This window comes from Parasteatoda tepidariorum, chromosome 5 (genome assembly GCF_982258835.1).
Source record: "Parasteatoda tepidariorum strain Cologne lab strain chromosome 5, Ptep-v5.0, whole genome shotgun sequence".
Taxonomy (NCBI): domain Eukaryota; kingdom Metazoa; phylum Arthropoda; class Arachnida; order Araneae; family Theridiidae; genus Parasteatoda; species Parasteatoda tepidariorum.
Window position 1 is genome coordinate 51,098,139 of NC_141759.1, and position 144,179 is coordinate 51,242,317.

Consider the following 144,179-nt stretch of genomic DNA (forward strand, 5'->3'; position numbering starts at 1 on the left):
CGGAGGGCGAGGAACCGTCCACCCCTGATATGTTCTTATTCCCCAAGGGGGAAGGCTTTTGTTATATTCAAAACATGGAACTTACAAATGGAGCATTGTGGGAAAGAAGAGAACAGTTTGTTACCTGAATGAGATGGTGTGTCTTCGGTTTTATCTCTTGAATTTTTAAAATTAAATTTGGATTTGAAATATTTTCTCGAATCTAGATTTAATTTTCAGAAAATTTTTTATGCTAGTCAATTGCATTTGAGGGAAACAGTTCTTTTTGAACAAAAAAAAATTATTAATATTAATAATAGATTCAAAATAATAATAAAAAAAATATGAAGAATTATATATTATTCTGTTATCCTTTTTCAATATGAAAATGCTGCTGCACATGCGCACTTTTGAAAGAAAATTGGAATGGACCAATTTATGCAAGAAACTTATTAATAATTTCTTTTTGCATAAATATTTTCAATTAAGTTACAAGAATCGCGAAGAATATTTTTTTAGTTTAACACTGTATTAGTTTTCTGCAAAATTGCACCATATTAGAGTTCAAAAAATTGATATTATGGTTCAATGGTAAACTGATTATTCTCAATGTATCTTAATTAACTTTTAAAATAAAAAAAAATATTTGCACATTTATAAATAATTATCTGGTTTTTGCAAAATATTTAAATTTATTACCTTATTAAGATTTCAGCCAATTTAAACCATATTATGGTTCGAAATACCAATATCTTGGTTCAACACTATGAACTGGTTTTTCCCAAAGTATATTAATTAGTGCAAAAAGTAACTAAATTACTTGCACATTAATTTATAATAATTAGGTATGTTCAAAATGTTTCAATTTAATACCTTATTAAGTTTTCAGACGATTTGTACCACATTATGGTTTAAAATATTAACGTTGAATGATTTATCTCAAAACATATAGTTTGGGTATAAAATTACAACATTATTTGAATTTTAATTGATAATTACAGGAATATTCAAAATGTTTCAATTTAGCATATTACTAACTTTTCAGCCAATTCGCACCATATTGTGGTTCAAAGTACTGACAATATGCTTCAAAGTTGAACTGTTTTTTCCAAAGCGTATTGAAACGCGTATAAAATAAGACAGCTATTTGCACATCAATTGATAATTATCTGGCACATTCAAAATGAGTCAATTTAGCACGTTATTAAGTTTTCTGCGTTGCTGCGAATTTGTAAGGCATTATGGTTCAAAATACGATGTTATGGTTCACTTTTGAGCCGACATTTTCAGGAAATGTACTAAATAAAGCAGGGGTTTCCAACTTACATGTGGCCGGGGGCCGCAATTAAAAACACCAGTCAAATGGTGGGCCGCAATTTTATCAAAATTTTATGTTGGACTCATATGCTTGAAGGAACATTAAATATTACTGTCAGATTTTTCTCAAAGTTTTTTTAGTATTAAAAAGCAAAATAACAAGCATTACAAATATTGCTTGTTACGTATCATTTTGAATCTTCTCTTAATTAGAAACTTAGTGACAAGATTTTTTATTCTTTTAAATTTAATTCTGTGATAAATTAAAATTTTTTTCGACTTATTAGGAATTATAGCAACAACAACAAAACAAAAAATTCTCGAGCATCTGAAATAAAAAAAATTTTATTTTCCGCTCATGCGATATTCAATTCAAGGAATTTTATGCGTTTTAAAATTTACAAATGTAAATAATTTCGTCCAAAATGAGTGGTTTCAAGAAATTAAATGGGAGAATTTCTTCGAGAAAATTTCTGATACGCACATGCTAATTTATATTCACAAAATATGTAAAAACGAAATAAAAAAGAGTAACATGCACGATTATATTTGTATTGGAATAAATATTTTCTTGGATGCCAAACCTGAGAAATAAATTTTTTTTGCACCGTTGGAATATTAAATTTCACAGAAACGAAGAAATTAAGTTTTTTTAAACGAAAGAAAAGTATTTTAATCCCATATAGATTTGTTACGAAAATTGTCCGCAAAAAAACGACAATTAATATATTTTAGTTCGCGTTCCACAAAGAAAGGCTTCGAGGGGTGGATGCGGCACGCGGGCCGCCAGTTGATAATTACTGAACTAGAGTATAAAAACGATAAAATTTTTTACTCGATAATTGTTCGGAACACATTAATCAAATTATTTCCAGTTTATTGACATCATATTTAAAAAAAACTTACATTATTGTTATTATTACATTATTGTTGGCTGGGGCTCCCTTGGGGCCTACCAGGTATGCCTTATATGGCCTTATATCGTGAAAGAGCTATTACCTCAACAGTTATCACCTACTCTGAAAACGAATACTGGAACTAAATAAAAGACATTCTATCGCAAAACAGCTAAACGATATTTATGGGTGGGCGGCGAATGCCTTTAAAGTGAAGTATCTAAAGTGCATATATTTGTACGTGCACTTTACCGCTATCAGATCTCCCACAAAATAATCGCCGTTTTTAAATAAAGCGCCCTTCCAATGTTTATCTGAGAGCTATAAATATATCCCAGCGCGGTCGTCTGCTTTTGGGTCTTTATCGTACATGACGCATACCAGGTAAATAAAACCCCCGATATATTTAAAATTAATCGCTATCGAAATAAGTCGATGAAGATGATTTGTTCAAAAAAGATAATCTAGATCGTAAAGCTCAAATTCATCTTGGTCAGTGCATCTGGCTGATAAGAGTAAAAATGAAGCGGCGTTGTTGAAATTGCACCCAGGAGGTGATTCTGCGTCGTTTTTGCTGCACACTGAGTCCTTTAAAGTCTTTTGACTCATTTAGAATTGACAATAGAGGAGCAGTAATTAGCTATTACGACGCGGTTATCTTTACGGCGGTCGTAAATTCCGAGGCAAAAAGATGGGCAACTGGGGAAGAAAGTCAGTTTTGGGATAGGTAGTTATTAAAGTGCAATTCTCAACTTCACAGCTGGGGTACTTCAAGTAATTATTTACCTTCTATAAAATTAATCAGAATGCATTTTTAGTATCGTTTTAGAGGGTGCTTGAAGTGTGCCTACGCCTACAAGAGCGCCAGCTGCTATTGGGGATAATTGTTCGTTAAATGAGTGAGAAGAAATTAAAACTTTTACAGCTCAATTTGTTGAGCTATAATATGAGTCATAAACTTGGGATCTTGTGGAAATAAATTGGAATAAATAAAGGTATTATCCATTTGAGCATTAAGCATATTAGACATGAGTGTAATAAGGTCATGATTGTAGTACACCTGCCGACTTGTACAATCATTGTGGAAAACTTTTCTTTGTGGTAATATTAATGCCTTATTTTATTTCAAAGATTTTAGAAATTTTTTTATCGGCCAGGACAAATCCATCTATTAAACCTAAATGGGTGATTCTTTTTAAACATGACAATTCGGGCCAAAAAATTTCTTCAAATTTAAAGTCTTCAAAATAGTCTAAAATTTTTTTTTGTATACTTCTTTAGTTACATTTATTAATATCTTACAGACAACAGTGTAGTTTATTGACATTTACTCGAGAAAAAAAATGAAATAGAAATTCACCAAATCTTGAATGCCAGGAAAATGACATATTACCTTAGAAGTTTAAAAAACAGTCATTTTAAAATAATAGTAAGTAACTCAACTTAAACCTTTGTGTTAGATGGACCATAAATTGCTTAAATTAATTCTTTTTATCCACTGTAGAAAGAATCAAATTTTTTTTTGTTTCTGATATGTACAGAATAAAATTGTGTATAATAATCAGTCATTAAATTAATAAATAGCTTTGATTACATCCAACCATATTACAATCATACATAAACTTGGTATTAGGTTAATATTTGATTTTCCTCCTCACAATATTAGCTGTTAAAAAAATTTTGGTACAATTCAATGTCCTGGAATTCATAAGCCAGGAAAATGACAGTCGAGATAATGACAAATTCGCCATTTTATAGCATATAACTTTACTTTAATTTAATATTTTGTCCTAATACGTTTACATTCTGCGGAAAACAACAGGATTTCTTAAAATAACTCAGATAAATCTATGTAGTTTACGCTATTAATGATTTAGAGAAGCCAGGAAAATGACAACACATAAACCTACTCATCTTGGAAAAATTTTTTGAAATAGATTTTGAACCAGAAAATTGGTTCTTTATTCATGCAACAAGACATGTTCAGATAGGATATCTAATCAATCTATTAACATAAGATATTGATTGCTGGCTCTACCTATTTTGGTTATAAACCACTAAATAAAAGTAGGCAGGAAAATGACAGATTTTCTTGGGACAAACAAATAATTGACAGAAAAAGTTATTTTAAACAAAGTTTTTGTAAATAATACCCTCTGCGTATATTCTAGATATGCTTACACCGGTTGAGATAAAAAAAATTAGAAATTGAAAAATTTATGGGAAGTTTTGAAGCTAGTTATTATTGGAAACATTGTTTGGGACATTCCAGGAAAATGACATTGTGAAGTTCAATTAAATTTTTTAACTATACAAAACAGTCAATGCTAGTGCAAAGTCATTTTAAAATCCTAACAGCAATGCAATTTATTAATTTTTTTTAAAAAAAGTTCTTTTAGTATTATAGTATTAGATCCTAAAGCAAGGGACATTGAATTGTCATATTTCGAGAGAATCACCCATATATCGCTCATGGGCTGCAATAGCGGCATAACTCAAATCTTGTTTTGAGATAAGTGGATTTAAAGTTTTCATTGCTAAAGAAAATGCATAAGAAATGCTTTCGTTTGCTGAAATAAAGATTACCTTTGAGTTGAATTATGAGTTGTGCTAGTATTGCTACTGAAAGAATGTGTATTTACATATTTATACCTGTTCTTAGTCCAAAAAACGTGTTTTTTGAGTTGTGCCGCTATTGCAACCCATGAGCGATATATAAGATCTATTTGCAAAATAGTTAAACTTTTTAATCTTGCCAAAGTAGCTTTAGTTTTTGGAAAATGTTTCATACTTTAACTATTATTTTACTAATACTTTCCCCACGGCTATACGAGTATTTAACTAAGTTATACGAAGAAAATTTGAAAGAAAGCATTTGAAATAAAAAAAAAGAAAAGAAACGAGTGCAAATATGAGCTCTTTCCATATAACAAGGCCACTATTTATTTTTTTCCAGTTGCGTATAAACCCTGAACTTGCAATAAATTTAGCGATTTCTTACGAAAAAATTGCTTCCCAAACAGAATGCAGCAAACTATACATTTTCTTTTCATTTTTATTTAATTGATTTTTCAAATAATTGGTCAGTTTTGGGACACAAGCCCAATACGTAGCCTTCATCACTCACTAACTGATAAGACAAGGGTGAAACTGACCTGAACTTAGCTTAATATTTTAAGCATTCCATGAATAATTCCAGTTATTTCCTCTTATAGAATAATGCATATTCTCATAGAAATATCATAGAATATTCATCAAGTCAACGGAATGAATACAAGATGTCAACTTCCCCTTAAAAACACGCAATAGCCATTTGTGGTATTCACCCTCTTGCGTTATTCTTTTTATCGTTTTCCCCTCACTTACAAGAAGATAAGGGGCGTCCACAACACACGCCACTGCTCTTGTGATTGAATTCCTGCGTGTTAAAAGTGGATTCCGTGATTTATCGGTTTAAGTGACAAGTTTGGGTACCACCCACCCCTCCCCCCACTTCCGAAAACCATTGAGATATATTAGATTTATAGGGGTTGGTGTAGGTCCTTTGGTCAAGCCTCCCATGAGTTTCCTATACTCAGGGGCGGTATTGGTCACTTCACTCAAAACTGTCAACGTAGAATTGGAGAAGTTTCTAGTTGAAATAAGAAAGGAAATCTCAATTTAATGAGGTCTTTTCTCTGAAAATATCACGATATTCGAGATAGATCACGATAACTTCGAATCTAACTCTGATTATTTTATGAAATAAAATTAGTCTCAGAAAAATTTTATTTTAATACCTATTTAGTTAAATTATTTGCTTAAGATTATGTTCGCCATTGAAACTTTGAAAACGATTCTGTGTTTTAAGTTAATTGTTTTTCTTTTTAAATAAGAAAATTGCTTTGCTTTGATTTTTAATTACTATAAGTTAAATAAAAAAGTGTTTTATAATTAAAATAGGGCTGTAACATTTGTATATAAAAATCAAAATCTTACTATATAATAAATAAAAATTAATAAATCTTAAAAAGAATTCACATGGCAAACTGCGAAAAGAGAAAAAAAAAATTTTTTTTAAATAAATTTACTACTTTGGAAATACAAGTAACGAAAGAATATATATTTAAATAAAATATTTCTTTTGATATTTTTTTATAAATAATTTGACATTCAAAATATGCATGCAGGTTTGTAAATAACCTCATTGAATATTCGATCTTTTGTACTTTAAAATAGTTTATGTAAAAAGCTATCATGTGTTGATGATTATTTTATATCTCTTGAAAAAGTTTTTTAATTTTTAATTTATTTTGTTTTAAGTTAAAATAAAACCCCTTGGTTGCTTCATTGATATTTTATAATTCCCGAAGACATTATTTTTAGGACAAATTAAATATTTGAAAACCGATGACAATTTATATATTTTTGAAGCTGATGGGTTAGCTGTTCATTTATCCATTTTCTTTTAAGGATTTGTTTGCTTATAGCAACTGTAGTATGCTTACCAAGGAAGATGCTACGTATACAAATATCTTATTTAGAAATATTATTAATATATACTTTTACAGCTTTTAATTTTTAAGAAAAAAGAAGTGGAGAATTTTTAAGGTATTATGTACCATTTCTATTAATAATGTTGATAGCAGTTTTGGTATGCGTTATTGTTGCTGTTGTCGTCGGCCATTAAAGCAGAGAGATGCGATTGTTCTTGATCTCCTGTGGCACCATCTATGGCTAAGAATTCGACTTCAACCACACCTATACGTCACATCCGTTTATAGAGAGGACTCATTCATACTTCCATTCACTCGTCTACAGATCGTAATTTTCACCTGAACCAGAAAACGATCAATCTCCAATTCAGTACCCCCAAAGGTATTGATTTGTTATTTGAATATGGACGACTTTGTGACCCGGCAGATTTAACGTGCACCAGTCACCATTTACTACACGGGGAGTCTTCGGCCGACTGGATTAGAACTCCTGTTCTCACAAACATGAGTCCAGCACCCTTTCAACCAGGCTATCCCGGCCTTGACAAATGCGTAAAAACTGGAAAGAAAGCATTAGATTAGTTTAAGATAGCTAAATTCTAAAAACTATTAATTTAAAAAAAAGACATAGGGATTAATAAAATTATTCAAATTTTTGATTTATTCTTGCATGAACTGGCAAATAAATAAATATTTCAATTCTTGGACTGCGATAAAACAAGAGTAATCAGTTTTGAAAGAAAAACATTTTTGTCTATCACAAACACATATTAATGGATTATTTAAACAAACAAACATTATAATAAATTTATGGAAAGTAAAACCAATAGATTAGGTAATTTAATTGGAAGATGTCTGCACTAATAATATTATTTAAAAAAATTTCTGCAATTTATAAAGAATTGTGAATGGCATATATAAAAAGAATTTTATTAAAATAAATATATAACATTAGCAAATTATTAAAGCAAAACATGACTCGTTAATTTTCTGGAATCGTTTTCTGGTCTCATATGAAATCTGATTTTAAATAAATTATAAAAGGATAAAAGCAAACGATTCTTAGAGTAAAATATTTTTTCTGCATTTATAAGTTCATCAATTATTACAGGAAAGCATGATTCGCTAGCTTTCAAGAATAATCATCTGTTTTCAAACATTTTATCGCTCCATGTGCAATCTAATTTCAAATAAATTATTAAAGAATACGATTTTTATAGCAAAATTTTTTTCAGCATTTATAATTTGAGCAATTATCAAATTAAAACTTGATTTGCAAATTATCAGGAATCGTTCTATTATCCCATATATAATCTTTTTTCAAAGAAATTACATAACAAGATAACAGCAAACGATTTTTTAAAGGAAAACTTTTTTTCAAATATTTTGCTGCCATTTGGCGTTAGTGATTAATGCATGAACGTGATGCTTCTTATTTTAGTGAAAGTGTTATAGCGATGCGCCAATTGAGGCCGTGTCTGCCGTGTAAGTCATGAACGCGGTACTCCTTTGATCCCCAGAATCACACTAATTTGGAATCAGTAAGCGTTGACCGACTTTGCTGCCAGCTGTTATCCAGTGACCAAAGGTCAAAGAGCCGAAAGGAGAACGAGACAAACACCTTTCGGTTAAAGTTTTTTCGCCTATCACTAATCAAAGTCAACTAGAGTGTCAGTTGGACAGCAGGAGCCATATTTGTTGTAAGCCATATTTTTGTAGAAGCCATATTTTTGTAGGTTTTTGTTTTAAAATTAGTTTTTTCTATTAATTTTTTCTAGAAATAAATCATAGTAAATGAAATAGCAATTTGTCTTTTTTTCTCAACATAATATAAATTATGATGCCAAAATCATAATATCCGTATAAAACTGTGACGTTAGAAACAAATTGTCTGTGAAAAATTTTAAGTTTAAAAATAATATGCCCGTATAAAAGTATAGATTTAAAAAAAAGTATTTGTATAAAATTTTGAAGTTAAAACAAAATTCTATGAGTGTAAAATTATTAAGTTAAAGCAAAACTGTATGAAATTGTAAATTGGAAAACAAATTATCTGTATAAATTATGGATTTGAAATCAAAATATCTAAATTGTGTCTATATAAATAAGTCTATAAAATATCGATATAAAATTAAAAGCTCTTTGTGTAAAACTATGAATTTGAAAACAATATGTCCGTATAAAAGTATAGATTTAAAAAAAAGTATTTGTATAACATTTTGAAGTTAAAACAAAATACTATCAGTGTAGAATTATGAAGTTAAAACAAAACTGTATGAAATTATGAATTGAAAATCAAATTATCTGTATCAATTATAGATTATAAATATAAATAAAAAATTGTGAAGCTAATAACAAAATATATCGGTGAAAAATTATAAAGTTTTAATGAAAAATGTGCTCTAAATTAAGAAATTAAATTTTTTATATGCATGAAATTATGAAATTAAAAATAAAATATCTACATAAAATTATGATGTTAAAAAGAAATTTGTGTAAAATTATGAATTAAAAGACAAAATATCTGTATAAAATTATAGATATAAAAACAAATTTCTAAATTTTTAAGTAAAAGAAAGATATATACCTAAATAAATATTTCTGAATGATTTGAAGGCTTAAATAACAATTATCGTACTCTAAAAAATTATAAGGAGAGCCCTGTATTTTTTATTATAAATATGCATTAATATTGGTTTGTGAAATTTGTACAACTTTTAAACTTCAGGGACTAAATAAGTTTTGCACTGGAAGAAAAAAAAATCTTGATGAAATATTTGATTTGCTTGAGTCCGCAGATCCATATTTAAATACTAACAGATCTGTATTTAAATATTATTTACATAATTTTATACTTTTAATTCTGAAGAAATAATTAGACAATTTTACAGCTATTGTGTACGATTTCAAGTCCCGAAACGATTAGTCCTTCAAATTAAAAATTTCAGCTGCGTTCTGGAATTGTATAATAAAATATTTCATTGATTTTTTTTTTATAGAATACCGATAAAAACTATGCAAAATTTAAAAAATCAGGAACTAAATTATAATGGCTACAGAAGAGTGCTCATAATCTATTCGAGAATTTCAATTTTCGGACTTAACATTCTCACAACCGTTTAGCAGATTCACGAGGATTCATTATCCTTTGGCAGACAAAAATATTTTCATATCATTTTCCGGACTTAACATACCATCACCTCCTAGGAGGTGATGGAACATACTCACAAACGTTTTTCATTTCCAAGGGATTCATGATCTGTTTGCACACCAAAATTGTTTCATATTATCCTTTTTCGGACTAAATATACAATAGTTTCGCAGATTCAAAAGGATTTGTTATCCTTTTGCAGACAAAATTTATTTCATATTATAATTTTTCGGACTAAACATGCAATAGTTCCGCAGACTCAAAACTATTCATTATCCTTTTCCAGACCAAATTTATTTCATATTATCATTTTTCGGATTAAATATACAATAGTCTCGCAGATTCAAAAAGATTCATTATCCCTTTGCAGGCAAAAATTATTTTTTATTGTCATTTTGCGGACTAAACATAAAATAGTTTCTCAGATTTATAAGGATTCATTTTTCTTTTTCAGACAAAATTTATTTCATATTATAATTTTTCGAACTAAACACAATAGTTTCGTAGATTCAAAAGGATTCATTATCCTTTTGCAGACAAAATTTATTTCATATTATCATTTTTCGGACTAAACATGCAATAGTTTCGCAGATTCAAAAGGATTAATATCCTTTTGCAGACAAAATTAGTTTCATAATATTATTTTTCGGACTAAACATACAATAGTTTCGCAGATTCAAACGGATTCATTATCCCTTTGCAGACAAAAATTATTTAATATTATCGTTTTCCAGATTTAACATATTCATAATGGTTTCACAAATTAAACATATCCAATTTCGTTTAGCAATCTGTTTTCTGATAATTTTTTTTTTTTTATTGAACATTTTGAGATTTCTTGTATACTAAAATGAAAACAAACAGGATATAAGATTATCTTAAAAACTGTGGACAGTTTAAAAAAAAAGACTTTTTTATGACAATTCAAATGCTTCCACGTAAACAACATTAAAACTCAAGTTATTAATATTTGACAAAATATTTGATACAAGTAAAAACCGTTAACTTAATGAGTTTTCCTTTTTCACTTCACTAAAGAATCCTGTTTTTAATATTAAAAAAAAATCTAAATTCTAATGTAATGCAGTGATGGAAGATCCTCAAATATTTCGAAGCTTTCTTAAAGAACAGCAGGAAAAAATAGCTAATTAAAGAGCAGAACGAACAACAGCAAAAATGGAAATTTTTCTATTTAGCATCCAGCCTTCACCTGAGGCTAAGAACACTACAAAAAATGTTCATTTTTAATACTCTTTTTTAATTACTGCATATTAAAACGCTTAGAAAAGTACGATTCAAATGTCATTAGAGTAATGTTTTACACGCCGTTTCTTTTTAGAAATTCCGGCTTTTGTGACAAATCAACAAGGAGAACAGGAAAAGAAAAAAAAATTCTCACTGAGTAGAAAAAGGATTGTGTAAATAAAACTTTAAGAACGCAGTGGGAAAAAAATCGTTCACTGAGTTCATGTCTGCCGGCAACTTCAAACACAAATGACAATTTAAAGGACAGCGAGAAAAAGAATGGAGAAAAAAAAGCCTAATCAATGTCATTTCATCGCGGGAAACGTTGTTGGGAAAAATAGTTTAGGAATCTAATAGTGAACAGATTTTGGAAGGAAAAAAAAAAAGAAATGAAACTGGTGGAAAAGCTTTAAAATTTCTTTTAAGTAATGGCAAATATTAGTAATTATTTTTCACATATTTTGTATTGTTATAAAAAGCTATCGAATTCTTAAACACAAACCTCAGTCCTTGGTTTTTAAGAACCTTGAAATGTTTGCTGTGTTGCTTAGAGGTAATTGCTGTTAAAATTAAAATAAAATACAAAGAACGCCTTAAAAATTAGTTTTTTTTTAATATTTGTAAGGCGTTTTTATAAATAAATTATTGTTATTTTGAGTAGCAATTTATAAAAAAATTGCAAAAAGGCATTAAATGCATTTTAGGAAAGATATAGTTTGTAATTTGAATTATAATTAAATTATAATACTTGAGATGGAGATTTTCAGATAAGAAATTTTTCCGGTCCTGCCTTGTTCTTGGTAAAGCCTGTAAAGAAGGTAGTCATAAATTGACTGATTCTTTTCATTTCCTATTCGGTTTTCCAAGATTCTTAAAAAAAAATCACAGAATTTTTTTATTGATGTTTTTTCAGATGGTACGTAGGTCCGAATTTCCGTTTTTATTTCCTTTCAATGAATCGAATACTTGTAGGTTTTGATTTTGGAGAGATTGCATTTGATCATTCTAAAAGTTAATCATTCTTGTTATTCTTCGAATATTTTTTCATAATTTTTCTTTTTTCGCTAGGCGCAGTTTAATCAAAATTTGATTATAAAATGAAATTAATATCGTTGAATTTGGTACAGCGTAGCCGCATTCGAGTCTTGCGAAATAACAATATACTTTCAATTTTGCCAGCCTTTAAACACTCCCGTCAGAATGTTTATACTCGTTTAAGAAATTTTGATTCCAGCATTTAAGATGCCCTACTGCCTATAATCTATTTTTGATATTTTTTCACCTTCTTTTTGTATCAGACATAGTTTCTAGCCGAGTTACAATAACCTCCGACTACAAAAATTTTATATTTTTATACAAGCAAAATCTTAGTTAAGATGTTTTTATTTAGATTTATTTTTAAACTTTTGTAAAATGGTTGTAGGAAGTTTAAACATAAGGGGTGCCACATACATTGATACCAATTACTGGTATCAATTATTGTAATAATTAGTATCAATTATTATAATAATTGGTATCAGTTATGGTATCAATTACTATAATAATTGGTATCAATTACGGTATCAATTATGGTATCAATTATTATAATAATTGGTATCAATTATGGTATCAATTATTATAATAATTGGTATCAATAATTGATATCAATAATTGATATCAATAATTGATATCAATTATTAGCACCGTACAAATTATTGGTACGGTGCTTGCCTTTTTCCAGCAATAGCATATATAGAGCCATAGTGGATTAGAGGATCGAGATCTCGCCTCTATCAATGAAATGAACCGGGTTCGAATCCCAGCGATGGCTGGTTAAGGCGAATCCCACACCTATCTCGCACCGACCACAGTGGTGGCGTAAAATATCCACATTAGTAGACCAATCAGACGGTCGAGTCTCTTTGCCGTCAGACTAACATTGGGTGGTTTTCGTGTTTTTTATCCTCCATGTAACGCAAATGTGGGTTAGTTCCCCCAAACAGTCTTCAACGACGGCAACTTTCTCCTAATACTTGATCCTGGAGCTCCCTTGTGTTCTAGATCAGAATTACAAGGATGCTATGCTGAACATTAGTCGTAAACTCAAAAATTAAGGTTCTTGTTGTTCAACGACGGTTATAAAATAAAATAAAATAGCCTATATATCATATGAGAGGTGCGCGAGGAAGTAGTACATCACGTAATGGACACTGGGGTGAGTTTTCTATCTTATTTCGTAACAGAGATGTAAATAATTTTAATACTTCTGCCTAATATGCTGAATTGTTCCAAACTCATGCATATGGTGGTTCGCGTGATTTAATGACTGTCTGACGGATTTAAAATTTGTATTAAAATTTATATTAAAATACTTCTGCGTCAGCAAAGCCACGGAAAACAGCTATACGGTGAAAAAATTTGGTTAATATATTGCTTAAAATATATATTTAAAATATATGAAAGGTGATCAAATTGGCAGCCAAAGGCTTTAATTAAAACATAAAAGATGTACCATAAAATACCCGAATTGATAAAAAAGAAATAGCTTCACACATACCGGTGGCAATTTTCTAATCCAGCGGCGTTTATACGACCTGCTCCCCAGTTTAAATTTTTTTTTTAATTAAAAAAAACTTGATTCTTGACATTGATTTAGTTCATAAAACAAATTTGATGATGAATAAAGGCTTGTATTATAATTGGGGCAAATTAAGCCAAGATTAAAATCTCCAAAAGAGAGAGAGAGCGAGTCGTTAAAGACCTTTGGATAGTAAATTAGCATCTTGGGAACCAACTTACCAACAATCCAAGTAGCCCCTTTCGGCTATCCTTGTTTATCTGTGTCTGAAAAAGTAAAAATAAGTTTGCTGCGCTTGCCATCATTATGCTCTACTGCTGTCACCAGGATTTCTAGAACCAATTGATTTATTTACATTCCGCACGCAGGCTATCCCGCATATGGTGAACCATAGCTTTAGATGGATTTTATGTTACAAAACTGTACATTAAGTATGATCTATAATATATCAACTAAGTTGTTGTTGTTCATTTACGTTGCACTGGAGCTGCACAATGGGCTATTGGCGACTGTTTGGGAAACATTCCTGAGGATGATCTGAAGACATGCCATCACAATTTTGATCCTCTGAGGAGGAGATGGCCCCCCCCCCGCTTCGGTAGCCCGACGGTCTGCACGCGAAGTCGAGCGCTTTACGGTAGAACAGTTTAACGAGGACCAATACCGCACACCCTCGGTCCCTACGCAGACTGATCCAAGTGATCACCCCATCCTCACACTGACCGCAGCCAGTGATGCTTGACTTTGGTGATCTGCTGGGAACCGTGTCTTAACGATCAGTCCACTGCGGGACATCAACTAAGTATACTTTCTATACAACAATATCAAAATGATCGGTTAATGACCGTTTGGGCTAATGTCCAGTTAACCTCATTTAACGTCCGGTTAAGCGCAGTATTATACCAAAATTAATTGGAAAATCGTTCAGTATATCATCAAGCAAATATTATAAAGGCAGATTTTCAATTAACAGAAAATATTATTTTAACCAAGATTAGATAAAGCTTCGTGAGATATTCCTACGCCTTCTTTTAATAAAACTTTAATTAATTAAATTTAAATTCCGATGATTCTTCTAAAATCCTTTTCCCGGAGAAAAGTAAAACATTTATAATCTTTTCCTAATTAAATTTTTTATCAACCTGAAATATATAACAATGTTTAAGAAAAATTAAAATTTGTAATAATGCATTATATACGAAATTCCTTTTCGTGAAATTGATAACAATCTTATTTGCAATGCAAATCTTCTACTATAATTTGGGCCGAAGAAAATTAAATATTTACATTTAATTAAGTTTTCTTCTATCTTTATGAATTTCTGGAAAAGTTAGAGTCAGAAGGAAAAGTCAATCCCCTCCTTTAAACTCTTTCTACCAAAAATCTTTTCTTTTTGGTATGTTTTCTTAAAAGATTTAGAAACCTCGAATCTCGAAGTAATAATATTTTGAGCAACATATCTAAAATAATGTCCCCTAGGCAATTCGAAGTTTTAAATAATTAATAGTTATATTTTAAAAGATATGCTACTTTTGAAATAATGTCATTGTTTGACTTATCATTAAATTTGAAATAATGCACAAATTTGTTAAATATTTATTACTTAATGGTTGAAAAATTCTTTCCGTAACAAAATATTTTGAATTAATCATTTGCCGTATTTTAAAATCTGAAAAATTTTTAATAATGTAATTATGTTTAGTTTTTCTTCTTCTGTTATGTAACTGGGATTTACAGAATATTACATTGAACGCTGTAAGTGTTGTATAAATCTTTCTAGTAGTTTGCCAATTTTTTAATTTAATTTTTTTATACTTATATAGGTGCGAATGTGTTAAGGTCCTTGTTTGATTTGTACAAATTTGTTTCAAAACAGCTTGCTGAAAAAACTTTCCTTGTGTGAATTTATTAATTTTGGTGACAATTATTTTAGCAAGAAATCATTTACTTGATATTACTTCATCAATATATCATTTCATCCAGTGTTCTCAGATGAAATTAGGTACAATGTTGAACCCTAATAGGGTAGACAGATACTTTATTTACGTCACACTAGAGCTGCACAATGGGCTATTGGCGACGATCTGGGAAACATCCCTGAGGATGATCCGAAGACATGTCATCGAAATTTTGATCCTCTGCAGAGGGGATAGCTCTCTTGCTTTGGTGACCCGACGACCTGCACGTGAAGTTGAGCACTTTATGATATAGCAGTTTAACAAGGACCACTAACGTGCACTCTCTGTCTCTACGCAGGCTGATCTAAGTGGTCACCCACTCACTTACTGATCGCAGCTAGTTACACTTCAATTCGATTTTCTACTGTGAATCGTATCCTTACGATCAATCCACTGCAGGACACCATAATATGGATACCGTGAACCATAATGCTGAGTCAATCACCAGCAATCTTAAGTTACTAAATTGAGGCATGTTTTTGTTTAATTTGAGCCATAGAATTGGGTAATCAAGTTTAGATCGATTGGTTTGCAAAAAATGTGCTACAAGTTAATAACATATTAAGGTGGCAGCTAAGTTGAATAGTATTATGGTTCAATAGCCTTCAGAAATTTCAACATTATTGGTAGAGAGATCTGAGTAAGCTTTTATGCAAGTTGTTTTGAAGCAAATTAAGACAAAAGCAATAGGCTTTGAGCCCTATTCGAAACACAAAAATTAAAGAAACGAATCAAAACAAGAGCTGTTAAATATAAAAATTAGATTTAAAAAAATACTTGCACCAAATCTAGTTTTTTTTAGATTGTTTGAGTATACTGTCAGAAATATTGAAGCATAGGAACCATAATATCGTTTGAATTTGCTGGAGCCTCCATCAAAAAGACCATCAGGAAGGCAAATTTCTCCCAATACTCGATCCTGAAGTTTCCTTGTCTTCTAGATTGGGTTCAAATTTACAAGGCTGCAGACTTGAACATTAGTAGTCGTAAGCACATAAAGTTGGGTCGGCTGTTCAACGACGGTTATAAAATAAATATAAAAAGTATCCACCATGCTAAAAGTGATAGCTGTAACTTTTGCAGGCGAAAGATTTCCACCGGAACATTACAACTGAAGGTATCACATTATTGCTCACGATATGGTGCTTGCGTTCGGCCTTATCTTGATAAGAACATATATCAAATGGCGCGTTGTTTTAAAAACCACAAAATGGAAATAGCTGTTTGCACTGGGCCTTAGAGTCTTTTTTTTTAACATTCATCACAAGTTTTATTGGCTTTACTTTCATAAACATCTACATTAGTTTTACTTTATTAATCGATTAATTCTGGAGTCTACACATATGAGTCTTATTACATAAAATCACTATAAGGTATGACTTTTCGCATTATCTACTGTTCAGATGCAAAATAACCCTAATAGCAGAGGTTGGTAAACGTGTTGAAATGTTCAACTTTGACTCTAACTTCGACAGATATTAAGCTCAGTGGCGCGACAGCCCATAAAGGGCCAAAGGCTATTGTGCCCATCCCAGTTTTCTTCACCTTGGGCACTGGGCTACAAGAGCAAATGCTCCGGTTGGTTAGACAGCCGAATGCGTAACGACTTAGTGTTTAGTACCTAAACATGCAAAGTTAAATTTTATTGATCCACTGAAGACATGAAAGTCTGTGTCAACCTTTCCTGGACAGAGGTTAGAACCCAGGATCGGTGGCATGGGAGCGCACTACTTCTGAGCCACCGAGCCTTTATTCGACTTAGAGTCTATTAAATATTTTGAGGAATTTTCGGAGAATATTATTACTTTTAATATATAATTATTAATTTCAAATGATATCTTTCAATATTTTTACATATGTTTGGGTGTTAATGGTGTATCATTTAAGATTATATTTCGTATTACAACATGGTTGAAAATTAAATAAGAAAATATATGTATTCAAAATATTGAAATGGGGAAATATTATAAGAAAAGAGATAATTATTAATATCTCATACTCACACATTTATAAACATCGTTTTTTTAAAAATCCGTCGTTGAACAGCTGACCCATTTGTTTTGGGTTTACGACTACTAATGTTCAACTCTGTAGTCTTGTAATTTTGAAACCAATCCAGAAGACAAGGAAACTCTTGCATTAGTACCCCCAGAGGTATGGATTTGTTATGGGAACATGGAGAACTTTGCGACTCGACAGATTTAATGCGCATCAGTCACCATTTACTGCACGGGGAGTCTTCGGCTGGCTGGGATCGAACCCTTGAACTCTTGGACATGGGCCCAGTGCCCTACCAACCAGACTAGCCCGGCCTTTAAGCATCGTGTGGAAAGTATATATTTCAGAGAATTTTCTGAAACTAGGAAACTATTACAAATAAAATACGAAGAATTGTTTTGTCTTTTCAATCGGTTTTTGGTCGGGATTAACTAAATTTGTTTTTTGTAATTTATGCACTCTTTTAATTGTTCTTATGAATATAGCCTTAAGAACGATCAAATGTGATAGATAAAATGCTATAAATAGATTTAGAAGTATGGTATAATTTTACAACGATTGTAATTGCTGAAATAATTGTTATTAACAATTGTTACACTAGTCATACGAGTAATATTTTTTCTCAAATTCTAATCAAAAATATTTTCTAAATAATTTTCATGAGATTCGTTTCTTCTTTTAACCCATATATTACTTTATTTTATTTTATAATCGTCGTTGTGAAGTCAACCCAATATTTGAGTTTACGACTACCAATGTCTAGCAACTCGTAATTTTGAACCCCATCCAGAAGCAGAGGGAACTCCTGGATCAAGTATTGGGAGATATTTGCCTTCATTGAGTACTTTTTTGATGGAACTAACCCGCATTTGCGTTACGTAAAGAGGAAGACCACGAAAACCTTTCACGGCTAGCCTAACGGCAGGAAAACTCTAATCCATTATCCGTCCACCACTGTGGATAGTTTACGCCTGCATTGTGGTCCGTGCGAGTCGGGTGCGGAATTTGTATCAACCAACCGTCGCTGGGATTTGAACCAGAGTCACCTCATTAGAAAGCGAGTGCTCTATCCCTTGAGCCACTTCCTCTTTTTATTTATAGGACCTAATTTCTATTAGTCAAAGTCGAAGTCTAACAGAATTTTAATTAACACAAAATTGGGACCTAAAATTGGATCGGCTGTTCAACGACGGTAATAAAATAAAATTAAAAAATTAATTTTTGACGATCCTTGGTGGTCAGGGGATAGAGAGTTCGCCTTATATTGAGGTGATCTGGGTTCGAATCTTAACGATGGCTGGTTGATAAGAATTCCGCACCCGGCTCGCACCAGCCCCAGTGCTGATGTAAAATATCCTCAGTGGTAGACGGATTTAGTGGTAGATATCATGGATTAGAGTCCACTTCCAGTCAGGTTAATCATGGGTAGTTTTCGTGGTTTCCCTCTTCATGTAATGCAAATGTGAGATAGTGCCATCAGAAAGTCCTCCCCAAAGGCAAATTCCTCCCAATACTTGATCCTGGAGTTTCTTTGTCTTCTGGTTTGGGTTCAAAATTACAAGGCTATGGAGTTGAACATTGGTAGTTGTAAACTCAAATTTGGGTCAGCTGTTCAACGACAGTTATGAAATAAAATATTTATTGAAATCAATATTTTCTGCCAGCTTAGTAGGATGCTTAGTCCTGCTTAGTAGGATCAATGGAAATGAATTGAAAAAGCTTGCCAAGAAGGTGAGCTCGTCTCAAACGTTTGACCCGGAAGATTTTTGTCTTCTGAGTTTCATTCGAAATTACAACGCCATTGAAGGGAAATAAAGACTAGCACATTCGAGCTACTCAGCATATAAGCATGTTTTTTTTTATTAAATAGATTAATTCGATAAAGTTTAGTTTCGTTAAATAAAAAAAATTAACTATTAATAAAATTTTTTAAATTTATCTAAATTGCTAGACGGTTCGCATTCCTACAGTATCAGCGATGGTAAAAAATGGTAAGTGGTTTTACAAATATTTATGGATGTAAATGATATTTTATAAATGCTCCAAGGACAACAGCATAACTAATCCCAAGTTCTAGATATATTTACAAAATTTTGAACAATATCATTATTCTTGAAAAATAAACATAGTAAGCAAAGATGAAAGCTTTTTTTTATATCCGTATGTTTAAAAAATGATAAAGCTGAAAACATGATACAACAAGGAAAAGTTCTAGAATTTATTATCCTTTCCTTAAAATATTTATGAAATTTTTTTCACAAAAAACTGAGAAGCGGCTTCTTTATTTTTTAAAAGAAAAATATTTTTCTCGTTTCTAATTTATCATTTATAACGGGTATTACAATTTTTTAAAATTTTTATTTTTGATTGTCGTAGACGAATTTTAAAGTTAAAATATATAAACATGATTCTATTTCTTTAACATATAAGGTTTTGACTTTATGATTTTTAACTTTATAAAACATTTTCTTCTGCGTTACGTACGGAGAATAGAGAGTTATAAATAGATAAAATTGATAAATGAATCTTTAAAGCTCTACATAGACCAAAAGTAATATTGACGCCAATGATATTTAATGCCTCTTAATTTTTATACTATCAACATAAGAATGTTCTTAACAAAAAAAAACAAAAAAAAACTTTTTTTTTAAGGAGGCTCCACTCCCTTTCCGTTTGGCACTTCTCATTTATGATTGTTTTTTTCTTTTTTTTTTTAAATTTAAGTACAATTTTATAAATGAAATATATAATTATTATAATTCTCTATAAACATATTTTGTTCATATTTGAATAATAATAAAATGATTACCCAGATTTGAAAAATATTAATCTATACTTGGGGAAGAAATTAAACTTAAAAAATCAGATCAGACACAATAAGTAGAAATAAAGGAGAAACAATTGTCGGTATACATTACGATAAACTTTAGTAATTACATCAATTTAAATATGAAACAGTTTTTTCAAATCTGAAATTAAAAAATTCAATATAAATGTTGAGATGCTAGACCGAAAATAAACTAATCTATTTCTCTTATTACTATTTTTTGTCATTTTTTAGACCAACTCAAACGCAAACATGCAAAATAAAGGCCTCGAGAGAGATACATACAATTTTCTACATTAATAAATAAAATTATTTAAACTAAAAAAATGAGAAATAATTCGCTAAAAAGCACTTAATTGAAAAAAACTTTCGAACGTGCTGGAATTTCAGAAAAAAACTTAAAATGAAAATGGTTCTTTCAGCACCTCAAATTTCAGCTCTTTAGTAGCATTCTTACTAGTGGCAGGGTAGACCGCATGGTATTTTTTAGTACAAATTTAACAGTAAATAAATTTTTTTTTTATATCCATTGTACTCTCTGTATAAATTTTTCCACACAACCTCATGATTTTAAGTTCCTAAGTTCTATCGTTTTTACGCAGCAAAACAAAATGTAATGTAAATTTTCATCCAAAACTGCAACAGTGGCGACGACCGTTTTTCAATATTAAGGGAAAAACCCGATACATAAACAATTAAACTAACATTTAGAAAAATACGAAAAATGACATGGAATTAATGACGATTTAAAAATACGTATTTGTTATTTATAGATTGGATTTTATCAAAACTAGTCCTTTCCTTCCAGTTCATTACAAGTTCCTTAATGACTTACTTTCATGTATTCCTAACATATTTTTTTTAATAACCGTCGTTGAACTGCTGAACCAATTTTGAGTTTACGACACTACCAATGTTCAACTCCGTTGCCATGTGATTTTAAACCCAATCCAGAAAACAAGGAAACTCCTGGATCAAGTATTGGGAGAAATTTGCCTTCCTGGAGGATTTTTTGATGGAACTAACCCGCGTTTGCGTTACATGGGAATTCGTATCGACCAGCCATGACTGGGATTCGAAACCAGTTCACCTCATTGGGAGGCAAACGCTCTATCCCCTGAGCCACCACGTCTCTCAAATATTTGTGAGGCCTCCCTGGCCGAGCGGTATCGCCGGTCCAAACGCTCTGTAACGCTCTGCCGGTCCAAACGCTCAAGGTAGCGGGTTCGAATCCCGCCGTAACCCTGGATGTATTCTTTGTGATGTCTTTCTCTGAATTGTTCTATCTGTATTTTCTACTTGACAATGACTTATAAGCCTATATTGAGCACACAAGTCAGCAAATGTATGTAATTTCAATAATTCAATAAATCAATAAATTAATCAAATATTTGTCGTAGGTTAATTGGGAAATTTGGCTCTTTAGAAATTGCAACGGCAATTTTACTGCCCTCTCTTAGATATAAAACTCTCACTTTTGACGATGCTGCAATCCTTGAACTGTTTTTCTTTAAATCTTTTCGACACGAAATCACGAATTGTGACGAAATGCGAATTCTCAAATATATGACGAAAGTGTTTCTTCAACTCGGAATCTCATCGCAGTGCATTGTGGGAGATTTTTAATTCGAATGAAGACTAGACTATCGAAACTAGAATGACGAAATAATCCCACCGGCTCGTAATGATGGTCAAGGGGTTGACCTCATACTAGGACGATCACGGGCTTTCTATCATTAGGCATTATGAGTGTCGTATGGTATTTTTCTTTTGAAAAAAAAAATTTGAATAACGAAATATTTCTTTAATTTTGACGAAATTTGCTCACTCGAGGCAGCGATCATAGTAATTTCGTCACTTTGACGGAATGTTCGCTCAGAGCCTATGCCAGAAAATGATTCTTTTAAAAACGGAGAAAGTTTCGTGAAATTTGAGTGTTCATTTTTTTACTGTGCAAGGCTCACTGTAATAAACATAACAAATGATGTCAGTAGCTTGCAAAGATCCGAATTTTCCAATTAGCCAAAAGTTACAATGAACTTAGATGTAGGCGCTTTGTAAAATGACATCGGCTTTATCCAAAGCGGCGGTTTTTCCAATTAGCCTACGACACGATCGAAATTTTTCGAACTACAAAAGTAAATGAACTGAAAGAATCAAAACCTGTTTGATTGTCTTGAGAAGATAAGATTTAAAGTGTCACTCGCAAATCAAGTTAAAAAAAATTTCTGTTGTTAATATTTTTTGGTTAAAAAATAATACACACAATAAGAACTTATCTCTATTTCGCTTTAGTTATAGAGATATAAATTATTGAAATTGTATTGGCGAAAAAATTGCAAAGGAAAGCAGAAAGTTCGCCAAATGCACGACAACGAATAAACTTAATAGAATCATTTTATTTTTTTTCTTGTAGTCAATTAACCAAATTAGCAGAAGGGTGCTTCAAAACGAAAAGTATAGTTTCTGATTATTCATAAATATAAAATAATTAAATTATTTTGACAAAATAAATTTCATACAGATTCTGTAAACCTAAAGCACTATGGGTAAATTAAAATTCAGCCAAATTGGCGAGAGATACTTTTTGCGCCCTCTTTGTAAAACATGTTTTCTTAACTTCAGAAGATATCACTTAACGTGCTATTCCACTAACATCTTCAATTATTCTCCACAATTAAGCCAAAAGGAACATTTTGTAAGAAACAGGCCACTCAGAAATATTTCTACCGAAAATAAGTTACCCATACACTAAATACGAACTACGTCTTCCGTTTTGCAAAAGCTTTATCGTAAGATTCTTCAAATTAAAAAGACTTTCTTCTATAAGCTCATGCATATAATCTTATTTAACTAATTCAGAAACACGTGCAGATCGATTTAAATTTTCAAAATGTTGCAATCGTATTCAAAACTGTGCAAATGCAATAAAACTACTTAAAATTTTAAAACCCTATTAAAGAGCAGAAGTCTATGAAGCAAATATGAAAGAGCCACGATAAAATTTTATCACTAATTTTATAATTTAAACGTTTGTATTTTGCAGCCGTTGCTCAATCGTAATTTTGTAATAAGTACCAAAATTCTGTAATTTTCTATATTTACTTTTTGTTTAATTTTAAAATATAAATCCTGGCAAAAATATTATGAAGATACGTACAGAAATTTAAAATGCTTGATAAATCAAAATTATTTTTCTAAATTCGAAGAGCAATGGCATTTACGTTAAATTAGATAAGCTCTGCAATTTTTTTTATAATGCAGCAAGTAAAAGTTTTGAGGATTTTTTTTTATGGAAAATATTTTATTGGTATTATTTTATAAATAAAAGAATATCTTTTGTAACTTTTCTCGCTCATTGGCTAAATTACTGTTTGAAACCCTTCTTTGACTTCGGTGTACGAACAGTTTTTCTTTCACAGATTCAGAAATCGAAAATCACAGTTGAAAAACTGAGATAATTTTCAGTAACTTTAAATTTTTTATTTTCAGATAATTTCGTGCAGATAATCCAAAATAGTTGTGGTATGTACAAATATTTATTATTTTTTTTCTTTAAATTTCCTTGTTGATATATTTACTGTACTTGCTTCGTTTTCAAGACAGTAAAATGTGGTATTAAAAAAATATGCTAATATTTGTGCCAAAAATTTTTTTTGTAAAGTTTAAGTGTTTGTAAAGCTGAAGCACAGAACATGCTAAAAACTTTTACAAAAAAGTATTTAATTCTGTAACTTTTTAAAAATGCATTTAATGATAGTGAAATGCAAATTTTACGTCGAAAAACAATGGATGTTTTTAAATGCATTTCGTGACAACAGAAAGAATTTTGGTGCTTTGAATTTTGCGACATTGAATAGCATTTTGAGTTTGAAATGAATTATATAACAAAGAAGAGGTGAGCGTTTTTGTGTTTTGAAATGCATGTCGTGACAACGAAAAGGCTTTAGTAAAGCACATTTTGAGACAAGGAATTTCACGAGTGATTTTTTTTATCTGATAAATAGCAATGTATTTTATAAACTTTGGATGTTCATTTAGTATTATTAATCTAGTCCTTATGCAGATCTTTTTTCTCAAGATTGAATGTGCATCTTTTTCTTTGATGCATCTGTGCGCATTCTATTCAATTTTCATAAAGCCAGAGAAATTTTAATTCAAACAATTTATTTAAAGACAATGAGGAAATCTACCAATCAGATCTGAATTCTATTCAAAGCGATGGCAGAACAATGCATGAATCCTTATCATTCAGAACTGAGCGTGCACACTTAATGCATAAACTGAAAAGAACAATTGCATATCTAAGAACTCCAGATTTAATTTGAGGCAGTTTAATGTAATTATGTATGTATATTTCTGGGAAAAATAACACCATAAATATGCCCGTTATATTTCATAGATGTTGTTCCTTACCTTATCAGTTTAATGTATAATGTCCTGATAATTAATGAATGATTTATTCAGTTAAGAATATGTTCCAATGTAGTCTTACATAGTAGTTCTATGTTTGTTAACAGGTAATAGTCATGTTCGTACACTTTAAAAACTGTACGAATAAAAACTGTAAAAACGTACACATAATTCTAAAAACCAGCTCTTTACAAAGCCAACAATTACATCATCTTATTAGAATATTGTTAAGGGGAATTGTTGATTCTTTTTTGAGCATACATAATTCTAAGAATGAGCTGTTTACGAAACCAACAATTTCAACAGCATCTTATTAGAATATTGTTAGATGGGATATTGTTGATTCTTTTTTGTGAATTCTGAAAGTCAGTACTTTAAAAAAACCAACAATTACAACATCTTATTGGAATATTGTTAAGGGGTATTGTTGATTCTTTTTTGTAAATACATAATCCTGAAAATTAGCTTTTTACTAAACCAACAGATCCAACAGCATCTTATTAGAATATTGTTACAAGGGTATTGTTGATTCTCTTTTGTACATTCATAATTCTAAAAATCAGCTCTTTACAAAACCAACAATTCCAACAGCATCTTATTAGAATATTGTTACAGGGGCATTGTTGATTCTCTTTTGTACATACATAATTCTAAAAATCAGCACTTTAAAAAGCAACAATTCCAACAGCATCTTATTAGAATATTGTTATAGGGATATTGTTGATTTTTTTTGTAAATACATAATTCTAAAAATTAGCACTTCACAAAATCAAACCAACAATTCCAATAGCATCTTATTAGAATATTGTTACAGGAGTATTGTTGATTATTTTCTGTACATACATAATTTTAAATATCAGTTCCTTACAAAACCAAGAATTCCAACAGCATCTTATTAGAATATTGTTACAGGGGCATTGTTGATTCTCTTTTGCACATACATAATTCTAAAAATCAGCTTTCACGAAACCAACAATTCCAACAGCATAGAATATTGTTACAGGGATATTGTTGATTCTCTTTTGTACATACATAATTCTAAAAACCAGCTCTTTACAAAACCAACAATTCCAACAGCATCTTATTAGAATATTGTTAGATGGGATATTGTTGATTCTCTTTTGTACATATATAATTCTAAAACCAGCTCTTTACGAAACCAACAATTCCAACATCATCTTATTAGAATAATTCTCCATGATTTTGCGCAATAAGTACCAGAGCAATCATATCTGAAATGCTCCAAGTGTCGCCAGTAACGCCAACGTTTCCAATAAAGCCATTCAGAACTGCAGAGCCCTTGCATATCAATGACCAAATCACCAGGACGACATTTTAAATTAATTACTTCCTCTTGTGCCGAATAAGGGATGGTCCATGACTTCGTGCCGGCACGTCTTCCCAGTCCACCTTCTTCCTCAATCACTTTTCTTCACCATGAGAGCCACAAGCTAACCGCTTCAGCAACAAACCCATTAACAGAGTCGTGAACAAACGAGGTACACTCTTATTAATGTTCATCAATCATACAGGCAGATGGGAAAATGCTGTTTGGTTCTCCCTCAGGAATAGGTGCTAAAGTCAAAATCCAAAAAGTCTCCTAGCGTGTATTCATTCACTTATGGCTTATATAAGGATGTGGTGATTTCAAAGATAAATGAGTTGTAGGGGTGCATAAATGCGGAAGATTGTTCCTGTACTTCCGTGCTTTAGTACCCGATGGTTTTAAATCTTTGGGATAATGCATCTTTGAAGTTGTTGTTTCTTAATGGGAAAGTATAAGAAAATTTTGCTTTCCCATTTTTAGCGGGAAATATGCCGAAATAAGTTTCAAGTTGAGAACCTAAATCAAGTTGGTCTTTTAAAAATCGTACTTTCACGGCAATATGTGATTCAAATATTATATTGAAATGTCTTGTTTCATTTAAAAATAATATATTAAATGAAATGAGTTAAGATATAGTAGGTAGGAGTTTTTTCGAGAATTCTGGATAAGAGTTTATTTATTATTATGTATATATAAACGTTTAGCCCTTTCATGCAGATGAGATACCAGTGTTTTTTTTATATATTTTTTCTGAAGCTTTAATTATAAGCAAAAATATATTTTGGTATTTCTTAATTATACAAAAACAGTCTAATAGTTACTAAAAAATCTGTTAGATTATTAGAATTATATTTGTACTAAAATATAAAAACCAAAATAAGTAGTTTGCGAATCTTTTTTTTTCTCATTTATATTCAGAAATTTGGAAGTGAGCCGTGTTAGAATTATTTCCCCTTTAACGCAGAAATACATTTTCAGGTTCTATTTTCTAAGGGTAAATTATTTAAATGCTAATTATAATATTTTTTGCTTTGTTTTTACCTAAATTAATGCAAAATAATGAAAAAGTATTGGAAACATGTGTAATAAAAATTGTGCATCTTAGGGTTAAAACTTACTTTGATATAATAAGTTTTTCGTCGTTTTCTGAGTACTCGCACTAAAAAAAATTAATTTTTTTTTTTAAATAATGTTTTTTATGTAAAAGTATTAAATAAAGTGAAATCAACTAAAAAAATTTTAACAAAATTCTGGGTAGAAACTTTTTTTTATCATTTCAAGAGTTTTAGAAAAATTTAAAACTAATGCAAAATGGCAAATTTTTTTTTTTTTTTTTTTTTTTTTTTTTTTTTGCTATATTGAATAATAGAATAATATAAAAATTCTAGAAAAAGGTTTTTCAAGAGTCTTAGGATTTAGATAAATGCAGTTTTATACCACACTTGTCCTATATAGGACAATTTTTACATTAAGCTTTTCTTTAGTTTTCAGACTCAAGTTTTTCTCAAGTTTACAGAATTTTCACAACATAACAGTACAATATATAGAAACATTTTATTCCCTGATTGAGAATCATATAATTGTCTTTCTATTAAAGTTACTAAAATTTTCTCCAAATAAATGCAGAAATAAATAAACAAGATAGCCTTAATAATAATTTTGTCCTAAAAAACTCCTGAGAATTTTTTAAATGTCCACTTAACCCTTGTCTTTCAGAATAAGTGATGATTTTGCTTATTGTATGTACCTAAAAATAATACTGAGCAGACTTAATATAAATCATCAATTGTTTTGCAAAAATTAAATAAATAATATTAAAAAAATATTATACGTATAAAAAATTGAAATCTTACTAGGAAAGTAAACAATAATGAGTTGTTTTTTTTTTTAATTTAATTATTTCGTTTTTTTTAAATGCTCAATGAGACTTAAAAACAAACACTAGACTTTCAAAAATCTGGTAAGAGTTAGTTTAAAAAAAAGTAAATGCCTCGTGTAATATTTCATAAGCATTTCATTTAGAAATAACTTCAATGGCTATCTTTTTAAAATATTTTCGCTATCTCTAATTTCGTAGAAAAATTTTATTTTTCGATCACAGAAAATATTTACTTAACGAAATCGAAATTGGAATTTTTTTCATAGAATTATCATTTTAGAATATTTGTAGATTTGGCAAGGTGAACTAAAACAAATATTTACAAAACTTTTAATTTAAAAATCTAACATTTAATTTTATAAGGTTTGTTAACGACCTTGAAAAAACGAAAACTTCTGAAAATTTTGTTCTGAAAAAGAAAGTTTTTTTGCCATGAAAAATTCGTTAGAGATATTTATTTGATTTGGAGTTATTAAAAAATTATGATAGTGACAAATGAAATAAAATGAATGATTTTGCTTATTTTTCTATCGGTTTTTAAGTTTTTTTTTAAAGACCGTACAAACTATTTATTTGCAGGGTTTTTACGATGTGTGTTAGATTTTCTTTTTAAAAATATTAAATTTATTATTTTTTTATTTCATATTTATCTAAAATAACTTTTGCTGTTTAGGAAAAAATAAGAATACCAATTAAGAAATTTGAGATCTAAGTCGACACATATGAAGCCTAGAATCTAACAATCGTTAAAAAGATACAAATAAAAAAAGATCCAAGCACTACTCAGGAATTGAAGTTACATAAATACAAAATAAAATGATTTTAAAATATTTAAAAACTTTTAGTTAAGTGATAAATAAAAATGATAATTAAAAGGTTTTACTCTTATTACTACAGATAAAAATAAGTAAAAGCTTACAGTTATAATAAAATTAACAGACTAAAAAAATATTCTACAGAAATAGAACTTGCCCAGTTGTGAAATGAAATATTTTCATGTGCTTAAAACATTTCTGTTTAGTAGTAGATGAAAATAATAATGAAGAAATATTAGAAAGAATTAAAAATTTTGTAATTGTTAAATAAGTACGTAGTATTTCTTTTTTTTCTTTTAAAGACAGAGTATATAATGAAAATACGGAAATATAAATAAAATGATAATAATTTATTTGAATAACATCAATTTAATGTTACCTAGTCTAATGAATTATAACTATTAATATTGGTGTCTAATAAATAATGGTGATTCTTTGACGATAAACAGTTGATAAAAGAACGAACATCGATTTTAATACGATTTCATTTTACCAAATGCCTGATTTGGACTGATTTAGTTCGAATAATAGAGGTCTTACTCGAGGTTTAAGCCTAACGCTTTAAAGCAAGTAAGAAAAGCTTTTTATGATCTTATTCAATTTAATCTTCGTACGTAAGCAAGACATCATTGTGAGAAAATGTTTACGAACTTAAAATGGGTATTAACTGTGCATTGTATAAACTGAACTTCCTGTCTTAGTTTGAAAAACTTATTTTTACATTGAACAGATACTACATTCAGGCGTTGTTCTGTCAGCTGGTTTTTAAAGTTTTTTTTTTCTCCCGTTCTAGAAAGAAAGGATGGTCAAATTTTGTTCTTTTATTCCCTCATGTTGACGTCATTGTACTGTTTTTGTCGTTAATAGTTGACATTATCTTTGTTTGCTTTGTTATATGATACTTAAATGACGTTTGAAATATAAAATTGTAGTTTCGTGTTTTTTAGCATGCATACATAATTATTGATTTTGCGATTATACCAATTTAAGAATTATTCGAAAAATTTATAGAAAATTTGAATTGGAATTTAATTACTTTATATTTTGTAACCGTCGTTGAAAAGCATACCCAATTTTGAGTTTATGACTGCCAGTGTTCAACTTTGTAGAATTGGAATTTTTAATCCAACCCAGACGACAAGGGAATTTTTAGATCAAGTATTGGGAGAAATTTGTTTTCGCTGAGAAATTTTTGATGGAACTAACCTGCCTTTGCATTACATGAAGAGGAAAACCACGCACACCTCCCACGGTTAGCCTGACGGCAAGGGATCTCTAACCCATGATCCGTCTACCACTATTTTACTTCAGCTCCATTGTTTTTGAGAGCCGGGCGTGGGATTAGTATTGACCAGCCATTGCTGGGATTTTTCTGTGGTTTTTTCCAGCTTTTGTTTCTTACCTTTATTTTTCCATTTGTCGTTGGCAACTTAACGTTTTTTTTAAAAATCATTTTTGTTTCGTTATATTCACATCTGAAAAGTCTTGAAAAAGGGCGCCTATTTTTGGTGCGCTTAAAACGCGTCGACTGTTATTTCAATTTTGTATATTTTTGAAGAGTAAGAAGTTCTCTATCAAGTAATATCTGACCGTTTTAGTTTCTGGGCATTACTTATTTAATTTAATATAGTATTGTCAGTTTTTGTGGTATAATGTGTGCTTTATATTTAGTATAGTAAATCCGGTTTAAGGTTAAATGGTTCAAATCGGGACTATATTAAGTTTTTGACAAATTTGAACAGTCTTCGGCAAGAGCAGATGTTCCGGTTGATTGGTCAGCCCAACGCGGAACCCTAAGTGTTTAGCTCCCAAGTATGCGTGGTACTCATTTAATTGACCCACTGAAGGTATGAAAGGATGAGTCAACCTTGCCCATGGTGGCGCAGTTGGTTTGTCGTCGGCCTTCTGAGCCCAAATCTGCGGGTTCGATCCCCGGCCAAGACACTGGATTTTCGGGATGGATGCAGAAAATTCTCAGCGGCCACGTCGTATGATTATGCGGTATGTAAAAGATCCCTGGAGTGCCTTATTGGCTCTTGGCATATCCGGAAAAAATTAAATTCCTAGTGCACTTTAGCTTCCAAATAGAGTCTCGGTGCTGCCATCTAGTGAGGCAGAAACTAGACGTCCAAATTAACATGACCAACGGTATCTCATCCATTGTGGTGGTCCTGAAAGAGTGGATACCACCTCTGGAGAACGCACTAGGTCTGCTCATCGGCAAGACCGATTGTGCAGCTCATTGCAAATTGAAAAAAAGAAAGAAAAAAAAACTTGCCTATCCCAAGGATTAAATTGTATACTCAAACCTGTATTCTATCATGAAATCTAAGAAAAATAAATCTTTTTTTGTTGTAAAAAGTAACATGTAATTAGGAGGTTATAGATAACACACTTCAGTTGAATCATCATCAGACCATTTCGCCTAAATTTTTAAAAAGCATTGGTGACTTCTTGCCTAAACAGAGAATTATATTTTATCGAGCCGACAAGCAATCTAAAAACGAAAGTTTAGTTATTTTTTCTTCGAAAATCGAAATAGCGGATGCTATAAAGATAGAAGAAGAGAAGGGAAAGCAATAAAAAAGCAATTAAACTCTTCCAGAAATCAGTGGGTGTTAGAAAATAAAGTAGGCGAATGTGATAAATACGGCCTATACTACGCTAATAACAAATCAGAAGATGTAATGAAAATCAAATACTACTCTCAATCACAATTAAATGCATACTGTAAAATATTAATCATTATTATGCGGTTATTAACAAACCTACAAAAAATAAATAAGAATAAATAAAGACACAGAAACGAAATTTAATTGTTCTACCAGGCTGTGTTTTTTCTCGAAATTATAGGTTGGTTTGTTTTATTATGTCGGACAATTGCTTAATGACATAGTATTTTTTCTTATCGATTTTTCTAACTGATTTTGATGGATATTTTAAATAGAGGTATGCCTATTTCGTCAATTACTTCGTATACTAAAGTTAAGATCTTTGCAAATATCATATCGAAAAATATCTATAATTTCGTCATTACAAAATAAATTTGAATTTATTATTATTTATTTTTTGATCCACTTGTTCGTTCTAAATATTTATGTTAAACTTTGTATCAAATTTATAAGCATTTATTACTTTTTTTTTTGAAAAAAGAATAGTTCCTTATAAAAGATATTTTTAAGATAGCTAAAACTGTACGAAAAACGAAGTGTTTCTTTCGTAGCTAAAATTAACAAAATGAATAAATAATAATAAATTTAAAAAAAAATGATTCCTACACTGTAACGAAGGGTGCCTTAAAATCGAGCAAAAATGTATTAAAATAGCTTTGAAACAAATAATTGTCGAATTTTGAAACCTCAAAAATGTAAGTCTGTTTTAAATTGAAACATAAGTTTTGAAACATCATATGCTCATTTTTGAACAAAATGCATAGCTTGTGGGAAAGACGTATGAGAGAGATGTTCTTTGGCAGTCTCAGGATTCGAACCAAGAATCTCTGGATTCGTAGTAGGATGCCCTAATCACCACAGTTGTAAACCCTAGTCCATGAAGCTTTACTAAACTTTAATCCCATAACGATCGGTTAATTTTCAAGAAAACGGTCATAAAAGTGCCTTTTTCGCATATCACAAATACACGCATTTGATTAGTGCTGACATCTTGTACAATTATCTTAAAAATATCCTGATACTGCCATCTGGTGTGTAAAATGAGAAATAAAATGTTTTCCGGGAAAAAGAAATGAATTAGTTTTATTCTTATTGGCACGTTACTACTGAACACTCCAGCCCGGAAATATGACGGGAGCGAGAAATAGAGGACGAAACCTAACGCTGATATTTTAAATTTTGCACTGTTTGTAATAGTGTTGTAGTTATAATCTGCGTCCCAAAACGTATTTTAATGTGCTTTTATTATTAAAAAATATTTGTAAACTATTACTAATTTGAAATTCAACGAAACGAATGCAGAAAAAAACTTCCACTCATTTTCTTACTTTTTTTTAAAAAAGTTTTATCGTTGTTGTTGAATTTGTGTTAACCAACTGTGTGTAAGTGTAGTAATCCATACAATCTCTTATCAGGCTTAATTTTAAAAAACTTCACTTTTTTTGAGAAAAGAATAAGATAACGAGAACGAAGATTTTAGGAAAAGGATCTACAAATAGCAGATTTAAAAACAATTTTTAACATTTAGGCTAAACTCTCTCTAAAAGTAGATCTCTAGTAGTTAACTTAAACAACTCTAGTTGTAATTTAAAATAATTTTATGTATGGAGTAAGAAAATCGGTTAAAATTACCGAACAGCATGGTAATGACATTCCTGGTAAAAAAAAAAAAAACTTAATTTTGATGATAAAATTCAAAATATACGGTATTTAAACAATTCATTTGGTAATTTTTCTGTTCTTATGGTAAAGGTTTACCAAAAATACTAGTTTTCAGAATTATAGATCTTATTACTGTATATGCTGTAAAAAATACAAAACTGAAAAGTAAATTTAACAGAATAACTGGTTTTTATGCCATGGTCTAAGGTATCATGATAAAATTCCCAAATTCAACCTTATTTACCCAATTTTATCACTGATAAAAGCATATTTATTGCTAATTTTGCAAAATGTCATTACTGAAGAGTTTCGGAAAAAATTTCCGAGCGTTTTGGTGTTTCCATAGAGTCAGACACGCGGTAAATTGTGCCATAGCCCGGTAGTTTTGACCATATTTTTATTTCTCAGTGAAATCTCTGAAAAATAAGTTCAATAATGAGCTGTAATATTGATATCTTGAACCACAAAACAGTTGAAAATTTCTATAACCTTTAAATGTCAAATTGAACCTCGTTTCTGTATAAGTTGAATAATATTAAGTATCTAATCGTGTTCAAGAAGTATAATAATATGGTTCAACGTATTAAGGTTGCAACAAATATGAAATATATTATTGTCTGAGATGAGATAATACCAAATATCTAATAATGTGAACTATTAAAGCCATATGAAAAAAAAAATAGCATGAATTATCCATTAAAACATTTCATTTCAATCTCTTATTTTTAAGGAATCATTTCTTATTTTTAAGGAATCAAAATTGCAATTGTTACAATAAAAATAAGTTACTAAATTATATTTCATCTTATTCATATTTAGATAAAAAAGAAATACCATATACATTAATTTTATTTACGAAGATCAAAATTTAATTATAATGCTTTGAAATTGACTCTGAATTCCCTATAATTAGAAAAACAAAAATAGTTTGCGTTTTTCTTTATCGTCCTATTATTTATTTTGTTATTGAAGAAAATGAATCAACAATATTCGTTTAAGTAACATTGTTTTATTTAATTAAGTCATAGATAAAATATTTACGCTGATTGTTAAAAGAGGTTATTGTTAGAGTTCTAAAACTTGTTTTTCAACATAAGTTCCTGTTTATTTATTAAATTTGTTTTTAATGTTCTAAAAATGAAATAGTATCTTATTTAGACAGCAAAATGAAACTTTTGATCTTAAGATAAGTAAATAAGTCAAAATATAATATATTTTTGCACGAGACGTAATATGTATTTGTATAAAAACGAATTGTTAACCATTTTAAGTAAGTTGGTATTAAATGAAATCATAAAACAATATTGCAAACTTCTGAAAATTAATTAAACCGTTTTAAGAATCTGCCAGATTAAGCAGGTAAGCATTAAATGAAATCGTAAAATAATATTGCAAACTTCTAAAAATTATTTTAATTAATTTATAAAAATTATTTAAACCATTATAAACATTTGCCAGATTAAGCACGTAGGTATTAAATGAAATTGTAAAGTCTCATTGCTAACTTCTAAGAATTAGATTAAAAAATGTTCGAATTTTAGAAGTCGAAATATAGCTTTAATAAAACCAAAATACAATAACTTTCTTATATCGTAAAACAGATACTTTTACTAAAATTTGGTCTTTAGAAATCTGTTATTACGTATATTTAAAAAAAAAAGATTTTAGACTGATGAAAGTTCGCGTTAGTAAAATCTAAAATGTAAAGTTTATCTTCATACACCATTATTTGTTAATTTTTTTTTTTTACACAAAATTTTATTTTCTTTATAGACTCTGAAGAAAGTTCGCGTTAGTAAAATCTAAAATGTAAAGTTCATCTTCATACAACACTATTTGTGTAGACCCACGCCATCTTGGATTTCAGGCTATATTTTTAATTGCATTTTCTTCACATTTTTGTTACTTTTGATCATGTTTTATTATAATAAAATTCAATACCTTTTTAAAAATGTATAAACTAAAGGGGTCACTTTAACAGATGAAGAGAAATAACGCTTGATAATTTTTAGAACTTCAATATATTTTTCCTCAAAACTTTAAAGCAATTGAATGATGTAATTTGTGGTTATAAGTTAATTATTTAAAACTACACACTTCTCTCCAGCTTTAGATTTTTTAAATCTAATTTTATAACAGTTTAAAATGATGAACATCGATTTGGGTGACGATAAAAAATTCTTTTAACCTAACTTGCATAAAAAAGATGTACTTATCAAAAATATAAAATCGGGCAACTGTTAATCGCAGAATTGTATTGGCATAATTTTATCAAAAAAAAAAGATTAATAGAAGCTTTAAAATACAAGCACGCTTTATATCTCAAATTATAATTGGATGGTGCCATTGTAGTATTTTTCATGCATCTAAAGATACTGCCAAATCCAGTAATTGCCATTCATTTGTTGATTTGAGAAAAGTAAATGAAGAGAATTTAAAAGCATATTGAGTATTTTCCCGACCCGTCTGAATCCCTTCAACAGGTGACTACTGTGCTCTTTAAACAGTGTCTTCATTGCTTCATTTGCTTAAGTATCAAAACTTACCGTCTGATACTTTTGAATGGTTCAAATATTTTTACAGTCAAACCCCGTTATAGTGAACATGGTTTATAGTGAACTTCCGGATATAGTGAACGAAATTTTCGCTCCTGTGCCTTGCTATACACTTATAATATTATTTTTTGTGGATATAATGAACCAAAAGAGAGGAAATTGGATATTATGAATTTTTTTCTGTCTTCGATTGTTTTTTTTCTTAATTTTTTGGTAATTTTGAAATTTCTCCATAAAATACATTTACCGATTTTTAAAACCATTTATTGAGTGGAATGTAGCCATCAGCATTTTTTGTTGTTTGCTTCTTCTATTTCAGTTTCCCATCCCGAAATAAAGGCAATCCCTAAAATTTTTGTACGCAAGACAAAGAGTAATAAAAAATAAAACTTAACACATTTTTTGTTACTAAATATTGCTTTTTAATCATTTTTGTTTTTCTTTTTATTGGTCATTTATTTAAATAATGTGTAATAAAAGGGAGCAGTTCGGAAAAATTAGTTTGTAATATGGATATAGTGAACTCTCGGTTATAGTGAAGGGAAATTTCAGTTCCTTGAAGGTTTACTATAGCTGGGTTTGACTGTATTATAAGTGTATAGCAAGGCACGGGAGCGAACATTTCGTTCAATACATCCGGGAGTTCACTATAAACCATGCTCACTATATCGGGGTTTGACTGTATTTTCAATTTTATAAAAGAACTATATAAGAAAACTTAGTATAAGTATTAACTGACCCAAGGGAATCACATTATTACAATTGTAATTGTTTTTATAAAACTGATGCGTGATTTAAAATTACTATGCAATATTCCCAATGTATTATACAATATTCTCAATGTATTATACAATATTCCCAATGTATTATACAATATTCCCAATGTATTATACAATATTCTCAACGTATTATACAATATTCCCAAGGTATTATACAATATTCTCAATGTATTATACAATATTCCCAATGTGTTATACAATATTCTCAATGTATTATACAATATTCCCAATGTATTATACAATATTCTCAATGTATTATACAATATTCTCAATGTATTATACAATATACTTTGCAGTGAAAAGAAATGAGCGATGCTCAGTTGAAATGTATTTAAAATGAACTCTACAATGTTGGATGTAATGAAATATTTATGTGCATAATCTGTATAATGTATAATCTGAATAACCCATTTTTCGTGGTATTTGTATAATATTGTTCTTTATTTGTTATGGATCAATACTAGCTACAGCTTACAAAAGTTGATTAAACTTTAACTCATATTATTTGTTTCCCAGAGGTAGATGAACAAAATCTGAGATACATAATATTTCACGCAGTATAAATTTTTCATACATCACTTCACATTAAAAATAGAGTTTAACCTCTCTTAGAGAAACTATTTGGGTTGTTAAATTCAATAAACAGAATGCCTGATTAAATTTAGGAAAGTTAATTAGTATTTTGTAGCTTGAATCAAAATCTATAACTCAAATCTTCCTTTCAATCAAAATAAATCTTCGAAATCAAATTAATTTTCAAAATTAGTATGTTATCTATAAGAGGCAATTTTCTTTCATAACATTGTTTAACAAAATTTAATACATCAGCATGCTAACACACAAGCTAAAATGTAACAGATTTTGGAAGTTTCTTCTGTTATAACTTACTTCATGGCAAGTTTAATCAAAGCTGCGAACAGAAAAAAGAAAAAAAAGACGTTTCGCAGCTGTTAATGAGTATAAAAATTAAATCTGGTATTTTGCAGAGTAAATCAAAATCTGCAACTCAAATCTTTTTTTCAATCAAAATAAATCTTCAAAATCAAAGTAATCTGCAAAATTAAAATGCTATCTATAAATTGCAATTCTCTTTCACAACAACAATGTTTAACAAAATTTAATACATCAGCATAACCTCGCAACAAATTAAAATGTAACAGATTTCGGAAGTTTCTTCTGTTATAACTTACTTCATGGCAAGTTTAATCAAAGCTACGAACAGAAAGAAAAAAAGACGTTTCGCAGCTGTTAATGAGTATAAAAATTAAATCTGGTATTTTGCAAAGTAAATCAAAATCTGCAACCCAAATCTTCTTTTCAATCAAAACTAATCTTCAAAATCAAAGTAATCTGCAAAATTAAAATGCTATCTATAAATTGCAATTCTCTTTCACAACAAAGTTTAACAAAATTCAATACATCAGCATGACCACGCAAACTGAAATGTAACAGATTTCGGAAGTTTCTTCTGTTATAACTTACTTCATGGCAAGTTTAATCAAAGCTGCGAACAGAAGAAAAAGACGTTTCGCAGCTGTTAATGAGTATAAAAATTGGCATATCTTATCTTCGATTTTGTCAAATCGATGGCATATTTAATGAGACAGCTAACGGAGGACAATTTACTTCATGTTTACCAGAGGACAGTATATTTATCTTATGAAATTTAATATACAAAATTACCGATTAAATTAAATCTGGTATTTTGTAGAATGAATTAAAATCTGTAACTCAAATCTTTTCAAGTAAAATAAGTCTTCAAAATCAAAAACATCTGCAAAATTGAAATGTTATCGATAAAATGCAATTTTTTTTCGTAACAATGTTTGACAAAATTTAATACATCAGCAAGACCTCGCAACAGTCTAAAATGTAACAGATTTCGGAAGTTTCTTCTGTTATAACTTACTTCATGGCAAGTTTAATCAAAGCTGCGAACAGAAAGGAAGAAAAAAGACGTTTCGCAGCTGTTAATGAGTATAAAAATTGCCATATCTTATCTTGGATTTTGTCAAATCAATGGCCAATTTGATGGAAGAGCTCGTGAAGGACAATTTCCTGCATGTTTACCCGTGAGTGCCAATTTCAGTGGAACCTAATTTGCACCTAGACATAGTTGGCGAGGGAAAAAGGGAGAACTTAACAGGTTCCGAAATAGGCATTAATTTTCCGATCATCTGTCTGACCTTGGCGAGAAAAATGGTGAAGAAAAAAAAATTACCTTCGATGATGTGATAGACATTTTCCGAACCAGTTTAAGTTCAGCGACACAGAACACACCTTTATATTCGAGAGGCAAAAGTTGAACTCAGTGATTACTTAAAGTGATGCCTGGAATGGGTACTAAAAAGTGATTTAAGACAATTGGGATTTAACTATCTGAAATTACAATGTCACGGAACTGTAGTTAAAATTTTATTGGTTGTTCTTGTAAATATTGGGATTAACTATAATTGATGCTTACAATAGAAATCGGTACTGAAATGCAATTCTCAAACTGTTTTCTTATTTAAATCCAAGAAAAAAAAATTTTAAAAAAATTGTCAAGTAAATAAGATTTTAATATTAATATTCAAACCTGTGTTTTCATATTAATATTAAACAATAAAGAAAAACGAAGTGCTCAGGAAATGTAATGATAAGCCACTTTTCTAAATTGTATATGCAAACGTTTTTGTTTAAAAATCACCACCAGTTTCATGTAACAATTGAACTGTAGACTTATATATAGTTTAAAAATATTAAAGATTTTGCACCATGATGAAATACAAATTTACTGCAATCATAATAAACTGTCAAATAAAATCATCCTCCATGTCCAAAAAATCATATAATTTTGCACGTTATTCCTCTTTAAACTATACTGCCGATTACGTTAAATATAAGCTACTTAACTCCGTATTAAAGTTATTACAAATGTTTCAAAATAGATTTTTTTTAGAATTAATGAAAGGTATTTCTAAACAATCGTTTTACATACATAAATAGCAAACATAAAACTTTTACAAGTAAATTCTAAATTCAAATTGATATTGTTTTGAAAATAAAAAGCAATAAAGAAATACACGAAATATACTTTCACCTGTGCGAAATATGACAGCACACACGTAATATTTTGCCCATCCGAATTTTTTCCTCTCTTTTAGCTGAGCAACGTATGTTGTTGAGTAACCATTAACCAAGTATACCATTGTATTGTATAATGTAAACGTGCTTTAGTAAAGCATAATAAAAATATTTCACAACATAGTACACTTTTACCAAATAGTATACAGAAGCATACTATTCAAACATTATAAAATTACTATACTGAGGCACCATTATATTATACTACAGCATCGTATTCTTGAACTATAAAATGTTATGCAGGGTGGTTTTAAGATATGTGCCAAAAAGGCACCTAAATAAACATATTTCATATAGGAAGGTGTGTGCGGAAATGCCGCGTTGAGCCGATAGGGACTAATGTCAACAGCCCTTGCCCCGCTATGAATCATGTATCGTTGTTGAATTACTATTTCAAGCAGCTATAGTAAACTGTAATTTGATTATAAACTGTTTGAACGTTAGCTAATGTTAACTGTTCATAAATCATTGTTTCCTTTCGTCTAATTTGTATTTTTACTTATGATTTATGTTTCTTTACGTGATAGCGCTTTAGCTGACTTACGGCTATTTTGAGGCTATTTCCATCACATTTTTCCATCTGTATTCTTACACAAAATCAAACAGTTTACAATCTATTACATATTACGGTAACTGCTCGAAAGAGCGATGACCAAGAGATATTCAAGATCTCTATTGAACGCTCTTTATCGGCTCCTATATGACATTCCTATATGAAATATTCTTATTTAGGTCTCATCTTTCTGCCTTTACATCTTTGACGTATATATTTCGTAATGTGCTGTATATAGTATAGTATGGTTTAGGTATGAGTATGGTATACAAATACTATACATTAATACACTAAATCAAACAATTTACAACCAAATTACAATCAATTACATATTACAGTAACTTCTCGAAAGAGCGATGACCAAGAGGTATTCAAGATCTCTATTGAACGCTCTTTATCGGCTCCTATATGACATTCCTATATGAAATATTCTTATTTAGGCCTAATCTTTCTGCCTTTATATCTTTGACATATATATTTTGTAATGTGCTGTATATAGAACAGTATAGCTATAAGTGAGTATGGTATACAAATACTATACATTAATACACTAAATCAAACAATTTACAATCAAATACATACTACAGTAACTTCTCGAAAGAGCGATGACCAAGAGGTATTAAAGATCTCTATTGAACGCTCTTTATCGGCTCCTATATGACATTCCTATATGAAATATTCTTATTTAGGCCTAATCTTTCTGCCTTTATATCTTTGACATATATATTTTGTAATGTGCTGTATATAGAACAGTATAGCTATAAGTGAGTATGGTATACAAATACTATACATTAATACACTAAATCAAACAATTTACAATCAAATACATACTACAGTAACTTCTCGAAAGAGCGATGACCAAGAGGTATTAAAGATCTCTATTGAACGCTCTTTATCGGCTCCTATATGACATTCCTATATGAAATATTCTTATTTAGGCCTCATCTATCTGCCTTTACATCTTTGACATACATATTTTGTAATGTGTTGTAGTATAGTTTAGGTATAAGTGGGTATGGTATACAAATACCATACATTAATACACTAAATTCTAGACTATACTATTCTACGTTATGCTATATTAAACTATAATATCTTATATTTTGCTGTATTAAAAACTTAAAGGTTATATAAGGCCTTAAATATTATGAAATATTTATCCTCTAATTCACAAAAAAAAAAAAAAAAAATCACGTTCTTTTTCACAGAAATAGCATTTAAAGGCTATTTAAAATCAGGAATAACATAATTTTAAATCACATTTATGAGATTTAAAGAAAACTGACAAACGACAAAAAAAAAAAAAAAAAAAAACATTCGTTTTGTATATTCCAGAAAGTATTTCGGAATTGTCTCCGGTCATACTACTGAACCAGGTCATTGTTTCCTATGGGTCGATTTAACGGTCGAACAGCACGTGATTCGGAGTAATCGACTTGTGGGGGAGGAGGAGGTGAAATCCATCAGAAATAGTCGTTCTGTGCCTTATTTCTTCCCAAATGAATGGATACTGGAAGGAAGAAAAAAATAATCAAGATCATTATCGGTTAAAAAAAAAACATTAATGAACGATTTTATCCCATCTTCTGGGTTAACTGGGAAATCCGTAATGCCGAAACGGTTTTTACGAAAGGTTAATTTCAGGTCTTATAGCCATAAAATGCAATCGAAACCTAGAGTTTGAATCCTTTTTAATGTCAGTTAAATATTGAGGATTATTTGTGATATTTTGCTACTTGTTGAACGTCTATTTTAACGGCTATGAGTTTCAGTTGCTGTGTGATGCGCAAAAGTTAAAAGTTGAAGTGACGAAAAATGGCTATTTCATTATTAACCCCTTAACGATCGATTAATTTTCAAGAAAACGGTCATAAAAATGCCTATTTTTTTTCTGACATCTAGTTTAAAATAAACTAACTATCTACAATTACGTTAAAAATATCCTGGTACTGCCATCTGGTGTGTAAAATGAGAAATAAAACTTTTTCCGGGCAAAAGAAATGAATTAGTTTTATTCTTATTGGCGCGTTACTATTGAACTCTCCAGCTCGGAATTATGACGGGAGCGAGAAATAGAAGGCGAAACCTCACCCCGTCTATTTCACGGGAGCGAGAAGGAAGGGGTTGAAACTATTGGACCCTTCTAATCCTTAAAATGGCTCACATTTGCTGCAAATTTAATAAGATGCTAATTTGAAGCATATTGCTGTATTTTTCAAACTTGGCTGCATGATACTTTGGCTTAACTTGAAATGAAACATGGTTTAACTTAGCACTTTATTAAATATCGTATTGGCACAGGGGTTAGAGCCCTCGCCTTTGAAGGATACGACTCACGTCCGAGTCCCAAGGATCACTGATTGATTCGAATTCTGCTTTTGGCTCACATTGATCACGGTACAGACATAAAATACTCCCAGTGGTAAAAAGATCATGGGTCTACTACTCTTTGCCGTCAAGCTTATCGTGGAAGTTTTTGTGGTTTTCCTTTTCCTGTAACTCGAATTCGGGTTGGCTCGACCACAAAGTTCTATAGCATTTCTTTTCAAAAGTGGACCCAGAAGTCTTATTTTATTTTATTTTATTTTATAACCGGCGTTAAACAGCAGACCCGATTCTCAGTTTACGACTATCGTGGTTCAACTCAGTAGCCTTGTCATTTTGAACCTTGCGTAGACTTTTGAACCTTAAGTAGAAAACTTTCGGTCAACTAATATGCTGTTGAATTGAACTTCTTGTTGAAATATTTCTCGGTTCTGACTGAACCATGCAATAATGATAATTTGGTATGATTTCACACTCTATTGGTTACTCAATTTAGTACCGTAAAGTTGCAGAGATTTTTAACGTTATTATGGATCAACTTATGGTCATTGTGATTCAATGGAATTATACTATTGCACAACTTCTCTTGATGGCTACGGTAGAAACACGGTTTGCCCAAAATAATAAGCAATAAAATGTTGCAAAGTCTATCTAATCACTTCACCAGATTCAGATTTTGTTACTTATGAGCTCATTTTTGTAAAACTGATGACACATCAAAAAAGAAAATGTTAACATTGTTGGAATTGAAGATTTTGTACCAATTCTTGAAAAAAAGTCGAAAAACTTAACACTTTTCCATATTAAAATTTTGGCACTGAGAGTTGTAAATTTAATTTAAAAAAAAAACAAAAACAAAAAAAAAAAAAACATTGTTCTAATGTTTATAAGATTTTCGTATTGATTACTTTGTATTGAAACCGTTCGTGTGTCATAGCGTTCATATTTATGACATTTTTCTACAAAAAGATATGTTTTTTTAAGCTGACGTATACTGTTTGTTGCCAAATGCACTTGGAATCTTCTTCTACTCCAAAATAATTGGATTCACACTTAGTATCGTCATCTATCCAGATTTCCAAATAAATCAGCATTTTACCGTTAAATAAGATCTCCCTGTGAAAAATCTCTAATTTTTCAAAAATGTCACATGGTTGTCATAAGTGACATTTTTTTAATGCGCCAAGGAGCTTAAAGTCACTTTCAGCTTAATTCTTCCACTTAGCTCTTTAACGCCAACATATCGAGAAACCAGGTGTATGTAAAAATTACACTCTTTTTTTTAACAATTTTTGTAAAAACCATTACTTTTTACACTTCATTCTATATAGAGCACTAAATTTTTTTAAAAGAAGCTAATAAAAGCTACTTGGAAAAAGTATAATTGTAACATTTTTGACAGCAAGTTTTTAATGTTAATTTTAGAATATTATATACAGGAAACGCGAAATTACAGTATTTTTACGTTTCAATATAGTCTCTTAATGAGAATCCAGTAACTGTTACATAACTGATAGTTTTTTTTTCTTCGATAGATTATCGCAGTTTTATTTGTCATTAGGGTTACAAAAAACTTGTCAGTATTTGGCACTTTTGTTAAAAAGAAACCAACGATACATCTGCTTAATAATCTGTGACAAATACTTACCAAATAACGTCGAATTTATTGTGCAGAAATGAAACATTTATAACGCGCGAGTAACCCTATTGAGACCGCAAGTTTCGCTCTGGAAAATTCCATCTTTCTTTTACTTTTATTTTTCCCGCCTAAAACTCTCTTGCTTAATGACACGGAAGTATTTAATCTCACCTCATTGGCCAGGAACAAAAAGGCGGAGCTTTAAGTGTTGTTGCCATTCTGAGCAATGGAATAAAAAGAGCAAACGATCTTTATAAAAATGCATAATTGAACTACTCAACACAAAGATTTTCACCAATATTTTAATCTTTAATAGCGGAGCTAAGAGGACTTTTAATCCATAATGCTTTTGGTTTGCTTCTTTTTTATTACTTTTTTATTTTTACTTCCGAAAATAGAAGGAAAAAAAAGAGCGTTTTTGCAGCTTAATAGAGAATTTGAAGTGGTTCTTTTTAATCGATGGGACGGATCTTATAATCCTTTTTGCTTTTCCCGTTTTTCCATTCTTCAGCTAATTCGTCTTTAATCGATAAGCTTTACGTCAAAACACTTCATTGTTTTTATAGAATGAAAAACAGCTTCTGAGAAAAATTTCAGCTCTTTCGTATTGTTTACCTTAGGTTAATGGAATTCTGTCAGTTAGCATTACTATCACTATTTTCATTTATTATTTCAACGCCTCTTTCCGTTTAAAAAAAAAATCAATTAAGGATTTTTATTTTAAAGATGTTTTTACAAGAGCCATTTTTATACATATTTATTGTTTGTCAGATACATTTTTAAATTGCTAATTTTTTGTTGTGTGTTGAAGTGCTTAAGGAATAAAGAAAAGTACTGTTTAAATTTTGAGTTAAGTGTTTTTTTTAATTAATTGGACTAGCAGTGAAGCTAAATGCACAAAACCCAGATGCAACTGTATTGTGCCAAACGCAAATGATTTAATTTGTGCTTACTAATAAATTAAGGTGCCATAAACTAAGTTTGACCCAACAACAGAAAGAAAAAGAGAGGAAGAAATAAACAAGAGGAATGATCTCTAAGCCACCTCGTGGTCGTGGGACCAGCATTTACCTGAAAATGGTAAGAATTTCGAGATAGGCTAATCCACATACTATTATCGATGCCAATGGTGCTTAAATAATTTTGGCAATGGCACTTTTAGTATCATGGTAATTGGTGTTATTGATCCAAATATACTATTGTAGGTAAATTTAGCAGTAATGTGTAGGGAAATAATGTATTGGGAAAGAGGTGTTTACCAAAAGATAAGTACCAAAAAAAAAAAAATAGTTTAATTGTAATAAATTTTGACCAACATGATTTACTCGAGCAATAACATCATTCCAAAAGATGTTGAATAAATTTTTTTTCTTAATTTGCAAGTTTGAAATCTATCTGGCAACTTGGCGATTGTAGTTGGCGCGACTGATGACGATACGGAAATATCTATCCCCAACTATTATACTATATAATTCATCTTCGTTGCATAAGTAAATTTATATATAACCAAACCTGTGTCGAACCAGTATCCATACGCCACCACAAGCCGATGAACTCTTACCCTACCCCCGCGCTTTTAGACAATAACTATAATAATGTTTACAAATATAGCATTAAACTCATGATCTGTAACTATACATTTCCTTTATCTTTTGATTTTATGAGCGGATGTTACTACTTATGATTTTATACCCCTTTTTTTTTAGGACAGCCTTGTTTTTTTACGAATATCTCAAAGTTTTTAGTGATCTTGGAAAATGTTGTTGTTTTTTTATATATATATATATATAATACTAAACCAAAGAGTTCTTATCAAGTACTTATCAGAACCAAGGTCACAGTTAGGTTAAAATGGCGGCAGCTGATTGGCCCAAATGACAGCCTATGCTACAGGCACGCCCACAACAAAAAACATGGCCTATGACCCAAACTTCTATTTCAACTAAGTGCCTGTTCAGTGTGCCAATTATTGCTCCAGATATCTATTCTCTTACTTTTCTCCCAATCTATGATTTTTATTTATATTTTTAGCAGGTAAATTTTTTATGGTTCGTAAAAGATCCAGAGAGACTTCTTTTTGTCTTGTTAAAGTCTAGGCTTTGTTGTATAAAAAAGGTTTGTTTAGTTTTTTTTTCTCTCTCGCTTCGACGGAGCTGCTTTTTCTTCAAGCGAAAGCTTATGCGTAACCGATTGTTAAGATCGTTAAATGGCATTTTCTGAAACGTTTCTTGCTTAGAAAATAATATAATCGAACGTTTCGGTGGCGTCACTTTTTCCGCACCTTTTTGCTCCATCGGCTTTGAATACCACTAACAATAAATATTTTGAATTTCGCTGATTTTTTTTTCAATTTGATTTATAATAGAAAGATTTTCTTAGGAACTGTATTATTAAAATTGTTTTTTACTGCTTGGTTGTACAAAAAATGGTGATGGAGAAATAAGAGGTTTTTTTTAGTTGCTTTTATTATTAAACGAAAAGTTTGAAATTATATTTTTCTCCACTCTTTTCTATAGTGTCTGAAGCTTTTAAAATGAATGTGATTAATATTTTTAGCATAAAAATTAAGCATTTGAATTAATACAGGTATAAAATTTCATATGCTTTTTCTTTTTTTTTTTTTTTAAATCCTGATTATAGTTTAACGTTCAAATCCTTTTTTAACACTTTTCTCTGATTTTTTTATTTTTTTTTAGCGACTTTTATCTTAATTTCCGTTATCTGTCTGCAACCTTCGCTTTGAATATCCGACCTTCGCTGTAAAGATTTTAATAATATAGATTTTTTTTTTTTAATCCTGCTCGCAGTTTTTACCTCTAGGGTGGTTTTTGATATTTTGTACGATTTTTGCTTATATTCTTTTATATTTTGATTCGCATTTTTATGGCAATATTTTTTTTTCTTTTGGACTCTGGTATTTTTACCGTGATTTTGCTATTATCCTCAATATCGTAATTATTTCTGCTCTATATCCTGGAAAAAATAATTGTAAATTCTACAAGGGGAAGAAAAAAAATTTCAGAAAGAAACTGCTGAAAGAAAAATACATATTTTTTTTCTGTTTTTATCCGTTATTCACGAAATTCTCTCGATATTTGACAGTTCAAAGCTGTTTTGTTGACAAAACGGTTTTTGTCTATATTTCAACCTTATTATAAACAGATTAAGACAGTCAGTTCAAAATTTAGTTTTTCCAATTCAGCTTTCATTACCGTACGATAATTTTACTTTTTGCAAAGTATTTTACTATTTTTTTTTTTTTGCTCCCTTTTACTTTTCAGCAATTAATTGATTGTTTTGAACATCGCATAAATGAAACTGCGAATCAACTTAATTGTCAAAATGATACTCTACTGGATTATTATGTTTCTTTAGGTAGAATTGTTTGGTAAGATAATATGCCAGACAATATTTTAAGGGTGGATCACCATAGTTTTAAATGTTTTTACACTTAAATATGATTTCAAGAAGATTTTTAAAATAAAGACAGTCTAAGCTTTTTTGTTTTTATACTGACACGCTATAGCTGCAGTAGTTCAAAGGACAGAGCTCTCGCGACACAATCAAATGAACCAGGATGGCAGGATTACTCTGGTTTACACCGTGGGGAAGTCATCCTACAACAATTTGTATGCATTTTGATATTCTGAATTTTTTTCTTTAGTTTTGACGTCCTATGGTTTATTCTGGGCTGACTGGATTTAACAGAACTCACTTTTCAATTTCAAATTACAGATGGCGTTTAACCAGAATGTGTCATGGCACTGATTGAAATTTCTTGAAAAATTGGTTAAATAACTATTTATTTAATTGTTTTTTTACCGTATTCAAACAAAACAGTCAAATAACTATAAATAAGATAGTATTCAAACTGTTAACTTTTTTAAATTTTTTTATAACCGTCGTTGAACAGCCGACCCAATTTTATGGGTTTACGACTACTAATGTTGCGACTACTAAACTCCGTAGTCTTGTAATTTTGAACCCAATCCTGAGGACAAGGGAACTCCGGGATCGAGTATTGGGAGAAATTTGCCTTCGTGGAGGGCTTTTTTTGATGGAGCTAACCCGCATTTGCGTTACAAAGGAAGACCACGAGAACCTCCCGCTGTAAGCCTGACGCAAGGGGACTCTAACCCATGATCCGTCTACCACTGAGAATATTTCAAGTCAGCACTGTGGTCGGTGCAAGCCGGATGCAGAATTCGTATCGACTGGGATTCGAACCCGGTTCGCCTCATTGGAAGGCGTGCGCTCCATCCCCTGAGCCAACACTGCTCAAAAACTGTTAATTTTGAAAAAAAATCTGTTTATTTACTGCTATCACTTAATACGGTTAAACAACCAGAATTTCAATGTATGAACTACTCTAATGAAGCCGTTTAATGCCTTGCAGTTGGTTATTAGAGCCAAAAGAACTAACCCGTCAATCTGAAGGACAAAACGGAGTTCGAGTTCTTCCAACATTGACACTACAACACTTTCTCCATTCCCTTTAAAATATAAAGAGTTTCCAGTGTCCTGCACTCCCAAACTTATGACCGTGGTCTCTTAGAATACGATAATCTCATCTACGCATAGATGGCAGTACAATAAAGCTGCTTAGCGCAAGAAAGTCTATTATTTCCTATCTCTTACGATGGAGAAAATAACCAGATAAATTTATTAAACCACATTCATTTGATAAAACGCAACTCAACCACAACCAACCTTATCCGGAGAAAAGTCTAGCTCCAATGTACAGTTAAATTTCTTTTTTACGGTTTTGAAACCCCGCTAGTTGTAAATGGTTAAAATACCGTATGTTTTTGTATTCATTGCTTTTTAACCATACTAGTTGAGAACGGTTTCGAACCCGTCAAGGTAACCGTAAACTTTACGGTTAATTGGATGGGCAAACTGCTGCGGGATATTTTACCGTTATTTCGGAATGAAAATTTTAACAGTGTGGAAAGTTTCTCACATGAAGTAGTGCTTTCTTAAAAGGACTGTACTATCACCCTTTTAGATTTCAGGTTAAATTTTTTTGTCTGTATTTTTTTTTTTTTTGTAATTAATAAGTAATTTTTTTGTAATTATAATAGAGTGTAATTTGACCGCATTATACTTTTCAGAAAAGATTGTAAGTAAAAGGGTTTCGTTATTAGATTAGGATAAATAGTTCTTGTTAATTTTTTAAAAAATTCTATAGATTTCTCTTCAAAATCTTAAGTAATAAAATTATGCTATTTGTCGCTTTGAGTAAATAATTTAAAGCCACTTGCATTGTTTTATTTCAATTTTCTATATTTAATTTTATTACAGTTTACCTAAAGAAAACCGATTTGGATGACGCTAAAAATATTTCGTAACGTGAATTGCGCAAAAAAGGAAGATATTTAGCAAAAATCTAAAAACCCTTCACCAATTCCAAATTTTCTCTTTCTCAAATCTTTTGACAGTTGAGTTTGGTAGAGAAAAAGCCTTCTTAATGGATTATAATTATTATTTTATTGATGCATTGAGAGGCAAAATTGATTAGATTATGAAAGATAAAGAAATTTCTTCGCAGTGTTTTTTTTATTAATAAAAATATTTGAAATGTTTCCGAAGATGCCTCAATTTTTTTTCCACAATTAGTAAAACCTGTAACAAATATACGTAAAAAAGTAATGTAATTAAACTAAATTGTTCAGCGTCTTTTTTTAATACCAACCGCAAAGTTTTTTAATTTTTACCCACACTTTCTCTCGACTTATTATAGGTAAATTGCAGACTGCACTGTGTAGGGGTCAGGGAATTGGCAGGAAGGTTCTGGGTTCGAATCCCGTGAAAGTCAAGGATGTTGTTTCCTTCTCTGTACAATCTGTCCTTAATGTGGGAGCAACATTGGCCCACCTAATGTGATGCCCCTGAAAGAGTAGCCGACAAATCTGCCCTGTAAGTGCCTGAATTGACGAAATGTTAACGCAAGTGGGCATTGGAAATAGTAATAAAAAATTATATGTAAATTTTATTTAAAGACGTTTGAGATTCCCATTAATTTATTTAATTTATTGCATAAACAAGACGTTAAATTGTGTTTATTTTTTGATAGAAAAGTCGGAAATATTTTTTTAAAAAAATTGCTTCTACTAATAATGTTAATAAGATGTTAGCGTTTCTATAATGATTATGATTTTAATTTTGGTTTGATTTTTTAACACTGACCATGATATTTTATCCTGATTATTTTGAATGGAAATTGTATTACCAATTGCAGGGTTGGTGTTCATTTTTTACCCAATTTTCCTTTTATTGGTTTGAATACCAACAAAGATATTGAATTTCGGAAACTTTTCTCCGGTTTATTATAGGACAATTTTTATTTTAAGACTATTTCAGATTGGAATTCATTTATTTCATTCGATGCATTGAAAAATTTAAAAAAAAATTATCTTTACAAATTATTTTAATTTCCTGTTATTCTTTCTATAATGATTGTAATTTTTATTCTAATTTTTTTTTTACCCTGAATAGAATATTAAGATTTTGCCTTGATCATTTTGAGTAGAAATTATAATATTGCACATTTTTCCTTTTCTTGTTTTAATACTTCCAACAAAGATTTTGAATTTCTAAGATTTTTCTCCGGTCTATTAGTTTTAAACAATTTTCATTTTCATTTCATTACATGACTTTGGGATTTTTATTCATTTATTCTATTCGATAAATTCAAAAATATGAAAACCCTTAAATGTTGCATCAAAAACCTGAAAAAAAATTAAAAATAGTCATCACTAATTACTTTAATTCTATGTTGTTTTTTCTGCAATGAGTGTAATTTTCATTCTGATTTGATTTTTTTAAATTCTAAATATGATATTCTTCTTTCATTAGTTTGGGTTCAGAAAATGATATAAACAAACACACAAGGTAAGATTTCGATATCATAAAAAGGAAAACATTTTTAGTTACCCTTTGTGGTAACAAAAAACAACGCTTTATCAATTTTAGCGAATTTCATTTTATTTTTTCGATCATGATTGTAATTTTTATTCTGATTTGATTTTATTAAATTCTAAATATGATATTCTACTTTAGTTTGGGTATAGAAAATTATCTAAGCAAGCACCCAAGATAGGATTTAGATATCATGAAAAAAAAAGAAAACAATTTTTAGTTACCATTTGTGACAGCAAAAAAACGAATTTTATGTTACTTTTTCTACAATGATTATAACTTCATGGTGATTTGATTTTTTTAAAGTTCTAAATGTGATATTCTACTTTAGATTGAGTACAGAAAATGATATAAAAGAATACACAAGATAGATTTTGATATAAAAAAAAAAGAAAACGATTTTTAGTAACCATTTGTGGTAACAAAAAACGACGCTTTATCAATTTTAACTATGTTTTATAAATTTTACTAAAAACCCCGAACAGGTTCTCACAAGCTCAAAGTACATTTATAAAGTTTTTTTTTTAAAAAAAATAATCCATGCGGCGTAATCTGAGTAAAGTAAAAATTAAAAGCAAGTATTGTTTTTCCTTTCGTTAATTATATCTTCATCTAAATAATCTTTCATAGTTAATGGGATTAATTCTAAAATTTCTTCTGTTTAAATAGAATATTATTTTTCCTTTCTCTAGAACGTGTGTCCCCATAATCTATTGAGATTAAAATACGACAAAAAGGTCCTAGTTTAATGGAATTAAATTTCGAAATGCTATTTTTGCTTTTAAAAACTGCATTAAATTTCGTTGGAAAAAATATTTTGTTAAATTTTGCTAATGGATGGGTGATTATTATTTTAAATGAAGAAGGAAGAGTAAATATTTAATTTTTATTTTGTATTATTCATTATTTACATTGGATTTTTCGGAAGTAGTTTTAACTGAATGTTTCCGCGAAGAAAACAATAATTAAATCATTCGATGTATCTGTTAAATAAATAAGGGAAATATTTTAAATGAGAGTAAATAAGTACCAAGTAGAAAAAGAATGTTTCCCGTGAATTTTATAATTCTAGTCGTTGTGAAGCTAGCATCAGTATTTTATGTGAATATTATGTTGTTATTAAGTATATTAAGAGTTAAAAATTTTATAGTGTGTTGGAAAGCATTAGTTCAGCAATCTGAAATAAGTGATTAGTTGAACTATTTTATTCTGTAAATTAATCTTTCTTTAACTTAATTTCATAATTTCGTGGATTAACTTGAACGGTAATCAACTCTTAATTTAACAATTAAGAGTTAATTACCGTTCAACAATTTAACTCTTGATTATTGTTGGAAAAAACTTGCTTGGTTTATGGTTACTATGCACGGCATTATGGTTTAAGGTTCCAGTATTAATATAGATAATTTAATCCATCTTTCTGAACTATGCATAATCAGGCCGAGATTTTTAACTTCAAGCCTCTAAAAACGATTAAAATAGACCTAGATTAGATCCTATTATTTTTAAATATACAATTTTTTCTATTCACAGTGGGGGCTCAGGAGAAAAGAGTGCTCGCCTCCCAACCAGGTGAGCCGGGTTCGAACCCCAGCCAGGGCTGATCAATAAGAATTTTGCACCCAGTACGCACCTGCAACTGTGCTGACGTAAAATATCTTCAATGATAGATGGACCATGGGGTAGGATCCCTTTGTTGTCAGGCTAACCATAGAAGGCTTTCGTGGTTTTTCACTCCATGCAACACAAATGCGGGTTAGTTCCATCAAAACAGTCCTCCACGAAAACAAATTATCCCCAATACTTGATCCAGGAATTCCCTTGTCTTCTGGATCGGGTTCAAAATTACAAGGCTAAGGAGTTGAACATTGGTAAGCGTAAACTCGAAATTGGGTCGGCTGTTCAACAACAATTATAATTATAATATTATTGCATAATATTCTGAGCCCTTAAGATGTGTCTTAGAATAATTATTATAAAACGCTAAAAATTACTACTGCCTATGAAAAATCAATGGGGAAAGAGTATTGCATGCAGTACCTTGGATTGCATGCAGTACCTTGGATTGCATGCAGTACCTTGGATTGCAAGTACCTTGGATTGTATGCACCTCGGACCAATGTAAATATTTATGCTACCTAATAATGAGTTTCTGTATTTAGTACGTATTTGTAGTTGATAACAGTGGCAATAGTTTTATACTACCTAATAAGTTATGACCATTTAAGGTTTATCCGATAGTTAAATTTTTGATTTTGATTTTTAAATATTTTAAGAAATTTGAATGAAAAATAGAACCCTAGAGATTTTTATTTGATTATTTATTGGATCGGTTCAAGGCACATGTAAGAGATATTTCTGCCAGTTGCACCAATTGCACCAATTTTAGCATTTTATTTTTATATCGATTGTAATAATTCAGTTACCTTAAAACTTTTGTGAGGAATACATTATAAATTTCATACAAAAAATTAGTTTCGATACATATTTATTACTTTTTATTATTTTATTTAATAATGGTCGAAAATATTTTGAACTGTCTTACAGTTCAAAATATTTTACAAAATAATTTACAAGGGTACAAATTTTTACATCAATTTTAAAGAAGGCAATTTTAAATGGCGAATCATGAAATTTGAGCTGAATCGGTCGCATGAGAAATCGAATATTAAAAGTACGACTACTTCAAAGTTCAATTTCTCAGAAACTATTCAACCGATTACGCTCAAATTTTTCCTTTCACTACTTAAAATTCCCTTCTTTAAAATAATGTAAATTTTTTCCGACCACCATAAATTAAATAATAAAAAAATAATAAATATTTACTAGAACTTATATTTTGTATGGAATTCTCTGTTGATAAACATAATTTATAATTGTGTATAATTTCTTTTAAAAATTTATTTTATAAATTTATATTGCGAAAAACTCAAAAAGTAAAATTAATATCAAGGGGTTCAAACTTTGAAAGTCACTCCCGACCAAATTATTAGGACCATATTTCCCAGATTGCGGCTACCCCCTATATTTTGGGGATAAGAAATCTGAATCCGTCGAGAAAAAGGTATGTTCCTCCAGAGAAAACACATTTTCGTGTCTGATTTCGTAAATAAAATTATCGTCTACACTAATTAATCAACATATTTGAAATCACCCCCTTGAATCATTAAGATTGAGTCCTAGAACGTGAAGATTCCATCATTAGATCAAAAATTATACATAGTCATCCGATTTTTATTTGGTGCTCTGTACATTATGGAATACTACGTTGTACCTCAGACCAACTCGGCTTGTTAAGATTTTTTTTGCAGAAATGAACGACACTATTATATTTCATAAATATCTTGCACATTTGTTATATTTATTAACAAATGTATAATACATTGCTCATATAGTTTGCATAATAGTTTTCTGCAACCTCAAACTTATCTCATCTGAAGTTCACTTTTAATTGGGCGAACAAATTAATATGTTAAGATACATTTTTAAGCCATCCATTTTTTGAAACATATTTATTTTGATTTTCAAACGTGTTTTGGTCAACTGTTTGAATTGTATTGTTAATCTGGACTTTTAAATTAAGTCCTTAAGTATGACTTTTTTCAATTGAAAACAATGTCAAGAAAGCAGTTTCTTGACGTTCCTATAGCTAATACTATAGCTCAATATTTCCATAACTATATAACTAATTTTTCCATATTTTCTATTTAAATTCAGCAATAGTTGTGGGGTGATGGCTCTCTTTAAAAAAATACTCATTGATTTTTTACTCGTAATTTATAAGTTTAGTGTAAAATTCACGAGAAAAGGCTATTCAGTGTAATATTAATTGATTCACTGTTAGAATTTTCATTATAAAATTATGGTAAATAACCGGTAGTAGCCTGTCCATCCAATCAACAACTCCTAGAAAAGAGCAGGTCGCAGCACGGGTACCATAAATATCCTTTGGTAGTCCAAACGTAATGACATATTTCGTATTTTTAACCACTGCGCAGCTTAGTACCCCGAACGTAATGACATATTTCTTATTTTTCATCTACTGCGCAGTTAACTTCGTCACATCGGACTACTAAATTGATCCGTGCTGAGGCCTTCCTTCTTCTATGAGGTGTTGATCCAATTAACTGTAAAGTTAACAGTAACGAACCACTTTTTACCTTTACAGTTTCGAAACCATTAATGAAAACTATATGTTTTCTTTACCTTTTACAACAAGCCTGGCTTCAAAACCATAAAAAAGAAATTCATTGCGGATAGCTTAGAAGCTTTATGATGCTGACGTCCACGCGTGAATAAGAGTGTCGTATTCTAATAGCCAAAGGACATGAATTGGGGATTGCAGGACAATGGAAAATCGTCATAAGTTGAAGGGAATGGAGGAAATAGTGTGGTGTCAACACTACGACTCGAACCCTCGTTCTGTTGGTCTTGAGATTTATAGATTAGCTCTCTCGGCTATAATATGTACACATCTGCAAGGAATTAAGTTTCTTCATTAGGTGGACCCAGTTGGTGAGATAAATTTCTAGTTGCTTAACTGTCATAGGTGAAAGCAGTTAATAAACAATTTTTTTCACAGTTAACGGCTTGAATACCATCTTATTTATGTTTATCTGACCGTTTTGTTTGAATATGGTAAAATAACAGTTAAATAAATTGTTATTTAACCATTTTTTTCTGAGAAATGTCGATCAGTGTTCATTATAAACAACGTGAATGACAGTTCTTAAAATTTGCTTCTAAATAATACTTTTACTAATTTTTAAACCTACTACAGTCAAACCCCGCTATAGTGAACCTTCAAGGGATTGAAATTTCGGTTCACTATAACCGAGATTTCACTATATCCGTACTGCAAACAATTTTAACTAATTTTTCCGAACTGCTCCCTTTTATTACACATTATTTAAATCAATGACCAATAAAAAGAAATACAAAAATGATTGACAAACAATCTGTTGTAACAAAAAATGTGTTAACTTTTATTTTTTATTACTCTTCGTCTTGCGTACAAAAAATTTAGGGATGGCTTTCATTTAGGAATGGGAAACTGAGATAGAAGAAGCAAGCAAGAAAAAATACTTTTGGCTACATTAAACTCAATAGATGGTTTTAAAAATCGTATTTCATGCATTAATTTAAGTATTTTATGTAGAAATTTCAAAATTACCAAAAAATGAAGAAGAAAATCAGTCGAAGACAGAAAAAAGCTCCTAATATGCAATTTCCCCTCCTCTTTTGGTTTACTATATCCACAAAAAATGTTGTTATATGTGTATAGCAAGGCACGGTAGCGAACATTTCGTTCACTATATCCAGGAGTTCACTATAAACCATGTTCACTATAACGGGGTTTGACTGTAATTGGTGCCTTTTCATAAATGGATAAATGGAAAAACATTGTAGCTTTTAACTGCAAAAGAAATTATTTTTATCAGTTAATCATCATAAGTCTTCTTGTAATTTATTATCAGAGGTAATAAGTCTTAAATCTTTCTATTTGTCACCTATTTAGATAGTAAAATGGTAAGCTGATATCGTGATTGTACCACATATTTTCACACGGTATTCACAATTTCTCCCCAGAGAAGTATGTTGAGTTTGCACGAAAGGTGCCACGATTTTAACGGAGATTTTACCACTTATGAATGACTGGGAGAAGGCCATTTTTTAACCTTGGAGGTTCTGGGCATAATGATCGCGTGCTATTGCGGTTATGGTTTATTTCCAGAGAAAGAGATTCATAAGACTAGATTGCGTAGTTTTATGTAACACGAATATCCCGTTTGGGATCGTAACTGAGAATTTCATCTCCATCAAATTATTTCAACTCTTATGACTCAAACCATTAAACTCACAATGGAAAACGAAGTTTTCGGTGAGAGTCTTTAAGAGTCTATTCATTAAATTATACCGCACATTAAAATATATTATTAAACGAACAAACCTGTGGCAAAACGAAATGTTTATATTTTAATGAGCAATGCTTATATTTTACATAAAAGTGTAATGATAATCTTGAGTAATATGCATGCACAAGCATTAAAAAGTAAGGCTTTATTTTTCAAGTCAACCAAAGTCAAAATTGTTTATGGTTTTCCATTGATGAACGAAAATAATCTTGATGGCAACCATCAATAATTCCATCATGAACCATTATAATTTTTGATGGTAACCAACGTAAGTAACCATCATCTTAATGTAGGAATTCGGAGTGATTTATGATGGTTCAACAGAAAAAAAATCCAAATTCATTTGATGGTATATTCCTGTGAACCAACAGGAATTCCCATTAAACCTCCATGGAAATCTATAGTTGGAATCATCATGGACCATCACGGATCACCATGGATTGTTGGTCCATGAGAGTCAAACTTCTCTTGATGGTTAACCATTATAGTATTAAAGTAGCAATTTCCATCATGGAATGATGGAAGTTTGTTGGCCTATAAAAACCATAATCACGTAATGGAAAATGTTGGATAATGGTGACCATCGAATGATGTAGGACCATCATGAATCGCACTGAAGCCAACATAAACCATCAAAATTTTTTGATGGAACCATCAAGAATTTCGACTTGTGAAAGGGGAATCTTAATAGCAACTAATATTATTCAACAGTAATAATAATAATCAACAACAAGAATGACAATGAACAATAATAATAATTAATAATCAATAATAAGAATAATAATCAACAATAATAAATCAATAATAATAATAATCAACAATAATAATGATAATCAAAATCAGTAATAATGGTTAATAATAAAAATAATCATCAACAAAAATAATAGTAATCAACAATTAGGCAATACATCCTTAATTAGCAATTAGTTATAAGAAAATCATAAGCATTGCCTATTTGCGTTATGATATCAAGTAACATAAACCATTTTTTTATTATTATTTTTAGTACTTATATGGTATTGTGCCAGAAATAATAACAAAAAAGTTACAAAAAATATAACTTAGCTGAGATAAAGGTATCAATTTTAAGATTTTAGGTATGTTTATGTTTTTTTTTTCCTAGTGAAAGAGAGTCATATGACCAGATTACGTAGTTTCATGTAATACGAACCTTTCATTTGGGGTCGTAATTAAATAATCTCAATCTTCATTAAATTATTTGAATCACATTGATTCAAGCCAAAATATATCAAAATAGAAAACAAAGATTTCGATGAAAGTCTTAAGGAATCCTTTTATTAAAGTATAGACTGTATTAAGATATAGCATTAAATGAAGAAACCTGAGGCAAATATATCCATTCAAATTTTTTGAAGCAATGCTTAACTTTTTCAAGTAATAGCGGTACCTGAATAATATCCACTATTTTTAAAGATACATGTGACCGTTATGATATCATGGAATAGAAAGAATACTTCTAATGTTTTTTCACGGAAGAAATAACCAAAAATGTTACAAAATCTTAGCCCGAATCACGATATCAATTACATAGAACTTATATAGCAAGGAAAACGTTCACGCAACAAGCCATTGTGGGCCAGGGATGTCAAGAAAGTTAAGACTCCACAGTTTCGTGACCAACAGTATTATTCAATGAAATGTGTTGAACATTGTGCACTGGTCGCCTTTACTTCCCAGAAAAGACTGAGTAGGCTTTAAGCCACCAATAGGTATAGAACTCAGATATATAATTTATATTTAACAAGATAAAATTGTGTTGATCCGAGATTTAAAAAAATGAAGGGGGAAAAAATGGATTGCTATCGTTTATCAATGGATTTCTAAAAAAAAAAAACAGGAATAGATTTAAATCAAAGCTGCAGAAAGCAGTGAGTACCTGATTAAGATATAGAAGAGCGCTGGGTTGCATAAAAGCATCAATAATCTGTAGAAATGTATTAGTAAGCCTTGAAAACTTATTAGCAATTTATGAAAAACATGAGCTAGTTATTGAAGAGAAGCAATAAACAATAAACTAGCATAAAATGTAATTAAACAGCAATAAAATGAAAATATATCAGCCAATAACTGATAGCATCAGCCGATTACTGTTAGTTGTAGACGATGATCAGCGTTATGTCAATGCTGATCTAACAAGATAGAAATATTTCTTATGTATGATGCTGAATGCATTAGATCTACTCATTAAAACTTCCAAGCAAAGTTTTTAGCATTTAAAAGTAATTTCCTCAAAAAGCACGCATATAAAAACTATCTTACAACAAAAACGATTGCAAATAAATAAAATGCAAAGATGTAGTTACAAAAAGAAACTAATAAAGAAATATGCTATCTCTTAGTAGGATAAAGATAATGAAATAAATATTAACAATTATAAATTACAATAATATTTTAATCATTTATTTCTAATTTATTTCTAAGAGAAAATTACCATTTCTAAGTTAAATAAAGATAACGATATAAATATTAACTACATCAATATTTCAATATTGCATTTTTAATTACCTTTCAAATTTCTTTCTACAATTCACAAAAAAAAAAAACTTTAATTCAAAATCATCTCAAGTAAATCAATCGAATTTATCTTAAATTAGTAAAAATACAAATCTTTCTATAACGTACTAAAAATATTTTAATTCAAAATCATCTCAAGTAAATCAATCAAATTCATCTGAAATTAGTAAAAATACAAATCTTTCTACAAAGTACTAAAAAATACTTTAATTTAAAATCATCTCAATAAAATCAATCAAATTCATCTGAAATTAGTAAAAATACAAATCTTTCTACAAAGCACTAAAAAATACTTTAATTCAAAATCATCTCAAGTAAATCAATCAAATTCATCTGAAATTAGTAAAAATACAAATCATTCCACAACGTAGTATAAAATATTTTAATTCAAAATCATCTCAAGTAAATCAATCAAATTCATCTTAAATACAAATCTTTCTACAAAGTACTAGAAAATATTTTAATTCAAAATCATCTCAAGTAAATTAATCAAATTCATCTTGAATTAGTAAAAATACAAATCTTTTTACAACGTACTAAAAAATACTTTAATTCAAAATCATCTCAAGAAAATCAATCAAATTCATCTTAAATTCAAATCTTTCTACAAAGCACTAAAAAATATTTTCATTCAAAATCATTTCAAGTAAATTAATCAAATTCATCTTGAATTAGTAAAAATACAAATCTTTTTACAACGTACTAAAAAATATTTTCATTCAAAATCATCTCAAGAAAATCAAACAAATTCATCTTAAATTCAAATCTTTCTACAAAGCACTAAAAAATATTTTCATTCAAAATCATTTCAAGTAAATTAATCAAATTCATCTTGAATTAGTAAAAATACAAATCTTTTTACAACGTACTAAAAAATACTTTAATTCAAAATCATCTCAAGAAAATCAATCAAATTCATCTTAAATACAAATCTTTCTACAAAGTACTAGAAAATATTTTAATTCAAAATCATCTCAAGTAAATTAATCAAATTCATCTTGAATTAGTAAAAATACAAATCTTTTTACAACGTACTAAAAAATACTTTAATTCAAAATCATCTCAAGAAAATCAATCAAATTCATCTTAAATTCAAATCTTTCTACAAAGTACTAAAAAATATTTTCATTCAAAATCATCTCAAGAAAATCAATCAAATTCATCTTAAATTCAAATCTTTCTACAAAGCACTAAAAAATATTTTAATTCAAAATCATTTCAATCAATCAAATTCATCTTAAATTCAAATCTTTCTACAAAGTACTAAAAAATATTTTAATTCAAAATCATCTCAAGTAAATCAATCAAATTCATCTTAAATTCAAATCTTTCTACAAAGTACTAAAAAATATTTTAATTCAAAATCATCTAAGGTAAATCAATCAAATTCATCTGAAATTAGTAAAAATACAAATCTTTCTATAACGCACTAAAAAATATTTTAATTCAAAATCGAATAGCCATTTTGGTTTCGATTTGAATGATTCATAGCAAACTCGATGTCAGCCATATAATTTTCCAAATACCATAAACTCTTTCAATATCAAACTACATTATTTTCTTGCTATAGTTTTTTTTCTTCTTTTCAATTGCAAGAGTTTTCTTAGTTGAAATGATTAGAAAAAACATGGAGATATTAATAAGGCGTGGTAAATACCACCCTGTCTCGATGATATGGATGTTTTAAAGATTCACCGATCATGTCGTTTATATGGGTGTATACGTAGCACATTTGTTATAGGGAGTTACTTGTGTTTCGAATGGCATAGAAGAATGAAGGTGATTAAAGTTAATTTGGGTAAAATAATAACAGCGCTTTTTCATCGCAGCAATTTTCTGGCGTTGCACGATTTTCTCAGCGATAAGTTTATTTCGATCTTTAAGTAGACTGCGTCAATTTGTTACCCTCTACACGATGTGCGCAAACTGATTAGTTTTTTAAACACCACATTAATATTTGTCAATATTAATTAGTATATAAACAAGGGCTCTTAACATATGCATTGCGTTGTCTGGAAAATTTTGCCACTAGCATTTCGCCGAGCCATACCACGGATTTCTTAACTCCTGGTATTTGGTATATCTCTGTAAGTTCCAACTAATCATTAATTAAGTTAAAAACTACTAAATAGTTGCGATGTATTAATTTAAGTTAATCTGGAATTAATTATAAATGTTAATCGTTGATAAATTTTAATTACTACACGGAGAAAAAATCTGGTAAAATTACAGTACTGCATGGTAAAGGCATTTCTGGTAAGAAAAAAAACGGTATTTAAACCATTCATCTGGTAACGGTTTCCGTTCAGATGGTAACTGTTTGCCTGAATTTCTGCTTTTCAAAATTACAGTTCTTATTATCACTCATTTAATAAAAGATACAAAACAGAAAAGCAAATTTAATCGAATAAATGGTTTTTAAGCTATACTATGAGATATCATGACGACACTACCAAATTTTATCACATATCCTAAAACCATATTTTATTGCAGATTTTAAAATTTTCTAACAATGTAATGTATCATAAAAAAGTAATGTCCATTATTTTCGCTACTATTTATTAAACAAAAATAAAATAAAAATAAATAAGATAATATTAGACAAAAGTAAAATAAAACAAAAATAAACTATAAATAAAATAAAATAAATAAACAAAAATATTACAGTATCAAATTGAGTGAATGATTGATTATTTTAATGAGAGTTAAAACAAATTATCATCATTTAAAGTTAATAACTATTAACCATTAAGAAAAGTTGATTTTTTTTTGTCATTCACGAAATTAAATTAATAATTTTAAGGAAAGTTGAAAACTATGAATCATTGAAGAGATTCTTATTTTTCATGCATAAATTGTAAAACTGATTAAATTATGCATTGTAATGTATCATAGAATAAATTATCTATTTATTTGGGAACTTTTGTTTCAAGAAAACCAAATTAAAATCACCATAGTATCAAATTAAATTAATGATTAGTTTTTTAATCGGAGTTAAAAATTACTAACCATTGTAGTGAGAAGTAAAACAGTCATTAAACAAAATTATTGACTAATAATCACGAATATGAATTAATTTATTTTTATTTTCCTTATATATAAAAAGTAAAACTGAATAAAACATACACAATGATGTATCATAAAATACAGTGTCTTTTTCTGTTTTGTTTCAACAAAACTAAACTAAAATAAAACAATAATAATATCAAATTTAACATTGCAAACAAACATTTTCTGATATCTAAACTCAGAAGAAAACAAAAATATTTCATCGTATTTTCTGTTCTGAGTTCATAATGTTGTTTCAAGATTCAAAATATTTGTTTTTAAAAATATTCCATTTTGAAAAGAATGAGGCTGTTGTATTATGAAAGGAATTTATTTGCATGTCAATGTTAAAATTTATCGAATCTATTCAAAATTTCAAAATGAAAGAAACAAAATAACTGTAACATAACTGATATAGTATTGTTTTAACTTCATCAAAGCAAAACCTTTTTCAGGAATGAAAAAGGGTTTTTGATTCTCGTTGTTGTCATCTTTTGTCTGAAAAAATAAGATGGGAAAGCACAACAGGAAAAGAAAAAAAAATCCACCAAAAAAGGCTAGGATAAAAGAAACACGGAGAATAAAAAAGCGGCTAAAAAGAGACAAAAGCGACAAAAAAAATCAAATGGCAAAAAATAAAAGAACGGGAAAAAAAATCTTTTGCGTGCGAGGTTAAATCTATCTTCACAGTCAGTTTACTTTGTTTTCTTTGAAGAAAAAATGCAGATGAGCTTAAGAACGAAGTGAAAATTATTCTATTTTTTTTTGTATTATTATTATTATATACTTTTTTTTCACTTTTCTGCTTCGAAAGTTTTGGATAATCTAACCCACGTATGAATGCCTTAATCTCTTGCAAGCACCGAGAAGCTAATGCATTTTGGAAACCCAGAGTTTGAAATCGTTTGGTTTATTTTTTTTCTTCTCTTCAGTTTATTCTAGAGAGAATAAAAATTGAATGATGAACTGTTGGAGAAAAAGGTATCGAAAGGGACATTGATAAAGATAATGCCCCGTATTCTTCGGAATCAAGAAAACCGCAACTGTTTATCTATTTCTTTTGAAGTTCAGAACACGTAAAAAGCTTAGTGTTATTTTATTTAAAGGAACACGCTTTAAAAATATTTAATAAGAAAATTGGAAAATATTCAATAAATATTCAAAATGGTTTGACTGTTCCATTTATAAATTTTCATTTCAGCGTGCTTTATTTTTCTTTTCCTTATTCGTATTGTTTTCACCTTTAATGCATCTAATAAATATTTTTTGCACTAAATATCAACATTTTAATACCAAAAGTGGTATTTAAAAATTACTTAGTAAAAAAATCTGAATATAGAATTTTGTAGAGTTGTTATATATTTTAATAAATCATTTTTTTTACAAATTTTAAGTACTCAACAATATTGAAGAATAATTTCGAATTATAGTAGTTATCACTCTCATTAATTTGAAATTGAACATCTAAAATGTTTGATGTAGTATTATAGTTCGATCGATCCAATTTGAAACAATGAAACCTCACTTGGAATCTCCTCGTCTAAGAGGAGCTTCAGTCTTCTTATTGAAATTGAACATCTAAAATGTTTGATGTAGTATTTTAGTTTGATTGATCCAATTTGAAACAATGCAACCTCAACTGGAGTCTCCTCGCGTATGAGGAGCTTCAATCTTCTTATTAAAATTGAACACCTAAAATGTTTGATGTAGTATTTTAGTTTGATTGATCCAATTTGAAACAATGCAACCTCATTTGGAGTTTCCCCGCGTATGAGGAGCTTCAATCTTCTTATTGAAATTGAACACCTAAAATGTTTGATGTAGTATTTTAGTTTGATAGATCCAATTTGAAGCAATGCAATCTCACTTGGAGTCTCCTCGCGTATGACGAGCTTCAATCTTATTGAAATTGAACACCTAAAATGTTTCATGTAGTATTTTAGATCTACATGCTTAGATGTTGTATTTACATCATTAGATAATTACATCTCTGTAATACTACATCTTTAGAAGTAGTATATCAGATCGATCCAATTTGAAACAATGCAACCTCTCTTGGAGTCTCCTCGCTTAGCCCCAATCTTTTTATCAATAATATTCGAGATGAAATTGGATTTTAAATGAAGCAATTTTATTTTTGATTAAATTTATTTACGTTTGGTTGAATGTGTATTCTAATTGAACGAGAGCCGAATTTGAATTTGAAAAAAAATTATTGCGATGTAATATGGCATACTCTAAGCAATACAGCAAATTGTCCATATCTAACAGAAAATAAACTGGAAAAAACTGAGAAAAGAATTAAACAATCTTCTAAAGTTTACCGATGAATTTCAGTAATTACCCATAAAAAGTACTCTTCTGCTCATAATACAATAATAAGAAGGAAAAAAAACAACAAAAAAAAACAGTTTTTTTATTGAAAGACAATGGTACAAACTGAACAAGTGGTAATTATTACCTATAGTACAGATAACGCAATGCATTCTTCTTCTTTTTTCATCAAGATTCCTTAATTAAACCAAAATCTATCAAAATTAAACTCGCTGAAGTATTTTTAAACTTACTCTAATTTAAATAAAATGAATCCTAATAATTAATAAAAGAAATAAGCTTTAATTTGTTTTGAATTGCCACGAATATTAACTATTGAATTAAGGAAATGTTAGTTAAAGAAATAAAGTATCAAAATTTTGTAGAACTTTTTACATTCAAAACAATATTTTCCAAAATAATGAATCACTTTTAAAGAGTTTGTAGACATATTTTCTGCATTTCTCTTATAATGATACACTCTTTTCTTTAAAAAGAAAATGGTAATAAAACAATAATTAATTGCTATTTTATTTCTTTTAATGTTTTTAAGTCATCTGAATTTTTGAAACTACGTTAGCTGCCAAAGTGAAAGGTTGCTTTGATGAAAACTACGAAATATGCTCTTTTAAAATCAAAATTTTTCATCCAGAATTAAAAAATCTCTCAGAAATTCTCATCTGCGAATAAAAATAACATTCTTTTTGGAAGTGGTTTTAAATTGATCCATTTACCCCGGGCAGCAAGAGAAAAGAATCGTTACATTTATAAGTCGTCTGCAGGAAAAAAAAATTTTTTTTTAAAGGAGAGAAGAAAGAAAAATGAAAATGGCAACGTGAGGAAGCGGGATGAAGTGAAATGAAATGGGGAAATGCTGCTTTTTGAAGTCTTGTCACGTCAGCGGGAATGCCACGCATTTTGAGAGAGGACATAAAAATCCTATTCTTTTCGAAAAAGATGCTTGCATAATTACAGTAACGCGTGAGCCAGAGTCACAAGTATAGCAGGAGCGATTTAATAATGCTTAGGGAAAAATTGTATCGTACTCTACCTTAATGACTTAAAATGTTTTAAATTAAATTTATTTTTAGTACTTCTGAAGTGCATTTGTGTGAAATTAGATTTTTTTAAGTTGAAAAAGTTGCAAACATATTATAAAATAAATGTTTTTTCGGACGTAGTTAGTTTTAAAATTTATTCCTTCTTAAATGAGTTTCGTTCGTATTATGATTTAACCCCTTGACTTCAAGCTTATGGAGGGCCAAAGAATGTTAAAAAAATTAAAACTATCTGTACGTTTTGTATTAAAAATTTAGTTTATACGTTAGAAAGAGTGAGGCACAGAGAATAGCTTCTGTCAGATTTATTTTTTAGAATATGCAGACAAATTTCAAAAACTAATCTAAAGTAAATTGTGATTCTGATATGAAGTACATTTGATCATATTTAAAATTATAAATTATGCACAATTTTAATTGCATTTGTAATTTGCAAGATTTTATACTTAAATTTACATATTCAATTTACATGATGACAATCACAAAATTTTATTATATATCTTAGAGATATTATTCTATTTAATTAGATAGTATAGAGATAAGTCTATCTGGTAGATTTGATAACAGAGAAACCAGAGAAATCATAAAGTAAAATAGGAAAAACAGATAAACAAAATTAGAAGTATCAGAGATATATATTTACAGATTAATTGATTATTCTATTATTAACATGTTTTTAAAAATTTTGCATTTGAAGTAATTCCAGAACATTTTTCTTGCTTTATTTTTCTACTACCCAAAATTATTGAATAAAAAAAAAATTATGTTTACATGTAAATTCCAAAAAGAGCATATATATTTACTTATCAGCAATTATGATAACATTTTTCTTGTCTTATTTTTCTACTACCTAAAATTATTGACTGAAAAGAATATTTATATTTACATGTAAATTCTAAAAAGAGCATATATATTTACTTATTAGCAATTATGCTAGCATTTTTCTTGTCTTAGCAATTATGATAACATTAATTAAAATTATGAATACTGGGATTTAAACACTTTGTGTCTGTTTTTCACGTTAAGAATAAATTTTAATTTTTGTAAAGGGGTACCAAAAGATGGAAAAACTTATTTATTATGTTTCAATATCTGTATCCTCTCCAAATCCTACACAACATACCTTTTTTTAAAAAAATTATTGCTACAAATCGAAAAAAAAAAAGCAGTTCCGTATTTCAATTTCATTATCTTTTGTTCACGAAATATCTCCTCAAGTGTTGAACATTACATCAGAAACTCTGCTACGAATTAACCTTACCGAGCAATAACTTTTTCAAAACTAGTAAGAGGCTTAGCAAACTGACGTGGAAGAAAAAAAAATCCGTGAAATACCACAGATCGCTATTACATCAACCCTATGAAAAATGCCGTCGTTGTCAGAACACAATTACCAGAAGGTCAGATGGGAAGCTTGAAACAGAGAAGAAACAAATCAAAGAAAGAAGTTTTCCGTGTTTCAGTTTGTAACCGTGGATTAAAAACAGAGATTTTAGTCAGGGAGGGCTGCTGGAGGGTCAACTAAACTCAAGAAATGGAAGTGGCAAGTAGGCGGCGCGCAGTTTGATTGTAAGAGGGAAAAAAATTACGATGAATGCCAGGTGTATACAAGGAATAATGCTTGATTAGATTGGATACATGGTAAAGATACATGAAAGGATTGCAGCTATGATTGTGTTGATTAGATGTTTGTTTTTTAATCCCCACGCTGACCATCTGATGGCCTACAGGAGACAATGACGGATTGGATGATGATGATGGAAAGTGCTGTACAGGCAGCTGAATCTCAATCCCAATGGATGAAGAATCTTAAATTGTAATGAATTTATTCGATTGAGCATTCATGCATTGAAATGTGATCAGATTTTGAATAAGCATTTTGGTAATAAGTCGTTCAAATAAGCATTGATTAAGTGGTTTTAAAAGGTAGGGTAATGCCCCGCATTGCTTGAGAATTAAAAAAAAAAAAAAAAAAAAAGAGAGATAGAGAAATTAAATGCAAAAATCAACACTTTTTACGTGCGTTTGTTTTTGATTTAAAACTTTCAAATATTTTATAATGTTTAAAATCGTGTTTTCAGAATTGTAGCAAAGGACCCGTTCAAACTCATTGGTTAAATTAATGATTATTACATTGAAAAAGCAATCACTGATTGATTAAATGTTTTTAAAAAGTATGGCAATGCTCTGCAATTTGTGAGAATTAAAAAAAATTCATCTAAATGCAGTAAATCTTTCAAACATTTTAAAATATTTCAAAATATAAAAAAATTGTGAGATGAACTCGGATATATATATATATATATATATATATATATATATATATATATATATATATATATATATATATATATATATATATATATTGTTACAAAATTGCTCAATACAGAAATGATGTGTTACCTAGCGCGTTTACCGTGGAAGAAACTGTTTCACCCATGTAACTAATTTAAATTTTAAAGTATAAAAAAATTAAGTTCAGGTAAACCTAGAGTAAGCCGTTAAATTTCAAGAGCTGAGAAGAAACTTTCAAAATATCAAAACGGAAGCAAATTTTGAGAGGATAATTTAGGATTACTCTTCTAATCTTTGAATTTTGAAGTTTTAAAATTTTTTCAGCTATTAAAACTTCAGCGTTTGCTCTACGTTCGCCTGAACTCACTATTTGTGTACTTTAAATCATTCGTGTACTTTAAATTACTAGTGATGAAAAGTTTCTCCCACGTATAACCTCCTTTTAATCACACTCTAACCATTTGATAACCTTTATCTGTGTCATGAAGGGATTGGATGATAATCTAAAGTGTTGTACTAATAGCTGAATATGCGAAAACCAAGAAAAAATCTTAATTTTGATGAATCAATCTAATTGCATATGAGTTTTATTGTTTTTTATATGATTTTTTTTTCATGAGTTTTATTGTTAGCGCAATCTGGTATTAGTTGGGTATTCTTACACTGTTAGAATTTTAATTCTAAAATTACGGTTAAATAACCGACAGCAGTCTGTCCATCCTATTAACCGTAAAATTTACGGTAAGGACCATTTTTTACATTTACGATTTTGAAACCGTTTACTACTAGTAATGTTAAAAAAACAGGATTACAAATCTATACTTTTTTTAAACCATTTACAACTAGTTGGGGTTCAGAGCCGTAAAATATAAGTTCAACTGGACATTGGAGATAGTTTATCAACTTCATAGTGCTGCCATATATGCGTGAATAAGAGTATCGTATTTTAATACCCAGGGTTAGAAATGGAGAAGAGCAGGATACTAGAAATTCTTCATGTATTGAAGGGAATGGAGGAAATATAATACTGATGTGTCAACGCTGGACTCGAACCCCCGTTCTGTCGGTCATGAGATTGAGATATAATCAGCCCGCTCAACTAATGTACCCATCTGTGAGGAATTAAGTGGCTTCATTAGGTGGGACTAGTTAATGCAATAAAATTCCAGTTGCTTAAGCTTATAAGGTAAAATTAATTATTAAACGGTTTTTCTCACAGTTTGAAAACCATTTTATTTAGGGTTATTGAAAGTACAATTTTTGATAAAAATTTTAACAATGGAATATTTTCTTCGTTAACATTTGATATTTTCTAAATTAGAAGTAAAATATCTTCTTTCTGGTGTTATTACCTGTTAAAACAAGTCAAATAATTCTCACACATCATTTACAACAATCATCGTTGAAATAATACAGCGAATTGATGTGTTATTGAAAGTAAAATTTTTGATAAAAATTTTAACAATGGAATATTTTCTTCGTTAGCATTTGATATTTTCTAAATTAGAAGTAAAATATCTTCTCTCTGGTGTTATTACCTGTTAAAACAAGTCAAATAATTCTCACAGATCATTTACAACAATCATCGTTGAAATAATACAGCGAATTGATGTGTTATTGAAAGTAAAATTTTTGATAAAAATTTTAGCAATGGAATATTTTCTTCGTTAACATTTGATATTTTCTAAATTGGAAGTAAAATATCTGCTCTCTGGTGTTGTTACCTGTTAAAACAAGTCAAATAATTCTCACAGATCAATCACAACAATTATCGTTGAAATAATACATCGATGAACAAAATACTTTTATATTAATTTATCATATCTTTTGATGCAAACTATGACATTACTTTAATATTTGGCATAATTAATTACACTTTTTAACATTCGACATAGCTTATGACATTATTTCTACAAATGACATGATTCAGAAAAATATTTTAACAATTGACATTATTTCAACATTACATTAACATTATAATAACATAATTATTATCAATGGGCGTTTTAAGAACATAAATTTTAACATTAGTTTTTTAACACACAGTTAACATCTTCTACTCTTGAACAAATGACATAATTTTTACTATTTATCTTAATTTTTGTGTTTTAACATAGTATTTGTAGATTTCTCAATTTCAATTTCAATATTCCTTTCTATATTTCAAGACAGTTTTTTATTATAACACTTAAAAATATTTCTAACGAATTAAAAAAGAAAATAAGGAAATTCATATAAATGTTGAAAAAAAAAAACTCAAAATAAAAAGTTATTAGCAGATGTCGAGCAGATCGTTAAAATATACTTTATTTTACATGACACGGTAAAGTCTTTAGAACAAATCTGGAGGTCACATTAATTAAGTTGGACAGCTGAAATTAATAAAATTTTATTTCATGTTCGATCGAATGTTTTTTCAGCCAATTACTTTCAATTATTTCCTGACTAATAAGAGGAGATATGCTTCGCTTCAAATGGTGTTGAAGAATATACTATTCTAAGAAGGGTTGAGATGTTTCATTTCTAGTTTTGTTGCATTTTACTAATCATTACTATATAAAATCTCTTCCAATTAATGATATTAAATTTAGTAAATGCAATTTAAATCCCTATTTTTTAAGTCAAATTCATTATTATTAAAAAAACTTGAAGTTAAAAGTTTTTCTTCTTCTTTTTTTCTTTATTAATGAAATCTAATTTAAGTTTCCTGCGTAATTTAATTTGATTGAAAAATAAAAAATTATTTCAGCAAAAAAGCTCAATACTTTTAATATAGCACTTTTTAATGTTTAAATTTCGTTAATTTATAAATTTAATTGTTCTGTATTCTTATTTGAGTCCTGATTATGATTAATTGATGAATAATTGTAAAAAAATTCCCCTTTTTATTTCACTAACTCGAGCTTAATGCGATCTTAATTACAAAGGTAGTTTTAAAAGAATTAAAAAAAAAATTTTTTTGTTTTTCTGTGAAGTTATCAGTTAATTTTAAAAAAAATAGTACGAAAATGAATAAAATTAGTTTAAGATATTTTTTTTATCAATGTGTTTAGATTGTAAGTAGTCAATTACTTCTTGTCTTGATTACAGTCAATCCTAAATATCAATTACAGTTTTAACTATCATAAGCAGCCATAATTAGCTAACAAGATTTTAGTTGTAGCCATAAATATTATATAATTACCTATTGCAATTCTAATCATTCATAATTTTTTATCTTACAATTTTAATCGCGATTATAAGCAATCTTAACTATTACAACATTACTCATGATTATAAGTAATTATTAATTTCAATTACAATTTAAGTCTTGTTTAAAAAAACTGTTAATTTAAACGACACTTTTAATCGTGATTATTTAAAAATAATTAACGAAATTATTTTGAAAAATTATTAATAAAACATTATGAAAACAATTAACATTAATGGTTTTTTAACAACAACAATAACAATAGTAAAGCAACACATGTAAAAATATAATAATAAAACGATACAATTAACAGTAATAAATGTAAAACTACAATTGTGATTATAAGAAATCATAATTTACCATTACAATTGTAATCCCAATTGCAACTAATATTAAAGTTAGACTACGAGTAATAAGGGATTACAATTATAAATAATTATGACATTTAATCTTGATTAGAAATTATCATTATTCATGTAATTTTGATTAGAGAGTAATTTATTTCGTTAATAAATTACACATTTCTTAAGGATATTATAAATACAATAAAATAAAAAAAATGGGATTATTGACATTTTGTGATAATACTCTTAGTAAGTTATAACTTAGAATCTGTGAATTAAAATTATTCAAGAAACTTTCTTTAAAAAATGATTGTAAATCATTGATACTATTGCGTAAAAATGTTTTAATTTCTAAATTACTAATTTATGACATGCGTTATTTGCAATAAACAAGTACAATACAACAATGTAAATCAATGTAAAAAAATTGTAAAGAATAATATCATTAAAATGGGAATTTTCTTTAATTCCATAAAACTTAGATTTTACGAACTGACCAAAATTTTAAGTATGAGCTTAAATTTTAAATTAATCATTTTATCTCCAAGTAAAATACGAATAGTCAGATTCAAAACAGTTTGCTCACATGTTTTAAAGCTTCGTTTATAAACTCAGGCTCTCTACTTTCAATACAAAATTGTTAGCTTAAAAGCAATTTAAATACAATTAAAAAAAATTTCTTTACATTAATTTTCAGTCATTTTTATCAGTAACCAACCATATCTGAATCCATAAATGTAGTAAATAATGCAATTTAATCCCGTTTATCGCCACCATAAATAAAAGTTCCGGAATTTAAATCATAATTTTCAACAAGCAACTATTATTAATAACTATGGTTATTGTTAATAATCTAATTAATAATATTATTAATGTTTATTAATAATAATTTACACCTGCTATTAATGATTTCTGAATATTTTTGACTCTTGATTATTATGGTGAATTTTCAAACTTCTTTGCTGATTTTTAATATTAACCATTTATTGACAATAATGATTATAAATAATAATTACAAATACAGTCAACATGACTATCATTATCTTGATTATTGTTGGAATCCTTTATTTAATAATTATAATCATAAGTAACTATCAATAATATATACAGGGTTATTAATGATTGCGTGTAACACTTAATCTTTTCAGGTTCTTAACTCTTAACAAATTTTTTTCTCACACCCTAATTACAAGCAAAATTAAATTTTGGTATTTTTTAAATTATAATAAACAGTCTAGTTACTAAATAAATCTGTTAGATTATAGGGATTTCATCTGTACTAAAATATAACATCGAAAAAAAGTTGCTCGAGGTAAAGTTTTCCATCTGATTTCAAATTTTTTTATTATTTTGTAAATAAAAAGAAGGTCGATGGTGAATAACTGTTTCTCTTAGATCTAAATAACTGTAAATAAGTACAAATTCTTAAAATTATTGTTTGGAAGTGGGCTGTGCTTAGAAGATTGTACCATTAACTCTGAAAAAGACACCGGCGTTTCATGCTGTCTTACATAATTATAAATTATTAAAATAATTTTATATTTTTCATTTATTTTGACCTAAATTAATGCAAAATAATGTAATATTTTAATATGAAAAATATGTATATAACATATGAAAAATATGTATATAACATATGAAAAATATGTATATAACATATGAAAAATATGTTTAATTAAAATTCTGCTTCAAAGAGTTAAAGATAATCACTATACTTTATTAGTAATTATAATATGTTTCAGTGATAAATTTTCAACGAGTATTTCCTTTAACCACCTTATTTTGTTATAATTAATAATATCGGATTATTTACATTGACCGTGACACAAATATGAAAAGAGGAGAAAAATACTAAATAATGAAATTCCTTTATACTTCCTGTCTATACTACCTTATACTTCCTGGAAAAAAATTTAAAAATAAAATTTTATGATGAAATTTTTCTACAAATAACTATTAATATATCAGTTTAGAAAAAGAAACTCTTAAATATTTCTTCAAAAGATCGTCATAAAAACATTGATATCCTGTCCTAAGAATATTTTATTTTATGAACTACTAAGTTATGGCGGTTGTTTTACTTACAATAATGCCACCACAGCTTACAAAATAGAATGAGTCTACCTTTAAAACGATTTAATGTCATAATAAATTCAAATTTAATGCCTATAAACCAGTTGAGAGAACATAAATTCCATAAACAAGAAAGATATAACATATAAAAATGCATTTTCCCAAACTAGTTGGTGCATGATAACTTGTCCCGAGGATATTTGTACAAAATGATTTGGCATCAATCCTATAAATATGTATGGAATATTTTTATTTTGACCGCGGATCTAAAAATAAATATCCTCCTTAACCCTATCCGTATGCATTGTTGACATTTCCGATTGCTATGATATCATGAAGATCCTATTGACAAAAGAAGCAGGCTAAAATCGTGAAACAAAGAACTTCTAAGATCCGATCATCAATAAACATAAAAAATAGAACTTTTTTAAACTTCCGCACCAATTTCACGAGAGTTAAATTACCTTCTAAAATACGGTTATTTATGTACGTGCACAACCGAATGTTTTACCATTCAAGCCTCGAGGCGAACATTTAACTGAAGAAGTCTACTGTGTAACTGTGACCGTGTAACACGAAGGTTTTTGGGCCGCGTTTTTTTCAAATCCCTTTCCGTTAACCCTTTAAAACAGCTTTGTAAGTGGCATTTCGTGTATTTACAGTGAAAACAAAGCGGTATTCTTTTTTCCCCTTCTATTTTTTACTTCTTTTTTTGACAAAGATACTTGACATTACAATTTTTTATGATCCTCTTCTCTCTCGAAGTATTCAAAAAGATTCTTCTTTTTCTGTATTTATGGTCACGGTCTCGTGATAGCATAATATCGTTTGGAATCGTATTTGAAATAACTTTGAATAGAAATCGTCTGCGTACAATAAAAAACCGAAGATGTTTTCTATCTCTTATTTTGATCGTTTGCAAAAAGAGTTTTTTTTTCCTTGTGATCACAAAGCGTATAATAACATTTTGAACGTGTTGCAAATGTTTATTATTGTGTTTTTCAAAATCTGAGACATTCATTTTTAAACATAGAGTATATTTGTAAGGACTTGTTTTAAAAAAACTGAAATATAAGTAAATTATTGCTCGAAAAGTGTTCTTTTTAATACTTTTATTGATTATTCAAGTTGCTTATTCATGAAGGAAAAAATGACTTTTTTGAAAAGATGATGATTTTATGCCTTTTTAGTATTTTGAATAAAAAAGATAGGAAAAAAAAACTAATGACATTTAGCAAGAAAAGTTAACCACTAGCCTTGTTTAGTGTACTTTATCTCTCAATGCAGTAATATTCTGAAAAAAAACTGAATCAAGGATAATTTTCTTACTTTTAAGTACCTTATTAAATTGAAATACATGGAATATTTTTGAAAAAAAAAAGCGTTACATTTGGAGAAAAAGTAATGCAGATTATGTTAGAAAATAGTTTCAAGTAGATTATGTAAATAAGATTATGGGCATTTACTTAGTATGTAAGAAAAATTGTGAGGACGCGTAGATTACGTAATAATGAATGTAGGTCCATAAAGTTTGTCTGGGTAAATATATAGATAAAATTATCTATACATGCAGATTATTAAAGCAAGATTATAGGTATATGCAAATTGTGTAAGAGTTTGTAAATAAGATTAGGAATTCATATTATTTGCGTAAGATTATGTACTTAAAATTATGGGTATTCGTTGATTATGTAAGTGATATTATTGTAATAGTAGGTAAATAAGGTTACGGATACCCGTAGACTGTGTAAGTCTATAGATAAATGTATATTATGTAACGAAGATTATGGATGACAGATAGACTATAGATGCCTAAAAATTGTACACCGAAGAGCCATTACATTATGACCACCCTGCTAATAACATGTAGGACCACCTTTAGCCCTCAAAACTGCTAGCACCCACAGGTGGCATTGATTCCACAAGGTGCTGATAGGTAGTCTGAGGTATCTGGTACCAAGCGCTCACCAACTGGTCCTGCAATGCCTTCACATTGCTAGGGGGTAGCGTGGCTGCACGAATTTGGTTTTCCAAGTAGGACCACAAATGCTCTATTGGATTAAGGTCAGGTGAATTTGGGGCCAAGACATGACTTGAAAGTCACTGGAATGCTCCTTGCACCAATCCATGACGATTCGATCGACCCTTATGACATGGTGCATTATCCTGTTGGTAAACACCATCCCCCGCAGGAAAAACTGTTGCCATGAATGGGTGAACCTGGTCTGCAACTATGTTCAAGTAGCTTACAGACGTCAGGGATTGTTCAATGAGGATTATGGGTCCTAATGTGCCCCATGAAGACATTGTTCCTGGGCGAGAAACCATGAAAACCTGGGAGAGCCCATTGTTATAGCTGGAGGTTGGTCATAATGTAATGGCTCTTCGGTGTATATATATATATGTAATACAAAAAGTAAATACTTTTGTATTTATAAAAGAATTAAATCTCTTTCGTTTTCATAAAATGTCTTTGTTAAAGAATAAGCGTAGAGAGATTCTATTTTGGGAATTCAAGGCTGAAAACATACCATTGAAATATAAATAGATTTATATTTCAAGGGAAGAGTTATTTTTAAAATCGTTCCCTTTTTCAATACCATATAAGGAAGCAGAAATGATTTTCCTTAATGCGTAAGGTTACAAGGAATGTACGAATGTGCCTTTTTACTTCAAATCTATGTTGGTATAAAACGTAAGAACGCATAGTTTTGCGTGTCCTTTTCATAATGATGTGATCCAAATAAGCTGTGCCGGAATTGTCCGGAGTCTTATCCATTCCCCTCCCGCAGGGAGCGTGGACGTCAACTGTTAGCAATACCAGCCTACATTTAATAAACCTGTTTAGAACGTATGATGGCTTAAGACTGCAATTATTTCAAGCTAAATACAACACTGATAACAGGGTTGGAGCCCTGTTACTACATATATATATATATATATATATATATATATATATATATATATATATATATATATATATATATATATATATATATATATATATAAAGAGAGAGAGAGCTGTATATATATATATATATATATATATATATATATATATATATATATATATATGCAATATAAAAAGATTAACAGAAGCTCAATTTGTATTTTTATATCTCATATTACTTGCTTTATGATGAAAAACTTTATTATGATTTTCAAACAGGACTGAAAAAACTTAAATCACAAAAACTATTAAAAATGAAAATTTAAGACTTTAGTTTGTTGGTAGCGCTACTACAAATTTTTCTTTCTTCCTGGAACACTTTAATCATGTCATTATTTTTAACATATGTAAATGTGTATTTTTTTATAAGTCAACGATTACTTTATTACTTTATATCTTGTTAAAATTACAATTTGATCCTTTTTATTTCAATTGTACTTCTATCATAGGAAAAGTTTTGCAAATGCATAATTTTTAAAATTTTTAAATATTAGTTAAAATATTTCGGCGAGGGTGGGATGTATTATATATTGAAGGGATTAACTTCTAAAACATGTTATGCTTACTAAATTAAAGTAAAACTACTTGGCGGGCAGCAAATAATTACAACACCAAAAAAATTATCTAAACATTCTACACAATTAAGGATGTAATTTTAAAACAAAAAAATTTGTTGATAATTATTCAGATCATTTCTCCTAATGTCTTAAATTTCTTATAATAACACCAATTATATTTAATTAATGCTATTCATTTGTTTATAATATCTAAACTATGCGCAAGTTTAATTGCAAAAGGGAAATTAAAATATGGTGGCCAGATTAAAAATCGTTTGAATTAAGATTCTTAATTCCGTTTATTTGTATTATTTAATAAAAAAATGTTTCCATTAATTCCAAAACACAAACAATATAGTTTTATTTGGAAACATAATTAATCTTAAAATGTTGAAAAATTACTTTATGTTATTACTTTACAAACAACTGAATGAAAAGTTCGTACTTTGCTCCAAAATCCCAAGAAAATAGAATTTTCTCCTGAGATTCTTAAAATATTTCGCATTTCAAGTTTTGTTATATTATTTAATTTACAATGCGAAAATATACAATTTCAAAATATTTTCTACTTACATTTTCTTTTTGAGTTTAAGTTCAGTGTGTATAAATTCGAACAATTTCTACGGAAGTTTTATAAATAAATAATTCTTTCATTTCTTTTTAATTTATGTTAGTAAAGTTTTAATTTCCATTGTTGTAACTTGCTTATCCATCAGTTCTATTTATTTTAGTTCCAGACAAGCAGCATTTAAGCCTACTTTTATCAATATCCAATGGATGAAAAACTGCCATTTTTTGAAAATAAAAGCAGTGTTTTGAGGCCTGACCGTCTCTAATATAAAAAAATTTTGAGTCTTTGTCTCTTAAAAATATTTAAAAGAGAAAAATAAATTCGATGTGCAACAAAAGAAAACAAAGAATTGCGGGACATTGGCAATTGTAATTAATTTATTGTGATGATGAAATAGATCCACATCTATTACTCGAATCAATACATAAGAACTAACAAAATCATCAGAATTGCTAATTCGAATTAATTCATTGCAAATTAGTACCCTTTTATATATTTGAAAATTTTTTGAATTGTTATCACCCTAATTCGTGTCAAAATGTATAAAAATATTTCACCTGCATCAACGGATTTGAATCAATTGATTGCACAAAATACATTCGAATCAATTGATTGAACAAATTGTATAAATTAACTATCTTTTCTTCTTCAAATAAGCTGCCTAGAAACAGACTGGTTCTACTTTCAAATCGTAACAGAGTTTTCTTTATTTGAATCAACGGAATAAACTTAAATCATTGAATTTCTTGAATAATTTGATTCGAATCACATGATTTTTCAGAGTGATAGGAATCAATTGAATCTCTCTATCATTTTAATGAATCAAATACTCGATTGAATCATTGAGCAAGTACGTGAATATCATTGACTGAAATGTCTGCATCATTCAGCAATAATGGAGCAATTTAGACAAATATATATTACTAGCCGCCTAAGGCGGCCAGCTGTCTGCCACGCTAAAGGTTTCCACAAATAAAGTTTTTTAAAACATAGCAGGAAATCTGAAGATTAGTGGACAATTAAAGTGTTTCTGTCCTGCAATTTTGTCTTCATATCCAGTTCTGCTGCAGATGTGTTATAGCTCTTGAGGATGTTTGAAGATGTAACTTTGCTATGGTAACCTAACCTATAATATAACTATCAGGTGGAGACTTGTTTTTTTTTCTTAAAAAAAGGCCTCAGAAATTGTAAAAGCATACAAAAGTTGCTTTAAATACATGAAAAGAACACGAAAACGAATTAATTTTTTATGGTATCTATTTCTCTATAATTTTTTTATGGTATCAATTTCTATTTCTATATCGCTACAAAAATTAACGTCGTGTAGACTATATTTGAGGGTGCCCCTTGATTCTCGCCAAGTTGTGATCGCGGTTGAGCGCCAAGCTGGGCGATGTTGAAACCCAATCGTGATTCTCAACGGTTTAAATTTTAGCGTTATTAATGTTCAACGGTATACGTAATTTCAGAGGTCCATTAGTTCTTCGTTAGATACCGGCTGGTAAGGTTACTTTTACTTCTGGTCAATAAGATCGAAGGTATGTGGGCAGTCATAAAAAGGGACTTTATAAAAAAATGTCATCACCAGTTCGGTACCACAAACGCCATTTTCGATTCATATTTCGCCGAATTTATGTGACGATGGAGGTACACAGATTCTATTCACGATAAATTTAGACAGTATCTAACTGTTATTAGATAATTCTGTGCATCTAAATCTGAGTATATTCAAGCTTAATGAAGGAGTTGTTTTTTTTTCCTTTTCTTTCTGCACCTACTCCATTAATTTTTGCTTCGATTCAAAATCCTTTTTATTGGATTTATTAATTTTGCTTATATTGGGTTCATTGCAAGCGTTATAAGATGTTTTGTTGAAAGTTTCCAATGTTTTTTGAAATATCATTATGTTTTGGCCGTTATTTCTGTTACCACGGTGTTCCGCGCAAACAGGAATAGCGCCAAACATAAGTCACCAATTTCGCCAAGGGGCATCCTCAGTATAATTTTCCCTTATCGTCTTCGCTTAAGAAAAAAAAAAGAGCGTGGAAAGAAGAAGAAAAACTTATTATAACAATTATGAACAGCGATAAATATATCAAAGCGTAGCGTTCTATTTACGTATCTAATATGTTGCCACATTTTTAGTACAAAAGTTAAAGTTTTATCCACTTTGATAAATGTAAACTAATGCGAACCTTACAATTAAATTATTAATTCCTTCGTATATTATTGGTTTAAGTTGTCGAAAATTAATATTTCAATTGTAAGGTTCGCATTAGCATACATTTATAAGAGTGGAGAAAAGTATATGCATTTTTTAATAGTTTCTTGAATATGGCTCTTTGAAGACGAAAAAGCATGGATTTTCTTACAAAATGACTGATAACTAAGAAACTAATCCAAATTTTTGAAAAAGAAAAAAAATACTTCTTTATTATGTCAAAACACAATTATGTGCCGAGTTTCGTGACTGGGCGAGGCTTCTGGGGCGATATATTGTGATTACAGACACACACACACACACACACACACACACAGCCGCGTTTATTATTATGTATAGATGTATAGATGAATAAATATTTCCCCCCTTTCTTTTTTTCTTAAAAGAGGAAAATAAATCAGCAAAACAATGTTACTCATATAGTGAAATACTTTTTTAAATCAATAATTGAACTTTCTGTATCACTGAACAATAAAGCGTAAATTTATTGACAAATTTGTATTGTGAAATAATAATTAAACTAATGTATAAATCATTGACTAAATCAGTACTTTAAATCACTAAATTAAATCTCTATATATTTTAATTTTTTTGCAGTAGGAAGGGGAATTGGAAAAATAATGTAACTCAGATGCGTTAATATTAGATGTTCATTGTAAAATAATAAATAAATAATTAAAAATAAAATATATAAATAAAAAAAAGGCGTAAATCATTGATTGAATCACTTTATTAGATCTTTATTTCAGGCTCTCGTGGGTCAGAAAGAATAGGGAAATCCAGGAATTGTCAGGAAATTTTATTTCGACTGTAAAAAGTAGAGAATAGTCATGGAAAGTTGGCTTTCTTTTACAATAATCTGGAAAATTTCTTCATCATACCTGTAAAATAACCAGTCTTAAAATTATCAATAAGAGTAATCAGTTATTGAGATTAGAGTTTAATTCTAATATCCATGACAATTATTTGTTTCAAAAATTTCACATTTTAGTGAAAATAATCTCCATTACAGAACAATAATGCAGAAAGTTACAAATAAACATACATTTTGAAATAATTTTTACATTTTCTCTTTTTCGTTTTTTTTTTTTTTTTTTTTGGTTGAAGAATAGAATAAAATAATGTAACTCAGATGAAATGTAAAAATATAATAACGCAAGATAAAGATTATTTTAAAGATAAAATTGTATAATATAGATTAAATAAAGTAAATATTAGGTGTTCATTCGGAAATAAATAAATAAATAATTTAAAGTAAAATAAATGAAAATGTAAAACATTCATTTAATTACTTTATTAGATAACGAGTAAAACTTTATTCACTACTGACAATAATACTAAAAGTTATTGACTGCGTACATTGAGAATTACATTGCGTACATTTGTATTTTTTCTTTTCTTAGTTAAGGAATATAAAGAAATAATGCATCCCTGGTATGTTAATTTAAGGTGATTTTCCTAACATTCAACGGAAGTTTACCGTGTGATATATATTTTTACAAAAATTTATTCTTCAAACATGGCATGGTTCCAATTACTTTCTAGTTTGAAATTACGTGAATTTGGCGCAGAATAAGAAGGGGGGCTCCAAAAAAAAGGAAGGTCGGATGACCCCACCCAACGAACCATAACCCCATTTGTCTGGCGCGTAACATCTGCAAACACAAAACACCTACTGTGTGCTTTTTCATATGGGACTTTACTTCCCATATACTTCCAAATGAACTCACTGTGAAAGCATAAATGCGTAAGCACACACAATTCTACGCATGGAAGATGAAATTTTCACTGGGTGGTCCCTCCCACCCCCTCACCACCTCTGGGATCTCTTGTTACGGTTACAGTTTAAAAGGAAAGAAGGCTAGGCCGAAACGTCAACACAGGAAGTTCATTAAGTGCATAATAACTTCCTTGTGTCTTTTTAGACAGGGATGTCGTCCGTACTGCAGAAACATTTCATATCGAATTACTTGACGCATGCTAAAAAGAACATTCAAATGTTCTATGGAACACTAAGGTGCTTTTTGTTTCAAGCAGAATTATGAAGGAGAACCCAGGAAGTGCTTTGTACAGGTAACGACAGCAGCTTTTCGTCAGAGGAACTTTTGTAAGCTATCCTCATCAGCGCTTGCAATGAAGCTTAGAAGATTTATTACTATAATGAGAATTGCACAGTAGCATATTTAGTTGAATTTACATTTACCAAACGATCCTGAAATCATTTATTCAGTGCTTTTGAAACAGCAACCGGAAAGTCGTATCTAATAGACAATAACGGTAAATTAATGTTTTTTTGATGCTGATTCTATACCTCTAATGTAAATTGAACAATGGCATATTTTGTAAGCCTATGTTTTAGGTGTTGCTGTTGTTGTAGGCCATTAGGGCAAGGAATACGATTGTTCTCGTTTTCCAGCAACGTAGTCTTTGGCCATTCTGCCACACCCACACGTCACACCCGTTTATTGGGTGGACCCATTCATACATCCATTCATTCATCCACAGATAGTAATTTTGACCTGAACTAGAGAACGATCAATCTCCAATTCGGTACCCCCAGAAGTATAATTTGTTATGGGAACATGGAAGACTTTGTGACCCGACAGATTTAACATGCATCAGTCACCATTTTCTTTATGGGGAGTCTTCGGCCAGCAGGATGCGAACTCCCGTTTTCAGGAACGCTAACTCAGCTCCCTGCCCTATGCTTTAGTAGAATTTACATATGCCATATCGATGTACCATTTTGCTATACAGTCATTCATATACAGTCAATTATTCAGTGCTATTAGAATTAAGTATTCAGAATTGTTTTGTACGATACTGCGGTTAAACTTATAACGTTCATTATAACAAATAATATTACTAGTGAATTATTTGAGACATTATTCTGATGTTATTGCTCCATAATCAATTAATTAAGAGCTAATTTCGTAAATTTATGTTCCAATGAACCTTAAGTGTATCATTCAGCTAAAAAATTAAATATTCAGCTCCTTTTGAAATAGACGAGAATAAGCTTTTTTTTATTTTTGCATTGCAATATAATAAATCTTGGAAAGTTTCCTGTAATAGGTATTAATTATTATTTTGAACGACATGGTAGTCTTACTTGAAAAGTTCTCTGTAGATAATGACGGAAAATTAAAACTTGTTTAATAGATTATTCTGATATTATTGCTCTAATGTAAGTTGAAAAAGTTCACATTTCATAAGTTCTTGTAGAATTTACATGAGCCATTCTGTTATAAAGTTAACTGTTCAGTGCTTTTCAAAAAAGACAATCAGGGAGTTTTTGCTTATAGTTGAGTAGTCTAGTCTAGCTTTGTCTTTATAAAAATATGCAACATGTATCCCATGAAATCTTTCAACATTTCATTCAATTTATATTTATAATGTTTTAGTTTGCATGTTTTTCAATGCTACTTAAAAATTATATTCAAAGCTAATATTTTATAGAATTCTCTTTCTCACTCAATTATAAATTTCAGTACTAGGAGTCGTAATAATTTTAAGTCTATTACCTATTATGAAATGTATTAATGAAAAAAGCCATAGTAAATAAAAAGATAATATAAATTTAGTATACCGGAGTTAAAATAAAAAACTAGGTTTAATTAGTGTGCAAAGTATTTTTAGTAAATCTTTGTTGATAAACTGCACCTCTCGTGTGTTAATTATTAGGCAACATTAAAACTACAATATAACTCTAAATTATTTTGTTACCTGCAAATTGATAAACACAATTAAATTAATATGTTTGTTTTTATGACCTGATCGCTTTCAACTGTTCATTTCTGCCCACCTTATAGATCACGTTTTTTTCAGCTTTTTGTTGCCAGCGCAAAATAATAAAAAATAAAAAAATGAAATGAAATATTGATTTTTTGACATTATTTAATGAAATCATATATCGATTTTAATACTAGCAAACTCAACTCATACAATTTTTTTCTAAATTTAAAATTGGCTTTTAAATTGTGCCTGTTATGATTAAATTTGGCCAAAAAACGAATAAATTAAAAATGTATTATAATAAAATTAAACAAAAATAAAAAGATTTATGCAATTCAATCAACAAATAGAGTTCTTATCTTCGGCCATTTTCATAAAACTGCCCTTTTAACACGGTTAAGATTTATAAAACTATCAGTTTTAGAGAATAATGACATAAAAATATCTAATCCATCATTATTATCAAAGAATTTTGTCTGTTTCATTTATAGAATCACGAAAAGTTCTATCTGAATTTTTTTTTCCCTTTTAATTCTTCCGAAATATTTCGAATGTCTGATTTTTTTTCGCATTAATCACTGCCAAACTGCAACATGCTGATGACAACCAAGAAGGATGAATTGCAGGTGTTAGTGAATGTTTTTAAATTGCAGGCAGTATAGCTTTTAAGAGCATGCAATTTCGAAACAATATTTAATAATCATAAAACTAAAATAGCATCCTTTAATTTTCGGCACATTGGTTAAAAAAACAAAATTATACAAAAGGTCTTAGATCATTATAGATAGAATTCTGAAGGACTAACTAATTCCAAAAATTCTGTCCTAAACACAGCAAAAAAATTAAAAAACATTAACAAATTCTCTAGAAATTAAAACAAGAATTTCAGTCTGAAACATAGTTTCGAGAGTCAGGATTTGATGATCTGAAAACCACTAAAAAAAAAAACTCTTCAAAATTATCCGAAGATGCTCTTAAAATAGAAAATTGCTTTTTTAGTTAAAGAATTATTTCAATATGAAACATCATTACTTCCCCATAATTTTATTCATATTGTTTTATTAAAACATGTATATTTTGTTTTATTTCATAACCGTCGTTGAACAGCCGACCCAATTTTTGGGTTTCCGACTACTAATGTTCAGCTCCGTAGCCTTGTAATTTTGAACTCGATCCAGAAGACAAGGAAACTCCTGGATCAAGTATTGGGGGAAATTTACCTTCGCGGAGGACTTTTTTAATGGAACTAACCCGCATTTGCGTTAAATACAGAGGAAGACCACGAGAACCTCGCACGGTTAGCCTGATGGCAAAGGGGCTCTAACCCATGATCCGTCTACCGCTGAGGATATTTCACGTCAGGACTGTGGTCGGTGCAAGCAGGATGCGGATTCGTATCAACCAGCCATCGTTGGGATTCGTACCCGATTCACCTCATTGGAAAACGAGCGCTCTATCCCCTGAGTTAATAAAAAATAATTATATTTAGAAGTTATAGTTAAAAGAATAAGTTATTACAGAAGTTATAGTTAAATAATTATAGTTAGAGAAAGTTATAATTATATTTTCTAACATTCAAAAATTGTTTGCAGAATAAAATGTCTTGAAGTACTGCAAATAAAACAATTTAATTTTTGATCTTTATTCATCAAAAATATTAATTTAGACATTTTTTTTCATATTTTTTTGTCATTTTTGAATATTTCAATAGTGTTCTTGTTAATTCATACTCTTCATTGCCTTAATATTTCGTAATTAATTAACGTCAGTATTGAATCGTGAAGATATGAACGAATTCTCTCGTACAAGACGAGTGTTTTCATTAATATTTCTACATCAACCTATATCTCGTCAGTATTCAAACGACTATTAATCAAGCAAAGATTGATTTTACCGAAAACGATAATTTTTAGATGATTAATCATCTAAACCCGCGTTTTAATGTATCTTATAAATGCAAACGATTTTTAAGCGAACTCGATTGCTCTCACCGTGACATTTACTTCAATTTAAAAACATAAAAGAATCTGTATTGTTACATGTATTTTCATTAATTTTTATCATTTAATTTTAATTTTGCGTTTTGTTTGAAATTATTCAATTTCAAACAACGAAGTTCGAAATAAAAATCCGCAGATAGAAAAACTTGATTTGAATGATATGTTTCACGGAATGTTTTGTTTACGGTGTTCTTTTTTTTAAAAAAAGAATAATAAGATTTTTTTTAACATATTTATAAAATTTGTCGAATTATATATCTTATCAAAAAAGTAGCGATTTCATATTTGATCTTTATTTATCAAAGTATTTATGAAGTAATTATTTTAAATTTATGGAGTTTCTCACATTTTTCGATAAGATTTTTATTTTAATAGATTTCTATGTTCGATAATCTCTATTGCTTTAACATTCTATAATTAACCAACGTCAGTTTTGAATTGTGAAGAGATGAACAAATTCTCTCGATCAAAAAAGAATATTCAAATGTAACAAAGCAAATTCGAAGAAAATGTTAATCAAAAAAAGATTAATTTTAAAGAAAACGATAATTTTTAGATAGATTACACTATCAATTAAGATGTTTAATTATCTAATTAATGCAAATGATTTTAAAACAAACTCAATTTATCTTAATTACTATTTTCACTCATTAAAAACAAAAAAAATTATATTTTCACTCATTAAAAATAAAAATATTATATTTTCACTCATTAAAAATAAAAATAAAAGTAGCAATATTATAAATTCCAATCGTTTTGATCGAAATAATTCGTTTTTAAAATTTCGGGGTAGATACATAAGATTAAATTATAGTACATTTTTTTGATAGTTCATGGATTTAACTACTAATTAACTACTAATTTAACTACTAATTAAAATTCATCGAAAGTATAAAATTACAAAATTTAAGTATGAGTATACAATGTTAAGGAATTAACTCTCATCTGTTTTATGTTATAAGAGGGATAATAAAATTTTTACAACAATGCGTAATAGAAGATTGGTTTAATGCTTTATTAAATATTAATTAATTGATAAAATTATTAGTTTTTCAAGAACTAGCTAATATATATATATATATATATATATATATATATATATATATATATATATATATATATATATATATATATATATATATATATATATATATATATATATATATATATATAAGCAAATAGACAAACCCTTGCAAATTTTGATTAAAAGAAAAACAATGATACCCAACTAAGGAAATTAAGTTCTATATAAATCATTGAGTTGATTGTATATTATTATTAACAAATTTACTGAAAACTTCTTTGTTAATCTATATTTTTACAATGTGCTAATCCAATTCGGGCAAATCCGTTTCTAAGAATTTGTGCAAAACTGGCAAATCATGTTTCGCTTTTTTTAAAAATAAATATTAATTTTCTGAAATCATTAAAATTACATAACTAAATATCAACATTAGTTATAAACTTTTAATTTTCCAGTATAATATTATTACCTTGCACACATCCATTCTCGGGACAATCCAATGTATCTAACAAATCAAACGCCCTTCAGTACTGCAGTAAGAACGCGACATAAACGATCCCTCTATTTACACATTTGGCTCTATTTGCGCTTCTGTTATCATATTTTGTAATCTGGCAATCTTATTGCGAAAATATTTTAAATCATTCTTTAAAGTTTCCGGTAAGTGTAAGTTTATTTGACTTCGCTACTTGCTTTATAGATTTCGTTTAGTGTTTTGTTCTGTATTTTTTTTTTTTTTTTGCTTAATATGTTTTATTTCGTATATTTTTTAAGTTCTTTTTTCGTTTCAATTTTTTTAGTGCTCCTCACACTATTGAATTGCTTTATTTACCTTTGGCTATATTGATATAATATTAGAAAACACTCCTTTTCATGGATATAATCGTGAAATTATATATTTTCAATATTTTGTTTTCCGGTTTTTTAATATTTTTTAAAAAATATTTTATTTTTCTTCTTTTTTTCTCATTAATTTTTATTATTTTCCATGCTTCCTCTATATTTTTAACTTATATGAGCCATTTTAAAAATTGCAACAATTTTTCTAGCAAGTAAGAATTATGAATTATATTATCTTTACTTCAATCCTCATAATAACAAATTTCACTCACATGCTTAAGCATAACTACAAAACCAATTTATTTTAAAAATCCTCGAATTAATTATCCCGAACTATTCCTCTTTCATTTCTAAGTACCTTTTCAAACAAATGCTGATTTGTAAAACTCAAAGAAATTCCTACAGCAATCAAATCTCTAAAACTCGACATTCATTACACGAAAAGTTTCCACCGCAGACGATACCGAAGTACTGTTGCCACACGCAGCTCTACAAATCTTTACGAGATATATAGACTCGATACAATTGACCGGTTGGCAACATTTCCATTTAAAATGGAAGGTTTCAATTATTCAAGTCAGTTTCGGCCCGAATGGGTCACGCTAATAATATGGAAAGAGCCGCACCAATATTAAGGGGAGGGACGCCAAATTTAATTGGATGGCAGAAATTCCGCTGATCCTAGTTTGAAGATAGTCACTTTGATCTTAATTCCGCAATACTTTGCTGTCCTCTTACTCATTAGTGTAGACAGGAAATTTCAGTATATCATACGAAATTATGGCTGGTTTTACAATGAACCATTATATAGGGTATTTTCCATGCCCTATATCGACCCTCCGTTATTGCCTACTTAGACTGAGAGCGGACAGGTAAGTCTGATCTTAAATATTAATCGATGGATTGAACATAAAAGAAATATTTTTAATGACTTAGGAGTTTCGCTATGATATTGTAGTTTATGGTAGTCAGATTATCTAAATATAGTAGTCAGATTATGTAAATATAGTAGTCAGATTATGTAAAGTTAGACAGAAGACAAAAATTAGACTTTAATTCTACAAAAATATAACAATTTAAAACTAAATTTAAAATCATAGAAAAAGGGAGAAAATATAGAATTTGTGGAAAAAATTTACTAAGTAAAGTATAACGTATTAAAATTTAATTAGGAGTTAAAGCATAATTAGCAGTTTCGCTATGATATTGTAGTTCATGGTAGTCAGATTATGTAAATATAGTAGTCAGATTATGTAAAGTTAGACAGAAGACAAAAATTAGACTTTAATTCTACAAAAATATAACAATTTAAAACTAAATTTAAAATTATAGAAAAAGGGAGAAAATATAGAATTTGTGGAAAAAATTTACTAAGTAAAGTATAATGTATAAAATAATGACTAATTTTGGTGCATGAAACACTGTTGGTGGGATAATTTTAATAACTGAATGAAATGCTACATATAAAATTGTTATAACGTATAACTTTACACAATGTTAAATCGACTGTGGGCAATTTTGGTGCATGAAACTGTTGGTGGAATAATTTTAATAACTAAATAAAATGCTACGTATAAAATTGTTATGTTATAACGTATAACTTTACACCATGTTAAATCGACTGTGGACAATTTTGGTGCATGAAACTGTTGGTAAAATAATTTTAATAACTGAATGATATGCTACGTATAAAATTGTTATAACGTTTAACTTTACACCATGCTAAATCGACTGTGGACAATGTTGGTGCATGAAACTGTTGGTGGAATAATTTTAATAACTAAATGAAATGCTACGTATGAAATTGTTATGTTATAACGTATAACTTTACACCATGTTAAATCGACTGTGGACAATTTTGGTGCATGAAACCGTTAATGGAATAATTTTAATAACTGAATGAAATGCTACGTATAAAATTTTTATGACGTATAACTTTACACCATGTTAAATCGACTGTGGATAGGTAAGTTTGGTCTTCACGGTCTTAGGTCAACACGGTGGAACTTTACATTCGTATGCATTCGTATTCTTTATGTATTCGTCTTTTAAGAGTTCTTTAAAAAGTTTAAGTTAGAAAGATATGAAAAATTCAACGAGTAAAAAATAAATAAATAAAGCAGATTTCAATTCTACAAAAAAAAAACTTTAAATAAAATTTAAAATTGCAGGAAAGAGAAGAATGTGGAATTAGGGTAATTTTCCCTACTAACCCAAAGTATAGCAAGAAATTATACCTAATGACCAGCTTTAAAATGAATCTTAGTATACGATATTTTGTGTATCAAATATATATCATAGATACAGTAAAATACATGTACAAATAATTAAGCTAAGTTAAATAAAAGAAGTAGATGAGGAAGAATTATGTTTCAACTAATTCGATGTGCTATACGGCCATGTATTTATCATTAATTAACATTCTAACTTGTTTAGAGAAACTTAGCTCAACTTTAACACGCCATTTTGCTGAAAAAGATTAGCTGGAGCTGACGTCATAGGTCATATGTGTGGGTATGATAGGTCTTCTTCTTCTTAAAGTGAAGTGCCACCGTATTAAGTGTTCAGATACACTATTTTTTTAATATTTTATGGTTATTTCATCAAAGAAGAGTTCAGTTTAACATCCTATTGAAGTTGATGCAATTATGTATAGTTCAATTTCTTTGAGTTGTACTTTTAGGAATTGTTTTTAATTTTCAATTTGTTTGAAAAAATATTATTTTTTTTGTGAAATTTCAAACCATAATAAGTAATAAACTTTTATATAATGATGAATAATATATGCGTAGGCATACAGTTCGAAGCGTTCTTTCATATTTTAGGATCTTGAAGGAATAATTTTTTTTAATCTTCTAAAACATTCTCTTATGTCATGATACAATTGTGTCAAAAATAAAATTTTCAAAATACAATTGTCAAAATACTATTTCTATAATATGAAATTTCAAACCATATAGTTTAAAATGCTTTCATGTTATGATGAATAATATGTACGGAAGCATTTGATTAAAACGTTCACTCATATTTTAGAATTTCGAAGGAATAGTATTTTAATATTTTAAAACATTTTCTTATACCATGATATAATTATGTCAAAAATACGATTGTCACTTCTTATGTCAAAAACACAATTTATTTAACAGGAAATTTCAAACCATATAGTTTAAAATGCTTTCATGTTATGATGAATAATATATACGGAAGCATATGGTTAAAACGTTCACTCATATTTTAGAATTTCGAAGGAATAGTATTTTAATATTTTAAAACATTTTCTTATTCCATGATACAATTATGTCAAAAATACGATTGTCACTTCTTATGTCAAAAATACAATTTATTTAACAGGAAATTTCAAACCATATAGTTTAAAATGCTTTCATGTTATGATGAATAATATATACGGAAGCATATGGTTAAAACGTTCACTCATATTTTAGAATTTCGAAGGAATAGTATTTTAATATTTTAAAACATTTTCTTATACCATGATACAATTATGTCAAAAATACGATTGTCACCTCTTATGTCAAAAATACAATTTATTTAACAGGAAATTTCAAACCATATAGTTTAAAATACTTTCATGTTATGATGAATAATATATACGAAAGCATATGGTTAAAACGTTCACTCATATTTTAGAATTTCGATGGAATAGTATTTTAATCTTTTAACAACATTTTCTTATACCATGATACAATTGTGTCAAAAATATGATTGTCACCTCTTATGTCAAAAATACAATTTATTTAACAGGAAATTTCAAACCATATAGTGTAAAATACTTTCATGTAATGATGAATATTATATACATGGGCATACGGGTTGGTTCTTACATCTTTAAGAATTTTGAAGGAACACTTTTTTAATCTTCTAAAACATTCTCTTATGTCACGGTCGAAACTCTAGCATTCCTTTATCAAACTTTCAGCATTGTAGCCAATAACCATGAAACTCTGCCGACACTTACAAAAACTTCCTGGACGGCAGAGAATATCAAAAATCGATTCAAAGAGCCCCCTCTGGCAAACATGCTTCATATTTTTCGATATCCAATAATAATCAAACTCCAATATCACCCGCATGAATGGGAACTGAAGAAAAGAAAGAAAGAAGAACTATTTCTCCATGGAACTCCATATAACTGAAATCGGTACTTTACCCCTCCCCCACATTCGGAAGACCCTGGCCACAGAATAATAATAAAAAAAAAGTCAAAAAATCAGCCAAAATCTTTTCAATACAAGAACTATCGGCATGAAAGATCGTCTGAAATAAGGGAAAAACCGAAATAAAAACCTACAGTGAGCATTGAAAAGATATGGAACTATATAGTCAGCGAATTCAATTTCCAAAAGGCATTTTATCCCTTATGTAGTGTATAGATATATATGGGGGGATATGGTACATTGAAGACAAGGCCTCTGAGGGCGGGGGAGTTATTTATTATGAACGTTAATCGAGGGCAGTTTCGCCTTAATGGGTCCAAACAATTGTTCGGAGTTGCTGTTTGAGTTTGCTGAGTTCTTTGGATTCCAACGGAGACTGGCAATTGTAGAAACGTACTCTACGGTATGTTACTTGGCGGGGTGCATATACTTAGGGTACATAATGGAGTGGTACTCACCCCCTTGGTAATTAAACACTCTGTGGTTGGATCTTACGCGGGATATAATTTATACACCGAATTCCATCTAGTGGAAACCCAACGGTTCTTGAAATAACTTTGGCCAAGGTTAGTTCGTTAATGAGTTTCTGCAAAATCTTTTTCTAAGAAAGTATTTAAAAAGTAATTTTAAAAACATTCAATTGAAATGTTGCGTTAGTTTTGCAAATAACTTCCTTTCATTCTGCTTTCCAAACAGTGTAAAAACATATTGAGTTGAGTTATGAAAATGTCTTCAATAGCTGAATAAAAGACAATTTATGAAACAACACGTAAAAGTAAATGAGGAAAATTGCAGAAGCACATATTTATTTAATTGAAGCAAATTGTTTTGGAACTCTGTAAATCATGTTGCATGTATATATCACAGAAAAGGATAAATTTTATATGTGCGTAAAAGCACGCGCATGAAAAACATGAAACAACATATAAAAATAAATATAAAAATCTGCACGAACACTAATTTATGTAATTAAAGTAAATTGTTCTGGAACTCGGCAAAAACGTATGTACAAAGCAAACACTTCAAAACACAGCAAAACACGGGGTTCTATACGTGCACAAAAACATATGCATGAAAAGCAGGAAACAACTTATAAAAATAAATGTGAGAAGCGCTGGAAGTACTAATTTACTCAATTAAAATAAATTGTTTGTATGTTTTTTACACTCTTTGAGAAGCCCAGTGCAAACCTGTTAACATCTTAGACCAAGTGTTGGAATTAAAGAATATATAATTGCGAAACGCAAGGTAAAATTACACTAAATTTTCTTCTTAAATTAAAATAATAGAGTGATAAAAATATCAAAGATGTGTTCGTATAGTTGATTCAAAATAAATAAACATGAGTTCATTGCACTGATAATGTAAGAGTTCATTTTTAGTCAGAATGTTACGAATTAATTTGAAATCGATAAAGAAATTCTTTGCTAGAAGCAAATAAATCGGCATACCATTTTTCTTTAATTAAATATTTATAAGGGATAATATCGGAAAACATCAGGAATTTCAAATATATAATCACCTAGGTTCATAGATAATATTTCAGAGCCAAATTTGATTAACGACTTTAAACTCCAACAACTCAGTTGACATTCTTTACTGCGATTCCACACAGAAACCTCTATCGCTATCATTTTTTACGAACGCTTTAAAACTTCTTAAGACAGCAATCACGTTCGCTTTTAAGAGAAAATCCTCAAGCAAATGAAACCTATCTATCAACAAGATAGATAACAAACCGAAGCCTGGGACCTAATTCCTTTCAAACACCGCAGATAAGACCTGCCGGTATGTTTTGACAAGTTTCTAATCATCGTTTTAAGAGTAATAATTAATTAACAACTCCTGAACCAACCCTCTCTGGCGACATAATCCGCCACTGTTCGTTTTATTCCGTGAAAGGGGTGTTAAATTTCCGACATAGCTAACTGAAGGGAGGACATTGAAATCTGAATTAAAAGCCTAGAGTGCCTAGGCGATCATGGATAAATGCATTGTTCAAATGGAAAGTAACCCATTCTGGAGAATAGTGGTACAATAGGTCAGTGCAGAAGTGACCTCTAGTTACTGAAATTGGAATTCAGTGGGTTTGTCCAGCCGGTATGGTTGAATTACATTCGAACTTCGGGTATTCATTAAATCTCAGGGTTGCCTGAGGGGTCTGATACAACTGTGTTATTAGCTTTGGCTTTTCTGGATTTAGACTTCAATGATTAAAGTCCCGCGGCTTAGCTTTAGAACATTATGTGGTAGATTGCATGGATGGTTTGAATTTTTAACAATTTTGTTTGATGTTTGGAAGTTTGAACTCTTCACTTCCCAAATTAATTAGTTGGTTCGTAATGTGTAAAAATAATTTCGCATTATACTTAAAATTATTTACAGAGAAGGATTTCAATTAAGAAATGTAGTTTGCAAATGCGACAGAGAAATAATAAAAGCATATCACAGCCAGATAAAATATGAAAAATTTGTCTCATAATATTAAATCATAATTTATTTGAAATTTTCTTGTGATTATGGAGAATTCTAAGCGAAAATATAACAAGCTATAATTTTTTTTTACTTATTTATAATACATCAGTTTTTTTAATATTTTATTTTTAATTCGTATGTTTTACGTTGTATTTTGCGTTATTATACACCAGTAAAAATATTGCCTTACTTCATTTTGATCAAATAAACAATGGACGTTAAAATAACTATACACTCGGAAAATCAAAATGTTAAGTGTTGTAAACATTACGTTTCGTAAACGTGATATAAGATGCTAAGAGCTATACTCGTTTTAAAGCAATGAGTAAGTACATTATAAAGTGCTAAGCTTTATAATAATTTAATGCATAAGCGTAATAGAAAGTGCTAAGCCTCATAATAATTCAAGGCGTAAACGTGAAATAATAAAGTACTCAACCACTATTGATTTACACAAACTATTGAATTTAAAATGAAGTTTATCTACTCTTTAAAAAATTTCATTGTATCTTATCAACAAAAATGGTGGCAACTGCTTTACACCAAACTGGTGCAGATCCAAAGACAGTTACTGGCGTAATAAAACGCCAGTAATGTTCCTTACACTACACGGTTATGAAGTAGCACGTAAGAAAGCATTAAGCCTCATTAGAGTTAGACGCGCAAGCACATTATAAAGTGCTAAACCTCATAATAATTCAACCCATAAGCGCAATATAAAGAGCTAAGCCTCATAATAATTCAAGGCGTAAACGGGAAATAAGTAATAAAGTTCTCAACCGCATATTAATTTACACAAACTATTGAATTTAGAATAAAGTTTATCCACTGTATAAAAAATTTCATTGTATCTTAGCGTCAAAAATAGTGGCAAATACTTTACACCAAATTAGTGTAGACCCAAGGACAGTTCCTGGAGTAATGAAACAACAAGAATCTTCTTTACACTACACGGTTGTAAAGTAGCTGCCTCTATTTTTGATATATACACGCATGGACAAAAAAATTAGCGCACCAAGAAGGAGTCGTTAAAATGACACGGAATTATACATACGTAATGACTACTTTGATATAAGTAAATGATTAGAAAATCAAAGATTATCATTTTTCTCTGATTTTCTAATTATTTACTTACATCAAAGTAGTCATTACGTATGTAAAATTTCGTTTCATTTTGACGACTTCTTCTTGGTGCGCTAATTCTTTTGTCCATGAGTATATTAACACAAATATTTACAGAGTAGTATGAGATACACATATAAGCTCGAAAAGTAATTTTTACCATACAATATAAAGTAAGAATCATTAATTTAGGATGCATATGTTACTGTGAAAATGATAAATCCGGTTATTATTTATGAATAGTTACGGATCATTAATAATAATCGCTTCTTGTGATTATTATTAATAATGACCGGTAATCATTAATAATAACCAATGAAGTTTGGTAAATATGATTAAACGGTTTATATAGTATTGGGACATGGGTGTATATGTATTACTTTTAAAGTGATAAATCCGGTTATTATTAATACAAATTATCAAAGTTAATAATAACTGCTTCTTTTGGTAAAAGTGAGAAATAAAAACGCGAACTTGTTATGCGTTCGGTGAGAATTACAATGCGGGAGGAAATTTTAAACATCATTTAAAGAAAATGATGAGTATACTGAAACAACTTATGGTTTGGTTATACCGGAAAAAAGTTTATACCGGGCAGTGGTACTTATAAAAACGTCAGTATGGGGTATACGGGGAAAATATATTCCGGACCGTGGCACTTAACTTAAAATAATTACAGTGTAGGATATACTGGGCAAATGTATTTCAGGCAGTGGCACTTAATTTAAAAATAAAACACATCAGTGTAGGGTATACTGAGCGGTGGCACTTAACTTTAAAAAAACAACAGTGTATGGCACCTTTCTATTACATCGTAGGGAGAAGAAGATCATAGGGAGGTTTTCCTCTCGATTTAACTCAAACACTGGTTAGTTCCATCGAAAAAGTCCTCCACGAAGGCAAATTTCTCCCAATGCTTGATCCAGAAGTTCCCTTGTCTTCTGGCTCGAGTTCACAGTTACGAGTTAACGGCGTTGAACATTAGTAGTCGTAAACCAAAAATTTGGGTCGGCAGTTCAACGACGGTTATAAAATGAAATAAAATAGATAACGTAATGACAGAACAGAAAAATCTTTCCAACAACTACTTTGTTATAAGTTTCGAAAATCATTACGCCGCTAAATTTTATTACAGCCTTACTTGTCGTTGAGATGAACCAAAACCGTATTTTCGCGGAAACTGACCCATCTTTAAATTGATCACCATGATTTAATTCAAGCTTCAATGTGGTTCAATTTAACACATTACTAAGCTCACAGCAAATTTTCGCTGCATTATTGTTCAAATTTGAAACGTTTTTTCCTCGAGTGAATTCTTTTAATTTTTCGCAGGCAATGCCTTGCTAAGCGATTTCGATGAATAAATCTACCTTAAAGTAATCTCAGTTTTTGGTTCATTTCTAAAAATACCAAGCACCAAACTATTTAATTAAACTATTAAATTCCAATGGTTAAACGATAAAATGAGTTTGCGATACCTGAGAATTTCTGTAGATGGATTGAGGAGGTTTTGATACTTGACTCTTGGTATTGTTAAGATGAACCAAAACCATATTTTCGAGCAAACTAAGCCATTTTTAAAATGGTTACTATGATTTAATTCAAACGTCAATGTGGTTCAATTTAACACATTACTAAGCTCACAGCAAATTTTCGCTATATTGTTCAAATTTGAAACGGTTTTTTCCTCGAGTGAATTATTTTAATTTTTCGTAGGCAATGCCTTGCTAAGCGATTTTGATAAATAAATCTGCCTTAAAATAATCACGGTTTTTGGTTCATTTCTAAAAATACCAAACTATTTAATCAAGTTCCAATGGTTAAACGCGAAAATTAGTTTGCGTCACCTGACAATTTCTGTAGATGGATTGAGGAGGTTTTGATACTTGACTCTAACTGCTCAATATTTATTACATGGGTACCCTAATTATACTTGCATCATTTATCTAAGGGAAAAGCTCAAATTCCTTAAATATATATCGTTCCCAGAAAAAAAAAACGAAACAAGCAATAAAAGGAAAAGCTATTAAAGATACATTCTTGATCGAAATCCACAATGGCAAGGGATTGGAATTATAAATTGGACCTGAGCACAATTCATCACCAAAACGTAAGGAGGGCGTTACTGTCAACATCAGTTTAAACGGTGGTCCAGCATGGCACACACACACAAAGATGAAACTTGCCAAGTTGGCACAATGTTAACCTGCCACGCTTTAATTACATCACTTCATTTAAAATCAGTCCGAAATACATTCATTAATTTATTGTCGCAGTTGAAATGGATCATTAGGAAAGTTGTCAAAACACAGACAAGGGCTCTTCTCGTAGCGCCTTATCATTTGAAGAGAAGTGAAGGGGGCCTAAATATGGAAACTCGGTGATTAATTTTGATGATTGATTACCACCTGGCGAGCCAAGGGAAAAGAGGGAGAGAGTAATTGAGTCCAAACAGAACAAATGCCGAGGAAGGAAGAAGAATTGGAAATGACATATCCTTAGATGAATATTCCTCAATTGGGAAATGGTGCCAACTGTACTTGGGAAGTTTTTAAAGTTTTTACCGTTGGAGGAACCTCTTGGAAAAGCTGAAATCACACCCAGAGGAGGGACTGGTAATGCATTATGCTGATCTCTTGACTCCGATGATTGAGAAAGTTGCTTTAACTTAGAAGATGATGGTCCAAGTTCGTAATTGAAACTTATTCCCGCGATGTTAAACATCTGTAGCTTGATTACATTCAGCTATGCATGTTTTTCACTTTGTTTCGTAATGACATGGGTATCTACTCTTTTAACATCTTCAATACAGAAATATGTGAAAACGTTTTTACACATTTTTTTAAATATTGGGTTTTATGGGAATTTAAGTGTTTCTAATGACCACCTCTTAACTGCTCTTTGTTTTCTACGACAATCGAACAAATTTTAATGTTTTTAGTTCTACATCCTCTGCAGAAAAAAATAGTGCGTGGAGTCCCTCCTCGCGGAAGAAGTTAAACTTCGCAACCTGTGACGTTAATTGTAGAAGAATCAGCAGTCGTAGAAGGATCACTAGTTCTATTCAACGACTCTTTTTCCTGCTCCGCTCGCTTCCGTGCTCTGTAATCACGGTAATATTGTGCATTTTTCCCTCATGGACCTCTTGAACCAGTGGAAGTGCTTGTGGTTGCCTCATCGTCTCGCCATGGAAAATGTATTTGTATTAATAATGTATGCGTCATAATGTAATTTCAGAAGAGAAACAATCAATTGATATTCACAAGAGACGTACCTTGACATAACCTTAAATCCGTCGCATTGTCCGTGGGATTGTTTTCACTCATTTTTCACAATTGTTATCCACTAAATTTGAAAATAAAAAATACTACCCTATTAAATTATATGTGTATCAAAACAAACTAAAAAACTATTTATAGAAAAACAGTATTTTTATGACTTCTATTATTTTTATGCTAGTGAGAACCAAAACAATATGGAAATGAATGAGGGAAAACTGGATCCTACCACGTGATTTCCCGGCCAATAAAAATGTAGCGTTAAGCGTTTAACGCAACCCTGTTGGAAGTCGCATAAGAAGTATAACTTCAAAAAGTTTTTTGTTGTTGAACTTCCTAAAGATATAGAAATCACATTGTTAAGAGTTCCTGAAAGTGTAATATACTGATTTCGTCACTTGAATGATTAGGAGAGTTGCATAAGTCTCACGGTGTTAAACAACTGCAAACGGTTCTCAATACTTATCCAGCTTGCATGGCTTATAAATATTAAAGATTGAGTTTGAAATTATTAAATGAAATACGAAGAGACTTAATTGAGACAAAACATTTATTATAAATAAAACAGGTAAGAATTAACGACAAGTAAATAACACAAACGTTCCATGAAAATTATATACAAGCCAACTGATGCCACTCACAGCTTTTAGAAATAAAATAAATAATGCTGCGGTGGCCAGGAGTATCATTTTCTACAATTACGTCTATACTCTGTTGCAGGTTAAGAAAAAAAAAAACATTATCTCTATGAAGAGAGCCTGTTTGCATCTAAGTGCAAACCAAATAGATGCCAAGCTACCAGCCCTAACGAATATCAACATCTCCAAATCCTGAAATGACGTTGCACAGCCTTCTTTTTGTTTATTTTCTTAAATGGTATGAAATGAGGAAAACAAAACTTGTTGAATTATCAATTAACAAGTAATGATAATTAATAAAAATTATATCTAAAAATTGTAACAAATCTGCACTTGTATGTTCTCATATAAAGAAACTGATGAGAGATTAATAAATATTTTTTCTTGCAGACGACTTTCTTCTCAGCGATACAAAAGTAAAAATTATTTATCTTGCATTTGATTTGTTAGCGTTAATTTTATTTGTCAGCATACGACGCCCCATTTTTAGTGGTCCAATCAAATCCATTGCTATTGCAACGTTATATAGTTGTTTCTTTTTCGAGAACGGATGTTCTCCTTAGTTATAGAAGTATGTCGCCAAGTCTAGGATTCCAGTAACACTACCAAACTATAACTTTTTTTCGAATAATTCAATGACACATATCGTAAAAGATATCAAGAATTAAATTTCTGTCTGACGTGTTTAACTTTCAAAAGCTTTTATATTCTTTTGAAAGCATATTTGTATAATTTGATAACGAAAGAAAACGGAACTATATGAGTCGCGAATGATTACTTAAATTCTATACCACAATGGTCTTTTCTTAACTTGCAACGGAGTATAGCTATGTATGTTTTTCCTTTTGTTTCTAAATGGCACAAGAAACGTTTTTATTAATATCAATATTTGCAAAATATGTAAACGTTTGAAAAAAAAACATTTTTATGAATTTTTTAAAAAGTTTTTATGCGTAAGCAAAACACAGTTTAACTCGAAGTTAAATATCCACGTCACATGCGGTTACTGTCATTGATTTTTAAAATTATTTAGATAAAATGGCAATAAGCGTACGTATTGGAGTTTCAATTTACATATTTGTGCATTTTATTATTTGTTATAACATGATTATTATTATAACATGCGTGCAAACCTAAAATTTGCATTTAATAATTACTTCAAATTTTTAACAAGAAACATATATTACTTTGGACTTACATAGCTTTTACATTGAAATGAAAGTTACACATGAAAGTTAAATTCTACAATATATAGCTATTTTTTATTATCATACTGAAAACACACGTTTTTTTATATGAAATTAACAAATTTTTGTACAATGAAAAATATTCAAGCCGAAAGTTTTAGTTAATTCATGCATTATTTTTTTAAACTTATTTCAGATATTCTCGAGCGCAATATTAGAGTGAAACGTGACAATAATAGTAATGACTTTGATTTTAGAGATAATTAGTGCTTATTTCTACAAAACATTTGAGTAATTCTTATTATCTCAACTTCAAAAAATTTTCTGTACTCTTGTTAACAAAAATTTTCAAAGTCTTCAAAATATTTTCTCAAGTTGTTCCTAATTAAATTATTATTTTGACAGCAGTAATTAAAGGAACGAGTAATTACTTTAGTCCTATCAAGCTTAGTCAATCTGAAATGCGGCATAATAAGGAAAATATTTCAAGACTCAAATTTAATCTCATTCGCCATCATAATAAAATAAACAACAATATAATTTTTCATAAATTCAACTTAATTCAATTTTTAACGCAAATGAATATTAAAAATGAGTAAATACGAAAAAGAAATTGCACGGAATTTTGGGTTATGACGTACGCACTTGTTCACCGGCATTTTTATATAGTATTTTTGGTTTATTTATTTTTCTTTTGTTGTTATTTTTATATATCAATTCAAGTCTATATTATTGCAGTTTTTTAGGTGTTAAAAATCTTGGATTCATTTGGCAAACTTGGCGACATTTTTACTATAAAATTAAAATATTTTATTCTACATAGTATTCTATACTTATTTTTGTATAGTGTTTTGACTTTATTTATTTATTTTTCGTTTGTTGTTATTTTTATATATCAATTCAAGTCTATATTATTGCAATTTTTTAAGCGTTAAAAACTTGGATTTATTTGGTGAACTTGGTGACATCTTTACTATAAAATAATTTTTTTTTAAATAAACAGACAAATACACTGGTGGACAAAATTAAGAGATGGAAAGCATTTTCGTAGGACGTTGAGCCCTTGTCCTAGGGGTCGAGAGTTCGTTCCCCGCCTGTTGAAAACTCCCCGTGTACAAAACCCGTGTAACTGATGCACGCTAAATATGTCGGGATCATAAAGTTCAAGTTCCCATCACATATCAAAACCTTTGAAAGTACTAGATCGTGCTCTGGTTCAACGGATGAATGAATGGTGTGTGAATATACCCTTTATGTAAAACGGGATGTGACGTATGTTGTCCCTGGGTCACCTTCAGGGATGTTTCCCAATCCGTTGCCAATAGTGCACTTTGTTGCTCTAATTCAACGTAAATAAAAGTACCATACAGTACCATGCCTATTTATCATGGATTTCATTTTTTATTCATTCTTTTGTCCCTCGTTATTTTGCATTTTCTCTCTCTTGATCTATATAATCTGGATTAAAAGCTTAAATAAGACAATTTACAAGCTCTACTTTGCATCAATACTACTACCTGGCTAGAAATAGAAGACAGCATCATTGCCATATGCATTTTGGACCATTATTTAACTCCCGGTGGTATATTGAATGTTTCAATAAATTGCTTTTTCCTCTGACTGCGTCTTTAAGGCTCGGGATACATTGCAATTGAAAAATCAACTAAAAACTGTGCAGTTGGGAAGCGTGGTGCGAAGAAGTTGCTCATTTCATAAAAATTGTGGTAGTATTGTGCAGTAGTGTGGTGTATCGTGAAGAATCTCCAGCTAAATGTGATCCAGTCTGTAGCTAACCGCACACAAGTTTAACATAAATAATCCAACTAAACCAAACTCTTAAGAGGAAGCTATACTGCGAGAGAAATTTTTCATCACAAACTTTGTTTCACCTTCGTAAGTAGTTCAAAATTTAAAGTATGAAAAAATGAGTTCACAGCAATTGAAACTTCATGGCAAGCCACGAAGTTTCAATTACTGAAGAAAGGTTTCGAAATATCAAAATGCAAACAAATTATTGGAAGAGAATTTCTCCATTGCGTAATCTTACGTTGTTTTCTTCTTTGTTGTTTACATTGCTCAACGTAATTTTGCGTCGTTTTGCGTAATCTTACGTAACTTGTTTTCATTTTGATACTTTCTTCTTAGTATTTGAAACTTCATGGTTTATGTTAGGTTTGCCTGAACTAATTTTTTCTGTACTTTAAATTTTAAAATGACTCACGCAGGTGAAAGAGAATTTTCGATGAAAAAATTTCTCCAGTGGTATAGCGTCCTTCTAAGAAAAAAATTACACTTATTTGTTCGCTTATTTTTCTAATTTAGAAGCTATAATTAAGAATTGATTTTAACTGTAGGATATTTTCATTTCCCTTATAACTAAATTTCTTAATTTTAATGGTGATACCAAAATATTTCGCTTATTTTCCCTTAGAAAACAAACAGTTGTCGATAATTTATCTTTGTATTGCACAGCAGAACAAATTTTGTTGTTGTTTCTAATATTACTTGCCACACGGGCAAGCCTGCTTGGTGAAACCGAGAAAAATTAAGGCAGAATGTGCTTTTCTTGATTTTCAGTGGCGCCATCTATGGCCAAGAATTCGACTTATGCCACACCATACGTCGCACCCGTTTATAGGGCGGACCCATTCATTCATCCACAGATCTTAATTTTGAACTGAATCGGAGAACCATCGATCTTCAATCCAGTATCCCCAGAGGTATTGATTTGTTATGGGAACATGGAGGACTTTTGCGACTCGACAGATTTAACGTGCATCAGTCACTTTACTACACGGGAGTTAAAGGCCGGGATAGCCTGGTAGGTAGGGCGCTGGGCCCATGTCCGAGAGCTCGTGGGTTCGAACCACGCAGACGGAAATAACTGACCGAAGTGTAGAAAAGTGACTGATGCGCGTTAAATTTGTTGAGTCGCAAAAGTTCTCCATGTTCCAATAACAAATCAATACCTCTGGGGGTACTGGATTGGAGATCGATCGTTCAGGTCAAAATTACGATCTGTGGATGAATGAATGGATGTATGAATAAGTCCGCCCTATAAACGGGTCCGATGTATGGTGTGGCAGAAGTCGAATTCTTGGCCATAGATGGCGCCATTGAAAAACAAGAAGAGCACACTCTGCCTTAAATTTGCTCGGTTTCACAAATCAGGCTTGCCCGTGTGGCAAGTGACATTAGAAACAACAACAACAGCAGAATTCGGCCGGCGGTGTTCGAACCCATGAACTCTAAAAGCAAATTTTATAATATTTTATACATAATTTCAACAAAATCGGAATAAATAATTCTCAAGAAATATACATCGAGTGCTAAATAACATAATATTGAGTAATAGAATTAATCTTATGAGTTAAAAAAAAGAAGCTTATTTCAAAAATATATTATATAAGGCATTTTTGGTTAGAAATATTTCTTTGAAACTTTTCTGTCTGTGGAATATTTTTGTTCGTTCCCAAAATCTTTCATATCCGGAAGTAGGTAAACAAATAATTCCATCGCTTGTGAACATGTATGCATTTTTCCACCGGGATTATCTGACCGACCGAAGTAGTATATTTCTTCCTGAGATAAAGTTGCAAATAAATAAAAATTCGATCAGATTTTGTTTACAGGATGTTTTTTTGTTTGTTTGTTTGTTTGTTTGCAGAAGAATGTTATTGCATTCTTTCATAGCAGTTCATCTTTTCCTATTACCCTTTCTAAGATAGCTTATATTTGAGAATATATCTGTGATTTGAAGCAAAAGCAATCATTGCCAATTTCACTGGAAAATAATGTAGTTGATTAAACTTTTTAATTTGTATTAAAATAAAAGTCTTAAAAAAATAAAGGTCTAGTTTTTATTAATATTTATTAAAAATATTTTTAACATGTATTAAAAAAATACATGAAAAATAAAAGTCGAACTATCCTTAAGTTGATGTCATATAAGGAAAACTTCTGAATGTAGATTTTGCAGCTTACAATATACAAAATCTTATATGTTCTTAGTAAATCTAGAAATATTCCAGTAAAATATTAATTACGTACTAATACATTTATCATTTACATTTGACTTATTTTAGCTAATGCAAGTTACTTAATTTCATTATTCATTAAAAATTATGTATGGCATTATATATGTTACCGGCAAAGTTTGAAATCCGGCATTCTATAGAATGCCTAGGCATTGTATATAATGCCTAAAACTAGCTGGCAATGTATGAAACGATTTATATTTCACACATTTCCTAGGCATTCTATGGAATGCCAAATGAGAAACAGGCAAAGTATAAAATCTTCTGTGGCCATTTTAGTAAAGGTGATGAAATGGATATTTTGTGCAATATTTGTTTCTAAACTGAAAATAATTGTGACATAAATGTGAATTTTTTATGTAAGCATTTTGTTTCCCATAATAAGAAAGACTTAAATTATGTTTTGCACAACTTTCATTTTTCTTTGCGCATTTTGAATTTTTTTTTTTTTAATGGCACTCTCATTATTTTTTGGAATAACATTTTTATTTTTGAGAAATGAACATTATTTACATAATAATCTGATCGCCATGTTTTTTTTCATACTTTGCTTAAATAACATTTGTCATTCTATAGAATGCCTAGGTATTTCCTACAATGCCTAGGGAAAGTATGTAATACTTCTCATATTTCATACCTTGCCTAAAAACATCCGGCATTATATGCAGTACCTAGGCATTCTAAACAATGCTGGCCTTTCATACTTTACCGTTAACCTATGCAATGTCAAGTTTCCCACTTTGCCAGTAATCTATTCATTGTATTGCTTGCTATGATAACCAGGAATATTTATGTTCAACAAAATAAATAATCTAAAAACAATATTCATAGAAAACATTACCGAACAATATCTTCAAAATGATTACGGTGTTCATCAGAAAAAACCTTATCAGTTGAAAATTGTTACCGTAAAAAACACCTATTGTTAAACGAAATATTGTAAACATTATATCCATATTATAGTAGTGAGATATAAGAAAAACAGTTCTTTCTTAAGGGATCATTTTTTCAAACCGAGCAAAAAATAAGAAAGAAAGAAAGCAGGTATCCTAACTGCTTTTCAGAGGAAAGATGAAACCAATTTACATGAACGAGAAAAGCTTTCTTCTTCTTTTTTGCCCTTCGAAAAGAAGAGCAGACGAGAGAAATTGTTGCCATTATCATAGTAGATTCTGAAGAAAAATAATCGCTTGGGTGATGTATATTTTTTCTTCTGTGAACGAAGATGTATATCGTTTGCGCATAAAAATTCGGATTTTGAAATACAGTTTAAAGTATGTCAAAATTTTAAAGCCATTACTTTTGAATATAATGTAAGCTATAGTAGAAAATGAATCTTTTTGTAATAGCTGGAATGTAAGATGTTACTTTTTTTAGAAAACTAAACGTAATGCAATAATTGTGTTTTCTAATCTTAAAAAGTTTCCAACAAAAGCATCTGATTTTAAAATTCAATTATTTAGGCACAATTGGGAAAAAAGTAATACCATGAAATGTATGCTGGTAGTGATATCTTAAACACTATATTTTTACTTCATTATCAGCGTAGAACAGTCAAACCATTTTTGAGTTCATGATTATCAATTTTCAATCCCGAAGACTTATAAATTTGAGCCTAATTCAAAAGACAAGGGAATTCTTGGATCAAGCATTGGCACTAACAAGAGAATGAAACTAACTCGCACCAGCGATACATGAGAGATGAATCACGAAAACCTCCCGCGGTTAACCTGAGGGATACTAACCCATGACCCGCCTACCATTGAGCATTTTATGTCATCACTGATGCTTGTACGAGCCGACAGCAGAATTTCTATCTACCATCCATAACTGAGATTAGAACCTCGGACACCTCATTGGGAGACTGGTGATCCATCCACTGAGACGGTGTTTCATGCTGTATTTCATTACCATAAAGTATTGATCATCATCATCATAGTTGGCCAGACAGTCCAATGTGAGCCAATGACTTCCTCTGAAGATTTCTCCATGACGACTTCCGATTTATCTTCGTTCTCCAATTCTTTTCATTAATTGCAAGAAAATCAGACTCCACTGTGTCAGCCCATCTCAACCGCGGCCTTCCCCGCTTTCTCGTTCCAGTGGGTCTAAAAAAGAAGTATCTTTTTTACTGTATTGTCATCACTCATTCGAATCACGTGGGCCATCCATTTCATTCTATTTATTTTTATGTATTCAATAATATCAAGTTGTTTATAAATCTTGTACAGTTCAAAGTTATATCTCCTTCTCCAGTTATTGCTTTAATTTACATCACCAAGTATACTCCGCAAAATCTTTCTCTCAAATATTGATAATACAATTTTCCTACAGTTTTGTCATTGTCCAAGCTTCAGAAGTGTATGTCAAGACTGGCCGGACAAGAGTTTTGTAGATTAAGAACTTTGTTTCTCTTGAAAGAAACCTAGTTTTAATAAATCTTCTCAGCCCATAGGCAGCCCTATATGCCAGATAGAGTCAGTTTCTTATTTCTGTTGTCAATGGTAATAATTGATCCTAAGTAAGTAAAACTTCTTACTGTAAGAAGTATTGATAATATCTATTAAAAATTCTGCATCAAAGGGATAATTTCAAACAGTTCAGATAATTGTTATTTTATACGTGAACTTGTTCAAGTAAAAAATTAATAAAAAAATGAACAATAGTATATTTAAGGAAATATTTTAATTCATAATAAACAATATGCTTTGTTCTTTCTCAGTCAAAGCTCTTCAGTAAAAATTTTCAAATTAATTTCTTGCAATATCATAAAATCTTTGATATTCTTCCAGATAGGTAATAATTCTTTCTTCAAAAGAAAGATGAATGAATTTCCTCCTAACCTTAAGGAAAAGCAAGAATTTGTTTAAGAAAGTTTGCCTTACAGAATCCTGCTGTACACCATTACAATTCCTTAATCTTCTACCTTTTACACTTTCTTTGGGGTGCAAGCATTGTCTGTCTCTTGAAATGTTACTAAGTTTCAAGGCAAAGTTAAGCCTCCCAGGGATTAACTCCTATTGGGCAGAGAATTGATGTTAAGACCCTAAAATTCTTTGAGCGAAAATAGAAAATTCCCTTGGAAACTGTGGTTATTGTGCTCTTAAAGATTCCTCGCTTTATTCATCATTTAAACTCATTTCTCTTGCGAGTTTCCTAAGTTTGGAATTAAAATACTAACAAAAGGATACTAAGATATGCCTTATTTTAGTCATTTAACACTTCATTAAAGTTTTTTCTTTGTAGAGATAGTGAAATCATAGCAATTGGTGGATTTCCGTTCTTGACACTTCAGTAAGAACATTGTTCAGATTAAATATTGTAGAATTGAAGATTATAATAGTTATTTTCGATAAATTTTACAATTGAAAATTTTACCATTTAGTAATTATGGACCGAGTAATCTAGAGAATTGAACATATTAGATTGTAAATAGTATCATTTGTTCGTAAAACTATTAGTTTAAATTATTTAAATGAAATTATTATCATGAATTGTTGTTTTTGCTACATTTCTAATTTTTTTGCCATTACCCAGTCAAAACTTCCAAGTTAATTTCTTCCACAATATCATCTTATATATTATGTGAATATTTATGATATAGAAAAATATATATATATTTTTTCAGATTTATTCATCATTTAAACTTATTTCTCTTGCGAGTTTCCTAAGTTTGGAATTAAAATAATAACAAAAGGATCCTAAGATATGCCCTTTTTTGTCATTTAACACTTCATTAGAGTTTTTTCTTTAAAGAATTTGTGAAACCATAACAATTGGTGAATTTCCGTTTTTGACGTTTTAGTAAGAACATTGCCCAGATTGAACGTTGTGGAAATCAAAATTATAATAGTTATTTTTGACACATTTTACAATGAAAATTTTACCATCATCCTTTCATGAAAATATCATCATTTTCATGAAAATTTTACCGAAACAGTTTCTTTGCAAAACGGAATGTAAGGAACATTTTTTCTAGTTTTTTTTCCTCATGTGTGGATAAATTGTGAAATAGTTTCAAAAACAAACTCATAACATTTTTGATAGATAAATAAACAGCATTTAGTTGAAAACATACAAAATATGATTAATATAATTTCACGAAATAACAATAATTAAAAATTTTGGGCCCATGTCCAAGAAATCGTAAGTTCAATTCAGCCGACCGAAGATTCCTCGTGTAGTAAATGGTGACTGGTAAACGTTAAAATTGTCGTGTCGCAAAGTCCTCCATTTCCCCATAGCAAATTTTACCTCTAAGGGTACTGGATTGGAGATGTATCTTTTTCTGCTTCAGGTCAAAATTACGATTTGTGGATGAATGAATGGATGTATGAATGGGTCCACCCTATAAATGGGATGGGTATGACGTATGAGGATGGTAGAAGTCAAATTTTTGACCATAGATTGCGCCAATGGCAAACAAGAACAATCGGAACCCCAATATCTTAAAGCCCTGCGACAATAACTACAACTTCACAAATTAGTCTCCGTGAGTATCGCTCATTTTGTTGCAAACTGGTAACGGTGGAAAATTGGTAGTTCGTTTATAGTGGACTCAAATGTCCTTATCTGGGAAATTGGTAGTTCGTTTATAGTAGACTCAAATGTTCTTATCTGGGAAATTGGTAGTTCGCTTATAATGAACTCAAATGTCCTTATCTGGGAAATTGGTAGTTCGTTTATAGTGGACTCAAATGTTCTTATCTGGAAAATTGGTAGTTCGCTTATAGTGGACTCAAATGTTCTTATCTGGGAAATTGGTAGTTCGTTTATAGTGGACTCACCTTATCTGGGAAATTGGTTGTTCGTTTATAGTGGACTCAAATGTCCTTATCTGGGAAATTGGTAATTCGTTTATAGTGAACTCAAATGTCCTTATCTGGGAAATTGGTTGTTCGTTTATAGTGGACTCAAATGTCCTTATCTGGGAAATTGGTAGTTCGTTTATAGTGGACTCAAATGGCCTTATCTGGGAAATTGGTAGTTCGTTTATAGAGGACTCAAATGTCCTTATCTGGGAAATTGGTAATTCGTTTATAGTGGACTCAAATGTTCTTATCTGGGAAATTGTTAATTCGCTTATAGTGGACTCAAATGTCCTTATCTGGGAAATTGGTAGTTCGTTTATAGTGGACTCAAATGTCCTTATCTGGGAAATTGGTAGTTCGTTTATAGTGAACTCAAATGTCCTTTTTACAGTCAGTCAAATAAATGTATACAAAAATTGCGATAAGTTCAAAAGTGTATATTTATGACTTTTGATTAAAAAGAAAGGAATACACATTATAAAAGAGCATTTAAAATTAAGCATTTCACAGAAATGAATAATGCGAGCCGTTTTAAACAGTGGTGGAAGAGGGAGCGTTGCGCAAACTTTCCAACTTTTAAGTGCAACTTTACTCGAAAATGAATGAAGTAAAAAAGAAAGAAAAATCTAAAGAATTCTAAAAATGGCTGAAATCGATTAAATAAGTGTCTAAAACTCGTTATAGGGAGACATTCACTGCATTAGACATTCAGACATTCACAATTATATGGAGAATAGTTTGAATGTTTTGATTTCGCTGTAAGGAAACATTGTAGTTGAAAAACTCAATGCATAGAGTCAGTTACTAAGTAAGAAATTAAATTATGTAATATTGCGCCATCTTTTTTAGTGAACTAAAAAACGGAGTTCATTATAGTTTTTAATGTAAACATTTCTTTTTAAATATATTACTCTACCAAAATGGAGGGAAAACAACATTTATTCTTACAGTATATTACCCTACTTTTGCTTACATTAATCATTTGCTGCTTTCGAAAATTATTCGCTAAAACTAATTTTCATAATTTTATATTTAATAGAGTTCATAGTTTCAGTTAACCCATCTCGGGGTTAAATGTCAAAATTTTCCTTAAACATCATTCATGAAATATATTTTGACAGTTCGTAACGAACGGGAAATGAAATCCCTTAATTTCTTTCAAAATTTATGTCACATTCCAAACAAAAAACAATTTTTTTTATGTTTTTCATCGATTTAATTTGAATGTATAAGTTAATATTTTCAGAAACTTTACGAACTCTTTAAAAAAATTAATTTAATTCGTTCTTTATTCCCAAACGATACATCAAATAAAAAGAAAACGATAGGGGAAAAAAAACAGAAAAAATTTCTGAGAGCTGAAAGCTAACAAAAACAATCGAGTTTTCTTTTAATTGAGTTTTACAGTTTCCTAATGTCCTTTTCCCTCAACTGTCTTATTTCCCTCATTTCCTCCCCCCCCCTTAAATTCTTTATCGGGAAAATGAACTTTTTATCGGCTACACGATTAAAACAGAAAAAGCTGTTAGAAAACATGCAAACATTTAGCAGGTCGAAGAAAAAAAAAGCCACCAAATTTTTGTTTTATTTCATTCATTTCATGAAAACGATAACGAAAAAACCAGCACCCAATCAATCATAGTTGGCGGGCTTGACTCGATTTTCTTTCCTTTTTTCGCCTATAAATATGCACCTATACTGCAACATGTCTTCAATGATAATAGGTGACTATGGAACGTGCTCTGTTTATCAAAGAACGAAAAGGGTGGAGGGGTGTTGGAAAGGTAAATCAAACATGAAAACGTTATAAGCGTTAGACCAACTGAAGGCTTCTATTTCCCTGACGTTCAAGACCGTGATTGTACCAGCATCAAAATCACGATTTTTTTTTCTTCTTTACTTACCGCTTATTTTTTTTATTCTTTTAGTTTTGGATTCAAAAACACAGGGGGGTGGGATGTAGGGGGTGAGATAATATAAAAAAAAGCGTTGAAGATTGCTCGATTACAGGAAGAAGTTGTGAGAGGGGTAACCTATGATTTGAGGTGGCAATAAACTTATTTTTTTGCCCAAGGGCAACATATTTTATCAGTGTTAAGAAATACAAGACGCCATTGCTTTAATTCCTAAAAAAAATGAGTACAGCACAATGGAACTAAAAGTCAATGCATCTATTAATTTATGTTCGTCAAATATATCTCCAAATTAATCTTCAATTAATTCATTTATGAATGTATCTGAGCCGTACGTTTCCAGCTCTAACGAAGTCTCAAATTAATCTTCAACTAAGCAACGTATTAACAAATGTATCTCCAAATTAATCTTCAATTAATCCATTTATGAATGTATCTGAGCCATACGTTTCCAGCTCTAACGAATTCTCAAATTAATCTTCAATTAAACAACGTATTAACAAATATATCTCCAAATTAATCTTCAATTAATTCATTTATGAATACATCTGAGCCGTACGTATCCAGCTCTAACGAAGTCTCAAATTAATCTTCAATTAAACAACTTATTAACAAATGTATCTCCAAATTAATCTTCAATTAATCCATTTATGAATGTATCTGAGCCATACGTTTCCAGCTCTAACGAATTCTCAAATTAATCTTCAATTAAACAACTTATTAACAAATGTATCTCCAAATTAATCTTCAATTAATCATTTATGAATGTATCGTTTCCAGCTCTAACGAAGTCTTAAGTTAATATTCAACTAAACAACTTATTAACATATTTTAGTCAAACGTTTCAAGCTCACGTTGATCACCAAATTAATCTTGAATTGTACGACATTTATTATTTGAACACATTAAACATTTGATCCAAATACGTATTTTGGTTCAATGTTTCTAATTCAAATGAATCTGAAATTATACCTCAATAAAACTAGTTATCAACTTTTTGCATTAAACATCTCTAGATCAAATTAATTCTCAAATTAATCTCCAACCATATATTAATGTATTAATATATTAAACCATATATTAATGTATTAATGTAATTAAATCATGTATTTATGTCAAATGCTTGTAGATCAAATGTATCAAGAAATTAATTTTCATTTAAACCAGTTATTACCGTGTCTGCGTCAAATGTTTTGAGCTAAAATAAATCTCCGCATTAATCTTCAATTGGGAACTTGCATTTCAAGAAGAAGATCACAGATACCCACACATGTGAACTATGACGTAAGCTCTAGCTGATCGCTTAAAAGCAAAATGGCGTGTTGAAGTTGAGATAAGTTTCTCCGCATAAGTTAGAATGTTAATTAACGTGAAGCTAACTAAATACAGCTCTATATCGTACATGGAATTTGTTGAAATATAAATCTTTCTCATCTGTGTCTAATACTTAACTTAGATTTATTATTTGTTTATGTATTTCATTGTAACCATGATATGTTTTCGTTTTGTGCTCCTGGCAACTTCGATGCATAATTAGTTTGTTTATGTTCTACATGACTTTTTGCCTGTCTTTGTGTTAATTAAGGAATATATGGTAAAAGAATTGAAATCTTTGTGAAGGAATTGAAATCTTAGTGGAAGAATTAAAATCTTTGTGAAAGAATGGAAATTTTTGTGAAAGAACTTTGTTAAAGAATAAAATCTTTGTGAAAGAATTGAAATATTTGTGAAAGAATGGAAATATTTGTGAAAGAATTGAAACATTTGCGAAAGAATATTGAATGTGTCACTTAAGAGAATTGATACTTAACATGCATGGCTTACTCGAAATAGAATGGATAGAACAGTTGCTAACGGAAACAAATGACACGTTTCAACAACCAATCAGGATCGAGATGCAGGCATCACATTAAACCATGTAAATATTGTTTGAGCGAACCTACAAAAAAAAGTTTGCGATTTCTATCATCAACTTTCGATTAATTCTTTTTTTAATTTTGTTTTTGTGCTATGCGCATCGTCAATATTTATGCAAATTTAACTAAAACTCATTATGTATACATTGTAAAGAAATGAAAATAGTATTTATTAAATGTATTAATTCATCAAGGTTTTGTCCGCAACAAGTCTACCATAGTTATTTATAAAGTGTCTGTACTTAAGCCATAGAGGAGTATCCATAAATCAGTTATAAGAAAACGTCTAGTAGACATCGATATTTAGTCCATGACGTCTAATAGATAATGTGGACGAATTCTGGACGTCTACTGGATTAATTGTGTTGTATGGGCAGTTATTTATTTATCTGCGGCAATGCATGCAGCTCAGATGTATTTACAAATTAATCTTCAATTAAGCTTGTTATTAAGGTGTCTGCTTTAAATATCTCTTTGCGGAAAATTAGTATCAAAATTAATCTACGATATCGTCTTCTTTAAACTCTACGCTTGCTAAAATCAGTTTGAAATCCACAGGCATTGATGTATTTATTAGTAACAGTGCTGGAAAATTATATTGCTCTACCTATCCGGGATAAGAAAGAATTCCGATGTGCCATATATTTTTAATACTTATCCATTATATTTTAATATTATCCATGTATCTGTAATCATAATACCGTACCATAATCAGAAATACAGTAAAATACCAATTAAGCTCACCTCAAATTTTGACGAAAATTGCCAAGATGTCGTCTCGGACAAAAAATGGGATACGAAAAAAAAAATCAATTACAATGTGATAAGATTGAAGTATACTTGAATTCAATTTAGAATATGTAAAGTATGCCTTTTTTAGCCCCGTAGCACTGTTGGCCACAAGACCATGATCTTCGGCCAAAAGTCAAAAATTAAATTTTCAACTAAAATATGTGTAGGCAGTTTTAATCTAGTCCAAATTAAGTTTTCATAATCATTCCAATCATTATAATTCAATTTTTGGACCGACGAGAGTACAATGTAATGAAAAATATGTTAAAAAAATTTTTTTAAACGGAACTTTTAAATTTTTATTTCAGAAATATATAAAGAAATTTCACCTTACTGTTGCATTTTTATCAGAGTAATGAGTCTGAAATTATAGTACAATTTTTCAATTTGTCGGATTAGTTAATACTCTTGACAAACTTATAGTTTATATCTTATCATTTGACATTTTACAATGTTTGAATAACTTTCGAAACTTAGTTCCAAAAAGTTCCGAGGGGTAATTAGCTAAACTTTTAATTTGTTGTCTTCTTCGATGTTTCTTCTTTCGAAAAAGCCTGCCCCATTTTGCCCGTATTGCAAAGGTGGGCTAAATGTACCAAAAAACAAAAATTATGATTTTTTCATGTTTTCGCGTTATTTTGTAATATTACTTCGGAAACATAATTTGTTTTTCATTTTTAATATAAAATTACGAAAATTATTGTATTTTTAATGCTATATTTAATTATTTAAACGCACTATATTATTTTTTTCATTTTTGCTCGCCATATTTCAGCCGCCAGTTTGCTTTTTGGGGTATTTTTAGTGTATTTCAACATTTCAACTATGAATTCAATTTACCTGCACATAAAAAACCCTAAATAAAACCCTCCAAATTTTGAAGCAAAATTTATCGAAATACTAATTTTGGCCACGAAACCTTGGATGCTGGCCCACTGTGCGATATATATTTTTATATATTTTTATAAAATATTTTTGATTTATTCCTAAAATAAATTATTTGTTGTTTCCTAATCAGTAAGTATTTGCGTCATGCATTTGAACATCACACATAAAAAATATTTCCAGATGTTGATAAATAACTACTGACTAAATAGTTTAAGATAGAAGGAACAATTGACGTTAATGATTGTGAAGAAGCTCATTTATTTTACTTTCAACTTTGGGCTGTCGTTTGTAATTTCATTAATGCAGTGCGTTCCTTCTATCCAAGTATAGCCACCAAGTTTTGCCATAATTGTGTTAGAAAAATTAATAATTAATTAGGAGGAATATAGATTGATGATGTTCGCGGAGAGTAACCTTAGCTAGATATTATTTACCTTTAACTAAAAGAATATTTTATTTAATTACAATGTCTATAAATCTTTAAAAATCTAAATTTTCTGATATATTAAGAGTTCTGATGATTTAAAATTCTTTATTTAATATTTTCTGGAAAGAGTTTAATTAATAATTAATTAGAAGGAATATAGATTGATGCTGTTTAGGGAGAGAAACCTTAGCTAGATTTTATTTACCTTTAACTGAAAGAACATTTTATTTAATTACAATGTCTATAAATCTTTAAAAATCTAAATTTTCTGATATATTAAGAGTTCTGATGATTTAAAATTCTTTATTTAATATTTTCTTGAAAGAGTTTAATTAATAATTAATTAGAAGAAATATAGATTGATGCTGTTTACGGAGAGTAACCTTAGCTAGATTTTATTTACCTTCAACTGAAAGAACATTTTATTCAATTACGATCTATATAAAAGTTTAAAAATATTAATTTTCAGATATATTAAGAGTTCTGACGATTTAAAATTCTTTATTTATTATTTTCTTGAAAGAGTTTAATAATACCAGCTTACTAAAATATGCGTACAAAAAATAAATAGAAATAGAAAAGAAAATAATATTAAAAAAAATATTAAAGTCAATTCCTACTTAGATCAAGAAAGAAAAATTTATTTTAGTTACTTTTTACTAAATACTTAGTTACTTTTCATTTGAACTAGAATGGATAAATAATTACACTTAATGTAAATAAAAATATGTATATAAGTATGACTTTTCTGTGACTTCATGTAGGTCTTGGGCTAAGAGTACTACGGAATCCATATTGACCAAGTACCTCATCGAACTTGATGAATTTTATGAAGGATTCTCGCTAGTAGGCGTATTTCAACCTGAGTCATATAAACCAAAATTAATTAATTAAATTTAATTATTGAATTAATATTTGAAAAAACTGTATTAACATCAAGTGTCATCCACTACAAATTTTAAAAAAATGTATTTGAACTTAAGTGGATGAATAAAAAGTATTTTATTAACGATTAAAAATTTGAACAAGATATATCAATATATATAGGGAGAGCGTGAACTAATAGTAAGAATTGGAAAAAAAAATCACGAAAACTCCATAGACTGATCAAAACTCCATAGACTGATCGAAAGTTAAGTCATGCCATACATGGATGCGTCCAGATCGGAATAATGATTGATTTTCTGTCCCAGAGAAGCAACAGTTTTAATATTTGGCAAAGGAATCCAACGTTAGTTTCAAGTTTTGGGTACTTACAAATATAATTAATCAAATTGTACTTTAAGTATAAGGGTTGCCCGAATGAAAAGTGGACCCATGCGATTGAGTCAGAATGACTGCAGCTACAGCAGCGCTACCAAACAAGGATATTAAGAGGGGTAGGAGACACTCATTTGCATACGGCGTTCAACAAGGAAAGTTGTTCGTGTTAGAGGAAATTGATCGAAAGTAAAGTCATGCCATACATGGATGCGTCCAGATCGGAAGAACGATTGTTTTTCTTTCCCAGAGATGCAACAATATATAATGCTCCATACATACTGTTGCTTCTCTTTGTATATTGATCGAAAGTAAAGTCATGCCATACATGGATGCGTCCAGATCGGAATAACGATTGTTTTTCTTTTCCAGAGATGCAACAATATGTAATGCTCCATACATACTGTTGCTTCTTTTTGTATATTGATCGAAAGTAAAGTCATGCCATGCATGGATGCGTCCAGATCGGAATAACGATTGTTTTTCTTTTCCAGAGATGCAACAATATGTAATGCTCCATGCATACTGTTGCTTCTCTTGGTATATTGATCGAAAGTAGAGTCATGCCATGCATGGATGCGTCCTGATCGGAATAACGATTGATTTTCTGTCCCAGAGATGCAACAATATGTTACGCTCCAACGAAACTATGGAAAGCAATCAAAAACAAACGGCCAGACATTCTCATACAACAAGGGATCCTTCTCCATGACAAATCCAGCTCACTCGTGGAACCCAGAAGACCTTATGAAACTTCATTTGGGAAGTATTAAAGCACCCACCGTACAAGCGAGATTTGCCACCCTGTGACTTCGACATCTTTGGACCACTTAAGAGTGCATTACAGGACAGGTTTCCATTCGGACGACAAAGTGAAGGAAGGACGACAAAGTGATGGACTTATTCCAGAATCAACCACAATTTTTTAACAGAAAAAGCGTAGACCTGCTACCTTAACGATGGGACATGTGTCACACACTCATGGCAATTTTTTTTATTTCCAATTGCGGTATTCTTTTCATTCAGCTTGTTCCCCTTTAATTTGAACAACCCTCATAACTCACTGCTAAATTGTCAAAGAAAATGATCACATAAATGTCAAAGAAAATGATGACTTAGAATTTTCGCTGCATTTTATTAAAATTTTGTATACATTTTACAAAATTCTGCGAACTGTGAGTCTTAGAGAGTTTTTATGCTGATTTCATGAACAATTTGAAATATAGCTTGAAATAAATTTTATTGTAACATTTCTAACATTTAACATTTTTTTTTAGTCTCATATCCTAAAAAATATCCAACTTACCAAGCATCAACTTTCAATAAATAACAAAGTGTCTGTTAATGGACGAAAAAACTTATTAATGCAAACGATATTTTATTGTTTATCATGAAAACGATATTATAAAACTTTAAAATAAACCATTTCGAAACAAATAATCTAAATGAAAATTGCTTCAGACGATATTACTGTGACGAGAGCTAATTTTTTATTTTTGTATTTGTATGTACTATTTAATGTGGAATTCAAGACGGTCTTTCAGTTTCGCTCAAAAGAACTCATTTTCTTTTCTTGTTATTGTTCATTTACAATCAGTAGAAAGCAACTTTTTTTCTTACTCGTACTATGGTAAACCTAAAGCTCTACTATTGCACTTTCTATTATTACTTGAGAAAACTGGTATGTCTTTGGAAGATTTTTTTTCCTTTGAAGTTTATTTCAGTAAGAATAATTTCTTCTTCTTTCTCTTTTATGTCCTTATCTGCCTGAAAATGGGCAGGTTCACTTTTTTTAAATAAACTGTTTTCAAAATTTAGTTGCTTTCTTTAAACGAAAAGAGAAAAAAAAAAGCTTAAATACTTGGACGAAAAAGAACTCTTCTTAATTTCTTTATTTATTTCATAATAGCAATTTAAAATCAGGGGAATTAAATAATATAGATATGAGCTATAAATAAACAAAAGTGATTTTAAAGATTAACTTTTTTCAATGGTTAAAAACACATCGAATTCTTCAGAATAAAGCTTGTAATATATCCTTCAAATTTAATTAGCAGAATTTACTAAAGACGACTTAGAAAAATGGCACAGAAAAATAATCATCGAAATCTAGCGAATCGAAAATGAATAAATGTTAAAAAATCTTCAGAAATATTCGACATTTTTTAAACCAACTGAATTTTCTATTCTTATGCTTGATATGATTTTATTTATTATCAGTTGTTTAATAATTTTAATATGTTTTTTCGTTTTCATAATTATAGCCAATTTTTAACTGAAATACCTCAGAAAATTGTAAACCGAGATAAAAGGGAAAATTTATTTTTCAGGATTATAGCCGATTTCTAACAAACTATCCAAGAAAGTTGTGAATTATTTTAATGTGATTTTTTTATATTTCAAAAATATACCTCAGGAAATTGTGAAACTATTTTAATGTGATTTTTATCTTTTCACAACAATATCCTACTGGTAACAAAAATACTTCGATAAGTTGTGAACCGACTCTGAAGTAATTACCTATATTTCATAACTATAGCCTATGCCTAACTAAAATACCTCAGTTGGAAACCGATTTTATTGAGATTTTCTTAATTTCATGATAATAAATTTCATAACTACAACTATAGCAGGTATAATCTACAACAATAGCAAATATGCTATGTGTTTATTATTATTATTATTATTATTATTATCATTATTATTATTATTATTATTATTATTATTATTATTATTATTATTATTATTATTATTATTATTATTATTATCATTATTATTATTATTATTATTATTATTATTATTATTATTATTATTATTATTATTATTATTATTATTATTATTATTATTGGGCCGGGATAGCGAGGTCGGTCGGGCGTTAGGACCATGTCCAAGAGGTCCTGAGTTCGATCCCCGTTGGCCGAAGACTCCGCGTGTAGTAAATGGTGACTGGTGCATGCTAAATCTGTTGAGTCACAAAGTCCTCCATGGTCCTACAACAAATCATACCTCTGGGGGTACTGAATTGGAGATTGATCGTTCGCTGGTTCAGGTCAAAATAATGATCTATGGATGGTTGAATGGATGTATGAATGGGTATGAACAGGGCTCTATAAAAGGGTTGTGACGTGCATGTGGCTGAATTCGTGTTCTTGGTTGTAGATGGCGCCACAGAAAAACGAACACAAATTCTGCCTTAAATTCGCTTGGCTTCACACAGCAGGCGTGCTGGTGCAAGCAAGTGCCATTAGAAACAACAACTACAACAATTATTATTATTTTAATATTAAGCTTAGAGCTTAGAAAAATACCAAATGACAGATTAAAGGCTAAAAATACTTTCAATAGCACTGTGTGAACTACATTAAGATTATATAGTTGCGACATAAAATACAAAAAAAGTCACGATAAAATCGGTCAAAAAATGTGTAGGATATTTTCTTCCACAAAATCAACGATTGCGAAAATAACAACAAAAACAACCTACAATATGTTTTAATTAATAACAACATTTTTATTATTCATTTCAAAAAATAGAGATTTATGTTAAGGGCATGTATAATTTAAACAGTAAACAGTGTGTCCAAAAACGAATGATATGATTTAATTTACATACTGCATTATGTAAGCGTCGTTTGATAAAAACAATTTTTTATTAAAAAGTAGAAATTTTTAATAGCATTTTTACAGTAAATAAAAAATTTTGAGCACAGAATTTTAAAATTTTTTTTTAATTTATTTATTTATTTATTCATTTTTTTGTTAATTTTTAAACATTGTATTATGTAAGGAATAACATATCGGATAAATTGCTTTCATGGTTTTTCTGGCATAAGCACATCATTTCGTCAAAACTTTTAATTCCTAGTTTGCATAAAAGTGGCTGAAAATCGTTAATATAATGTTAATATTTATCTCGTGCAAGACATGGGTGGTCATGAACTTGCTAGTATAAATTTTTACACTTAAAAATAGGACGAAAAAGCTCCTACTGCGTTAAATCATGTGATTTAACTTGTATAGAAGAAACCGCGGTGGTTCAGGGGATAAAACGTTCGCCTGTTTGGGAGGTGACTCAGGTTTAAGTCTCAGCGGTGGCTGGTTGATACGAATTCTGCTTCCAACTAGCACCAACCACAATGCTGGCGTAAAATATCTTCAGAGAAAGATGGATCATGAGTTATAATCCCCTTGCTGTCAAGCTAACCATGGAAAGTTATCGTGGTTTTACTCTCCATGTTACGCAAATGCGGATTAGTTCCAGCAAAAAAGTCCTCCACGAAAGTTAGTTTGTGTCAGTGCTTGATCTAGGATCTCTCTTGTCTTTTGGCTTGGATTCAAAATTACAAAACTACAAAGGAGTCGAACATTAAAAGTTATGTACTCAGAACTGAATTCGCAGTTTAATGCTGGTTATAAAAAAAAAAACAAAAATAGTTTAAAAGAAATGAAAGTTTAATGCAAGTAAGTTAAGATTTTTGATTTATACTAATCTACGTATAAGATTTTTAGAGCGTCGAAACTATTGGTTCCATTGATATAATTTTTGTTTCATTGGATTTAGCATTTAAAATACATAAACAACGCCTCACTTGTCTATATAAAGTATGTATAACCTATATGTATATGCATAACCTATAAGTGAGTATAAGTAGAAAATTTTATTTTTCATGTATACTCATTTTTACAACTTTTCAACTCTCTATTTCATGCTATTCAGAGCAAAATAATGCGGGAAAACTGTTCCTATATTTTTATCTATACAACAACATCGGACGCATAAATGGGTATAAGTACAAAGTTGTACTTTTTATGCATAAAATCTAAATAATATTTGGAAAATTAGTCATTATTTTGTTTTAGGTTTTAGATTATTAGGTTTCAGTTCATCTCATCATCTCATTCAATATATATATATATATATATATATATATATATATATATATATATATATATATATATATATATATGGGTCATTCTCACGAAAACTGTCATTTTTCAGTTCATAAAATCCCAAAAAAGTAAAGTGAATAAAAAGCTCTGAAACTTTTTATATTAATAGAAATACGTAATGGCATTATAAAGAAAGTATATATCCTATAAATTATACTTAATATTTAAATTAATTAATTTTTTAAATAATTAATTTATAATTAATTAATTTATAATAATTAATTAATTAATTTAATAAATAAATTAATTAATTTAATAAATTAATTTATTACTTTTTTAATTTATTTTTCAAATTAATAAGTAAATTAATTATTTTCACTACTTAAAAAGTGAGGGAATGACACTAATAGTGAGGGAATGATATTTTATTTTAATACATGTTTTTATTAAGTTACATCTACCTAAAGTTTGAAAATGATAACATACTAAGTATATCTAATATTTATTATAATTTAGTCTTATATATTTAATAGTTTTTACAGGTTTGGGAAATAAAATTGGCTGGCACGATTGAACAAAAAAAAAATTTATAATATACTCATCTTGAATCATTCCCTCACTTTAGCGTCATTCCCTCATTTTATACACTAGTGAGGGAATGACGAATTCAATAAAATTTAAAAATAACAGTTAGGCCTAATTAATTTCTGAAGTCAATCACATACAATTATATTCATACAAGAAAGCAACATATAATTATCCACTTTCTCGATGAAGTTGTATTTTATTTTACTCTAAAAAATGACATGAGGGAATGACAAATGTAAAAATTTTTACCTGGTTTGATTCACTCAAATTTATTCCACAAAGCTTCTTTAAGTTGAGGATGGAAACATACTGCAATTTTGTTCTATGATGTCAGTTGTTAACTTCTGAAGTTTTTATTAAAATATTTTTATTCTAAGAAGATTGCAGGTCATAAGAACATTGTTGTGAGGGAATGACGCGAAACACTGGGGACAAAGTTTAAAATAGTGCTGTGTTAATATTTTTATCAGAAATTAAATTTAAAATTGTTTTTCTGAATTCTATATTTCAGTATTCTTAAATAAAAAACACGAATTTGTAAAAAAAAAATTTTTATTTCAGAAACAATATTTTTCTTTTTTTAAATCAGCAGTGGGGACAAGTGAGGGAATGACATATTGGTATATTTTAATTACCTAAAATAAATAAAAAATAAAAATTGATAATTTTATTTTTATTCTTTTGTTAGCTTGAATTCTGAAGGACACTTTCCCTGAATTTTTTTTTTCGTAAGCTGTAAAACAAACATAAAATGTACTGGGGACATGAAAATGACTGTTTTTGAGAGAATGACCCATATATATATATATATATATATATATAACTTTACTTTCTTCGTGTTTTCTTGTATTTATATATATATATATATATATATATATATATATATATATATATATATATATATATATATATATATATATATATATATATATATATATATCAATACCTCACTTGTACGTATAGTAATGATATACACTTCAGAACTCAGAATGTATAAAACAGGCATTTTTACCCTACATTCAGATCAAGTTTTTGAATGTTACATTATGTGATTGACTAGATATATACTATATTAGAAATCAACTTGCCAAACCATACAAAAATAAATCATTGCACTTAAATAACTTTTCATAACTCATATTTTGTAATTTCATGAATTTCATAAATTATCAATAACCCATATAAATTGAATTATGCATGAAAAAAAAATTCAGAAGAATTATATGGTTATGCTTAGCATCAAACTTACCCATAATGTAATATCTATAACAAAACACGTTCTTTTTTATCTCAAACACTACAGATCTTTAGAAAGGAAAAAAAAAACACCTCAGCTATAAAATACATCCCTTATCTGCAATTGAAAGGGAGTTTTATGTTCAACAGGGCGCATTTTATTAATATAATAACTTTTACATCAACTCAACTTGACAGGGGGTGCTTGCCAAACGGAGCGTGAGATTTCTAAGCTTTTCCTTAAGACAAAACACCCCTTCTGAGTGAAAGGAGGGGGATAAAGTGTCAGTGGGCAATTCCCTACAACCGTAATCCACAAAAATAAAAATTGATCTTCTCCCCCACCGGTTCTTCATATCCTTGTCCGGACGCTTCCAGGAAACATTTTTTTTTCCTCTTTTCCAGATCCTCCTTTTTTCCTGTCTTGACGCCGATCTTAAACGCACGGATATTGGAGATCTTAAAAGGGTGTGACAAACTACAGAACCGGGGAGGGTGGTCCAGGGATATAGTAATTCGACTGACGATAAATTGTCGGTATGAATCATTCGCAGTAGAATGTCTTTGTAGAGCTGCTATAGAACCCAGTGATAAAAAAGAGTTAATCTAAGTGATGGAGAAAGTGCGAATCGGTGTTTTGCATAGTAGCTCAACCCCTCTTTCGGGGAATATTGGTGGGACACAAATCGTGCAAGATGAATGGCTGGTAGATCAGTGTTATATCGTAGTATTCCAAAACTAGAAAGAAATAAAAAAAGACAAAATTTTGAAAGTGAAAAATTTCAATTGAAATTTTTACTGCGAAGTACTACACAAAACAAGTGCAACCAAATTATAAATCGAAAAAAATGATAATGATTCATAAAAAGTTGGGATTTTTAATAATGTATTATAATACAAAATGAATTCATATAGAGGTATATGATTTTTTATAAATATTCATGATTTATAATAGAATGTGATTTATAAAAATTGTTGACTGACAAAAAGATATTTTATTTTATTTTTATAATTTTATTTTATAACTGTCGTTGAACAGCTGACCCAATTTTATGGGTTCACGACTACTAATGTTCAACTCCGTAGCCTTGTAATTTTGAACTCAATCCAGAAGACAAGGGAACTCCTGGATCGAGTATTGGGATTAATTTGTTTTCGTGGAGGACTTTTTGATGGAGCTAACCCACATTTGCGTTACAGGGAGAGGAAGACCACAAGAACCTCTTACGGTTAGCCTGACGGCAAAGGGACTCTAACCCACGATCCGTCTACCACTGAGAATGATCCATACGTCTATTCAAAGAATCACTAAATATAAATAGCTGAATGTTAAACTTGCTAATTCACGGAATTACGAATATGCTGATCAACACGTTCAACAATTATCGGAATCACTTATATACTGATTTACTAATTCATCGATTTTGTAAATCCCTAATTTGGCGGTTCAAAGATTCTTTGATGCGATAATTTTCTTCCAAACTTCCCCCATTTTCGCTTGTTATATCTGCAATCATTTATAGTAACGGCTGCCTTACTGCGCTAATCATGAAGAATATTAAGTTTGATCAATATTGGTTGACAAAAGCTAAGTCTATATCAATCCTCTTTAGCTAGAGAATAAATTAATACATTTTTGTTTAAAAAGTCAGATGAGAATCTTCATTTAGCCTGAATTCCGCATGAAATAGCTTAAATAAATAACTTTTAGATTTAAAGAGCTCCCTATTCTTCTGTTATACTTATTCGGTTGCTTGTATGGTTCAGTCACTCAGTTGCTTGTATTAACCATACGGTTACATTCATAGTTCACAGTTTCATTCGTAAGCAATCTTTCTTAGGTGTTGCTACATGGTTTCAGATTCGTTGTCACATGTTGTTAGCTTATAGTATAAAAATGAAACATGTATTGCTGTTCTAGAAAGAATGCAACATGGCTGGCTTATTTTTTAAAGAGTTTCTGTGTGTCCAAGTTGATCAGACTCTTTATTCAATCTTTATTTTACATGAAATAGTTTCAATAAATAGCTTCTAGATCTAACGAACTAATTCGTTCATCAATTACACTACTTGTACGGTTAGAAAGCAGTTTCATTTACAAGCAATTTCTTTCTTGTTTTCCATCATTTCAAATTTTGTTCTCACCTGTTGTTAATTTCGTTGTGCAAAAATTAGAAAGAAAGCAGTATTCCTTGGTCATCTTAATGTTTTAAAGACTCTGCGTGTCCAAGTTGATCAGACTCTTTATTCAATCTTTATTTTACATGAAATAGTTTCAATAAATGTATTTTCTAGATCTAAAGCACGCTTCTATTCTTAAGTTATGTCGCTTGTATATTTTAGAAGCGCAGAATCATTTATAAGTATTTTTCTTTATGTGTAACTAAGTGGTTTCATATTTGACTTCACATGTTGTTAATTTCTTTGTCCAAAACTAAAACTAATGCCTCGCTATGTTACGAAGAATTCAATATAACTTGCGATATAATTTACTTTTTTTAAGAGTTTTAGCGTGTTCACGTTGGTCAGATAATTTTTATTCAACCTGTATTCTACTTCACATAGTTTCAACAAATAGTTTATAGTTCTAAAAAAACTCCCATTCCCAAATTCCCCAAAGAGTTTTCTCCCTTTAAAGTCACCACCGAGTCACCCCGAATCACTAATTTGAATTTTTCAACACTAAACTACTTCGGTCTCAACATTCCAGTCTTTGTCATCGCTCTTAATTTCAAACGATTTTTTTTCTTCTTGTTATTATTTTCCCTTTAGTTCCTTTTCGCTGGTTGCCCTCTACTTTTGTTTCCACCGGCCCTAATGAACAAAAGGAACAAATCACACCACACAGCCTGTAAAAGCGAGTCATCTTTTTTTTTCTTTTTTCATCTTCTTTTGTTTGAGAGTGTGCTACCGGGAGGGCCTCAATCTCGTATGTCGGCGGTTACTTTTAACCCCACCGCGCAAGCGGCGACCGTTGATTACTGGTAATTTGATGAGCGTTTCTGAGTATTCGTCCAGGTTTAGCACTCTTTTGGATTGTTTGAAGTAGTGAGAGTTTAAAGAGAATGCTTTTGTGGATAGCCCGTTCATTGTCGTTGTGTGATTCATTCTTTTCTACTTATTATGCATGAGTAGTCATGAACTATAAATTTAATGCTATAACTGTGTGTTCTAGAATATTTCTTGCTGTTTAAATATGGATAATGCCTAAATTTTCGAGTTTAATTTTATTGAATACAGATTGTAAATACTGTCTTATTATTTGTTTTTATTATTGATAATTTTATTTTTTTTATTTTGCTTATGACTATGATTAGTGAAAATTTCCCTTATAAATATTTATTAATTTATTTAGAAAAAGATTATTTTGGTAATAGTGTATAAATATAAGCATTAATAAAAATAACTTGAGAGGTTTTTCGTAAAAGAGAAAATTTCAGTTCAGAATTTAATAAATTTTTAGAGTAAACAAAAAATATTATTTTCAATAGCACACATGATGTACATGCACGATGTACACATCGTTAAATGAAGTTTTGTCAATCACTATTTTTTTTAATTGTTTTGAAATATTAAAAGCTTGCTAAAAACTCGTAAATGAAATAATTTATTTTTTATTCCTTTTGTGAGAATCATTTAAATGCTCAAATACTTTAAATGCGAGGTAGTATGATAACAGAAAGATACTTTTAGAATAAATTTAAAGCATCATCTTTATAATCTTACCTCAGCTGCTGTTGATAAATGAAAACTTCTATTTTGAAAACACCGACGTTCAAATTATGTATTCAGCTTTTTTTCGTACTAAATAATTTAAATTGAGAGATATACTTAAGGCAACATTTTTAAAATTCTAAATCCTAACCTCTTGCTAAAGTGATATGTATTTATACATAACATTGTCTGTTTTAACTTACATCTCCAAAATTCTAAATCAAAATTCCTTATGAAAATGTTTAATTCAAGGATATATTTTAAATATCTTATTATTCCTGAGTCTAAACTGTAGATTTTCTGCAACGACAGACAATATCAATTTTAAGGATTCTTTTCTGTAACGTCTTCGGAATCTTGCATACAAAACCTAGATTGCATGTAGTTGTAAGGGACACTTTTTTGCAACAGTGCAGTTATAGGCAGAGTGGGACACTTTTTTGCAACAGTGCAGTTATAGGCAGAGTTAGTGCACAATAGCGCCAAAGGTTTGCAAGGTCAAAGAAAAGGTCCCAAAGGTCAAAGAAAATGCAAATTACAATGCAAATACAAATTTAAAAATCAAATTTAGCCAAACTCTTTCAATCTAAAATGAAATACTTAGGATTGCAGTTTCTAAGATTGCTGTTTCTAAGTCATAAACATGGAATTTCTCATTTGTTTGCAGTGTAATTACAGCTTTTAAAGTATAGAAATCTGTTATCTGTAACTTAAACATACGTTTTGATATACAAATTTATTATTTTTTATAATAAAACTCAGAAAAAATATGCAAAACACCGCAAACAATTTTAGAACACAAAAAAGAATGACTAATTGTTTAACATTACATCTCGAAAATATGCAAAAACACGACTTATTCTAACTCAAATATTCTCACCATAAATATTTCGAATTATTTTCTTTTTTCTCTCTCTCTCTCTCTCTTTTTCGAAAAGCAATCGCATTCCTTCAGTACTTTATCACCTACAGTAAAAACAGACAGTAATATAGCACACTTTCATTTTTTCCTTCCGCGGGGGAAAGAAAATTTAGAGGGAACTTCTTTCTTTCGGCGGACGAATCACGCTCATATTCCACACTTGGCAACTTATCAGACAGACATGAAAGTTACACTCTCTATGCAAATATCGTCTGATGGAAAAAGTTCTGTATATGAAAGGAAAGAAACTTATATTCAACTTCAGTGAATAAGAGATGCGATGAAAGAATATTGGATTTATTCACGTTGTTTATATTATTCTCTTTAGAAAAGTATGCATGGATAAATTTGGGAGGGAAAAAAAACTTTTTGTGGCACAAATACGTCGTTTTCTATTCTTACTTTGGAACATTTGAAAAGAAGCTGATTTATACTTCTGATGCTAAGCCTAATCTTTTTCGAATTGTTCTACAGTTTAAATGTATTCAAATTTTGTGTGTCTGTAATTCTTTTGTTTATAAATTTTATATTTGGAGCCTTTTTAGTTTGAGCCGATTTTTATAAAAACACTTTCTTTTAAACCTGAAACTGTGTATTGTTTTAATGCAGTCATCAATTTCGAATAAATGTAGTGTGGAATTTCCACTCGCCATAGGCTATTTAGAGCCAGCGAGTAAGTATCAGAGTTAAGTATCAGAGTAAGTATCAGAGTAAGAGAGGTTGAGAGTTACAGAGCTTGAGATTAGGGCTTCCATTGACATTTTTCTTACTTTAATGAAATCTAATGATATTGGAACCCTTGAGACCTTATAGGAACCTTATTTTAAGTTGTATTTATAACTTTGCAATAAATGTGGTGCTTCCATTTTTCAGTTTCTGTGTTATTTTATAGCTGGGCACTATAAAAGTCTTCATACTACATCTGTTAGCATTTTATTAACTGTTCATAAAAACTTTTTGCGGCACAAATACGTCGTTTTCTATTCTTACTTTGGAACATTTGAAAATAAGCTGATTTATGCTTCTGATGCTAAGCCTAATCTTTTTCGAATTGTTCTATAGTTTAAATACATTCAAGTTTTGTGTGTCTGTAATTTTTTTGTTTATAAATTTTATGTTTGGAGCCCTTTTAGTTTGAGCCGATTTTTATAAAAACACTTTCTTTTAAACTTGAAACAGTGTATTGTTTTAATGCAGTCATCAATTTCGAATAAATGTAGAGTGGGGTGCAGAATTTTCACTCGCGATAGGCTATTTAGAGCTAGTGAGCAATTATCAGAGTTTGACTCAAGAATAACAGAGGTTGAGAGTTACAGAGCTTGAGATTAGGGCTGCCATTGACATTTTTCTTATTTTAACGATATCTGGATGATATTGGAGACCTTGAGACCTTTTATTTTAAGTTATGTTTATAACTTTGCAATATATGTGGTGCTTCCATTTTTCAGTTTCTGTGTTATTTTATAGCTGGACACCATAAAGGTCTTCATACTACATCTGTTAGCATGTTATTAACTGCTTATATTTTTCGTGAAAATAGTAGGAAGTAAAATTTTGTTGTCTGTTTAGTACCTTGAGGCATGAAATTTCATTTTCTGATTTAGATTATTAGAATATGGCGTAACCGTTTTTATGCTAATATTTATTCATTATTGAGCTATATTCATGAAACACTGGATTTTGACAAGAATAATCAGAAGATTTAAGAATTATAAAAACGTGATTCGAAACTGAAATTTGAAGAGTGACACAGGCAGTTTTTTAAAAATTGAAAACAAAGTAATAAAAATTTCACCAAACTGTTCGTTTTAGTATATAAATTGATTAAATTTCATTTAAAATGTTGACTTTTCATTATTATGCGTTGCGAATCGCAGCATAAAGTTTCACTGTGACACAATTTTTGAATAAATTACAACAAAATCCCTTTCATTAATTTAAAAAAAATTATACATATTTTAATTTTAGAATGACACTGCTGCATTCATAAGCTTCTAACATTATTGGTACACAAAGGGTTAAAGACAAACTTTGGAAAACATTCATCATTCCCGACATAAATCCCCAACCGGAAGCCTCCCACCAGCCTCCCCCAGCCCGAATTCGTCGAAATAAAATCTGGATGAAAAGGGGATTACAAGTATAAAGGGGTGAATGTAGAATAATTTGGAACTTTCAGAAGCTGTCACGAAATTAAGGGTTCGCTTTATTTTTACAGTGTTGAGTTTTGTTTTGCAGAAGCGGTCGGGAGAATTTGTCTAATCAGCGAACATTCCGTGTGATGATTAAATTTCAGTTTGGAAAGGAGGGAGGAGGGGGTTTCGAGTTTTGGAACGAAAATGCAAAAATGACGTCATATGACCGAGGACCTAAAACCGTAACATCAATCTTTAATTAGAATGTCTTTATATTGCAAATTAAGCTTACTCACCATTGCGGCGTGCAGTTTGTTTTTGTGCAATAATTAGATAACCGTGATGTGACCTACATTGGTATTAGTCATAACGCTTGTATTAATGAGAAAGCTGAGCTTATTGAAACAGCTGGTTAAATTTATAATTCGATTTTTAATTAAAATGTGATTTAAAGAATTCGGTTTTTATTGAATTCAAGAGAAGTTTTTAAAGATTTAAAAAAAATGCATTTGTTCTTTTGTTTTGTACTCTTCTCTACAGTAGTGGTTAAATATTTATTCTTTTTCTTGGGGTATAAGTTAAAAATTGTTCGTTTTCAAATTACATTGTCGAGCTATTAAATATAATTCGACATGATCATCTTTTGTTTGGAATATAATTGTATTTCTCCAAATTAGAGTTACTAATTTTTATTCATTTCATTAAGAATACTGCACAATCAGAAGAAAAATTTTCGATTCAAAAATTTTTTTGATATTATTCTTCGATAAAAATTACAGCTAAATTACCACCTTACTTGAAAAAAAGTTAAAATATATGAAAAAACGAAGAGGGGAAAAACTAAGGGAAAATAAAGGTAGGGATAAGAGTTAAGTTTCCATTTTATTCCTCTGTTCCATCCTTTCCGTTAAACTTTCTTTTCCTCCTTATCCTTCAACATTTTTTTGTTTCTTTGTGTCTTTTTCCTGCATACCAAAAAATGGATTGGTTTGCGGGAAAATATGTTCAACGAAAATATGATTTCTTGAGCATAGAATACAAAAGCTAGAAATAGCTACACTGCATTAGTCAAAAATGGAATTACGTAAGCTAGTGATCAAAAAGTGTTAGAAGTTAAGTCAATTACGAAACAAAATAAAGGAGGAAAGATAACTGCAATACCTCGGAGATGTGTTATCTGGTTTATTTGATGAAAGCAAATGGAAAAAGACCACTAAATGAAACTGTAAAATGTTCAAAAAGAGTGCCAAAACTTAGAGTGACGTTACTTTTTACCGTAAAATCAAAAATGTACAAAAATATACCGTATTTGATATACCGTAAAAACATGCGTAGCGTTTTTAAAAAGTACTTAAAGGTGCTTATTTTAGATGTTCGTTTTTTAAAAGCTCTTATAGGAGCTTTTTTCAATGGGAGTTTTTCAAAAGTGTTTAATTTTCCCTTTTTGAAAATGAGATTTTTCCTTAATCATCTCGATTTTCGAAACATATTATGCAAACGAGTGATTTTTCACATTGTTCTATTCAACGTTTTCACAATTCATTTAAACACAAAGCCTTTTGGCATACTGTCTGTAGCGTATGAAAGCGACAATCATTATTTTACACGTTTAATGAAATACTTGCGCTGGGTTCAGTGAAATTCTTGCACTCTCATGTGCAACTCTGCTGCATTTTGCAAGATATTCTCAATTTCAGGCTTCACTTTCCCCCCTCTGATATCGAACCGAATAATCTCTCGATAATTTTATGGTGGCTAATATAATCAAGAAAAGAGTTCTTTATCAGAAACTAGTTGTTTTATCAGGGTCATATAAAGTCTTTGAAAACTATTTTGCATTTTGTTAATGTATATAGTGCTTAAAAATATTCTTTCAGTGTTTAAAAAGTACTTAAAACGTGCTTATTTTTTGTTGAAAGATTTGACTACGCACTCTATAAAACATATATATTTTATATACCGTAATTTTTACAGCCATAATTACCGTAAAGTCAGTGAATCACTCTAATTAAATAAATGTTACTGAAACAGTCATGGTATAATATTTTACTGCAAAAATTGATTTTACGTATGATGCACTCAAATGTGCCGATACTCTATATCGTAATTTTTTTACAGTGGAGAGGATGAAAAAGATCACCTCAACTAAACAAGAGGTTGAAAAAAAAAAGCTTCTTCTAACCTTTGTGTAATATGCTATCGTGCGATTGGGAAAACAACGTAAGTGCTATACGATATATTTCGAAAAAAGTGATTTAATAACTATTTTCTTTCTATTGCTAATGCTATGAAAGCTAAAATAGAATTTTAAAAAAAACTGATACAACAAAATTTATTTCTGAAAAAAATTTAAAGTGCTTACATCATACAAAAATGCCAAATATATAAAAATTTCACTTGTCTCATTTATTTTTCTTTTGCACGCAATATAGCACTATAGATTTCGGATAGAAGATGTGTCCAGAACATAATTAATGTGTACAAAACCGTTAACATGTCAAAACTTTTATGACCATTCAAATTATATATAAAAAGTTCAAATCGAGAAATTAGAATATTTTAACTCAGAAATCAGAGTATTTATATTATTAAGTAACTCAAGCATTATAATGGCGCATACATTTTGATATATTATAGCATTTTCAATAAATTTTTAAAAGATTTAACTAAGTTATAGGCATATTGAACTCCAAAATGATGTAATACTATTTTTGTAGATAAAAAAAGTATCTATGCATCGCGATTCTATTCATCGCATAGTGCATCGCGATTCTATAAAATTTCACTTTCTCTTTCAGAACTGTAGCTACTATATATAGCCTTTTTTCAGTATTTTTATTCATTACATACTAAAATTTTAAAATACTTAATGTTTTTAACCCCTGCTTACAAGCATTTAAGCAATTTTTTATTTGTAATTAGTACTTAAAAGACTTTTGATGGTAAACATATAAATGTATTTAAACTAAATACTATGTGTCTGTAATAATAACTTGTTGATTATTTCTTTGAACATAAGCTTACATTTTTATGTTTTTAATATAGCAGTAAAGTATATATCATATGATATGATTATTCAAATCCTTCTCTTGATTAAATAATAATAAGCCTTTTATTTGAATAAATGACTAATATTTAAACTGAAACAAATTAATAATTCAGCTGACTCCAGCAACAAAACTAAGAAAACACCCATTTGAGGACAATATTTGTATAAAAGTTTTGCAAAGTCCAATAATTAACTAAATGATTAGTAAAATGTACGTAAAATTACTCGTTAATATAAATTGTACATTTAACCAGTGTAATTATTTGTTTTAATAAATGCATCTAAATGACAAATTCTGCAACAATTTGTTTACCTACCACCTACAAAATCCCCTTAATTATTCGTATTACATGTCGAACGATATGTTGACTCAGAACGAATCAATACAATGCCGTGCCCTACCATAATTGAATTCCAAATCAACGAATTAAATTAGACTATGACGTGCTAAGGAATAAGCTCTAATGGATGATAATATCAGACGATTTTTTTTTTTTTAATCTTTCGCAGTTTTTCAACTGAAGTGAAGAGAGGGTAAAGAAAAAAGCACTTTTCGCTAATTCAATCTGATTAAGGAGCAAATATTTACAACGGCAAACATTGCAGCTGCAATGCTCGAAGGATTTATTGTTATTCTTTATTTATTTTTCAAGAAATAGCTTAGACATTAATTTTTTACCCCCCGCTTTTCCAGAAATTCGAATGCATTATGTGAAATAAAAGATTTTTTTTTTTGTGCCCGGTTGTATAGTTATGTTTTGTAAGACCAATTAATGATAATTTTTTGGAATTTTTCAAACATTAGGATCAAATTGAACTATTTATTCGCGTTATTTGATTTTTTCAATGACATATTACATAGAAAGGAAAAGAAGATATTTTTCTCGTTTTTCGCGAATTCTTCATTAGCATTGTAAGAATATTACATTAGTGAATGCTAGCTTAGTAAAATCGCTAAAAATCAGTAAATTACTACAGAATAAATTATGAAAGAATGAACGCAAAAGAAATAAATTTTCAGACTTTTTACACTTTCGCATTAAACGAAGCCGTTAAAATATGTAATAAATGAAACTGCATGACGTAAAAATATGATAGCTTTTAAAATCTAAGAATTTATTTTTATTTTATAACGGCATTATATTTATTTCTTTCATTTTCGGAATATTTTTTCAGATTCCAGAATGTTTTATGAATAAAATTTGTAATGAATAAAAAACATATGTAAAAGCATTTTAATTCCAAATAGCTTATTGGCCTAAACTGTTGTAGTAATTTTATGCAAAACTAAGTGTTCCACCTCCTGCTCGCCACGCTTACTAACCCACATGATTACTACTTTATTAACTGCAGAGTGGGAAATTAATCGTCAGATATAATTTATCGCCAGCCGAATTGTGGTTCTTGCAGCTCCAAAGGAAGTAAGCGATTATGCCTAACCATGTGATTTAAATCAGATTTAATTTGATACCCATAAGTGACGTCACGCACGTGTGTCAAACCTGATGGCTTCTGAATCGACAAATACCACGATTGGCCTACGATGACGTCATTTGCAGTTATCTAATTGCAGACACTTGAAACATAAAATGTGAATAAACTGAAGCGTGCCCGTAAGAGGGTAAACTTCTTTAGCAAAGCTGGAAAAAGGAGTTAAAATTAAATAAAACACGTTTTTAAGTGTATTGAAAAGGAAAACTTAAATTTTTGAAGTTATTCGCGATCGCAACGAACTATAGGGGGCGTTGTTGTATAAGACGCATACCTGCGATTTCTATATGAACCGTCATTCAGTTACTCTGGAGATCGTCGTTAATGTAGCGTGTAGCATTGCAACGTTCCTTCTTTAATGTGGCTTATTAAATTTAAAAAAGAAAAATGCTTGATCTTCTTTCTTGTACAACCGAAAACAAAATGGTATCTCTTTTTATTAGAGAAGGAACATCCAAAACACATCGGAAAAAGATTTGTACATTAACAGAAAAAAATATGTATATTCTTATAAGAGTTAAAACCTAATGCCCGAGAAATAGTATTACTAAATTTAATGATATAACATGAAAGGCCCATTTAAACTTTACATTCTATAGTTTTAAGAATCATATTAGTTCAAAAATTAAAATGAACAAAAAGTATACATAAGCCTCATAATTTTATGAAATTAAATTTTGCAAACAACGTTTTTTGACAACAATTTTTATCAAAAAATTTCAAGTTTCAATAAAAATCATTATTTAGAAACTAAGAAACGTAAAATAAAGAATGCTGACGAAACAAAAAACAATTCTTTTTTGTCGCCATTTTTAGTGCTACGAATATTCGTCTTTGGGATTTGCCAAAAACAAAACAAGATGCAATTTTATTTTTTCAGGAGGGAAATATTTTACCAAAAAAAACGAAAATGTACCAATTCCCACAACATAAAACTTTATCTTGGTAAACGTACGTTTTGGAAATGTTATTTCATTTGGAATCTTATTCATCAGAGTTCATATGGCGATATGATTGTTTTGAATCTATGCTAAACTCTATATCGGCTCATTTTCCACCGAAATCCGATTAACTATTTTGATTTTAAATAAAGTGTTTTATTTTATGAATTGTCTCAAAAATTTTAAGTGTAGATTGGCGGCACTTAAAAACCGTCAAATCTGTAGCGGCGGTGGCGTTAATACGTAAGTACCGAATTTTTATTCCATACTTTTCTGAATCATATTATTTCAAACATTGGAATATACAAGAAGTATACATAAACACATAATGTTATACCATTTAATTTTTCAAAAGTATTTTGAGAACAATTTTTATCAAAAAATTATAAACTAAAAAACGGAAAATAAAGAATTCTTAGGATAAAAAAAAAACGATTTTAAGAATTCTTAACATTGAAATAAAAACTTTCATATTGTTTCTTTTTTTATTATTCTTATAGTTCTTAATCAGACGTAAAAAACCATTCTGTAGAGAACCATCATCAAATGAAAAAAAAATATTTACAAGCAAATTTTTTATTGTAAAAATCATTGCACTTACCTGATTTATGATTCCCGGAGAATTCCAAAATGATAAGTTCCTTGTTTGAAAACTTTATTCTCAAATAATAGATACATAGTTTATACCTTCATTACTTTTAGATAACATACTACACAGCAAAATTTTATAATTGATATGAATTTGAATATGTAGCTAAAAACAGAATAGCTGAATTCTAGTTGAACTTATTCTTTCAAAATTAAAAAAAACTTACCAAGAAAACGATTTAAATTAATTAAGAATCAGCACAAATGGCACTATTTCAAGTAACTTGGATAATTTTTTATTGTTGTTTTCCGAATTATATGGATACAGAAATATATACTATTCTATAACGAAGAAGAATATGCTATAACTATTACAATTCTGTATGTTCTGAATTCATATTTATTCACTGGAATGACGAAAGCAATGTTGACTTCACTTTAATTCGTAATGAATTGAAGACAGAAGAAATGCATTTTACCTTAATACACACATCTGTAACAGTATCCGAAATCGGAAGTCATCAGTTGCAAGTTTGTTGATAATAGAAATTAAAAATTATTGAGGAATTTTTCTTCAAATGTTTGGCGTGTTCTGTTCCTGACAGATTTACTAATATTCTGGAGATTTTTTTCAAGTTCTTCGGCCTTTTCCTTAGGGAAATTTTGTTTCTTATTTGCTGCTAAAAAATGGCGTCTGATTGAGTCAATGACTTTGATGGAATTAAATGAAAACGTGATAAATTAATGTCCGATATTTACAGGCTCCCGCTAGACGGCGTACTCGAGCATTGCGATCGCGAATACTTCTTATGCGACTTCCAACAAGGTTGCGTTAAACGTTTAACGCTACATTTTTATTGGCCGGGAAATCACGTGGTAGGATCCAGTTTTCCCTCATTCATTTCCATATTGTTTTGGTACTCACTAGCATAAAAATAATGAAAGTCATAAAAGTATTCGCGATCGCAACGAACTATAGGGGGCGTTGTTGTATGAGACGCATACCTGCGATACCATGAACCGTCATTCAGTTACTCTAGAGACGTCGTTAATGTAGCATGTAGCATTGCAACGTTCCTTCTTTATTGTGACTAATTAAATTTAAAAAAGAAAAATGCTTGATATTCTTTCTTATGCAAACGAAAACAAAATGGTATCTCTTTTTATTAGAGAAGGAATATCCAAAACACATCAGAAAAATATTTGTACATTAACAGAAAAAAATATGCATATTCTTATAAGAGTTAAAACCTAATGCCCGAGAAATAGTTTTACTAAATTTAATGATATAACATGAAAGGCCCATTTAAACTTTACATTCTATAGTTTTAAGAATCATATTACTTCAAAAATTAAAATGAACAAAAAGTATACATAAGCCTCATAATTTTATGAAATTTAATTTTGTAAACAAAGTTTTTTGACAACAATTTTTATCAAAAAATTTCAAGTTTCAATAAAAATCATTATTTAGAAACTAAGAAACGTAAAATAAAGAATGCTGACGAAAAAAAAACAAAAAAACAATTCTTTTTTGTCGCCATTTTTAGTGCTGCGAAAATTCGTCTTTGGGATTTGCCAAAAACAAAACAAGATGCAATTGTATTTTTTTAGGAGGGAAATATTTTACCGAAAAAGCGAAAATGTACCAATTCCCACAACATAAAACCTTATCTTGGTAAACGTTCGTTTTGGAAATGTTATTTCATTTGGAATCTTATTTATCAGAGTTCATATGGCGATATGATTGTTTTGAATCTTTGCTAAACTCTATATCGGCTCATTTTCCACCGAAATCCGATTGACTATTTTGATTTTAAATAAAGTGTTTTATTTTATGAATTGTCGCAAAAATTTTAAGTGTAGATTAGCGGCACTTAAAAACCGCCAAATCTGTAGCGGCGGTGGCGTTAATAAGTAAGTATCGAATTTTTATTCCATACTTTTCTGAATCATATTACTTCAAACATTGGAATATACAAGAAGTATACATAAACACATAATGTTATACCATTTAATTTTTCAAAAAAAGTATTTTGAGAACAATTTTTATCAAAAAATTATAAACTAAAAAACGGAAAATAAAGAATTCTTAGGATAAAAAAACGATTTCAAGAATTCTTTACATTGAAATAAAAGCTTTCATATTGTTTCTTTTTTTATTATTCTTATAGTTCTTAATCAGACGTAAAAAACCATTCTGTAGAGAACCATCATCAAATGAAAAAAAAATATTTACAGTCAAATTTTTTATTGTAAAAATCATTGCACTTACCTGATTTATAATTCCCGGAGAATTCCAAAATGATAAGTTCCTTGTTTGAAAACTTTATTCTCAAATAATAGATGCATAGTTTATCCCTTCATTACTTTTAGATAACATACTATACAGCAAAATTTTATAATAGATATGAAATTGAATATGTAGCTAAAAACAGAATATCTGAATTCTAGTTGAACTTATTCTTTCAACACTAAAAAATACTTACCAAGAAAGCGATTAAAATTAATTAAGAATCAGCACAAATGGCACTATTTCAAGTAACTTGGATAATTTTTTATTGTTGTTTTCCGAATTATATGGATACAGAAATATATACTATTCTATAACGAAGAAGAATATGTTATAACTATTACAATTCTGTATGTTCTGAATTCATATTTATTCACTGGAATGACGAAAGCAATGTTGACTTCACTTTAATTCGTAATGAATTGAAGACAGAAGAAATGCATTTTACCTTAATACACACATCTGTAACAGTATCCGAAATCGGAAGTCATCAGTTGCAAGTTTGTTGATAATAGAAATTAAAAATAATTGAGGAATTTTTCTTCAAATGTTTGGCGTGTTTTGTTCCTGAAAGATTTACTAATATTCTGGAGATTTTTTTCAAGTTCTTCGGCCTTTTCCTTAGGGAAATTTTGTTTCTTATTTGCTGCTAAAAAATGGCGTCTGATTGAGTCAATGACTTTGATGGAATTAAATGAAAACGTGATAAATTAATGTCCGATATTTACAGGCTCCCGCTAGACGGCGTACTCGAGCATTGCGATCGCGAATACTTCTTATGCGACTTCCAACAAGGTTGCGTTAAACGTTTAACGCTACATTTTTATTGGCCGGGAAATCACGTGGTAGGATCCAGTTTTCCCTCATTCATTTCCATATTGTTTTGGTTCTCACTAGCATAAAAATAATGAAAGTCATAAAAGTATTCGCGATCGCAACGAACTATAGGGGGCGTTGTTGTATGAGACGCATACCTGCGATACCATGAACCGTCATTCAGTTACTCTAGAGACGTCGTTAATGTAGCATGTAGCATTGCAACGTTCCTTCTTTATTGTGACTAATTAAATTTAAAAAAGAAAAATGCTTGATATTCTTTCTTATGCAAACGAAAACAAAATGGTATCTCTTTTTATTAGAGAAGGAATATCCAAAACACATCAGAAAAATATTTGTACATTAACAGAAAAAAATATGCATATTCTTATAAGAGTTAAAACCTAATGCCCGAGAAATAGTTTTACTAAATTTAATGATATAACATGAAAGGCCCATTTAAACTTTACATTCTATAGTTTTAAGAATCATATTACTTCAAAAATTAAAATGAACAAAAAGTATACATAAGCCTCATAATTTTATGAAATTTAATTTTGTAAACAAAGTTTTTTGACAACAATTTTTATCAAAAAATTTCAAGTTTCAATAAAAATCATTATTTAGAAACTAAGAAACGTAAAATAAAGAATGCTGACGAAAAAAAAACAAAAAAAACAATTCTTTTTTGTCGCCATTTTTAGTGCTGCGAAAATTCGTCTTTGGGATTTGCCAAAAACAAAACAAGATGCAATTGTATTTTTTTAGGAGGGAAATATTTTACCGAAAAAACGAAAATGTACCAATTCCCACAACATAAAACTTTATCTTGGTAAACGTTCGTTTTGGAAATGTTATTTCATTTGGAATCTTATTTATCAGAGTTCATATGGCGATATGATTGTTTTGAATCTTTGCTAAACTCTATATCGGCTCATTTTCCACCGAAATCCGATTGACTATTTTGATTTTAAATAAAGTGTTTTATTTTATGAATTGTCGCAAAAATTTTAAGTGTAGATTAGCGGCACTTAAAAACCGCCAAATCTGTAGCGGCGGTGGCGTTAATAAGTAAGTACCGAATTTTTATTCCATACTTTTCTGAATCATATTACTTCAAACATTGGAATATACAAGAAGTATACATAAACACATAATGTTATACCATTTAATTTTTCAAAAAAAGTATTTTGAGAACAATTTTTATCAAAAAATTTTAAACTAAAAAACGGAAAATAAAGAATTCTTAGGATAAAAAAACGATTTCAAGAATTCTTTACATTGAAATAAAAACTTTCATATTGTTTCTTTTTTTATTATTCTTATAGTTCTTAATCAGACGTAAAAAACCATTCTGTAGAGAACCATCATCAAATGAAAAAAAAATATTTACAGTCAAATTTTTTATTGTAAAAATCATTGCACTTACCTGATTTATAATTCCCGGAGAATTCCAAAATGATAAGTTCCTTGTTTGAAAACTTTATTCTCAAATAATAGATGCATAGTTTATCCCTTCATTACTTTTAGATAACATACTATACAGCAAAATTTTATAATAGATATGAAATTGAATATGTAGCTAAAAACAGAATATCTGAATTCTAGTTGAACTTATTCTTTCAACACTAAAAAATACTTACCAAGAAAGCGATTAAAATTAATTAAGAATCAGCACAAATGGCACTATTTCAAGTAACTTGGATAATTTTTTATTGTTGTTTTCCGAATTATATGGATACAGAAATATATACTATTCTATAACGAAGAAGAATATGTTATAACTATTACAATTCTGTATGTTCTGAATTCATATTTATTCACTGGAATGACGAAAGCAATGTTGACTTCACTTTAATTCGTAATGAATTGAAGACAGAAGAAATGCATTTTACCTTAATACACACATCTGTAACAGTATCCGAAATCGGAAGTCATCAGTTCCAAGTTTGTTGATAATAGAAATTAAAAATAATTGAGGAATTTTTCTTCAAACGTTTGGCGTGTTCTGTTCCTGAAAGATTTACTAATATTCTGGAGATTTTTTTCAAGTTCTTCGGCCTTTTCCTTAGGGAAATTTTGTTTCTTATTTGCTGCTAAAAAATGGCGTCTGATTCAGTCAATGATTTCGATGGAACTAAATGAAAACGTGATAAATTAATGTCCGATATTTACAGGCTCCCGCTAGACGGCGTACTCGAACGTTGCGATCGCGAATTGTTTTTCTATAAATATTTTTTTAGTTTGTTTTGATACACATATAATTTAATAGGGTAGTATTTTTTATTTTCAAATTTAGTGGATAACAATTGTAAAAAATGAGTGAAGACAATCCCACGGACAATGCGACGGATTTAAGGTTATGTCAAAGTACGTCTCTTGTGAATATCAATTGATTGTTAGGTTTTCTCTTCTGAAATTACATTATGAAGCATTCACATACATTATTAATACAAATACATTTTACAGGGCGAGACGATGAGGCAACCACAAGCACTTTCACTGGTTCAAGAGAGAAAAATGCACAATATTACCGCGATTCCAGAGCACGGAAGCGAGCGGAGCAGGAAAAAGAGTCGTTGAATAGAACTAGTGATCCTTCTACGACTGCTGATTCTTCTACAATTAACGTCGCAGGTTGCGAAGTTTAACTTCTTCCGCGCGGTGGGACTCCACGAACTATTTTTTTTTTTTACGCTTTTAGAAAAGTGATAAGCTTGAAAGTTTTCTTTTTAGGTGTTGGAACGTATCAAGCTATATAAATAACAGTTCTGTTTCTTATAAAAAACTTTTATTCACAAACAACACAAACAGTAACAAATATGAAGTACCCGTAACGGGATAGTTAAAATATTATAAGACTAACTAGAAAAACCCCTAACGGGTTATATGAGAACTCAAATTCCAAAACAAACTGTACGAAAACCAAAAACTCTGTTCTACAAAATGTCTTCTAATTTTATCGTCTGCTTTTATTTTTTTGTTTATCTCTTTATGTGTTTATTTTATTTTATTCGTGCTTTTGTTAGCCCGTTATTTGTTAATATTTTAACTTTTATTCATGCTTTTGCTAGCCAATTATTTCTTTTACTATTTTTAGACTTTATAGTGTAAATAAATATAATTGCTTTTTTTTTCCTCACTTAAAAAACGTGGATTTTGTTAAATTAAACGTTTTGTTTTATTAAAAGTGGAAAATTTTCACACTTTCTTATTTTAAGTACCAATTTGTTTTGCTGAAATATTTATTTTCCTTACTGTTTTTAAACGTATTGTAACAGCAACCTCATTTGTTAATTTTTTTATTACAAAGGAGAGCTGCATGTTTTCCTATTCGTGATAAAAATTAATTTATAAAGCAATAAATATATATTAATTTTTAGCATTGTGCCATACATATTGTGTCCTCTGAGAATAATTAAATTACAATGCAGAATGTGGAAATTAACTCAAGCAAAAAACAAATGTTCTGGTTCAGCAGAGGCAAAAGCCAAAATAATGAAATCATTCAAAAGGTTTTTACTTTTTCCTACTCAACAGCTGTTTTACCATATGTTTTTTGAAACATTAATACTTGTAATTTATATTTATAAATATTGTATCTCGCTATGAGTAAGAGAGTTGAAAAAAACATTATTTACAGTGAATAAAACAGTGATTTTTTGCCAGTTTCTCGGAAATAAAATACTTAAATATTGTTAAGTGATTTAGAATGCCAGTTCTTCGCTCGGGGTGAAAAAAAAATCATCATTGAGCTACACTATAAAATTAGGCGCAAAACTGAAAGACATATACAACAAAGCTGAAAAAATTCCAATTTTTTTTTAATTTATTATTAAATTTTATCCTTCCCAATACACTGTAAAAAATTTCACAAAGCTAAAAGTGGTGGCAACTTCTTTACAATAAAATTATTCCACTAAATGTTCCACTACTCCAAGAGGCAGGGATAGTTCATTTTGTAGTAAAGCACCTAGAATGCTCTTTTATACTATTTCAATGTAAAGTAGACGCCTCCATTTTTGTTATTCAGTAAACTGAAATTAATAATTACTGATAGATATAACACACATAAGAATTGGCAAAATTAATTTTACGATAAAATACATTCAAAAAATTTTTGTCAACACCAAAAATAGTGGAAACATTGCACCGAAGTTATGCAGTGAAACGCCAATACATAACTCTTAGATATAGTGTTTCACTACCGGCAATGTTTTCTTACACTACTTGATATAAAGTAGCCACCACCATTTTTTTTAAATTCATAATTAAGATAAGAGTCAATGAAGTAGATTTTACGATAAAATTACATTGTAAAAAAAGTATTGGTGTATCTCAACGCCAAAAAATTTGAAAATACATAAAAGTGGTGTAGCAAAACGCTATACCTAACTCTTAGATCTAGTGCTTCACTATAAAATTATTTTTAACAAATTCGATATGCGATACGGCGTTGTATTTTTTAAAATTTGATTAACATTCCAACTTATGTGGAGAAACTTATCCTAACTTTACCACGCCATCTTGTTTATAAACAATCAACTGGAAGCCGCGATGGCTCAGGGGATAGAGCGTTCTCCTTCCAATGAGGCGAACCGGGTTCGAATCCCGGTCGATACGAATTCCGCATCTGGCTTGCACCGACCACAGTGCTGACGTGAAATATCCTCAGTGGTAGACGGATCATGGGTTTGAGTCCCCATGTAGTCAAGCTAACTTGTGGGTGGTTCTCGTGGTCTTCCCTTCCATGTAACGTAAATGCGGGTTAGCTCCATCAAAAAATCCTTCACGAAGGCAAATTTCTTCCAATTCTCGATCTAGGAGTTCCCTTGTTTTCTGGATTGGGTTCAAAATTA

General features: G+C 29.7%; 1 long non-coding RNA gene across 1 annotated transcript; it reads left to right on the forward strand.

Annotated features, from left to right (window-relative positions):
- Positions 1-8,148: 8,148 nt before the first annotated feature.
- LOC147809334 (uncharacterized) lies at positions 8,149-117,718 on the forward strand. The gene is made up of 3 exons (XR_015433710.1): positions 8,149-8,367; positions 23,896-23,928; positions 117,274-117,718. It is a non-coding gene; the product is annotated as an uncharacterized LOC147809334 (long non-coding RNA).
- The last annotated feature ends 26,461 nt before the right edge of the window (positions 117,719-144,179 follow it).